Source organism: Pituophis catenifer, unplaced genomic scaffold, assembly GCF_029215685.1.
Source record: "Pituophis catenifer annectens isolate HBS135680 unplaced genomic scaffold, rPitCat1.0.hap2 SCAF_3, whole genome shotgun sequence".
Taxonomy (NCBI): domain Eukaryota; kingdom Metazoa; phylum Chordata; class Lepidosauria; order Squamata; family Colubridae; genus Pituophis; species Pituophis catenifer.
The window spans coordinates 59,806,589-59,950,767 of record NW_027256883.1 but is presented as its reverse complement, the minus strand read 5'-3'; the positions used below and the strand labels follow the sequence as shown (position 1 = coordinate 59,950,767).

The following is a 144,179-nucleotide window of genomic DNA, read 5'->3' as shown; positions in this document are numbered from 1 at the left end:
CTTAGCCATGGATGCTTTCTCTTCGCCAATCTATGCAAAAATATTTTTTTCTGAACTAAAAGGCAGATAGTGATGCAGAAAAGTAAAACTAAAATCCCATTGCTTGCTGACATCAAACCATCAGGTTAATGTTACATGTTATGTGGAAAGGACAAAAACAGAAAATGATGCTTCCCTGCCCCATCATCAGCAACCAATTTCTAAAATCATCCTGTCCCTAAAGAGAATTGTATGAATGAACGTTCATCGAGAATGCAAAACAGCATAGCTGAGAAGAATAAAATTCTAGGCACTACAGTTTTCATTTCGTCTAAATTCTAGAATTCTACCATGCAATTCACGCTTATCCTATAATATTCCTCCTCTTGAAAGAAAACAAGTTGTCAAAAATTTGAAAGTTTCATGTGTGTAATAATAAAATTCATGAGCCTTGGGAGGTTTGTTACCAAACTGTCATTTTTTATTTGGATCCTTTCAGTATTGCTGCTAACTACATGAGCGCAACGTGTGCACACAAAGCAAACTCAAAAAGCAATCTTCAAATAAGCATCAGAAGTGGTGATATGTTGTCCTCACTAGAAGATTTACCATAACTCCAAGCTACTTACTTGCCTGTTCAATTGTAATGCACAACTATTAGTAAATATGTTTACCTCTTAACATGGGACTATTATGCATTTGCACTATGGACCTATACTTCAAGATAGAGGGCAACTCACCCAACCAGAGGAAGACATGTATGTACATTTGCCAAATCCTTCCTTCTTTAGATTGTCAGTCAAGTTTGGAAAGGGGGAATAAAGTAGCATTTTTTCCCCTTGAACTTGTGGCCAGAAAAATAAAGTGAAACTTGCCAAAATCAATACCCTGCATCCATAAACTTTGTCCTCTATAATCCCCACATAAAACCCCCAATTTTGTTTAAAGTTTTATTTGCCTTTCTTAGAAATACCTAACATTTTGTGCACAAATCATTCAAAGCAGTATACGATTAAAAAAAAAATGACAGCATGGTCATAGGATGATCTATAAGGTAAGACCACATGGGTAAACCATGTGAAGACACATCAAAGCCCCAGGTTGCAAAACGCCAGATAATGAGTGCATTATTAGAGGTTTTTGAAACACTTTGCTGCCATTCAGATTAGTAGCTCTAGCCAAGACACTACTGCTTATTTTAAAAAATCTGATGTTACCACTAAAAACATCTCTGTTAGTGGCTTATCATAATACAGGAATTCCATTGACAATCTCAACAAACAGAAAGAGTTATATGCAAAAAGCATCCCTGGAAATTAAATTCTAGGCCAGTGATGACTTTATTCATTCATTCATTTGTTTGTTCATTCATTCAATTTCTATAACTGCCCATCTCAATCCAATTGACTTTGAGCAACAAACAATATTACAACAATTAAAACCACAAAAGCACTGACAAATTGTACATATACGCAAGCAAAAAATATAGTAATTCTCCAAGTAACAGAGCTCCTAACACTTTCAGGACCCCAGCCTCCTGCAGTCTGTGCAGCTGGCACTCGAGTCAGACAATGAGGAGGCTGGAGAAGATGTGGTGCCAGAGGCGGGGATTCAGCCAGGGCCTTCAGAACCTCCAGAAACTCCTTTAGTTGAAAAGGATAAAGAGGAGGAGCCTCTTCTTGATGCATGGACGTGCAGAGCTGCCAAAAGGCAGGAGTAACTCCTCAGGAGGAGGTCTCCTCGAGAGTAAGGCTTGGGGCTAATTGGCTATTCCCTTAGCTTATTTAAGGAGGAACACCGACTGAAGCAAATTGTAGGGAACAACTTTAGTTCATTCTCCTTCGCATGTGGATTCTCTGCAAATTGCTTCTGGGCTTTCTGCCAACCTTAGTAAGATTGTGATTACTTTATCTTTGGTTTCTTGTAGGCTGTTAAGAAAGTTTATTAACAGCCTTTGTTTGGAAGAGACTGAGTTATTTTAGTAAATTTAAGTTTGGTATAGACTGTGTGCATGCTGTGTTCTTTGGGGTCCGTAGCTGGGGCAGAACACAGAGAGTCTCCCCCTTCTGGGTCTTTTTGTGTGGGTTGGAAGGGGGCAGAAATGCTGACTCGGGGTCTGCTTCAGCCTCCTGGTGCGGGGGTTTGGGCAAAGGCTGGAGGGAAGTGCTGCTGGTGGCAAAGAGCCAGAGGGCCTTGTTCCAGTGGGACTGTATCATGGCCTGGAACTTGCTGACCATCTCAGCCCGCTGAGCCTCCAGATGCCAGTACCTGGCCTTGCACTCCTGCAGGTCTTCCCTCTGCTTGGAAAGCCTATACTCCTAGTCCTCAGTGAGGTGCTTCTGCTGAGCCTCCTTCTCGGTCAGATCCAATTTGAACTGAGCCAGCTGTTAACAACTGTTATTATTATATTTACAGAATGTCAAATTCCTAAAAATTTTAAGTTTATAGGTGCAATACATTAAAAATTATACAATAAAGTATTATATAAAGAAGAGATCTACAAAGTAATCAATACAGAGTAAAATAAAACTTAACCAAATCAAACTATAAACAAACCGAGGTGGAATCAAGGCCCAAATGCCCTCTCTGGACAGTTCTCTTTTAAGCTGCTCTCAACTCTTTGAGGTAGGCCAGGTGAGGAAAGAGAAGAACAAGGATTTTCAGAATGTCAGTTTACTGATGTGGGGTCTAATAACAGACTCTCAAAAGCCTGCCAGAATATTCTTCTACCTCCTAGTATTTAAGCAGAGTTATTTTGAATTTCTCACACTTTCTCCTTTCCTAGGATAAGTTGCCATTTAGTTGCTATTAACAGTTCTTGCACTCCTTCACTAAGGTTATCTTTGTATAACTGTCATTCCAAACAATAGGCTGAGCAACTTAAAAGCAGCATTGTTTAGTCTCAGTCCCCCTCACCTCCATGAAGTTTGGCAGTGCTGATAAGTTTCTCCCAAACTGGCCAGGCCAATTCCAATGAGAAGATGACATCCTGAACATAACTAGGTGCCAAACCATGTAGCATTTTGGGGGTTAGTTCCAGCACTTTACGCTTCACCAGGAAGCTTGCTGGCAGCCAGTGCAAGGCCTGGCTAGTACTGGCGTAACATGCTTCTACCAGCAAACCTCAGACAGCATAAGGGCCACTGCATTCTGAGCCAATTGCAGCTTCAAAGGCAGCCGCATATAGAGCACATTGCAGTAGTCTAAGCATGAGTCACTGCAGCAAGATCTTCCTGCCTCAGAAAATATAAATAATATAATATGGAACGTCACTAAATCACATACATTTACAGCACAAGTACTAATATCTCTAAAGTAAAACATCTGAATAGATTCCTTCAACTGGAGTGCGTAACAAAACATGCAGCATGTTGGATGGTTCTATCACTACATCACGCCAATAAATAAAAGTATGTATGGCTATTTTTTAAAGTACCCAGATTGGGATTATGTAGTGTTTTGGATTCAAAGATAAAAAAGTGCTGAAATACACACACAACAACTGTCAGCAAATTCTTAAACCCAGAATATTTTGTTGCAGCCATAGAATCCCAATCTGCTATAAGAAGTTTCCAGTAGGTATTATGTGAGCATCCCTGTGTACTCCAAAGAATTAATTTTTCCAGAAAAATTGAGTACTGCACAAACCTTAAAGCAAATCTTTACCACTATACAAGCAACTTACATGAGGGAGTAGATAAGATGAATTATACATTTTATAATAAATATTCTTCTATGCAAAATTTCGTCCATTTTTATTCAAGATGTAAATCAACATCAAACGCTTAGCTCTTTCCAAGCACTTTTTTTTTAAAGTCCTGACTTATATTGGGAAGTCAAAAATCAGGCTGCATGATATAAATGACAAAGCATTTACACATGTTTCCAGAAAAACCACATGGATATTTCAGGTAGCTATCAGGCTTCAGTTTTTTTCCTTAATATTATAATACCCAGTCACTATTGGTGACATCTCATTATTTGGATGTTGAAAATGATTACCATCAATCTCACAGACCATCATCAATTACTACTGTTATCATATTCTTAATAGGAATTATGAAAAACTCATTGAAGAACATCTGCAGATTCTCCTGCTTCAGAAAGCTTTGGTAACATGAAGGAATCTACTGAAACCACCTTTTACTTTGACCTTTTACTCCAGGTACGGAATTGTTCTGGTTGTTCTGCTTCAGCCTACCCCAATCTGAAACCATTAAAATACAATGCAATGATAGCCAAACCAAAAGGTCTTCTGCAGGGGTGAAATTCAAAATTTTTCCCTACCGGTTCTGTGGGTGTGGCTTGGTGGGTGTGGCATAGGAAAGATATTGCAAAATCTCTATTCCCACCCCACTCTGGCACCAGACAGAGGTGGTATTTGCCGGTTCTCCGAATTACTGAAAATTTCTGCTACCGGTTCTCCAAAACCTGTTAGAATTTACTGGACTTCACCCCTGGTCTTCTGGCAAAGGGATTACAGAAGTTGAAGCCCACTATATAGCATCCAAGTTGGAGGAAGTTGCTAAGCAGAAAACTCATCCCAGGGAATATAGAACATCTTGCTGCTTCAAAAGTCTGGGGATATTCTGAACCAGCATTGCTTTGGGCTGTTTTGAAGAGAGCCATCTAGGAAGCAGTGCCCTTAACACAAACACCAATATGTATGTATGTAGGACACCGATACTGTATCTTTCCTTGATCTTTAATTTATTAAGATTTTGTAAGGTTTCACAGTGCCTACATATCGTTTAGCACTATATTACTGTACCACAATTGGAAGCCATCCAAACTTCTGCAAGGCAAGACCCAGAGCTCATTCAAATGTTGCCACCAATTTTTAGTGTCAAAAGAGCACGCCTGAGCATGTTTTAAAAATATTGAAAAAGGGTCTTTATTACAAGCCAAAACGCTGCACATTTTTCAATTCATTTGAGAAGTACACATCATCTTTCATCTGGCTCCACTTCTCTTTTTTGAATCCACTCATAAAAAAGACTTTGGCAGAAATTTTGAGAGAATGACAGCCATCTAGCAGGAGTGTGTGTGATCATCCTCTAAGCCATGTTGGCAAGTTTCAGGTGTGTGGACTTCAACTCCCAAAATCCTAAAATTGGCAAGGTCTTAAAACATCTTAAAAGTTGCCAAGATGGAGAAACACTGCTCTAAACTCTTCATTTTTAACTCTTCTCTAGATCCGAGTCTCTAAACTTGGCCACTTTTCAGACTTGTGGACTTCAACTCCCAGAATTCATCATGGCTGGCTGAGGAATTCTGGGAGTTGAAGTCCACAAGCCTTAAAACTGTCGAATTTGGACACCCCTGATGTAAGATAACTCGAATTGCCTAGATTTGTGCCTAGTACATATTTCCAGATATAACTTGCTAGACAGCAGCACAGAACTGGTGTTTTCTGAGCTTTTTGCTGCTATTTCATGGTCGACTCGATTTTTGCGGTCCGGATTTTTGCAGTCTACCTGTAATAGACCTAACGGACAAGGCCGCCTGGGCACAACAAACTTTGTCGCGCAAAGCAGCGTCATGTCTCAGTGAACTACAATTTAAAAACTCTCCAAAAGCTTCCCGGGTGCTTCCCTTCCGCACTTCTGAGCAACAGCCGTTGCGCCTAATACCTGCGCAGTACGACTGACAAGAGGCCGTAATGATTCCCTCGCATGCGCACTCGAGAGATGAACTCTTCTTCCCCCCCCTTAAAATATGGGCAAGAAATCTTGCCGCCTTAGCCAATCGCTATGTGCATTTATATTCCCGCCTTCCTTGCCCAACCACTCAGAAATTGGTTCATCAACCTCGGGTGGCGGCAACGGGTACTGATTGGCCAAAAACTTGTATCTTTTTTTTTTAACCTTCCAGCCCATTAACTGAGAGGAGGAAGGGGGGGGGGGAAACGACGGCAGCAGAAAGGCCCAAAAAGCCCAACGGAAACGAAAAAGGTCCGGTGAAAGTCTGAGAAAACCATCAGACCCACAGATTGACTTCTATAATAGTGGCAGGAGGACGCCTTCCTGCAACGCGCGGTAACCGCCAACCGTTGGTCTTTGCTTACCAGAGGGGGGAGCCGTCTTCCTCCGCTTGTGATGATCTTAGTCACAAGTGGCGTGCCGTAGAATCGCCGTCAAACGTCACTGTCGGAACGTCCTACGTAACGTCTCACGACAGGGGTGGGCGGGAAAAGCGGAAACGTCGTGTCAGTTAACCGCGGTAAGAGCCTCGTGAGGAGGTGTGCGACTTTGTGTGTGTGTGTGGGTGGGTGGGTTTTTAACGGAACGTTTTAAAGGATAAATAAAGGCCAATAAAGAATTCCATTCTATTCTAATTCTTATTCTACTCTTACTATTTAATGGTATTTCCAGGCTTCCTCCGGAGCAGGGAATCTGACAGCCGGCTGGCCACTTGTGACTAGTTCTATAAAAAAAAAGGGGGGGGGGAGGGGGAAGGGTGTGTATGTTGGTCTCTAACATTGAGGTGTGTGTTAACACAATGCCAAAGGGGAAAAATATCAACTCTTAAGAGAAGCCATTGTTGCTGCCCATCAATCTGGGAAGGGTTATAAGGCCATTTCCCAAAAATTGAAAATTCATCACTCTACAGTGCGGAAGATTATTCACAAGTGGAAAACCTTCATGGCAGTTGTCAACGTCCCAGCAAATTCACCCTAAGGTCAGACTGTGCCATGCTCAGAGAAATGGCAAAAAAAAAAAAAAAGCTCCAGAGTTGCACTTCAGACTTTAGTTAGTGTGTTATATGTATGAGTCTGTGACAGCACAATTAGAAAAAAGACTGAACCGGCTATGGTTTGTTTTGAAGGGTTGCCAAGAGAAAGCCCTCTTCTTTCTCTCTCAAAAAAAAAAAGAACGTTTATTAGGCTACTTTATGAAAAAATTAGATTCCTCAATCTGGGCATACCCCAGATTTATGTTTATCCTTGTGCAATATGTATCATTAAGATTTAACCATGCATAAAATATACCCAAAGTTAAAGTACAAGACAGTAGTTAACATTTGCAACTGGTTTAAAGTAAGAAAAATGCCTCAATCCTGCGCTAAAAGCTTGATATTGTTTGTTACTTGAACTATACGCCTACTTGAAACCACAACCATTATTATTATATTTACAGAATGCCAAATTCCTAAGAATTTTAAGCAATTTATAGGTGCGATCTATTAAAAATTATACAATAAAGTATTATACAAAGAAGAGGTCTACAAAGTAATTAATACAGAGTAAAATAAACTTAACCAAACCAAACTATAAACAAACCGAGATGGAATCAAGGCCCAAATGCCCTCTCTGCATAGTTCTCTTTTAAGCAGACTTGTGGCCCTCTTCTCTCTCTCTCTCAAAAAAAAAAAAAAAGAACATGGCAGTGGGGCTTAGGCTTGTGAAGTTACATCCGAACAAATCATAAGACTTCTGGGACACAGATGAGACCAAAATGGAGATACATGGCCGTAAACCGCAGTGCCACGTTTGCCAAAAACCAAACCCAGCATATTGGCACAAATATACCCAACTGCCAAGCGCGATGATGGAGCGATGATGATGATTTGGCCTTGTTATGCAGCCACAGGACCTGGACACTTGGCAATCATTGAGTCAACCATGAACAACTCTGCATACCAAAATATTCTAGAATGAAATGTGAGACCATCTGTCGGACAGCTAAAGTTTGGTCGACATTGGGTCATGCAACAGGATATTGATCTCAAGCATATCAGTAAATCTACAACAGAATGGCTGAAAAAGAAAGGAATCAAGGTGTTGCAGTGGCCCAGGTAAAATCCAGACGTCAACCCGATTGAAATGCTGTGGCGGGACAAACGCCCACCAACCTCAATGTTGTAAAACATTGTTATAAAAAAGAGGGGCAAAATTCCTCCACAATGATGTCAGAGACTGATAAAGTACAACGGAAAACAATTACTTCAAATTATTGCTGCTAAAAGTGGTTCTAGAAACTATTGAATCAAGGTGTGCTTAATTTTTCACACACGGCTTCTTCCATTTTGGCTTTCTTTTTTGTAAAATATGTGATGACATGGTTTAATATGTCATCAGTTGTTCATCTAAGGTTGTATTTATCTACTTTTAAGAACTGCTAAGGACCAGATGATTTTTACTATGTCCTGATATGTAAAACCATAGAACTCAAAGAGGCTGTACTTTCCTTTTCACATGACTGTATCTCAATTCAGTCTGTTCATTTAAATTAGCTAATAGCAAAGTTAATAGCAAATATCAGCTTAACTTAGAAGTTAATACCATGTAATAGCATGAGGCATTCTAGCAGGCTAGCACTGTGTATGTTTTTCAAACATTACTATGTGATTAAGTTTGGTATCTCATCAGTGAGAAAAAACTATCTTTCATATACAGATTCTCTGATACAATAGATACAGCAACTGATTGTGCTACACAACTTAGGTGGGAATATAGATAAATAAATGTTCTCATAGGATATTTATTCACATATAATGTAAAGATAACTTGCTATTTAATTCATTTATGAGCTGAAATTATTAGTTTATTCTGTGTTGCATTGAAAGCATGCTTCTTGTATACAGGTAGGCCTTGACTTACAACTATTTATTTAATGACTGTTTGAAATTAAAACAGCACTTTAAAAAGTATCTTACAACTTTTTCACACTTATAACCATTGTAGCATCCCCATGGTCATGTGTTCAAAATTCAGATTCTTGGCAATTGGAATGTATTTATGACTGTTGTAATATCTTGGAGCCATATGATTGCCTTTAGCAACCTGACAAAATCAATGGGGAAGCGAGATTCACTTAATAACTTTGTTACTAACTTAACAACTGCAGTGATACACTTAACAACTGTGGCAAGAAAGGTCTTAAAGAGGGGCAAAAGTCACTTAACTGTCTTGCTTAGCAATGAAAAATTTGGGCTCAATTGTGATCATAAATCGAGAACTACCTGTATATCTATAACCTAATATAACTTTAATATGCTATATGTCCATTTGTTTATAACAGTCTTAGCAACATGAGCTTGGGGTTGATTTTTATTATCCTCATGGGGAGACCAGTATTACATGTTCTTGTTCCATTGCTATCTCATTACCTAGGGGGGGAAACAGCATTTTCTGCTGAAAGTACAGTTCTTGGTCAATAAAAAACATACAAAATATTAATTCTCTACTTCTGGAACCAAGCAACAAAACTGTAATGCAAAAGAAAGAATTTAAAAAGTAACTATAGAAATACTGGTTCTAATAAAAAAAAATATAGGACTAAGAAAAGATTCTATAAAACCTCGTGTAGCCAGTAGAGGGTGCACAACGGACATAGATAACTTTCATTAGTGTTTATTTAAGCACCTGGGATTGCTTTTCTTTTTTCATGTTTGTATATTTAGCCCCTTTGGGCTACATTTTTAAATTAGATTAATTCATTTATCATTTAGGCTTATGAAGGATTATGTCTTCAGCATTCAAATGTTACAATTATCTTTAGCCATTCTACAATATAGTATTAGAATACCAACCCAGTAGTGATAGATTCCACTATAAAGATTGCCATATAAATGGCCTCTTCACTGTTTTATTTAACAGGTGGACATCTGTGAAGATACTGGATATGTTTCTGTGTTATAGCTATGTTGCCCATGAAGTCTCTTTTATATATTCAACTGAATTCATGTTTTGAGTTTCTGAACATTGAAATTGTGTATTCAAGGGGGAAAACCATTCCAGCAAGTCAAGATGGACGGGCTAGAAATGCTGCAGGACCTGCTGCAGGTCCCCATCCCCTTGATATATATATATTTTTTTAATTTGATTTATATGCCGCCCTTCTCCGAAGACTCAGGGCGGCTTACAATGTGCTCAGCAATAGCCTTCATCCTTTTTGTATATTTATACAAAGTCAGCTTATTGCCCCCACAAACTGGGTCCTCATTTCATATTTGAAAATATTCCATTTATTTAACCAATTAATACCCCTGCATTGTGGTATGAACCTAAACTACTGATGTTAAATCCATTAAGCTCTATATATCAAATCAAACAACATAATAGGATGGTCTTGAATAAAACACATTCCCAATAGCAGATACCAAATTATATAACCATACATCTATCACATTTTTTATAAGGAAATTTGAAGGACACCTAAAGATTGTATACTTTGCTGCAAGTTAAGTTCCAGCTTTTTCTTATCATTATGTACAGTATAAGTAAAAATATTCCATTGAATTGTGCGGAAAAATTGCACTGTACATGGAGTACAAAAACTGTTTGAATATATTGTTGAAATAACAATGAAGTTTTGAAAACCTGTTATGGTTATTTAAAAGTAACTTATACGTTATAAAACCTGTTACACAACTTGGCTCTGCCGGTTGGGGTGTGTGCTCAGAGGGAGACACTTGAGGCTGGAAATGGTTGATGCAGTGATAGAGAAGAAGCCACCCCAGTCCTTGGTTTTTTATTTTTAATTCTTGTAATTTCAATTGTTCTTACATTTATGATTGTTTTTATATTTCTACTTTTATTGCATTGTAAATTGCCTAGAGTCAGCTGGGCTAGATGGCAAAATGGGCGGCATATAAATTTAATACATACATGTTAATTTTGGTTTCTGAAAGAGGCATTTTTGCATGTATGAAAACATGTCAACAGGAATATGTGTAGCTTGTATGTAATGTGTAGCTTGTATGTGTAGCTTGTAATGTGTAGCTTGTATGTAATATTCTTTATTAATTCTTCCTGAATTAAAAAAAATCGCCTCAAAACAGTATATTTTTAAAATAATAAACATCCATATTCTTGCTTAGTGAGATTCACAAGAGCTTGTTGATAAAATATGAAATAGCAGGTTCATTTTATTATTATACAGTATATACTGTATACGTACTTCTAAGAAGCTGAAGAAAAAACTATATACTGAAGAATGGGTCCATCCAGGATAAATTGAACCCAATTTGGAGGGTATTTTGGCATTTATATTCTTGGTTTATCTACAAGTATATACAGTATCCTACTTGTAACTTATTTAAGCTAATGTGCATCTCCCTCTATGATTATTATTACATTTCCAGAGAAGTATACCCAAGTGACTTTATTCTAAGAGAGAATAAAGAGAAGTGTGAACTTTTCCTCCCAGACCTCTTTCCAAATAAGAAAAAAAAAAACCTTGTTGTAAAGCAGCTCAGAGGTTCAAACTTGTTTTAACACAGCCTCCGTGCCACCCTCTGAGCTTCAAAGAACAAATAAATATTTGGTAACAATTCCGATGTTTTTGTTACAGAATAAATGCCTTTATTTTTAAAGGGAAAGGAAATTTCAAACAAGGAATAAAATCAATATAGTAAAGAAGAACACAAAACATCAGCCATCTGGTTCAGGGACAGCTTTTCCTGCTGTACATCAGTGTTGCGTTTCTTATGGTTTTAGCTATTGCACAATAAGAAAAGTCCTCTGGAAACAGCCCTCTAGTTCTAAGAATACGAGTAGGAGCATGTTCTATCTGTTTTAAGCATGTCTCATACTGTACGTCTTTGACAATTGCATCTAAGAAGATAAAAGAGCATCTCAGCATAGCTTCAGAACCAAACAGTAAAAGAATCCCCTCTTCTTGCCATTGGAAGCTTAGTCAACGGTTCAGAAAAATGATGTTCTCTGTCCAAGTCATTTATCTTCATGTTTATTTCAGCTTCTCTTGTTTGTTTAGCTGTCCAAACATTGTTAATTATAAACCATTTGATTTACATTCACCAACCTCGTTTCCAAATAGATACTGGGTGATACAGTATTGTTTGCCTCTTATTTTTCTTATTTTGCCCTTCCAGCAAAGGGACCAGATAATCACTTGACATTAATTGAATACAGGAAGTCCTCAACTTCTGACCACAATTGAGCCCAAAATTTCTGTTGTTAAGTGAATTTTGCCTCATTTTAGGACCTTTCTTACCACAATTGTTAAGTGAATCACTGCAGTTGATAAATTAGTAATCCAGTTGTTAAGTGAATCTGACTTCCCTATTGACTTTGCTTGTCAAAAGGTTGCAAAAGGGGATCACGTGACTTTGAGACAGCAGTGGTCAGAACTTTGAACCAGTTGCCAAGCATCTGAATTTTGAATACATGATCATGGGATGCTACAAAGATTGTAACTGTGAAAAATGGTCATAGGTCACTTTTTCCAGTGCCATTGTAACTTTTAATGGTCACTAAATGAACTGTTGTAAGTCGAGGACTAGCTGTATGAGAATCTCCTGTATAACTGTAAAAGAGAAACTTGAAGAATAATTGCTATCAGGGTGAATAACACTGTGCTAGATAGGCAGTTAGTTTAAACTAAAATAGGATGTAGGTTTTTATATACCAGTGGTGAATAACCTACAGCATCATCTTTTTTAAAAAAATCATTTTATTAGTTTATAATATAGCATACAAGGGGAAAAGCAAAGGAGGGAAAAAAAGGCATTTGACTTCCGATTCCCTTTGGTGTGGTAGAATAAGGCACTAACATTAAACCTGAACTTTTTACTTTTACATAATAGTATAAACTACCCATTTCTATAACAACAAGTCTATCTAATCGGTAAAAAACAAAATCAAATTTTCATTTTTTTCCACCTCGAGCACAAAGTCCACAAGCAGTTTCCAAGTAGAAATAAAAGTATGTGTGTGTGTGTGTGTGTGCGTGCGTGCGTGCGTGTGTGTGTGTGTGTATATATATATATATATATATATATATATATATATATATATATATATATATATTTGATAACCTATAGCAGGCCCGTCAAACTGGCAGCCCATGGGCCGCATCCGGCCTGTGGAGGCCACATCCAACACAGCTCCACAAAGGCAAAAAATGTCGAAATACATCACGATCCGGCCATTGACATGATCAAGTTTGACACCCCTGACCTACAGCATCATCTGTATGAAAACTGCAGAAAACCTGCATACAATTTCTCGCCATACTGAAGTAAAAGCTCATAAAAACTACCATAAACACCCTCAAATATGCACAATCCAGATAAGAAAAGATAATCTTATCAAATACTTCAAATAAAATGAAATTCTGAATTCTAGATATGTTCTATAGGTCCATTCATTGCATTACTCCCCAACCAGTGGAGTTTTGAAAAATGATGTGTAGCCTCAGCCTCCAAAGCTACCCAATTGGAGTAGCTTACACATGGTGCTTCTTCCTCCCGCCTTTCCCACTGGTCATCAGATGGTTTGCTCTGTGCTTCATGGCTACAAGCTGAGCAGTTGTTACTTGTTGACTTGAAGTCTCAACTCTGGCTCAGACCTGGCTCTCATCTGTGCCTGCAAGCTAACATTCTTATGGCTCCTATTCTAAATAAACAGATCAGATAGTTAAAACTTGCTGATGGAGACCGTATTTCACTCTGAAAATAACTCCTACTTCCCTCCTACTCCATGTAAAACCAATAACTGACGTCACAAAAACATCAATCCTTGAATAGAGGTGGATTCCTTTTAAATAGCGGTCACAAGTGTTCTGAGAGCAAGACATGTGGAATGTGCAAATTATGACAAGTGGGCAATTAAAAAAACAACCCTGTAATTTTGCCCCAGGAATATATGATATGAGATTGTGTGCTACATAAAGCTATATTTTTCATGAGGAATTTAAATCTAATTGGGCTGTTCACGAGCCTTGCAATTATGAATATTATAGAATAAGAAAAACTTTTGGCTTCCTTTAGTGCTCATCAGAAAAAGCCACAAGCAAATTCTCACATATTGTTTTTAATTGTTTTTAGTTTTAGTAGTCTTGTGTTTAATTAGTGCCAAAGTAGCTGATCCTGTTAAAATGCTGCCAGCAATTACTGTTTTGGCTATGTGGTGCTTCATGAGATTTCTGGAAGCACCAAATCGCTGCCTTACACAGCTTGTCTTTCAAAGTGGAGGATTTGAGGAAGTTTGTTTCACAGTAGAAAAGGGTCCTCACAGAAGACCTGCATGTGATTCTGTCGATATAATGTATGCAGGTAGTACTTGATTTACGACAACTGGAATCAGAATCTCAGTCATTGAATGAAGTAGCCATTAAGTGAGATGCCCAGATGACAGTTTCGTTCAATGGCTGCAATCCCAGCATTCCCAGGTTTTTAAATGGACAGTGTGAAAGAGCTACCTGCCGAGTTTAGCTCCCTTCCATAAGCCTGGATCTTTGGGAGCTGTGCTCCATTTATTTTCAGTGCTCAATTTATGTTCTGTGCTCAACTTATTTTCCAAAGCACCAGAAGACAAGATGAGAAACAGTGCATGGAAATTAATCAAGGAGAGAAGCAACCTGGAATTAAGGAGAAATTTCCTAACAGTGAGAACAATTAACCAGCGGAACAGCTTGCTTTCAGAAGTTGTGGGTGCTTCATCACTGGAAGTTTTAAAGAAGAGACTGGACAGCCACTTGTCTGAAATGGTACAGGGTCTCCTGAGCAGGGGGTTGAACTAGCAGACCTCCAAGGTGCCTTCCAGATCTATTCTGATTGATTTCTGCACCCCACCAAAGGAGCTGATCTTCCCTTGGCAGGCGCTACTCCAGCCAGCCCCCAGAAATGAAATGGAGTCCTCTCAACAGGCAACAGCAGCTTGCAACGTTTTCTGCTGGCTTCCCCGTTGAATTTCTAAAGTAGATGGCAGAGAAGATTGCAAATGGTGATCATGTGACAACTAATCGTAAGGGCAGATCACAATCATACGATTATGGGGCAATGGCTAGAAATGCTTTATGGGCCATAAAGTACTATTTCCAAGGCAGTCATATTTCCAAGCTATCATTGAACAAAAGGGGCATAGGTCAAGGGCTACCTCTATTTTTGATTAGTTTCCTGCATTCCATCTTCAAAATGAAAACTCCAAATACTGTATATTTCGTTTTGTACTAGTCAACAGTTAATATTCTAACTACTAAAACCCCAAAGAACAAATAGTGCCAACGAACTCTTGCAAATACTATAGAACATTTTTTTCCTAATCTGATGTATCTAGATGTGTTTCAGTTCATATATATCTGATGGATATTGTTTGGGGACTATTCAAAAAGAAGGTACCTCACAAAGGAACTGAATAAAATCTGAAGGAAAGAGACAGTATTATACCATAAAACACATGTACAGAATAACTGCTGAAACAAATAATTAAAATTACTTTCATCTTTAATTTTGTAAATACTTTACAAAAATGTGTGTTTTAAAATTAAACATAAATTAGCAATAGACAATTCCTTTTTGACAGTAAATATCAAAATATATTATCTCTTTATTTAGACAAAAGCAAAACTGCTTTTTATTTAGACAAAAGCAAAATATACTAATTCCATCTTTTTATCCCAAGAACTTGGGAACTGCAAGCCACTGGCTATTTTTCAGTCACTTACATACCCATAATTATTGTAAATTAAAACCCCAAAATATAATAAACATCCCAGGCAAATGAGAAATTATTTTAAAACATAACTATCTCAGTGGTGCCTGGATCTCTTTGGTCCAAATGTTGAGATCAGTTTCCAATCTCTATCAGACTATCAGAATTTGCATAGGTCTTCTAAAATAAAAATAAAAATTATATTGTCATTGTTGATTGGTCCTTTTTTTTACAATTATAGCATCTATTAGTTTTTTAGAAGCATGTAAGTTTTGTAAAGATAACTGAAAAGTATATAATATCAGGTTTTTTTAAAGAAAAATAGCATTCCTTTTTTAGCAAGCAACAAAATAAAAATATGACAAAAGAAAACTGCATGCATGTATATTGCAGAAGCACAAAATGATTTTGTATGCTGAAAAAGTTTTAAAATGAAATCCAGAAAAATTTAAAATGAAATCCAGAAAAAGATCAGATCAGCTCTCTTACATAATGGAATTCTCAATTAGTTCAGATGTTTGCATACCATTTTGTAACATTCAACTTGCCTTATTAAAGATATTGCTCAGGTGTGAGGCTTTTTAGTTTATCTTTTTTAAAACAAAATCAATGTTATAGTGACTTTTCAAAGCTACTCCAAAGTTCTTAAAATGGCTTATCATTGTATTCATGACGCAAGCCACTAAGGCACTTCCAGATTGAAAGGATTAGCCAATGACAGTTTGTGATTAGCCTTGCCTGGGAGAGGCCCAGTTAAGGGGTCCTTTCAAGACACCCCACCATACAGCAGCACTTGGGTCTCGAACACGGGCTTGCTGATCATCAACCAGTGGTGGGATTCAAATTTTTTACTACCAGTTCTGTGGGCGTGGCATGGTGGATGTGGCAGGGGAAGGACACTGTAAAATCTCCATTCCCTCCCCACTCCAGGGGAAGGTTACTGCAAAATCCCCATTTCCTCCTGATCAGCTGGGACTCAGGAGGCAGAGAATAGATGGGGGTGGAGCCAGTCAGAGATGGTATTTGCTGGTTCTCTGAACTACTCAAAATTTCTGCTACCAGTTCTCCAGAATACCACCTCTGAATACCACCTCTGTCATCAACCCAGCATCCTAACCATGTGAGCACTGCTCTCATAAAATGGCTTAGTGTCTACCATAAGCAACAAAGCCATTTCACTGGTATTGTTGACATAACGTTTGGTACAGTTTACTCAACACAATATTGTGACAGAATTAAAATCTATAGGTAGCAATACTGATTAGAAAATAATTGAGCTCAAACTAAAAATAAATGCAAAGGATATAATCTAATAGGCTATTGTACTTGAAAATACTTGTACTCTCCACATGGGAGATAAATGTGCTAGCAAAACAGTAGTCTGAATATTGAATAATATTGATAATATTTATATGCACTATGATTTAGCCTTCCCATGGTGCTAAATTCGTAAGTGTTTTTAAAAATACAAATAGAGAATTGAGTATCAGAATACTGGGGCACAACATAGTCACCGAACTAGCTGTTTCATCTGCTAGAATTTTTGTGATCACATTCCCAATATTATTTGCCATTTTTAATTTTTTAACAATTGCTGCTGATTTTTCAACCATCTTGCCACAAATTTGGGTGGATGCTTACGGATCGCACAAGGCACCATATACAGCTTGCAAGGTGCCCATTCCTGGGTTTATATGAACTCATCCACTGGCTCGTTCAACAAATAATATAATGTGTGAATCCAGCCTTTCTCTTACTGAAATACATACATTTAAAGGGCAAAAAGCAAATGAGAAAGAAATATTTAGCTACCTATCTTAAGAATTTTTAAGTCTGAAAATGTATTTCTGGAAGAATTCATACAGCATCACCATATATGCATTTGGAACTGCAGCCATGCATTAGACATAAATGAAAATAATAAGACTGTAGTTTTATGGACCATCATCACTGTTTCCAGTTGGAAGCCTGAAGTTTTGAAATCTCCAGTAAAAAGGAGGCAAACATCTTGGTTCCATTGATATAGTTAAATCTGATCAGGAAAGGAAGGAAAGAAAGAAAAACAATTGTCAAGCAATCTAAAAGTTAAAGGTGCTTTATTACTTTGAAGTTCTAAACAGTTAGGCTGTAGGCTGAGTTTGATGTATGATATTTTGTTTAGCACATAATAGCTTTTGGCTTAATATTATGTCTCAAAGAGATTACAATCATTCATTCAACAAATCATAGTTTAAAAATACTGGGTTAACACAAAATATGAATCAGGTTTATATAACCTAAGACCTCTATAAACTATGAAATGAGACAGGTTCTAATGCATGCAAAAATGGAGAACAGAGAAATGATGATCACCTTCCATAATCATCCCTACCATTGATCAAACTATAAATGAGGAAATGGAGCATATTCCTTTATGCTAACATATGAAATTAATTTAAATGTTGAACCTGCTTATTTTCTCTTTCTGGGAATGTTCCCCATCATCCATTGCACCAATTGGAAGCATCATCACACTCTTCCTTGTTATATTCTGGAACACCCTGGCAATTGGAATTGTTGATCCATCCCGGATCATATCTGGATCCTGATTAAACACTAAAACATAGAAAAGGAGAAAATATATTCCTAATATTTTTTTTTTTTGTGATGGCAAAATGTAAAAAATAAAACAATATATAATTACTGGTAAAGTGTATGTTGCTAAACATCCAAAGATGCTTAAGTATGAGTCATTGGTTAGAATGCAGTACTGCAGGCTAATTCTGCTGACCGTGGGCTGCAGCAGTTTGGCAGTTCGGTTCTCACCGGCTCAAAATTGACTCAGTCTTCCATCCTTCTGAGGTGGATAAAATGAGGACCCAGATTTTGAAGGGCAATATGCTGACTCTGTAAACCGCATAGAGAGGGCCGTAAAGCACTGCAAAGCGGTATATAAGTTTAAGTGCTATTGCTATTCCATAGAAACTAATTGAGCAATTCCAATGTTCCCTGCTGTGCTTAAGTTTGAAAAGACATGGGAAAAAGTTTGAATGGTTACTTTTTATCCCCTGTCCTGCTTGACCTCTATCATGATCTGTTTTTGAAATCCCTTCAAAAGTGCTTATGATGCAACATACAGATGTGGTATTTGAAACATAGAATAAAAATATTGTTGGTAACTGAACCAACAGTTCAGTTTCTGTATCTGACAATCTTCTATTTCCAGTTCTCTAGAACTTTAAATGCACAAGTATAATATAATTGATTAGTCTTTGCTGATTGTCCTTATAAAGACAGTGAAAAGCCACATGCAAAACATAAACTGCCATGCCTAAAACAGTACAAACCTTTCCTGATTGCATTTTTAGCAGCTATATACTGAGGATCATTAATATTAGCAATCCAGGGCACTGCACCCATTAGCATAGACACCGTTAATTTATTTGGACTTCTTCGATTAGAGAATACATCTTCTAAATGTTTTTTCACCTAAAAAAAGAAATAAATTATTTTCAGGGTTGTTGGTTTTTTAAATAGTCTTCTAAAATGTTACTTCTATTGTGTATAGCTCAAAACAGAAAACCTCTAACTGAATGAGTGAGCTGGCTATCAAATTGGTGGGAGGAGAAGTATCAACCAAATCAAGATGATAGTCACAACTCTCCAATCACAGGACATAAAAAGAGATTGAGTTTGATTATCACCACCATCCACTGATGGTCCTGCCACAGTAACCCTCCATGCCTCATCTTCAATTTCCAGCTGAGATGTCTGCTGTTCTTTAATTTTCTTTAAGTTAGAGCCTTTTCTCAATCTTCAGTCTGTGCCAGTGCCAGGATTCTTCACACTCGGAATCTGGGCTGCAAGCAGTTTAGTTCCCTCCACTGACTACAACTGAACAATCTGAATGAGAGAGAGCTGTGATTTGGGCAAGAGATGCGTCCCTTCATGATCAAACAATATTAGGATCTGAATTTTGCACCTACACCAAATCGCTTCACATCATTCTTGTTATCCATAGAGTGGACTCTGAAAAGCTATTAAAAATTGGCAAGCCATTAAAAAAAGCCTTTCTTGAAAGACAACAGTTCCAGCTGGTTGATTGGTTGGTTTCTCCCCTAATTCTGACTCAAGGAAGCATAGTAACCTAGCAATGCTAAGTAGGCAACCAAAAACAACCAGGCATGCAGTTGAATTTCCACCTATTTGATCTAAGAAATCAGTTTTCCATCAGTCTTCTTGGCCCGTTAACACCAAACTGTTCAGAGCTATACTGTACTATAGTACAGTGATGGCTAACCTTTTCTGGACCGAGTGTCCAAAGTGCACACGTGCGTGCTCAAATGCACTTGCGTGCGCCCAAATCCCAAAATGCAATATGCACATGTCCCCCGCACATGCACCCAGTCCCCGTGCATACGTGTCACATGTGCCCCGTGCATGCGTGCGTGCCGCCACATGTGCCCCATCCCGCATGCACGTGAGGCCCCCCCCACATGCCTCACCCCCCACTCATGTGCGGCAGAGACCTGAAGACCAGGTGGCCGGTGGGAGGCATGCGTGCGTGTGCAGCGGAGCTGAATTGGGGTGACAGTTCGCATGCCATCAGAGAGGGCACTGCGTGCCACCTCTGGCCCACATGCCATAGGTTCGCCATCACGGCTATAGTACATGAGATTATAGTTATACTATTTCAACTCATGTTATACTATAACATGAGATGGAATAACCCAATAGGATGACAGAGCCCTGATCTCAAGATCTCTTACACATAATTCAATGTTTTGCGTAGCTGCTCATTTTTCATCTCATTATGAAAAAGAAGCTTGGTACCAAAACTGTGTCAGACTAAGCCATTCAGAATTATGCTGAAGATCAATAACAAATCATCTCAGATACGTTGGAAGTCATAAGACTTCAAGAAAATATTACCTGGTGTTCCACTTTAGACAGATCCATATGAGGGACTTGCCGGATTGAAAACTTTCCTATGACTTTTGATGGTATAACCGTTTTGATACCTGGTTCGTAAAAAGCTCCCTCTATCCCATGAATAGAGAGAGATGGCAGGCGCCACATATGTGAGAGTATTTTCTCCTTAAAAAGAGAATGAACAAAGCGAAATAGAAAACTTTAGCCAGAGTGTATTCAGTAAAGTTACAATAGTGAGCAATGATATCTCTTTTAAGATATTTTTAAATATTACTCCAATTACACTGCTTTTTCAATGACTGCTCACACCTAACTAAAATCAAGTTTAATAGCCAATCATAAATAGTTGACAATATTAAGCATACCTTAATTATCTAACATAGATTAGACTAGGAAAGCAAAATTACTGATGTTAATGCTATGTTTATTATAAAGTTATAGGAATAGAATCCTGCATGTTTGAATGTGCTTCCCTTGTCCCTCCCTTGATCTTTGGAGAACTAGGAATGGTCAGTTCTCAAGGGAGAAATAAACTGAAGATGGCTTCCCTAAAAACAGAACCAACAACAACAGCGGAATGAAGAGCCAGCAAATAGACAAGCTCTTTATGAGCTATGGTGGTGCAGTGGTTAGAATGCAGTACTGCAGGCTGCTTCTGCGGACTGCCGGCTGCCAGCAGTTTGGCAGTTCGATTCTCAACAGCTCAAGGTTGACTCAGCCTTCCATCCTTCCAAGGTCGGTAAAATAAGGACCCAGATTTTGGGGGGCAATATGCTGACTCTGTAAACCACTTAGAGAGGGTTGTAAAACACTGTCTGTATAAGTCTAAGTGCGATTGCTATTGCTATTTATAGTTTCTCTCCAGGCAAGGAAAGGACTTGAGCTCATCCACAAGTGACCCAAGAAGACCGCAAGACAGTGGTGTCCAGCAAGGTTAATGCTCTGGGAGACAACGGAATGGCTATCTTGTTCAAACCAGAGTCAACATCTTTAAAAGGACACTGGGCTGACAGAGAGGCAAGATAGGTGTCTGCAAAGGGGCATAGTGTCATGGAACGTAGCTTTATCAGAACTCATGAATGGATGAACAGTACTTCCACTCAGCATTGGAGCAAGGCCATCCAATGTAAATCTTAGGTTTGAAGGAAAAAATTAGGAGGATGGAAAATAGTAAATAGCATCTATGATAATTAAAATGAAGAACCAGATCTATTGCGATTAAACTGTCTGATATTACCAGTAATAGTAATTCATTGCCACACTTTTATCAAGGTATTAAATACTCAGTTCAAAATAAAAATGAACACAAATTACTCAAACAGCTTAAACGGGGAAAAACAGGGAAACACTAACATTATGTTGATAAAACACATTAATATACAGGGGCACAGCCACAAATTTGAGCTTCATTTTCTGTTAAATTGTTTTTCTTCAGACTTTTCTTAAAGACAACATTACTGGGTCTTTCTAATTTATTTATTCCCTTTTGCCTGCCTGCCTTTCCTTTCCTACCCAGTGCTTCCAAGGGGACAATTCCTAATAAAACTAATAAAAAGATGTGCATCTATTCTCTTTCCCTGCCTTTAGAGGACAGACTCTACAACAGGAAATATGATATACATAGTCTTGCCCTGTGAATGGGGAGTTTGGTAACAATGCCTTATCATTGAAAGGACCATACCTTGGTATCATAAAGGAATTCCTTTACTCCAAGATTTGATTTATGTTCTTCCACATCAAATTCTATCAACTCATACTGCTTTTTCTCCTCATCTGTAAATGGGGCTACATCATCATATATTCCAGGGATCAGAATAAGTCCAGATGAATTCACGAGACTGTCTATAGAATCAAAATTTATTTATTTATTTATTTGTATCCTGTCTTTATTATTTTTACAAATAACCCAAGGTGGTGACATATCCAACACACCTTCCTCCTGCTATTTTCCAAACAACAACAACCAAAACAAATTGTAATAATTATTTTATCATATTAGCATTTAATGTTTAATGAAATCTAACTAAAATATTGCCTGGCTCTAATCTGTTAAAGGAGAGAGGAAACTAAAAATGTAGATACTATTATGCTAATATAGATTGCAGACAGAAAGTAAAGGAGGGCCATTTAAAACAGAAAGTAATGTATTCTGGCAGATTTACTTCTGCCTTACAAATTGATTTAAACAAAACCAATTTATATTTTGTGTAATTTAAATCTATGTATCGATTAATCTTTATACAAATTATACCAGCCAATATAACATCAGGTTGACTCACGTCATGTTCTGATTAGCATTCCACTTCTATGTTTTAGCCTTGCAGTTAAGATCTCCTTAAATATCACAACAACATTTGGCATTTGGCCAACATGTGGGAAGCCTTTTACAAGTTTATTATCCTTTCATATAGCATCAGCTTTCTGTGTGTTTATACTGCCTAAGATATGGTTGAGGGACTTGGTCACAATTCAGCCTCCCAAACTTCTGTAGCAGGGGGCTCCAACATAAAGCTGGCTGGGGAATTCTGGGAGTTGAAGTCCACAAGTCTTACATTTGCCAAGTTTGGAGATCCTTGTTCTGAAGGATTGCAGGAGACTACTCAGTAATGATGTGAAATCATCAGAACACGTTTAAGCATTTTTAAACTCCCTTTTTGGTTTTCATGGTACTAAAGGTGCTATGAAATGGAAGACACCCCCCTCCCATCAGTAAAAACCTAACAATTCCATATAAACAATATATAGTTTTATTTTTTTACCAAGTAGAGCTACCAAATCAGACATGGGCTCATGGATGATGCCACCTGCACTTCCTGAATGAAGATCTTTTTCCCCGCCTTCTACCTAAATTAAATAAAGACAACATCTTAAGCCATCATACAGATAAAACCAACATTTAAATAAATTTTGAATTTATAGTACTCGTGTTTTATGGGTGCTTGCACCAAGATTAATTGTAAAAAAATGATTTGGGTTTTGTCTATCAATTAGCAAAAATTTCTCCAACTTTGAAACCTTCTGTTGTCTTTGCTGTATCAGAATTGTTGTTTATGTCTGTAAATAAAGTATCTACAAATAAAAACATGCATATTTCTATGTTTATTGCACTAATCAATAACCACACTTTTCTGAAGTATATTCCTAGAGATTAAGACACTAATCCAATAAGTGGATTGAATAAGTTTGTCTTCAACGAGAAAAAACCGAGAGTGAAATTGAAAATTATGCAAGATGTTCCAGAAAGGGGAGGTCTTAAACTTCCAAACCTACAATTATATTATGAAGCAGCAGCCTTGACTCAAGCGAGTGATTGGTTTGGAAGGAAAAAGACTGGAATATTGAATATAGAAAGCTTTGATCTTGAATTTGGTTGGCATGCTTACTTATTTTATGAAAACAAAGTGGATAAAGTATTTAAAAGCCATATACTTAGAGACTCCTTGATGAGAGTTTGGAAGAAGCACCGATTCAAATGGGATTACAAAATACCGCTATGGCTGGATCTTGGTCATATTATGTGGAATACAAATATAATGTCACTCGGGGGGTTTTTATATAAAGAAGTTCTTTTTACAGATGCGGGCAGATGGCAACTGAAGACATTAGAGACACTGTTGGATGAAGGGATTAATCTAACTTGGTTACAGTATAATCAACTTCAACTGAGGTGGAAAGAGGACCAAAAAACTGGTATAATGATGCATGAGGAGGAATTGGTTAGACATATAAAAGAGAAAGGTCCAATGCATATTAAAAGGCTTTATAATGTTTTGTTAGAAAGTGATTCAGAAACTGAACTGGTTAAAGATTGCATGATTAAGTGGGCACAAAATTTTGCAGAACCAGTGATGTTGGAAACATGGGAAAAAATTTGGGTTCAGAATGTTAAATTTACACAGTCACAGAATTTGAGGGAAAATGTTTATAAAATGTTTTATAGATGGCATTTAGATCCTAAGAAATTGTCGTGCATGTACCCTAATGTTCAACCAAAGTGTTGGAGATGTGACTGCTTAGATGCTACATATTATCATATTTGGTGGACTTGTAAGAAAGTGAAGGCTTTTTGGATAAAAATTTGGTGGGTTATGCAGAATGTTTTGAAGAAAAAAATTCAGTTTTCTCCACAATTGTTTTTATTGGGTATAGTTAAGGGTTTTACACTGGGTGAAATAAAGTTGATATTGTATATGATAACAGCAGCGAGATTACTGATAGGTCAATATTGGAAAAATGAAGCTGTGCCCACTATCGAGGAACGGACTTTGAAGATGGCCAGTTTTGCAGAGATGGCAAAGATTTCAGCATATCTAAAAGATCACTCACAAGAGACTTATGAATGGGAGTGGAAAAAGTGGATAGATTATGTGCAGAACAAATATCAGACTAGGAAGTATCAGATAGCTTTTAACTGAAAGTGTTATATAAAGATAGAAATATTTGAATTTTGTGAAGATGAAAAATATATTGGGGATGGAGGGGTTCAAGTTTTATAAAAAGGGGATTTTGATTTGGATTATATTCTATGGAAGTCTGGGGGGGAGGGGTGGGTTGGGGGGGTTGGGGAGGGTTAGGGAGGGTTAGGGAGGTTAGGGAGGGTTGGTGGGGGGGAAATGGGGAGAAAATGTAATTGTAAAACTTTTCCAATAAAAAAAAAAGACACTAATAAGGAGATCATCCACCTGGTGGAAGGCGACCATGAGTCAAGGAGTCGATCAATCCAAAAATGTTTGGAAATGGAAATCCTGCTTAAGGATCTTCAGCAAAAGAAATATACATCAGACTAGAATAGATTTCAGTTTTCCACAGAACTAATGGAAAATCATCCTGGATGGAGTGTCTTTATGTCTACTTTATGTGAGGACAGAAAGTGAGAAAATAGCCCTGGTTTATACATTGGATGCTAGCTACAATCCCTGTTAAAAGCTACAATTGTAATGAGCCAAGAATACAGGTAACTGTCAATTCAAGAATTCCATTTGCCCATCATTATTTTGTAGCCAGTGTAGAATGATACATAAGACATTGATTCCGATTGAAGGAAGCTCAATTTGATATTTCTGTCACATATAATAAAGCAGTCTTGAGCTAGTCACTGTTCTTTTTATACTTAATCTATCTTAAAAGAGCCTGAAAATAAAAATGAGATAGCTCAATACGGTCCTGATCTCTTTACATGGAGTGTAGGAAGCAAGCATGATAAATAAGCACATGAGAAACAGTAAAGGAAATATAAATTTACGATTAAGAGCTTAGGGCTGATGATTAATTCTTAAATCTGCAGTCTTATATTTGTTAAGAAGAAGAAGAGAAAAAAATGCAGAGAGTGAAGATGTCCTGTATGGAAGCAGTAAGGAAAAGATCTATTAGTAGATCTCAAGCTTTGCAGTAAATCAGCATCGATTTCTGATTCCCAATTACCTAACAATGACTGCAGTTAAAAAGCAATAGACTTACTGGGTTGCTGAAAGATAAAGAAAACTAGGGGTAAACATTTATATGAAATACTGTTAAACTTGATCCTGGTATAGTTTACAAACAACTCATGTTAGCACATGCTCACAGCTTCCAGGTTTTAGAGTTCCTCCACTCAGTTAAACCATCCTTTTTCATCTAATCTGATTGGTGGATTTTAGGATTGTAGTCGATCTGTTACTTATTAGTTAGCTACTTTTATATTCTTTCTCCATGGAGTTGAAGAATGTCATCCCTCGGCATGAGCTGTGGTGGCTCAGTGGTTAGAATGCAGTATTGCAGGCTGACTCTGCCTACTGCCAGGAGTTCAATCCGGACCGGCTCAATGTTGACTCAGTCTTCCATTATTCATCATTCTGAGATAGGTAAAATGAGGACCCAGATTGTTGGGGGTAATATGCTAACTCTGTAAATCACTTAGAGAAGGCTGTAAAGCACTGTGAAGCAATATAAAAGTCTACGTGCTATTGCTATTGTACCCTCAGTTACAACTCTGAATTTGATTGAGACTTTGTGAGAGCTCAGAATTTCCCAGGTTGCTCCTAAAATTTCCTGAGCTTAATTCAATTTTCTAAACACAGCATAGATATTATCCATTCTTGTTCTATAGTAACCTTCCATAATCTGTTGCTCTCCATACATATCACAAAATTCTCATGAAAAAAGTGAAATTACAGTTGCTGTAATCCAATTTATCTGTTGGGCATCAAATTGGGAAATTTTATCTAGAGATAGTAAAAATTGCATCTTATCAGCTTGAAAGAAACTCCCCCAGAATACAATCAGAATATTTTAGCCACAAATAATTCTGGTTTTACCCTCTTACCTCCACTGAGAAGCAAGCATTTCCTCTAGCTCCATATGTAAGAGCTGGTTTTGTTTTGGAAAGCCAGGTATTATCTGAAATCAAAATATAGTCAACACTGGAAAAAAATCTTTCATTTTCTTTTTCAACCAATTTTTCCAGTCCAGTGGATCCTGCTTCTTCCATGCCTTCAATAAGAAATTTGATGTTTACTGGTAAATCCTGGTAAAAAAAAAAATTCCCTTTTAAACGACCATTTTAAAAAAAGAACTCTCCATTTAATGTCAGACAGAATTATAATGTATAATCTGATGTTCAGTTCATTGCAATGTGGCTTGGATTAGCCTCAACAAAGAGCTTAGTGATTCGCCTCAATAAAGATCTTTGTGGCATTGAGATAAAGCATTTTTTGTTCTCTGGTGTAAAAATAAACATGATTTGTCTCAACAATTCATCACCTTCCATGAATAATGGAAGACTGAGTCAACATTGAGCCGGTCCGATTCTTTCTTGAATGCATACACAGAAACACACACACACATTTTAAGATCAAACCAACATTTGGGGTCAAATTGATTTCATTATTCAAAGTGTAGATACAAATTAGCTCTTGGCTGATTCACATAGCCCTAGAAATTAGGTTCTTAAGGGCTGCAGATTTCTTACCCTTTTTAACTGGAGAGATCAAAGCTTGAATGGAGTATAATTGACTAAAAGGAAGTACTCTGTGGACTAATCTCTGAGAAATCACAGAGGAAAAAAGGCAAATCAGAAGCCTGGAATATTACTGTCATAAGCATGATCACCTGCTGTATCAATTGCATATGTTTCTAGGACTTGTTGACCTATCAACTATTTATGTATGAGACCACTACATCTGCTTTAAATGGAATCTGGTCCTCTTGAGTTTGCCAATATACTGAAAGAATGACTCCCAACTCACACTCTATTTTTTATTAACCATGTAAGAAACCGACCATCTCATTGTGAGTTATTCCTTAGTGCGTCCTTTCCTATTTCATACAACACTGGAGGGCCAGACTACGTTATGATTTTCGCTCTATGTACTGTTCTTCTTTGAAAGGTATCTTTGGACCATCCAGCCTGGGTATGTCCTCCAGAATCTAAAATGTGAATTAGAAAATTCCACTTCTCACCAATGCATAGTTGAACTATGAAATTCACTGCCACCAGATGTGTTGATGGCCACTGGTTTAGAAGTAACCGGCACTTTTTATTACACCCCATGCTAGGTGAGCTGCATTGGCTATACTGCATTGACTTCTGAGTGTAATTTAAGCTGGTCATCATCTAAAAAAGCCTTTCATGGCATAGAGCTGGGTTATTTGAAGGACTGCCTATCTCCAATTGTCTTTGCTCATCCAGTGTACTCAGGCAGACTAGATGTTCTGCAGGTCCTCTCAAGTGCTGTCATCTTATGGGATGAAGGAAGCATGTTTTCTTCTGTTGCAGGCCTTGCTCTCTGGGACAATATTTCCCAGACATACATAGGATTTCCGCTCTCCAAATGTTCCTTGAGACCTGGCTCTGTCCCAGGCTTGAGATTAACATGTTAGTAAACCTCGTATCATATATTTTTAATTATTATAGCTGTTTTTGTCTGGGCTATTATGCTTGTTTTTAAGTTGTATGTTGCAAGCCATGCAGAATCTTTTGGAATGAAGTGGTTTAACAAATCTAAATAATGATAATAGCAACTAGACACAATGATAGAACATGGACTACTAAGGCCTAACTATAAAGTCCATTCAGAATGCAAGGATAAGTCCATGAAATACCAGTTACTTTGGAAGAACCACACAAGAGAACAATTGCATTTGTTTTGCACATGATATTCCATGAGGCCTATGGCTGGCTCCTATGTGATGAAGAATTCTAGACCAGAATATATGAAAGGATCAGTGATACAAGGAAGATGTGTTCAATTGGTTAAACAAATAGTATGATTATTACTGGTATTAATATTAGTATAATTGATATAAATGCGATGAATATTGTTGTAAAAACTTTATTACTTCCTAAAATGATTTGTACCCAGATAACACACTGTTCAATTGAAGTTTGAATTTTTATATACTATAAAATAAAATAAAAACTTATTCCCCCGCCCCAAAAAAATTCCAGACCAAATAAGCCTTTAGCCTCTTAGGTGAGTGTTGGATCGCTCCTCCTTGATATTTCCCTAATTTACACTGCCTTTTCCAATTGCTCTTTTTAATATTGCTGAAAACATTTAAAACTCTTCTTTTCCTACAAGGCCACATTTTTACTTACTATGTTTAGTGCTTTGAATGCATTCACAGCATTTATCCAGGCTAAGACAGGTCCTTTGTTATCAGTTGCTCCACGCCCATACAGATTTCCTTAGGATGAAGGAAACTGATATTAAAATTTGAAAATTCTGATTATGCTAAAAACAGAACAAAATATGCCTGCCCCCCACCTTCTCTCCTTCATGCCCTCCCTCTCTGTCAGTGGATATGGAGTCAACTGAGAAAGCTCTCTGCTAAGGAAGCGGAAGTAATTTGAGAGAGTTAAAGTGCCTGAATAAACTGTGCTTCCATCCAGTAGAGTGACCAGTCTTAAGAGTACTGCCTATTCCAAATGGTTTTGTATTTTTTGAGGAAGTATCAGATATATCTGATATGTATCAGCAGTTTTTGAATAGTCCAGTGGCAACTCTGTTCAAAAATGCTTTTGCCCAATTACAATGTATGCATTAGCTGCATCCTTTTTCAGTATCCCCACCTGTTTTGAGCTGAGAAGATTTGGAGCATTGAGAAGGGACATCTTACAAAATGGTGCTGATAGAGGACTTGCCTTCTCACAAAATTACTAAGTGGAAGATCCAGCCAGTTACAAAGCTTACATCTACCCTAAGGTTTCTTTCATTTAGCCTCTGCTTCCAAATAGAAATGCCAAAATGCAGCTGCCTATCATTTCTAAAGAACTCTTATAAGATCTATTTGAGACCTCAAGCATTCTTGAAATAGAGATGTTAATGGATGGCACCAGTGGTGAAATGTAAAATTTGTTACTATCGGTTCTGTGGGCATGGCTTTGGTGGGGGGGGAGTAATATGATTGAGTGGGCGTGGCCAACTTTTTTTTTTTTTTTACTTTTAAAAGCATTTTTTCTACAACCTCTTCAGCTGAAGAGGTTGTAAAAAAATGCTTTTAAAGCCTCTGACGATCCCAGCTGACTTGTCTGATCAGCAGAGGCTTTTTTCCTTTTAAAAACATTTTTTCTATAACCTCTTCGGCTGAAGAGGTTGTAGAAAAAATACTTTTAAAAGCCTCTGACGATCCCAGCTGAGCCACACGATCATCAGAGGCTTTTTTTTTTAACTTTTAAAAGCATTTTTTCAGCTGAAGAGGTTGTAGAAAAAATGCTTTTAAAAATAAAAAAAAGCTGGGCAATGGGGATTGGGGCAGGGATTTTTGCTACCGGTTCTCCAAACTACCCGCCTCCATCGCTACAGGATCAGGCAATCCAGTCCAAACCGGGAGCATTTCACCCCTGGATGGCACCATACATGGTAGTGTGCTCTTCCGCTGTTTTCTTCTCTCCATCATATGCAATGATACCACATGCAACAAGTGTGCAGGACCTACAGACTCAGGACTGTGTACGCATTCAGTGTCTTTGATCCCAAAGCCGCAACAAAAATTGCCCCTGCTTTTTGGCTTTTAATGTGAAGAAAGCCTTTACTAAATGCAAGAGAGAAATATATTTAAACTATACATTTTTCATGTGGCAGAAGAAGAAAATAATTTTTAAAATAATAGGAATGGATTCAAACTGGCCATTTTAAAGACTCAGACTACATGCATATACTGGATTTCAGTTTATAGAAGGGTAATTGTAATATGTAATATGACAGAACAGGGAAGCAATGTAAAGGCACAATTATATTTCTACATTTAATGCATTAGAGTACAATTCAGGTTACTTTTATGCAGCTCCCGTGCATTTTTAAGCATACCACTCAGACGTGCATATCCTTAGGCCATAATAAACTGCTCATGCTTGATATAATCCATTAAGATATTTTCAGCTAATAAAATATTAGGGCTTCATTGCAGGAAAATATTTGTATTCAGTCTCAGTTAAGATTGCCATAGTTCTTCTAGAATCTTAGAAAATGTTCAACTATGAGAAAAACTGCTTTAATCAGAATCTTTCATTTATGTCCAGTAAAAGCTTAGACAGTTCTAAATGCAGTCACTATAAAACAATATTTCTCGTTACAAAAGGTTCCACTTTTTTATTTTCATCATGGGCATAATGGAAGGTAGGAAAAATAAAAAGAATATTTCATACCTGTATCAAGTTTAGCCTCAGTAATTCTCTTAACAGTTTTCCTCTCAAATCAGTGAGCCATATTGTGATACAAGCCTACGTGACATCAGATCCACATACAAAAGTGCAGCATAAACTGTGCAACCCTCACATCATCCTGATAAAAGCAGCACATCGACAGTTGCTGATGTCCCATCTACAGCAAAAACTTCTCCTTGTTGATAAGAAGACTATCTCCACACCCCATCCCAGCTATAAAGCACAAAGATAATCTCAAATATGCAATGATTATCTCCCCTAAAGTGTAGAAAGCTATTTTCTCCCCCAGCATTAACTGAATATTGCATGTCATATCCAGCCCTTGTCAAAAGTGTAAATTCAATGGCATAGACTCTTCAGCAACTCAAGGATAGTATGTATAGAGAGAATGTGAATTATTTACTCAGTATCCTCTATTGATAACTCTGCCTGCTCTTTGTTTAAGATACTAACCTTGTTTCAGGTGGGAAGGAATTAGTTAAGTGGTGGGCATTGCCTATTCCTAAAATGTATTTTTTATAAAGAGAGCTCCTTTCGATCAAAGTTGCAAGATCTCATTTGATATAGACTGCATTCCTTCATGAGAGAGCTCTTTGAAGACATACATACAACAGACACCCAGATTTGAAGGACTAAGACAGACTTCAGAAGAGCATCTAGGCCAAAAGTAAGCAGTTGGAGACTAGATGAAAAGCTCAACCAGATGTTTGTCAAGCATGCCTTCATGCAAGATAAAGCTTATATCTTTGTCTTTATTTCAGATTCAGGTATGACAGGCAGACATATTCACCTCTAAATAATTTAGTAATCTATTACCAAGATAAGGATAGCCCAAAGATTGTAAGGAACCTCATCAGGGAAACAAAGAGGAGTATCTCCTCCTACCATGGCATCTAGATACAAAGAGAGGATGGAAGTTATTTCTTCAACCATAGAGAGTTGAAATATCTTCTTAAGTGAATCATGGTGGCGCAGTGGTTAGAATGCAGTACTCCAGGCTAATTCTGCTAACTGTTGGCTGCCAGCAGTTCGGCAGTTCGAGTCTCACCAGCTCAAGGTTGACTCAGCCTTCCATCCTTTCGAGATCAGTAAAATGAGGACCCAGATTGTTGGGGGCAATATGCTGACTCCACTTAGAGAAGGCTATAAAGCACTGTGAAGCGGTATATAAGTTTAAGTATGATTGCTATTGCTATTAAATATCTAGACTAACTAAAACTAAAAAAGCCAGTAGGCCTATGGAAATTGACTTCCTGAAACAGATTGCAAATAATGAGCGTCTGCAGGAGACTGTAAATAAAAGATTGCAATTGGTACGGTCCTGTACAGGTAGTCCTCAGGTTATGACCATTTGTTCAGCAACTGTTCAAAGTATGATAGTGGTGAAGAAGAAGGACTTACAATGGGTCCACAAAATTCCATCCACAGCATCCCTATAGCCACATGACTGCAATCTGGGTAATTTCCAATGTACTCTGCTAGCTTCCCACAAGTAAAGTCAATGGGAAAGCCAGCAGGAAATTTGAAGTCATAATCACATAAGGTCCTCACTTAACAACCTGTACAGTCCTCATTTAATTACAACAACCAGGACTACTGGAATTTCCATTGCTAAGAGACATGACTGCATTACTTAGCAACCAAGTTCCCAATTGCAATTGCCATCATAATCCAAGGACTACCTGTGTACATAAAGACAGTGAAACAAAATGGACACTGCTGTAGCAATTGAGATTTTGTGTGAAAATGGGAGTATATTAAGCAAAGGAGATTACATTTAAGTCAAGAGGGTGGGCAATTGCCTAAAAGCTCTGCAAACGTAGATTCAGGCTTATAACCAATAGCAAGACCAACCTGATAGGCTATAATGATGCATATTGAACAGAAAAAGATGAAGATTTTTAAGTCTACAAGCAGACAGCTCTTCCTATATAAGGGTGGAATGATCAGTTGGGCAAGCAAACAAGAATATTTTCTCCTATTTTCCACCAAGGTAAATAGATATCTGCAGCACAAGCATGCCAGGAGGTTATGTGACTACATAAACTGTTAATGGGCTTAAGGATAGGTGAGCCAAACCCTACAGAGTTCCTTGAGAAAAATCAAGGAAGTATTCAATTCTTTTATAAAGAAAAAATTACAATGTATATAGACTCAGAGATGTCCCACAGGACTCATTCCATGGGACTGAAATACTGCCCACAAAAAAAGTTATGGACAGATATACTTTCTAAGTTCTCATTCTGTAGTCGCCACAAAAGCCTTTGAAAGGGGATGGGAGTTGTGGATTGGTGCATAAGCAATACCTGTGAATCCAAAGGTACTGATTTTTCAGTATTTCATGACCTCTTAACTAGAAAGTGGCAGTGGAGTACAGGTACGGAGCTAAAGATTTACTCAGTGTACCCTCCTTGCCTAGCCATTCTAACTATCCTTGTCTAATGATTGCTAATCTGAAGTCTCTTCTTTCTGCCTTTCTTCCCAGGCACCCAGTCATGGAACACATGCTCTTGGATTTTCCTCTGGGTTGGATATAGTAGCTAGATGCTAAGTCTTGCCTCATCATCATCATTCTAGCCATTGTCTATCCACTGCAGGATGAAGGTCTCTTCCACATGTTTCCAATCAATACGGTCCAGCCCAGCGATTCTTAACACCCTCTGCCTTCAGGCAGATCTTCCCACTGCTGTGGGTAGTTGCCCTAGAGACTCCAGGGAACGAGGGCCATTTTTGAAGTTGTATTGACATGTTGAAGGAATAGACCATAATCTGCCATGCTGGTCCAATGCGGGTTGGCAGATGTGATTGGTGTTAGTCTGGGGTATCCATCATTGCCTGTTCACCTTGAGTGACCCTTTTGGACATATACATATCCAACGACATAGCCCACAATTTCATTTACTCACCCAAGCACCTTCACTTCATCATGGCCCCAATCATAGAAGGGGCTCCAATCACAGAAGGGGAAGTCTTGCCTATTCCCCATTAAGTATTTCCTATGACTAAATCTCATTTATGTTATAGTTATAATACCTGGTTCACTAATCATTGTTCAGGTCAGATTCTACTCTTAGGAAGGCTCACATCTATACAGAGAATAGAAGTGGTACAGTCTTCCAACAATCCTAATATATTTGGAAGTATAGGTTAAGTCCTCTTACAAGAATTCATCAGATTCCTCTTTTAAACAGAATATTCTTCTTTCTCCATTTAACAAATTTAAAAGGATATGAAAATAATGGCTACGAACAGTTAGGGTACATCTTTAACTATAGACACTCCAGTGACTTGGTTCTTTATTCAATGTCTTTCTATGGCTGTATTTGTATCTCTATGTTGATAAATGATCAATATTTTTGTAGGTAATTATTTTCAGACAATACGTGTGACATTGTACAGCTTTCATATGTTAGTTGCCAATATGTCCTGCTGACCTGCTCATTGAGCATTCCAAAGGTTTACAATATTTGAAGCATATATCCTGACATTTTTGGAAGTAAGTTGTGAAAGGAATTGTTATTTTATAAAGTTAAAGCTAATTTTAAAATCTCTGTTTCTATTTAACTATGGGATGACAACTGTTCTCTTGCCCCATTATGTTGAGGCTGAGATTGTGTAAGAAATATAATTTGAAAATGACAATATTGATTTTACAGTTAAAAAGTCTAAATTCTGTTCTGGTAATTTAAATAAGATTAATATTGATATGACCATATTTTTCTCTATATATTTAGTACCCAGGAGTGAAATTCATAATTTTTCCCTACCAGTTTTGTGGGCTTGATGGGCATGGCTTGGTGGTCATGTGACTGGGTGGGCGTGGCTTGGTCATGTGACTGGGTGGGCGTGGCCAACTCAATGCCACTCCCACCCAGTCACATGACCCCCTCCAGCCACACCTGCCCAGGTTTTGTGGCTCCCGGTGTTTTCTGTAGGAAAAGGGTCATGTGACTGGGTGGGCATGGGCAACTTGATTGGTCTCACTCTTAGGAAATTTCTCCTGTCCAACTCACAATAAAATAGCACAATAAAATAGCACTGTTCCAATATTTAGAATAGAATAGAATAACAGAGTTGGAAAGGACCTTGGAGGTCTTCTAGTCCAACCCCCTGCTTAGGCAGGAAACCCTACACCACTTCAGACAAATGATTATCCAATCTCTTCTTAAAAACTTCCAGTGTTGGAGCATTTACAACTTCTGGAGGCAAGTTGTTCCACTGATTAATTGTTTTGTCAGGAAATTTGAGGGGCTCCTACAAAAATGAGGGAGTGAATCTGTTTTCCAAAGCACCAAAAGGCATAAAAAACAATGGATGAAAACTAACCAAAGAGAGAAACAACCTAGGACTAAGAAGAAATTTCCTAAGGGTGAGACCAATCAACCAATGGAATAGCTTGCCTTCAGAAGTTGTGGGTGCTCCTTCACTAGAGGCTTTCAAAAAGAGTGAGGGGAGTACACCCCAAAAGGACAGTGCCAGGAACCTCTAAAACAATGCAGAAAACTTAAAACAGCTTAAAAAAAGTCAACCCGAAAGCAAACACAGCAGCTGAGAGGGAAACTAAGAGCAGCTGCTCAGGCTAGTTGAAAACCTGGGCGTGCTGTCAAAAGCTATTAACCCTTCCAACTCTATTATTCTATGTTCTCTATGTTCTAAATTGGATGCTTCACAGCAGAAGCAATACAGCTGGCTGGACCACACATGCATTAAATTCACGGCTTGTATGATCAAGCTGCATCGACCCTTCCTGTATCTTTTCCCCCAGGAAGAAACGAGAAGTAGCCAACACTGCAGCAACTATAAAAGATTTTGGGAAACTCCAGGGGGTATCAGCTGATCACAGAAGTGTTACTTAATACTCTTTATAATGAAAATGTTTGTAATCTTGTCCTTCCTGAAGGGAAGAGGTTAATCCCAACCCTAGATGGGTGATTGATGGGTTTCCCTGCCCTAATCCTGTCAGTTTCTGTTGTTTATTGACTTGATTCAGCGTGTATCAGCTGCACTCCAGCTGCAACTGTTAAGTGGAGCTATTAACTGAAGAGAGAGAGAGAGGTGGGGAAGAGGGAGAGGGAGAGAGAGAGAGAGAGAGAGAGAGAGAGAGAGAGAGACCTCTCTTGCACTTTATTTTTAACCTGTTCTCCGAACTGTCTAAGCAATTTACTAATGGTTTGGGCGAATTGGTGAGAACCGGCTGAATTTCATCTGTGTTAGTACCTATCTTTGCCATTTTTATCATACAAAACTATTTTAAAAAATGTGAACTTTTTTAATAGGCCCTTTATTTTTTTACTGTACCAACTGGATAATACACACATACCATCAATTTCTGTTAAACCGAAAGGATGGGTTTTCCATCCATCTTGACTTTTAGCTGGCATCACATCCACATGTCCATAAAAACATACAGTTGGTTTCTGTGTATCATCTCCCAAATTTGCCAGAACGACTGGAGGTAATGGAATATTCTGAGCATCAGACAGCTGTAGGAATATATTGAAACACAGTTAATGATAATTCAGTGAGTTTCTTAAGAAAGTAATGAGTAACAATTCCCTTTCTGGTGATATATACTTGAAAGAATTTTTGTTAGGTGTTGGTTTAGTTCCAGCTCAAGATTTTTTACATACAGATTTTTATATTTACCAAGGATCAATTTTCTATCTATCTATCTATCTATCTATCTATCTATCTATCTATCTATCATCTATCTATCTGTCTATCTGTCTATCTATCTATCTATCTATCTATCTATCTATCTATCTATCTTCTAGCTAACTAGCTAGCTAGCTATCATCTATCTATCTCATCTGTCTATCTATGTATCATCTATCTACCGTGTTTCCCCGTAAATAAGACCCTGTCTTATATTTTTTGGAACCCTGAAATAAGTGCTTGGCCTTATTGCCATGCCCTCAAAAGCCCGATTGGGCTTATTATCAGGGGATGTCTTATTTTGCTGCTATCTTGCGATGTCTAGACTCTAGATTTTTTGTAACTCAGATCTGATAAGTCTACATTGATTCCATTGCACGAGCAAACATTCCTTCTATTTGTGCACAATAGTCTTTTGATGGACGAAGGATCAGTACCTGTTGAATGCCCATTTCACTGAGTGTCACAGTAGCTCCTAAGTCTTCAAGACTGTCTGCAGCTATTTTGATCATTTCTATGACTTTTGCTCTTAGACGTGGCTGTTGGGAATCACTCTCTACAGCCACCCACTCCTTAAGTTTCTGAAAGGAAAGCCAGAGATAAAACTCATATTATAATAGCAGTGTCATACTGTTATCTATATGTTCATTGTTGCGACTCAGATCAAGGGAGGAAAATATCTGAACTATGTTTAAAATGTGGATTATGGTTCCATTTTATCTAGATATCGATTCTTGCAGAACCTGCTTTTTCCTATAACCATGTCACATTTGCCTAGCTATATACGTACCTTCTGCAATAATCCTAGTTCTCCTAGTGAATCAAACATATTATCCAATTCTTGTCTAAAATGAGGATTTCTGCATACAGTATATACACTATAATTTGTGCATTATATATGAAATATCTATGAGATGTGGTAAGCCTAATATAATTTTGTCAAAAGCTTTGTATATTTTCTTACACACAGCTTAATTAGAACATATTGTGCACTTTAGCACATCATCATGTTTTGTGCTTTTAAATATCTAAAATGTAACTAACATACATAAGTCTTGTTTTGTTGCCTTATCTCATCCTGTCTATAGGTGGGTTAAGTCTCCCTATTGAGAAGGAGAAGAGTGGAAAGACAGTATCTTGCCTACAGTTCATAGCAAAGGAGTGCCTTCCTGATTCATAGTTCTCATTATACTGTTGTAGCCATTCTGCTGCACCAGCTCTTAGAAATACATTAAGTTTCCCCAGGAAAGCTCATTAAAAATGACAGCACTTGGCAAGGCTTTACACAGGCAATCCATCTTTGTAAATTCTATTTCCTTCTAATTACTTCTAAGGGACTTGTCACCATGCAATCTGCCTTTTAAAAAAGAAGAAGAATCAGAGAGGAATAACAGCAACAATAAGAATGTCCACCCACACAATCTTCTTGTCCTGAAATTTTGTTTGGAGTGGATAATTGCATTCACTCTGCATTGTGAGATAACTTTTCTCTTGGTTTTGCAGAAATGCCCATCAGCACAATGAATAATACAAGTGCCATTATCTTACTTTGGAGGGCCAAAATCAACGGAGCAAGTTAGTTCTGATTCTTTATTCACAACTCTGAAATGCTTTGTTGTCTACTGAGAGCTTGGGAAGAACCAAATATTAGCAACAAAAGATGAGCTAAGGATTCTGAGCAAAACCTGGTTCCTCTTCCAATTTTATCTGCTCGTGTTCTGATATGTTGGACTGGTGCTTCTACTATTGGGGAGGCATTCAGTTCTGAGTCATAACTTAGAAATTGATTGACTGGGAATCAATAAACTGAGCTCCCATCCAGACAAGAGGGATTAGTTTCTCTGAGTAATCATGATAGTCTTTTACTGAATAGTGGGCAGAACTTAGTGTTTGTTTCCTCTTTGAGAGCAGACATCATGATATCCTTGGAGCAAGAGCAGTTAAAAGTTTTCAGCCCAGGTCTATTTGTTTTGCATCTAGGAAGTGCTGGGGAAGTTTCCTTTAATGTTTCAATGTGGGAGGATAGTTTTGCTTTTAAGAGGTTTAACTGTAACCTTTGCAAAGCTTAAAATGCTCATTTTACCTCTTAACAATCTCCAATCACCTCTGCTTTTCAGATTCTTTTACTCTAGTGGGTTGTCGGGACAATAAATGGCTTACTGGCTGCAAATTGCCCATCCGTGATCAAAATAATTGAATTGACAATTGCGATATGCCACTCAACCCAACTTGGTCAATAAAGGCACAAATTGCCTCAGTGCCTACAGCATGTTTTCTAATCTACTTCTAAACTGTTTGCTTGAACAGCTATTTATGCCCATTTGGAATTGTTCCTCATACCTTACCTATTGAAGGTTGTTTTTGGAAGACCTTAAATGTCAAGTCTTCAAAACAGGCAGTTTTGGCACTGTTATTGATTGTCATCACTTTCCCACCAGTGATACAGCTTAAAATGCAGATTTTAAAATATCTTCTTCCATATTTATCTACCTAAGGCCTACATTGTGAAAAGAGGCAAGGGAAGTATCCACAAGAGGCAATTTTTCAATGTGGCATTCAACATTGCAATGCCCTTTGTAGAGAAACTTTTGTAGACCCTATTGATCAATGTTCTTAAGGTCAGGCAATGATCTTTTGATTCTCCAGGGTATTGTAATGGTTTTACATTGCCACCCTGTTTAATACTTCTCCTGGATTTACTTTGATTTTGTTTGTTGCTTTTATCTCTGCTTCTAGTTTTCTCTGAGTTTTATTATGTATTGTTCTTACAATTGCTTAAAGTTTTGAGCACTTATGGGAGTGTCCTTTTCCTACTTCTACCTGCACTGGGCTTGAACAAGGATGGGGAGACTCCCATACGTCCATTCTCACCTGGGTGACTTTGGTCTACTCATTGTCTCTCACCCCACTCACCCTCATGACACCGTTATAGTGAAGATGCAACTGGAAGAGATTAGCATGTTTATCATCAGTGGAAAAAACTTAGGATGTAAATCTAATAAATGTATATGTATACCACCCTTTTGCTTGTTATAAAACAAGCAAAAAGTAGAATGAACTAGCAATCAACGAAACACCTTTGCATAAAGTAGGAAACCATTGAAGCAGAAATTCCTTTATTGATCCGGATAGTGAAGATACTGCATCAGGAATCTGATCTCCCAATCAGTATTAATACTCTTTGCACTGTAGTTCAAACTGGCAATCTGTGGCCATTGACATGCCAATAATCTTAATCTAATTAACCTTTAACTTAACTCCAAGTTAAGACGGACAGACTTGGGTTGCATTTAGTTAGCAAAACTCACAATCACTGCATTTCTACCTGAATAAATTCATCCTGATGTTCATCAATGTAGTTGAAAAGCTGCTCCTCCAAGGATAAGGAATTGGAAAATAGGGAACTGCCCACTCCAAAAGGCAGCATGATAAGGGAGATATAGAATATCTGCAGGTTACAAAGACAGGGTTCAGTGTCTTAAAAAAAAAAAATCTTCGGAATTATACAAGATGAAATGATTGCTTAGTGCTTTATAGCCCATCATTTATAAGTAATAAATAGACCGACAAAGTGAAAAATAAATGTTTGCATAAAATGAGATTAAAAAAAGTAAATCAAACCATCAAATAGATTTAACGGTACTTAAACATAATGACACCTTGCAACAATAACAACAATGTACCAGATCTGGAATTTCCCGCTTGATAGTGATGGAGAACCTTTTGGGCTCAGTATGTCAACAATTCAGAAAATGCCTAATTTGACTTTGCTGTTGTGTCACACGCACACATCTGAACAAAAGGGAAATAATGCTCTATCACCTCCCCCCCAATCCAGGCCACTCTAAACAGTGGCATTTGGTGGCAAGCACTGAGACTCGGTCAGATGTAGAGGCCCAGGCCTTGACTTCAACCCTAATGTCACTGCTGCCACTCAAAGAGGCCACCTCATGCTGTCACTGTAAGTGCAGGAGCCTTGGAGAACACTGTAATTGCCACATGGCCCAACATTCCCATGTTGGCTCCTGCAGACTGGTATCAATGGGAGGGGCTTGTTAAAAGCTCGGCTCTCCAACTATTAATTAAAAATCCCTGGAGTGGGTGAGATTGAAGCCTTTGGTTTTCTGATCAATCTGTATGCTAGAATTTGCTACTGGATCCTGTCATGCTAGTGAGACCAGGGCGGATTATTTCAACATTTATTGAGGCATAGATCTAAATAAACAAAAATTGGAAAAAGGTGTTCACGTCATAACAGATCCCAACCTAACTACAAGTCCTTGTATACTCTTCAGTTACAGTTTTGATCACTGTAGGTATACAGGTTTGTCTGTAAAAAAGCCAACAACCCTGCTTATGACAGAATAAAACTAACCAGTATCTGGTTAGCATCAGTTTCAGAATTATCTAGCATCCTTTAGATGCAGAGAGAAGAATGAGAATGGAAATACAGGAGGAATTAACAAAGAAATTTACCACATATTGCTGGCAGCACATTTGGTTACAGTCCAAGCGCCAGGTTAGCTGAGGATAATTGTACAAGATTTCCATCTTACTGGAGGGAGCATACAACCAGACAGGCAAAAAAGATCAGAGGCCTGAATTGCGATAAAAATTTCTTTATCCAGCAGAAGAAGATGAAATACTTACTTTCTTATACATATTGTATGTGTGTGTGTCTCTTATAATATTACAAAACTATACAAGTCATCTTTTGATCCATAAGTCATGAATGCACACTACCCAGAGACACTCTTACAACAGTTAGTTAAAGTTCATTAACTGTTTCCTACCATAAATGTTATCCACCCGATCTGTGAGTTGACAAAAAACAACACTGGCATGACATGCCCATTGCTGATCGCTATCCCAGCTCTATCACTTTTTATTGCAATTACTGCCAGTCCTGACTTCCGTCCAGGGTAATGGTGACATAGCCTAATAAATTTTACACTTTGGGTCTGCCCTTGGAAGGTGAGAGAAAATGGGGGAAATTACTGTTTTAATCCTGCCACATTTAAAACTGATTAAATCCTGTTCTACTCGCAGGCTGCAGTCAAGATGAAGGCAACATCATGGGAACAGAGGATGCTATTGGGGAATATTTAGAAGGTAGTGAAGAACATGTCAGGACATCAGCAACAATTTAACCTATTTGGCAAAAAAACTAGCAAATGAAAAATGTGGATCCTAAAATAATAGCTGAGGCTTAGGTTTGTGGTCTTTGTAGGTGGTAGACACGTTATCAATCAAATAACATTGAACAGTTTCTGCCTTTTGCTATGAAAAACAGCAAGAAAAGGATAGGGGTTTACAAATGGAAAGTAGCATACAGAGACCTCATCCTATCTAATGTGACAGGGAGCACTTTTCGCCATGGTAAATTTGTACACTGCAGCCAAAAACAGTGCTTGAATGCAGGATTCGGGCTGCCAAAATCTCTAAGTAAGGAGAGATTGCAAGTTTACTCATATATACACTGCAAGCTTTTTTTGTCAGCAGACAACAGGAACTGCATTTTGAGATTGGCTAGTTGTGGGATTTCATTGTGCTAATGTCTTCTATATGGACTTTATGTTCAACCAAGGCTCATTTCATAATCACTCTGGATCTTTTTTCCCCTTTGGCTGATTGTTTTTTTAAGACTGAGTACCTTCAGACTGGCAAATCTTATTGAAATCGCTAAGCAAGTCCCCTTCAATCCTTTAAAAAATGTCTAACTACAAGTTTAAAGATTTGTAATATTTTTTTTTTACAGCAAAAGGATGGATATTGTTGCCTTTTGAAAGTTTTAAATGGATTAAGGACTCAAATGGATTTGATTTAAGACTTTGAAGATAATTCAAAGGATCCTTTCTCCAGAGAAAATCTTCTCATTTTTACTTTGAAAGTGATAAGATGACTTTGAAGGCTGAACACTAGAAGACACCAGATGGCTACATTAAAATAAATGTTTGATGAAAGTCTTTGAGCTATTTAACTTTATAGTAGAATCAGAAGGTGTTACTGAAGAGGCACAAGTCACAATCCACTAATTTCTAGGCTTTTTTCAGGCAGCCAGCAAGCACCCAGCCAGCAAGCACCAATCTATCTTAGTCTTCTTAGTCTCCCAATGGGCAGCAGGGTACCACACTGGAATTACAAAAGGGGTCTGAAAAAAAAATGACAAGAATTCTGAGACAAAGAACAAGAAAGCAGGTGCTAGAATTTTCTTTGAAGAATTTAAAGATCATTGGGAGAAAGAATACAAAATTGGTTTATTTGATCAAATAATATGATTGTTATTTCTGGTGATGTCTAGAGCTTTTATGATTTGGGTGGATGATGATGGTTATTTCTGGTAATGTTTGTTTTCTGACCGATTATTTGAAAAGAGGAAACAGGATCTGTTTCAACAGAAGGGAAGGATTAAATTGGTTGTAATAAATACAATTTGTAATGTTTATGCTATTTTTAATCATCTTAATGGACTTTTGCTGTTTAATATGGAGCTATGGGATTTTAGAGACAGGCTTTAGAGACAGAGAATGGGAGGAAATATGGAATGAAGCGGTGCTTGATTGGATTTTTAAGAGATAGTGATAAGTCGTTAATGTTGATTATACTTGCTGGGGATGAAGGAGGAAGGTTTGTTTTCCTAATTTTTTCTTTTTCTGCATTTTTAAATTTTTTTAATGCATTTTTTATTATCCAGTTGTATTTGATTTATCTATATCACTGGTGACAAACTCGCAGGGTCATGTTATGTATCACATTTTTTCCCTTCACAGAACTGGGATGGACACGGCCTGCACATGACGTGTCAGCCCACAGGCTGCCATTTTGACACCCCTGATCCATATGTTTTATTTGAAATGATAAATCTATTGCTATTGCTATTTATATGTTTTCATACAGATGTATACAATATAATTATTTAAAACTGACTCATCTGGCAATTTATTGGTTGCTAATAATGTTAATAGTAAATTACAATACAATGTTTGTGGGGGACTAAGCAAGTTGGCCCTCAGTTGCTTTCCCTAAATGTGTTTCAGCCCAGTTCACAGGTTCCATTTTTTAAAAAAAATTATGGCTTAACAAATTACCTTATCTTTTATTTATTTATTTGATTTATCAGACTTCTTGACCATACATCTCTCTTGTAGAGATGCTCCATAGGGGTGTACAATTTAATTAATATAATAAAACATTAAAAACTAAATAATTTAGGATTAACTTTTTTTTTTTAAAAAAAAAAGAAATGTCAAACATTATAAAATTACAAAAAAAAAGAAAAGAAAAGAAAAGAAAGTTCCAAGATGGGAAGATTTGGAGTTGTTAATACAGCCAAGGGGCATTTTATGGGGCCAACCAGCTCCATGTCTGCGTGGGCCCCTGTGTCTTTGCAAGGCAACAAAGCCAGGTTTTGACCCCTCTGTGGAAAGCCATGTTAATCTGGTCATTGAAGCCTTACAGGAACACATGGCTGCTCCAGAAACCTCACCCTAACCCTGTCTGAAATTGACCCCAAAAGAAACCTCACAGGCCACAGAAATGCTTCCACACAGCCACCCTCAAACCCAGACTTCCCTGGTAGGAACCAGAGCCCACTCCCATCAGCTCAGCCAGGGTGCTGCCAACTAAAGATGATGGAAACTGTCAGGCTGGGCAAGAGAGGCTCATTCTGGCCCATCTCGACTGGCTCTCTCTCCTCTTGAGGTGGCATTGCCAGGGCGAAATGGAAGGGTGGAGAAAAAAAGGGCGAGGTGGGCCAATGGAGGACTTCGGGAGAGCAAGCGACGCGGCTGAGGTGGGCGACCTTCGAGCCCCCTCCTGGTCTCTCCTTCGTGCTGGCATTTCTCAACGGGACGTCCAAGGAAGAGGGCGAAGGAAGCCCCTCGGAGAGATACTCGGAGGGGGGAGCCCAATACTTACAAGGCGCCGGCTAAGGGGGTCTCTACTCAAGAGGGCAATCTCCTCGGCGGCCACTCCGCCCTCCCTCGCCGCTCAAACCTTTAAGGGCAGCCGGCTAGCCGGGAAGCTGTCAAGCCACTTCTTCGGCTCCGCGCTGACTCGCTCGCCCGCGATTGGCTCCTGTCTCCGGTTGAGCAACTTCAAGTGGCCGGGCGGAGGCTGCCTTTTTTATGAGCTTTCCGCGGCGGGAGGGAGGAGTAGCCGGTGCAAGGCGCGGACAGGGAGGAGCGAGGCGGCCCACCAGCGCTTCCCCGAGGCCGATTTCCCAACCCCCGGTCCTCCGTCCCGTCTGCATTATCCTGCTAGGGGCCTTTGGGACACGCTGGCTGGCAGTCGGGAGAGATTTTGCCCCGGCCAGCACCTCTGCAAAAACCCGACTGTACCGTTCACTAAGCGAGGAGAAATCCCTGAGAATAAAAAAAAATAAAAAAGGCAGCGTTTTCTGATTGGCTTTGCCGTTAGATCTGGATTCTAGCGTGATGCCTGGAATGCATTACCTGACTCTGTGGTTTCATCCCCAAACCCCCCAAATTTTAACCTTAGACTGGCTACTGTTGACCTCCCCCCATTCCTAAGAGGTCTGTAAGGGGCGTGCATAAGAGCACCAGCGTGCCTACTGTCCCTGTCCTAATGTTCCCTTTAATGGTATTCATTTTATGTATTCAATTCATGCTTATACTTACTATCTAATACGTACTCGACAAAATAAATAAATCAATAAATTTGTATAATTTTGGTATAGGAAACTTCCATGGCAGACTACTTTTGCACCGTTGCCCAGGCATGCAAGTGTGGTTACCCAGAATTTAGTTGGATGCAAGAGACTCTTTGCCACCAGTTACTGTACAAAAAATCAGATATAGCTTTTAGCATGGTGGTTGCTTTACCCAATGATTTGATAAACTGTAAAACAGCAACCCTGCAAGACAGGTCCATGGAGAGAAGTAGGATTGCCCTTGCATCTTCAGGTTTATTTACCTTCTAGGGATCAGAACTGATTCGACTATTTGATGTGGAAAGAGATATTTCTCCATTGCTGTCTGGATAAAGTACCTATTTTCCCCCCTTTATCGTAATAAACTTCAGTAAAAGGCTATAAAGCTAATCAGGAAAGTGAGTATTTTGCTGAGTGTGGTAATGACCTGGTCTCCTAGGGATCAATAATTCTCTTTGCCCTCAGTTGATATCAGCTGTCCTGTAGCTCTTGGCATTGTGGCTCTGTTCCCAACTCTATTGTAGCCATTTTATTCATTTCATGCTTTACATCCTGGGTTTTGATCTCTGAGTTTAGGGTGTATTTAATACCAGCATTTAAATAGCATTCAGCTTCCACTTGATCCCACCAGAACAGGAGCTTCATTTTTGTTTTAAGAATTAAATTAAAAAAGTATTCTAAAAGAAAACTTTTCCCATGAGTACTGGATAATTAGTGATTTTTGTGCACAAGGCTCCTCAAATCTGTGGCATTTTAGATTTCATAGTAACATTAACTGCAGTCACATCTTGACAAGCGTGCCTGAGCAAAATCTCCCAAGCATTGCAAGTTAGCATTTAGGCCATACCGTACGGCTACATATAATGCATACATATGTACATATTATACTAAGGAAACAATTGATTTCATAATGCCTGATTGAACACCCCTGAAAAAAACCAGCCATGCAGATAAGTAAAATGATTGTTTCCCTCTCCTCATCTTACATATCTCTGAATTGACAAAAGGCAAATCAGGAATAAGCTAAGAAATCTATTAACGAACTATACCCCATTTACTTATCAAATTGCCAAAGTTGCCATGAGGAAGAAAATGATGGTTTCCTGCTCTAAAACAAACCATGATCTTTTCTCTGTCCTAGCACATGTCATGCTAAGTAAGAAGCCCAAAGTGCATTGGCTTAGCATATGGGAAGCAATGAATTAAATTATGTAATGTTCTGACTTGTGGGTCAGATTTATCCGATTAGCAGGCTGCAGAGCATAGGGCCTTTGTAATTCCCTAATAATGTCTCAAAATGAGACTAGAAAATGAGATTTCCCAGTTAGATGAAGAGAGGAAAGAAATGCTGGAGAACAGGTACCCTTTCTTGATGAAAACATGGAAAGTTAAATTTGGTTTATTCCATTATTTTAACATTATAATCTCTACCAAACGATTCCAGTAGCTTGTCAATTTGTCTTATCTTATAAAGTTGTAAAGATGGATTTCCTTCTCTCTTCAAATACAGATAAAGAGGAAGATATGTTAAAGCAGTACTATCTCTAATTAGATCTGTACAAAGGCAAATTGACCCATTGTGATTTAATAATAAACTACAGTGATAGGAATCATCTATATGCTGAGCCGAAAAAACAAACTGCCAAATCACATTGGATATATACATCAAGCTATCATAATATATGCCCTATTACAATTTAGCACAATGTATAAATTGTGTCTGCACCTTGGGCAACGGTCAAACAACAGCACATAGAAATAAAATTGGTACAAATTTCCAAAATGATAGCTCTTCTGAACTAAGTACACACTTATAGGACAGATGTATTAGGCTACATTAGTCAAAAACCAGAAATGAGCTTTGGTTCATAGCAACTTTTAATAAAGCCTGTTAATTTAAGAAGGTGCTACCAAATGCCTTCTGATCAAAGCAGCTAGTCTATCTGAAAATCATTTGAAAGTGCACATCTCTACATTTTGCAGTATTGCAATCAATAGACAAACTTAAAATTTGAAGAAGGCTTACCATGACAAAAATTCTGACAGCAAATAAGGTTTCTTCTTGTCCCATCCAACACAGAAAGCACTGCTCATTCAAGATCCTTTCTGTAGCTTGCAGCTCTTTTTATAAAAGTACCCCCCCTCCACATTGTATCTTTGTGATTTTAATATGATGGACAGCAGGATTAAGGGCAAAGGTTCATTATTCCAAGTAATGTGATTCAAGCCTCCAAATAAATAATGACCCCTTGATTGTCCATCTGGCCACCGTTCTGAAATTCCCTTATGGCTTGTTTTATGTAGCTACAGTTGTATATGGATGGAAACCAGGGAAAACAGCAACCTAGTATTCAAAAATATATTCTTTGGCCTGCTCATAACTATTATGGAAACTTATGAAACAACTGAGATAGACACTGATCCTTCATCTGCCCTTGAAGACCGATATGGGAAGATTCCTTACCCCAAGATCCAATGCCCTGGAGACTCTGGACACAGAGATACAAGTCATACTAGCCTCATCTCACCTTTACTCACCATTATTACTGAACATAAATACTCAGGATGTGCAGAACAATTCAAAACCTCCCTGCTACTTTTAGATACCAACCTTGCTATAACATACTGTAGATTGAATGAGCACCTAGTTCAGTGATGGTGAACCTATGACACATGTCAAAGGTGACATGCCATGACATTTTGGGCGACACACCAGCATTCATCAACACCAACAATTATTCTTAAAAGCATGTCACAAAATTCTAGTGTGATTTTGGAGGCTGCAGAAGCTGCACGAGAAAGATGTGTGCTCTTGCACAACTATGAGTTGTGTGAGAGGGCCATGTTCTTTTATAGTTTCTGGAGCCTCCAAAAATGAGTTTCTTTTACTCTTATTTTTTGTAATTATTTGACATTTCTTTGTGTCAGGGGTGTCATACAGGCAACACACGGGCCAGATGCATCACACGCAGGCCACGTCCACTCCCAGCTCCGCGTGTCGCAGGGAGTTTGACACCCGTACTTTATGTAATACATAGCACCACACAATTGGAATTGGATTTTTATATATATATATATAGAATTGTCTTCTGTTTATTCCAGGAGAGGTGGTGACACATCAGCAGTCAAGCATTTTCCATCCTGAGCCCAAAATGTTCACCATCATTGGCCTATTCAATATATTAATTCTCTGAAACTTGATAGATCTTCCACATATTAACCTTTTATGCTCCTTTACACAGATCTAATGCTCCTACATCTTATTTTATATTGTTTGTTTATTAATTTATTTATTTGTCAACAAGTACAAGGAAACAAGTATCAGTATAGACATATACATGGACACATGAAAAAAGTGGCATAAATGGATATAAATAAGCAAAACATAGCCATAAACACATGAGTACATATAAATGGGGACAGTAGGACAGGGACGGTAGACACACTGGTGCGCTTATGCACGCCCCCTTAGGGACCTCTTAAGAAATGTGTACGGTCCGTGATAGACAGTTTAAGGTAAAAGGTATGGGGGTTAGAGAAACTAACAACAGGATCAGGTAGAGTGTTCCAGACATTTACTACTCTATTGCTGAAGTCATATTTTTGCAATCAAGATTAGAGCGGATTACATTTAGTTTGTATCTATTGATAGCCCCTGTGTTATTGTGGTTGAAGTTAAAATAGTCATTAACAGGTAGGACGTTATGGTAGATAATCTTGTGTACTAAGCTTAGGTCCGAACGTAGACTGTGTAGTTCAAGTTTGTCCAGGCCTGAAATGTTAAGCCTGGTGGTATAAGGAATTTTATTGTGAGCAGAGTTGAGTACTCTTCTTGTAAAATATCTCTGGACCCTCTCTAATGTATTGTCTGAAATACAGCGTGGGTTCCAGGCAGGTGAGCAGTATTCAAGGATAGGTCTGGCAAAGGTTTTGTATGCCCTAGTTAGAAGTATAACTCTCTGCGTTACCAGAGAGAAAACTTTGTAAAATAAGGTTGACAACTCTTAATGCCTTTTTAGTAATGTTGTTATAGTGAGCTCTGGGGCATAGATCTTTTGAAATGAGTACTCCTAGGTCCTTGACAGAGTGTGGCTCATCTTTTAGATAGTTTCCGCCCAGCTTGTATTTGATATTCTGATTTTTATTGCCAATGTGCAGGACTGAGCATTTGTTAGCAGAGATTTGGAGTTGCCAATTGTTTGACCATTCAGATACATAATCTAGGTCATTTTATACCGTAGGAGAATTGCCTATTATATAATAGTTTTATATTTTTAGTTTTACTTTTTTTATTCATGTATCTTTTATATCTTTTAGTGTTTCAAAATTTGTTAGATGTTTATTTTTATTCTTAATGTATCCTTTGTGCTTTTTTAAAATTACTGTACCTCAATTTCTTTATGGTGGTCTATGACCATAATAATTTGATTTTACACTGAAGAAAGAATAAGACTTAAAATCCCCGTGGGAAAAAGTTATATCATACATTGTTACTACTTTAGATGTTTAAAGTAGAACAATTAAAGCTGGCTTTATAAATTGCATCAAGTTAAAATAGGTTTTCCTTGGTTTCTGTTCAATATGTTGGATAAACAAAGTCACTATAGTTTTGAAACTGTGTTTTATGGCTCTGTGCTAACCAGAATTCTATGGCTTGTTCAATAACCCATGGCTTAGCACATGTGAATGCTGCCTCTATAAGGTGGTTTAAATGATCTTCCATCATGGAATTTAATTAAGACAACTTCAAATTATGACTTATGAGACAATTGCAATTGACTGCAATTAATTGTAGGCGGAGCCAAAAAGAAACACTATCACCTTTCAACCGTATCAAAAAAGAGAGGGCAGCCTAGTAATTCTGAGGCATGCTGTAGCCCAGTGAAGATGTGTGGACTTCAATTCCCAGTATCCACCAGTTAGTCTTGCTGGCTGGAGGATTCTGGGGGTTTGTCCACACATCTTGAATTTACCAAGGTTGAGAAGACTGTTCTAGTCTGTAGCTGCCGCAATAAACAATAAACAAACTACATGATGTTTTGGAGTCTTGATTTCTTCTGGAATTTGCGACTCTTTCCTCCTGCTTTCTTAAAGCTGCAAGTCATCGATAGTTTCAAACTTTCCATGTCTAGCAATAAATGATACCGGAATTGATAGATCAAAGTTGAATTTATTTAGCAGCTTTTCCACATGGAGTACAAAGAATGCTGTAGAAAAATACCAATGTGTTATTATCATGAGATGTCTACACAGATTGGAAAAATCTGCAAATAAGCAACTATAAGTCCCACAGGGAGAAAGGAGGCCCTCTTTTGCTCTTTCACCACCCATGGCTATATTTTCATTCCTCTTGGATCCTTCCAGAAGGTCTTGTTGTGTTTGCAAGTTCAAGTATAAGCTGTTATTTTCTTCCACTAAGATCAAAGACCTGGGCTCAGATTCTGTTTTGGGGACAAGTCAATGTGAGGCATTATGGGATCATTTGCTGCTGCTTTCTTATCTTAGATTACACAAACATTAGAAGTTTTCCACAGATTCCATTCATCCTTCTTTGTTTGGAAGGGAAGGGAAGGGAAGGGAAGGGAAGGGAAGGCAAGTAAATTGGAGTGTTGCTGTGTTGGAATAATGCCTTGAATAGAGCACATGATTTTTTTGGAAAAGGAAGAAAATCAGCAGCAACTATCGTGTTTAAATGTTATAAAGTGCTCTATACTGAGTTTCAAAATATTCTACCAGGTATATTGGCATCAGTTAGACTAGGAGAAAAGGGAACAAAATAGTGCAACTTTTCAAGATTGTGGTAATGTACTTTGATGATCTTTCAGATCCCAAAGCACAATTTGCAAAAAGAAAAAAAAAGCTTCAGATTCAGTTCTTCAACTTGGCAACTTCATAAAGGTAAGCACCCAGAAGCTTCACTCCCTGAATATAGTTGTACCTGGAAAGAAAACACCTAATATTAAATGTAGGCCAAAAAAACCCCCCAAAAAACCCCAAACCCAAGCAATCCCAGCAAAATCTAGAATACAAGTGGAAAATCTCCAGCCTATGAGCTAAATCTGGCTCATAGCATTAGAGCTCCAACTTTGCGTAATGATAAACAGTACATATGCTTCACCTGTTAAGTTTCTCATTCTGAGAATGGGCTCCGTCATCAGCAGACCCAACAGGAAGAAGCATCACATTCTTGCCTGTTGCTTCTTGAAAAGTCAGTGTGACAGGAATGCTCCCTCCTTCTCGAGTCAGGTCTGGCTCTACACCAAAGACTAGGTAAAATAAAGGAGAAGATTAACAGCAACCCACATTTCACTCCCACAACCCAAAATTAGTATTATTTCTTTATTGTCAGAACACAACATATGTACAATGAGATTGATTGAGCTCTCTCAGTGCACCCCACCCAACACAATACAACTCACAGTGAAGACAGAAAATCCCTAACCCAATAAATCATATTAACAAAACACCCAGTCCTATTGCACCAGTGTGAACACGTTACACATTGCGCCGGCCCTGAAGTCCATCATACTACCTAGTTATGATGTTATTTCTCATTCAGGAGTCTTATAGCCCACAGATAAAAACTGTTCTTCAGCCTGTTTGTGCGACTGGCACAAATTAAGTTCGGTTGTGCTCTTAGAACTATCAGAATTTGTACATCCTGATATTTAGGCTGTGAAAAATATTTTCTCTCATGTACCTGCTAACTCTTTATAATCATCCAGCAGGTTGGCATTGCATTAACACAATACCCATTTGTTATCTTTTTCAAGGACCATTTTCCAGGTTGATTTTCATGAAAACTAATTTTTGCCACTGTATGCAGTCATTCTAAAGCAGGGGTGTCCAACTGTCAGCCTGCAGCCCAGATTTGTCACGCCCACCCCGGCTCCACAAAGGCAAAAAACATCACAGTACGCCACGTGACGCGATCGAGTTTGACACCTGTGCTCTAAAGTATCTACATTTTTTTATCTTGATACAGGTCACACACAAAAGAAATCTTAGATCATATTTTAATTAAGATATTGAAAGAAACAATGAAAGATGTACTAACCTGTTTTCATGGCTCTTCTGCCAGCCATATAGTGGGGATGATTGAAATCTGACACCCAAGGCTTTCCACCATGGCCCAGCTTTACACTGAATTTGTTGGGGCTGTGCAATTCAGCAAACTTTTTGGATAAGTAATCTTCAACCTTTAGTAATGATTAAAAGCTGGTTATTTACAACAGCCGAACAAAATTATTGGTCAGTTATGCAGAAACTCTGTTTAAGACACATCAATTCCCTACAATTGAATAAATAAGCTATTTCATGTACAATCATGTATTTCAACCCTATTTTGCATATGGGCAGAGTTTGAATTACACTCATACCAATATTTTACTTGTCTTACATTATAGCATATATCAGGGAACATTCTAAATGGCACTGAAACTTAATGAGGATTCACAGCAGTTTGTAGACCAAAGCAATAATTGTAAGGGGGGGTGGGGGGGGAGAGATTTAAAAATCAAAAACTGTTTATGGGGGCAGGAAATGTCCAAGTTTAGATTTTCTTATCACAAGCTGAGATGGGACCTTTTTCAATTCTGCCTACTTCTCTCACATGTAGGCTTTGGATTAGTCTTGAGATAACTTTACAAACCATGGATGCTACATAGCATTCATCAAAAAAGTATTTGCAAAGCCGCAACTGAAATTGGAAAAAGCCCAAAACATAGCCTGCCTCCCTAATGAAGGGATTTCTAGCACAACCCTAATCCTGACTTCTGTTGATGTAGTTAACAGAACTACATTGTTCTGAATTGTGATTTGAGCTTCCTTATCAACTTTCCTTTGACACATACCAGCTTAGTCACAACTTCAGGAGTCATGTCTGGCACTAGTCGGATTGAAAATTTGCCAATCACTTTTCGTGGTATCACAGTTTTACAACCAGATCCAGAGAAAGCCCCTTCTATGCCATGAAGGGATAAGGATGGGTACCGCCATCTGTGCATCAAAATCATTTCCTATAAAAAACATTAAAGAGAAGAGATGAAGTCAGGCATGAATATAGCAGAATGATTCAAGGCAAAACTATAAATCATAAACATGCGGCTATCTTGGATAGAACTGGAATATTTGTATTCCCCCAATGGCCTAATATTAATCTAGTAAAAGATCATGTTTACCTTCTGTTCTTTAGATCAATGTGCTAATATTTAACAATGTGTTTTTATGGTCCAGATTTAGTAATAAGTTTAAGGGTTGGACTGATTTTATATTAATACATGATTATGTACATGAATTGTATTTTTTCCTTCCTATCATTCTGTCTATTTTAATCACTAGGTATATAGAGTTTCTTACTGAATTTATCATAGATGATGTGCTGTTTACTATATTTCACTAATTAAAATGCACATGCCACCTCTGGCAGTGGGTCTTTCAAGAAACTACATCTTTCCCTGATTCTTCAGGATAGCTGTGTAATTCTAAGAAACAACATGGTGGAATTAAGATGTCAATAGAATGCTATTGTAACTTCTCGGTACTTCTTTAATTCAAACACGTATTTTCTTGATACTGGGCAACTATTGGTACTCCTCAACTTACAACATTCATTTAAAGACTGCAGCTCTAAAAAATGTGACTTACAACCAGCGCTCACACTTATGACTGTCACAGTATCCCCCACAGTCACACGATCAACATTCAGGTAATTGGCAACCAGCATGTATTTATGAGGGTTGCAGCACCTTAGGGTAATGATTGATTTTCCAACGAGGAAAATCAACAGGGGAAGCTGGATTTGCTTAATGACTGCATAAGTCACTTAAAAACCATGGCAAAAAGGTTGTAAAACAGGCACTGACTCACTTAACAACCGCCTTGCTTTGCAATGTAAATTCTGACCTCAGCTGTAGTTGTGAGTCGAGGGCTACCTGTGGTCCAAAAAATCCAGGAAAATATGGATTCCTCCTCTTTAAGTATGCAGAGGGTGCAATGTGAATGCCCGCACTTGTGCCAAAACCTCTTTTTTGGCTTCAGATCAGAAAGACAAAACGTCCTTACTAGAAATTATTTAGAAAGGCCCTCCAAATGCACATCACTCCCCAATCAAAAGAGGAGTCAAACGTTAAAAGATGGATTGCAATAGTCTGTGTATGCAAGCGAAGAAATCTCAGATTAATAATACAATGTTATGGATGTGTCTGCAGAAGCATACCTCAGAGCTGAAAGTGACCTTAGCCCACCAAGTGACAAGCATGCAGATTAATCATCAAAATGGGTGTTTGTGAGGTGAGGTAGGTGGAGAGCATAGTCGTACCAGTTCCACTGTCCACAGAACAGAATAGCTTCCTCCAACCAGATCCCTTTTGGATGCACAACCTAAATTTGCCAGAATTGGCTGATAATATAGGGAAGATGCATTCCAACACAATTGAAGACTACCAGGTTGGATAAGCCTGGTTTAGACATCGTTACCTTTTAAAAACACTAACCAGAGTACTCTTAATTATGAAGTGTTAGACTACGTAAAAGTGACACATCATAATATTTGCTTTTCTTGCTTACAAAACTGATAAGAAGATCCACCTCACCTTTGTGTCATGGAGCAGTTTTGTGGCTCCAACATCTTTTGCGTATTCTTTTAAGTCAAAGTCAATTTTGTCATAAAGTTGCTGCTCCTCATTTGTGAGAGATGCCACGGTCTCATAAATGCCAGGAATGAGGATTTTTCCTTTCTTATCCACTAAGGAGCCTGTAAAGAAAGAGCCACATGCTACTAAAGGCAGCCCAAGAAGCTTGTTCCTAGTCATAAGTTGCTCATATCCAAAGCTTCTAGTTTCCCTACTGCATTCCTGCCTATCATACTGAAATGGCAGCTGCAGGGAAAATGGCAAATAAGGAGAGCTGCACCACAGGCAGACTAGCATCTACACAAAAGCTGCTGACAAAAACCAACATAGCCAACATTCTCTTTTTAGATAGGATTTAGAATTTATTTTTTTTAGACCTTAGACACAAACACACTAAAATACATGCAGAGCTACAGGGCAGTGCTGTACTTCAGCTAATTGCCCTGCCTGCCGAGCGATCCGTCTTATAGCCAATTCAAGCAAGGAAAGGATTTAAGGTCAGGCTCAGCCTGGACCCAGGGAAGACTGTTCTCTGAGCACCCTTCTTCTATAAGCCAAAGTACATGCTGTTTAGGTCCCAGGATGCATCCTTAGCTCTAAGCCTCATCCTAGCAGATCCTCTGAAAGTTATTACAAAGTCATTATCTTAATTAAACGGAAAGGGGAACTATAATTCTCCTTCTTCTTCCCCACTTTTAGAACATAGTCAATTGTGTCCAGAGGTGGAAACCACCAGACCTTTGCTGTAACTGCTGTCTCACAAATTTCTCTCTGCCCAATCAATTCTTTCAAGGTTTAACTTGCTGTCACCCAGCCAGATATTTCCAGTTATTAATTTCTAGGAGGCCTGGGTTTATTGCTGTGGGTGAAGATCAAAGGTTCTTTTCTGGACAGATAGCAGGAATTTCCTTGGTCCGTCTGGTTTAAAAATCTTTAAAACATACAAAAACACACACATACACACACACACACAGATACATCCCTCCTCAAACCCGATTCCTTTCTGCCTTCATTATTTGAAGGCAAGAAATATCTGACAAAACATCAATCAATTCTAAGTGTCAGAACTTCTTCCAGGCCAATTTAGGGCCATTCCAGAAGATGGAAAGGATGACCACTGGGGTAACAACCAAAGCTAAAATGTCTCTAAGCAATCAAATAATCCAGTCCTCGTGTGTCATGTACTAATAGCATATTCTCAGAAGAGCAGTGTGGTAAAGTGGGAGCAGGAGGTTGTTTGCATGGCTTTTAGCGTACACGTTGATGATGAGCTGACATGCCTTTGATTGGGGAAGGAAAGTGCTTGCGGAGTCAAGCCAAAGGAATCACGCTGCATGCCATGAAACAGAATCTGACAGTTCGATGCAAACCGCTGCAGTTCTGATCTGCTCTCACCAGAGCCAGTATCAGTCTCTTGCTCATCAAACAATAAAGAAACAAGCAGCAGAGATGGGAAGACGCTAGCAAATGGGGGGATATGAGACACAAATTTGGAAGACACCTTGGTTGGGAAAAGCTGCTAGAATTCAAATTTTACCCTCAACCACCACATAAACTGAAACGACATTCAATAGTCTGTTAATAAATCTGTGTTTCCTAGATCCAACAATGCTACAGTTATCTTTGTCCTTGGAGATCTTTACCCTCTCGTTAAGATTCTGGTTAGTCCATCAATTGTTAACCTGGCATTATCAAAAGCTTTTAGGGAGGGTCAGGTCTATTTCTTTTTTTCTCCCTTAAAGCATGACCACATTACTAACTCCTGCAATAGTTAATATGAAGGAGGCTATAAACTAAGGGAGGTGTATTCCCACGTATCAGAAGGTAGACCAACTGGAAGATGACTGGTTTTCAAAGGTTCTGGTTCTTTTTATATACAATGCTCCCTTAAAATAGCCCTTACCCATTAAAGCAATAAGATCTGTCATTGCTTCGTGGACCGAACCACCATATACACCAGAATGAAGGTCTTTGTCACTGCATTCCACCTTATAAGAAAAAAGCAAAAGCAAAGCCCATTAACAGTCTTACTGAAGGCACTACTTAGACTACATTTTTAAGGTTAAGTCAAGCTGCTATAGCAAGGATTTTTTTTCTGCAGGTTTTAGGGAGAGACTTGCAAACTGAATTATGGAATTGCTGCTTCAGAAAACTCAATTTTCAGAATCTTCTTTAGGCTGAGAACATTTTTTTTTTTTAAAAAAAGTCAAATATATCTTTCTGCAAAGCTGCTAGGGGTGAAGTAAAGAATCAAAACATCTAAAAGCATTTCTACTATGTGTGTGTGTGTGGGAGAAAGAGAGCAAGAGAATAATTCTTTGGCCATATAATTAATAAATAACAAGAATGTCATGAAAACAAACCCCAAGGTGGTAGTTTGAAGTGGGGTCTTCGGTACGACAAACACCTGGAAACTGAATTTAACAGTACCTAAAACAGGAGAGGACAACCTACATCCCTAGAATCAAAGAAGCCTTGGTCAACTTTCATATGACCTGCAACTTAATTTCAGGGCCCTCCATAGCCATTTTCCTCTTGCAAAAGCTATTTGGTCTTTCAAAACAGCCCGATGGGTAAGGAGTAGAAGAAGAAGGGAGAGGACCTATTCATTTTTTACTCTGATCCTGCCCATCAGGGTGGACATCTGCGACTTTTGAAGATAAATGGCCCATAACACACCAAAAATGCTTCCCACCTCTGATATAAGAACTTTCCAGGAACTTTGCATAATGTTTTAAGTTCTGAAGACCTATGGGAAGCAATATAGACATACACCGATGATACAGTATAAATAACATTGTGAAACCATGAGGAGATACGAGATTTCGTTCAGTTGTCTTCTGCATCCTCCTTTTCAAAGAGACAATCTCTGTGCCAAAATAGTTGTTGAAACTTTGAACACTCAATGGTTGAGTGAGGCTACAGTGCACACTAATGGGATATCTTTCAGTAAAGGACAACCTAATTATGGCTATCGTCTTAATCAACTGTTTTATTGTTAGTCCTTTACCTCAATAAAGTAATAGCAGATGCCCCTCAGGCCATAGGTGATGCAGGGTTTCTTCTTGCCCAGCCAGTAGTTATCAGAGATACACACATAGTCCACGTCTTTGAAGAAAGTATCTTTTTGTGCAACAATCAAGTCATCAAGGCCTTCAGAACCAGATTCCTCCATACCTTCTAAGCAAAACTTGACATTGACTGGGATTTCCTAGAAGACAAAACCATAACATTGAAAAAGAAGTGGGGAGTGTTACGATGTTCAAAGTTAAAGCCAATCAAACACTTCTAAAAATCTTGGGAAGACTCCATGTGAGAGCCCAGGTTGGAGAACTCTGCTGCAGCGCCAAGTAAAACTTTCCAGTCATGCTACTGGCACTTTGTGTGAAATATTTTCTAAACAGGGCAGGGGGAGAATTGCAGTGCAAAATAAGATCCAGAAAAAGTTAAAGGGAAGATTATTATTGCTTTTTTTTTTTCTATACTGTGATCTGGAACTAAATCAGCCTGTGCATATTTCTGTCAGAAGCAAGTTTCCCTCAATACTAATTGTTTTCCCTGAATGCAGTAATGTATGTCTCTAATCCAGTTTAACAGTGATCTGAGCAATGATGGAGGAAGGAACAATTTCATCCAGCAACATTTTTCCAAATCTCCAACATGTAGTGCCTGCCTGCTTTCTTTCTGTAGGACTATGGAGAAAAAAAAAAGTCTGGTGGTTGGAAATGTTTCTGCAGAGGCCAAACCAGTTGTTCATCTGATCCCATGGGAACTGCAACTGGAAAGCAAAATAATCAGCATGACTTGGGACAAGACAATAGTTTCCTGGACTCATTAACTGCAGCCCTTCAATTGCACTGTAGGTTGATGAGAGAGAGCAGATTCAGCCAGAGCAGGTTCAAGCAAGGCTCTTATGGGTGCTCCCTATAACTTGTCATATCTTAACTAAAGTCCCAAAGCTGTTTTTTCAAAAGGCAACTGGACTTTCTGGTTTTTCTTTGAAGATGTTTCACTTCTCATCCAAGAAGCTTTTTCAGCTCTAAACAAGCTCAGAAAAACCAGAAAGTCCAGTTGCCTCTTGAAAAAGCACCTTTGGGACAACCATGATCTGGATGACTGAGAATCTCCATAGACATTTTAACTAAAGGTAACTTACTTGTACTAACTTGTCATATCTTAACTAAAAACCTTGATTTTCCTTCTTCTTCAGTTGACTCCTTTTTCATCTTTTGCCCTGTAATCCAAAAGATGGAACCCCTTTGGAAAGGTGCCTTTCATTCGTTTGGGGTTTGAAAAATGCTAGGAATCACTGAAAACTGTTCTTTTCCTTCACTAGGAATGGAGCAAAAAAAAAAAAGATCCAACTTGGGCATTTGTCATGCTCCAGGCTTCCGAAGGGAAGAGAGAATTTCAGTAAATAAATAAATTCACCACAATGCAGAAAGCTTGCCACTGGGAAGTTGTCCAGCCACCAGACCTCCCTATAGTCTGGTTACAAAACCATTTCAGATATTTTATATTGTTATCTTTCTTGATGGCTGCTGTGATTTAGTACAAATGCGGAGTTTGTGCTTTTACCATTGTTCACAGGATTCCCAGATTTTACCTGTTTGGTTTTCTGGTAAGCCTCCAGAGCATTTAGCCAAGCTAGCACTGGACCTTTGTCATCTGTCGATCCTCGGCCATACAGCTTCCCTAAAGAGGCAACACATTAAAGCAAGCTGCAATTAAACAGAGTTATCTCTACTGCCATGGGAAGCTACAGCCTGCAGGGCTCAGGTCATTCTGGCACTGTCTGCACATCTCACAGCTCTGTCTTAGCTTTAGATACTAAACCATCTTGTCCTCTGGTATCAAATGGCTATAGGTGCATATTAATGTGCTCAGTGAGATCTTGGTTGCAAACAGAACACCTTGGCCACAATACCCTAACTTTTAAGCCAAGGACATGGTCTTTTGGAGGCTGAGATTGCCCTTAACATTTAAGGAAGGGAAGGGAAGGGAAGGGAAGGGAAGGGAAGGGAAGGGAAGGGAAGGGAAGGGAAGGGAAGGGAAGGGTGCAACAGAAGGAACTAATGCAAGGATTTCATCATACACAGAAAGAAAACAGGATTTTCATTTTTCACTGATCCTAATTATTAAGGGGGTAAATTGGAAAAGAGATTGCTAAAAACCTACACATTCCTGCATCTCCCTTTAAAGCAAGATGCCTCTGCTATGTACCCATTCAGCATCTTGAAGATCAAAAAACCTATTGGTGCAGAAACTTTATTTAGCTTAAAGTCCACTTCAATGCCTCTCCATGGCTATTTGCAACAAAAAATCAATTATTGAAAAGGATTCTTAACCCTGAGCTAAGTCCTTTGAACAGTTGAAAAGACAGGCAATATATTATAGCAGAGGAAAGATTACTGAGCATCTTAGTAACCATGAATCTAAACTGAATTTCAAGGAGAGGACTTTTTGGACAAAGGGTTCCACAATCCACTTTTGTAAGTTTTTAAAGCCTTATTTGAATTTAATGACAAGCGAATGTGTAACATTTCACTGCTCAAAAAAAAAAAAAAAAAGCGTATTAGTTGACAAAGTTTCTATTTAGCATAATGCTTGCTTGCAAAGATAAACATATGCTAAGTCATCAGCATTTGACCTGAAATCATAAACTTATCTATTACTAGAACAAATAGAGCTGAATTAAATTGCTCTATTTGTTAACTGATAAGCTTGGATAACAAGGAAGAAAGCCAAGGTACATACAATATTTGTCCACTGCTAAAAGTGCCAAGCTTTTAGCAAGGAAAAACAGTTGAGGGCATGGGCAATGGTGGGATTCAAAATGTTTTACTACCAGTTATGTGAGTGTGGACTGGTGGGCATGGAATGGCTTGGTGGATGTGGCTTGGTGGGCGTGGCAGGGGAAGGATACTGTGAAATCTCCACTCCCGTCCCACTCCAGGGGAAGGTTACTGCAAAATCCCCATTTCCTCCCGATCAGCTGGGACTTGGGAGGCAGAGAATAGATGGGGGGCGGGGGGGGGGCAGTCAGAGGTGGTATTTACCGGTTCTCCAAAGTACTCAAAATTTCCGCTACCAGTTCTCCAGAACTGGTCAGAACCTGCTGAATACCACCTCTGGGCATGGGGTAGAAAACATAAGTATTACTCTACAACATGATCAAGATGCCAGCTACCTTAATATGACCTTCCTCAGAATCCTCTATTCCATCCCTGATTTTTCTTTTTTGACCCAATATGTTAAATCACCACTATGTTAGAGAGTTTGGGCCCCTACAAGCCACTTCAGTTTATTTTATTTTAAAAAATATTTTCTCTTTAGCATAAGAGCAGGGACACCCAATCTCCGTCAGGCTTTCAAGATTCTGGTTTTCCTCTCTGCAACAATAAAGTAGAACGTCAGTAGCCCTTGCGGAGTCCGTCTGCTGACTTGGCCTTCCTCAAAGGGCTGACAAGCTGGCAGATCATTTCAGCCACAGCAATAGAACTTACTCTCCTAGCAAAAGTACATGGATCGAATTACCAAAACAGGACAGCTGGGAATGGAAACTGGATAGCACAAAAGAAAAACATGTTTCTTTCAAAATCTTGAATATGCCTAACTTTTCCATTACCAACTGCAATGTTGTTGTTTTTTTAATTAATCCTACTGGACGCAATAATTTTTTCATCCACATCTCAAGAGAAAAGAGAAAGAAAATAAAACATCGTTGGTAGCTTTCACTTCCTGTCAACTTCAACTTCCGTTATTCTTAATCAGCAAGTTTCCACCAGAGAGGGTTGAATTGGCTGCTAAGTTATGACATATGGCAGACTTTCCCAATTGTAGCAGATTATCAGCAGGAAACCTAATATGGGGGCTAGATACCAGTATGACCTCCCTTGTCCACCCTAGCAATTTTGTTTCACAACTATTCATACCCATAACTACAGCTGTTTTATGAATGAGTAAGCTTCCATTCGCCACTATGCAGCCACAGAGTCCCTTACATGCTTTCCAAGTTTCAGATATGAATATAAAGATTGGAAATCCTTGAGCATCATATAAAAAACCCCTATAACTCCAATGAAAAGATGCAGCTGATAGGACAGACTATAATTACTTTTGCATTTTCTACAGTGTGAATTTTCCTTTTTCATCCCTAGCTGACCTTGTGTAGAAGAATTAACCCAGTTATATAGAACTGCTGTAAAATCCTTTTGGTTGCTCATACTCAACATTTATTACAAGCCTATATAAGCCAGGTTACAAAGCAAATTTATCTAAGCTTGTTTGGAAGGAAGTCACAGTATGCTAAAGAGATACTTAACTTCTAAGATTAGGGCTTGGTAATTAACCTTTAAAATTAGGGCTTGGAATGGCCTTCCAGATGTCCCAGTGCAATGACTCCAGCCAGCACAGGTAATGATAAAAGAGTTTGGACGCTGTGCTTCAGCAGCATTTGCATAATCTTAAGTATATCACCTATACTTTATAAAAGATAAGCAGTTACTGTGCATATTGTGTCCAATTTTCAGAGACAGGAATCATTGCTTTAAAGATTGGTGGCTATAGAAATAATTTAAATAAAGAAATAAATTATTTGAATGAACACAATTAAGACAGTTTTGTCTCTGGGATATGTCTGTATCTTCACAACTAATTTGGGCATGGTTGCAGGTTATGTGCAAAGAGTAAACAGAGAACCCAATTCAAAAAATCAACTTGAAAGCAACAGCATGAGAGCAGCTTCAAAATTTACTCTCAAGATTTGACATATAGAAGCACATCACGTATAGACAAGTCTTACCGTCTCTTTCTATCAAGACAAAGGGTTCGCTGTCCCAGCCATCCTCTAAAGCTGCAGGTTGCACATCCAAATGGCCATAGACACAAACAGTTTTTTTGCAAGGATCTGAGCCAAGTTTGCCCAGAATTATTGGAGGTAGAGGAATCTTACTACCATCAGGCAACTGTAATTTAGAAACACTAGGTGTCAGTGTAGAACTATTTTGTACTGTATATTTACTGTAAAAGGATAAAATGCAAAAGTTTTAGCATGGGGATGTAACTTATAGCATACATGCATCTTCCCAAATTTTTTTACATGACCCCAGGATGCTGTCTTTTCACGTTTGCAAGAGGGGCAAAAGGAGGAGTTTCAATCTTGGCACACATTCTTTAAAATGTCCACAAACTCCAATGTTATTTTTCTCACCTGAAGGGTGGGTTAAGGAGAAAACTGGGTTTTTTTAAAAAAAGCTGAATAATGTTTGAGACACAGATTTCATTCCTTCAAACCCACACAAAATATAAAAAGCCTGGTCTTCTCACTCCAATTATGTCGAGAGGTCATTGACCATACTTTTTTTTTTTAGTATAGCTTCCCTTTGGTTAAGAAATAAAGAAGTGCACAACATGCTAACAGTATCATTGTCTTGGATCCACGAGTACTGGCTTAACCTGGTTATTAATGAATTCAGATATTATTTCTGAAGGTAGAGTTACTAGGAAATACATAGAAGTCTCATTTCTATGAAAACTACATCTTGAAGAGACAAAAAGATTAGAAAGAGAAAAATTAATATTTTGTCTCTTAAATACAATGATTCATTTTACTAATAGTATGCCAGAGAAAGAGAGAAAGGGAGGGAGAGGACAGTGTAACTATCAATTCCTTCATCTCTCTCTCTCTCTCCATTTGTTTGTGTGGTGTGGAAGACACCAGGTCGGGGAAGGTTTAATGGACTTACAAGCCTTAAGTCCATTAAACCTTCCCCGACCTGGTGTCTTCCACATATGTAGACTTTGCTTCCCAGAATTCCCAACTATCTGAATGACATTCAGGGTAGGGAAGTCTAATCTAGAGACTCTGGTCAGGAGCAAGGGTCAGGCAATTGCGCCATAAAAGCCTTGAGAGAGAGAGCACGATACTGCTCCACCACCAATATGCTGACTCAAACACTGGCAGAAACAAGGACTGGGTTTGTCCTCAGAGGGGAAATATAGAATTCACCCAGGAGAACAGGTTGAACCTGGGACTGTGAAGATCAGATACTTCATTTCAAAGAGAAACTGCCTACAACTGCATACCTGCTTGTCTGCCTACCCAGAGAAACTGCTTAATTACCTCAGGCTCAAGTGAGGACAGGATGGCAGCACAAAGATTGACAGGGCAGATCATAGCCTGTCATTCACAAGACCAGGAAGGGCAGTATTTTTGCCCCCTCGAGCAGCAAATATATTCTGGGTCCCAAGCTAGAGGGGGCCTTTCTTTAGCATGTACATAAAGAGACCTTCCCCTTTTGCACTGCAAACTTCAGCATGCAGACTTCTCTCCACACTTTCACCAATACAAATACAAATTCTCCTTCCACTGCCAAATACAAAGACCACCTCCTATCCCTGCTGAGCACCTCTCATCTAGAGACATGAAGAGCAGAAAAAAATTCGTTGCCATCTGAATGTAGTCATATTCACTATTTAAAAATTGCACAACTCTAGGCAATGTCAGTAGATTTCTAAAACAAATAAGTAAACAATGTTAAGTTAAGTAGTTTTGGTCCTGTGTAGTTCTTGGATGGGAGATCATCAGGAAACCTTAGGGATATAGATTAGACTGGAAGAACAAAAAGGCAAAAGAACATTTTCATACTGAGCTATATTATGTACCACAAGCTGAGCTCAATTGGATGGAACCTTTTATGTTTTACTTATGATCAGTAGATCTTTCTGTTTCCATAGTTCCTTGATAAGGACCCCTCTTCTTACCGTCTGCTTCCCGACATCTATCAGTTCAGTTGTGCCCCCAAGCCGTTCAATGTCTTTTGCAGCAACTTCCATCATCCGTCTGATTTCTTCTCGCTTTTCTGGCCATGCTGACACACTCTGTATTGCGACCCACTGAGCTAGACGCTATTTACAAGCAGTTTAGAAAACAACAAACATGATGGGGAAGAAGAATGAAAGGGGAAAACATGGAATGAGATCATTTTCTTTAGTGGAGACAGATCCATAAAGAAAAACTTCAAATATTCTGGAATTAATATAGAAGCCAGAATTCTCTTTAATTGTACCAAAGCTTAATGTTCACAAACCACAATCAGCAAGGATTCCTGTTGTTGTTAGTTGTGAAGTCTTGTTCAATTCATCGCAACCCCATGGACAACTTTCCTCCAGGCCTTCCTGTCCTCTACCATCCCCTGGATACCATTTAAGCTCACGCCAATTGCTTCAGTGATTCCATCCAGCCACCTCATTCTCTGCCGTCCCCTTTTTCTTTTGCCCTCAATCATTCCCACCATTAGGCTCTTCTCCAGTGAGTCCTTCCTTCTCATTAAGTGGCCAAAGTATTTCAATTTCATCTTCAGGATCTGGCCTTCTAAAGAGCAGTCAGGGTTGATCTCCTCTAGGACTGACTGGTTTGATTACCTTGCAGTCCAAGGGATTCGCAGGAGTCTTCTCCAGCACCATAGTTCAAAGGATTCCTACTGACTCTTAAATATAATACAGGTAAGCATGTTGAGGGCCCTGTCAGTCAGAGAATTCTGGTTGTGGCTTCTGCCCTCTGGAACTTCTTATCCCCTAATGTGAGATCAGACCTGAAGACCTGGCTCTGTCAGATGGCTTAGGGGTCCAGTGCGAGGAGCATCACACTGGAGATGGTTGATAATTTAAGAGGCAATCCCACCTCCTTCCCCCATGCATCCTGCTCACTCACTCTCCATCTTTTAACTATAATTTTTATTTTTTATATGGTTTATTTATCTTATTGTTTTAATGCTTTTAACACTGTAAGCCACCAGAAAAGCCACAGCTTTGAAATGAGATGGGTGGCAAATAATTGTAATAAATGAATAAAAATAAATAGTGCAGCAGAATTGTAGTGGTTTCTACACTCACCTAATCTTGAGCCCAAGAATGGCATATTTCAATATAGCCCTTTAGCTAAACTAGCAAACAATTTTGGATCTTGGGGACCAAGTAAGAGAAGAGCTGTTTCTACCCAATGCAATAAAAGTTGTTTCAAAAAAATAGGTGCAGCTCTTAGTTACGAGTCTAAAGAATTGCAACCGGACCAAAATGAGATTCTGTTCTTTTATCAAGGTGAAGTTACAACTCCATAATGAACCTTCCAAATAAATTCCCTTTACAGTCATAACTACAAAATCCTATTCCTCCTACTTTTTAGCCCTCCATCTATTTCAGCAATCTTTTAAAGGTAGGTTCACACCAAGGCCTTGCTCACCATTAAGATTTGCAGAAGAGATTCTTCTAAAGATGCTCTGACCGCTAGATGGTCATTTACCTAGCACCCAAGAAAGACCCACCTGTGCTGCTCTTGCCTAATTACGAAATGCATTCCCTGAGGGTTTAGATCCCCACTTCTCTGACTTATGTAAAACCTATCACATCCATTATTCGTTTTCTCAATTTTTTGCTTCATACCGTGAAGTACTGATGCTGCCATGAAACCAAGCTACTGTAAAGGGGAATCCAGAAATATTTGTAATCAATAAAAGACAACTTTTGCAACTCAGTATTAAAATGAGGGTTCTTTGGTGCTCTCTGAGCTTGTTTTCTTGCAAATGTTTTATTACCCAAACTGGGTAACATCAATCTGATGTTATACCTAGGTTGGGTCATGAAACGTCTGCAGCAAAACAACCAAGCTCAGAGAGCACCAAGGACCCCTCAGGTTTTTTATTTATTTATTTTTGTATTTTGTCAAGCATGTATTTGATAACAGATACAAGTGTAAACATAATGATGAATACATGAAATGGATACGAATAAAAGGGAACATTTGGACAGGGATGGTAGGCAGGCAGGCTGGTGTGCTTATGCACGCCCCTTAAAGACCTCTTAGGAATGGGGTAAGGTCTACAGTAGACAGTCTAAGGTTAAAGTTTTGGGAGTTTGGGCAAGAAACCACAGAGTCAGGTAGTGCATTCCAGGTGTTGACAACTCTGTTACTGAAGTCGTATTTTCTGCAGTCTAGTTTGGATCAGTTTACCATGAGTTTGTATGTATTGTGTGTTCTTGTATTGTTTTGGTTGAAGCTGAAGTATTCATTGGCTGGTAGGATATTGTAGCAGATGATTTTATGTACTACGCTTAGGTTTGTAATCCTGCAGAGTGCTTCTGGTCCTTTAATTTGTTTTTGGCCTCATTAACTTTGAGAATGGACTATTCCATCTCCATCAACCTTGAGATTCGCATTATTACACTGTAATGCTGCAATGAGAGAATTGAATGACCCTCCAAAGGAAAGGTCGGAGTATAAACTTATTCCTAGCCTACAAAAATCTTGGAACAAGCAGAGTCAACTCTTCTTCTATGTTATCAACTAAGATTAGCTGGGAATTGCTTTGCCGTGATTGTTCCACCCCCACTATTCAAGGAAAGAACAATGCAGTTGTGTAAACTCTTTAAAATCTTGTAGTTTCAAAGGAAGAGTTTATGGATTTTATGTTCGGGAAAGAGCTACCTACCTCCACATAAAGGTCTTGATGTTTGTCCACATATTCAAAAAGAGATTCCAGAGCAGATGTCATTTTCTGATCAAAATAATGTGACTGAGAAATCTAGAGGGTGGGTTTTAAAAAAATGAGAAAAAGAGAGAGAGAAAAAAAGAAATTTTAAACTCTTGCAACAGGTTGCCTCACTTGGGATTCTTCCTTTTTAATTGTTCTATATTCTGGCTAAGTTCTAACTTGCAGCTCAGCAGATTTTAGCAAAATCATGAGGACTCACTAAAGGGGAATCCTTCTGTGAATAATGCCACTAGTCTCATGACAGGAAAAAGCAATACAAAGAAAGTCATTAGCTGTTGATTTTAAAAGCTTACAGAGTTGAATGGTAACAGGAGGAGATAGGAAACAGAATCTACAAGAAGGCCATCCTGTTTATTGTCTTCACAGATCCTACTCAAAGCCCAGTTCTATTTCTCTCTGGCAGCTGAAGAGTTCATACATAACCTAATCAGGGTATGAACTCTGGGATGACCTGGACTTCTTTTTCACAGATGCCCTGCATATGTAAATTATTATTCTTTTCTTCCAGGCAGTTCCTCTTTCTCATTTTCTCATTGAAACAATCTTGTGAGGCTATGAAATAGTAAGAGGCCTAGTTTCTGAATAAAAAAATGCCAATGTATTTCGATTTCTTCTAATAAAAACCAAGTTTGTACAAAGAATTTTAAGTAAATTTTATGTGTTGCCTGATTCCTACTGATAGAAAACTCTGGGTGGTTACTAATACTATTGGTTCTTAATATTAGTAAGCATTAGTATTGATAAGCATTATTAATAATTGTTTATTAAATGTATAAAAATGCATTCACAGCCATCTGGCACCAATGTAATTATAATAAGACATATAAATGAGCATTTATCATAAAGTTGTAAAACATATACTGAACAAATTTTTGCAAAAATATCTAAGCACTTTTGCTTAAAGAACTCCTTCAGCACAAATCTAATATATGTATATGAAAAGTTCTATAATAAAATTATGTGTATTTGTGGGAGCATTTGGCATTAAGCTGGGGGGGGGGGAACTATAGGGGAAGAAAATGAAAGTAAATAGAGGAAACAAAACATTTGCAAGAATATTCCTATTTCCAAGGAGTTCAGAGAAAATATCAGGAGGGCGAGCAGAGTCAGAGAATGGGCCTGAAATGGCTAAATCCTGAATTCTTGTGGTATCTTTTCTGTCATAACTTTGAACAGTAACTGAACAAGTGGCCACTAAGTAAGGACTCTCTATTTTAGTGCACCTACACAAACATGTAATTTTTCCTCATCAGCCTGAAATAATCCAAAGCAAGGTGAAGGACTCGTCACTGAAAATCAGACTATAATCAGCCATGCCGGTCTAATGTGAACTGGTAGAAATATCCAACTGAGTCTATGACTCAGAGAAAGTAATTGGCTGAAAGTCACTCAGCCCAGTTTCTATGTGTATTGGAGGCTTCCAGTCCAGCACCTTAACCACTATACCACACTGGCTCTCAGACAGATGTTAGTTAGCTGCAGTTTCATTGCTTTTAAGGACCCCCGGCCTAGACTGTCAATGCATTCTCCTTCAAAGCAGTTCCTGCACATAGTTGACCAATGTAATGAATAAACAAATGGACTGATCACCCTTCAGGGAAGAAAAGCCCTGACAGGCGCCTTGTCTAAGACAGCACAGAGTTCCCCCTTCGCGGTTTTGGGCTAGACTCGCAGAGGTCTTCAAACTTGGCAGCTTTAAGACTTGTGGACTTCAACTCCCAGAATTCTCCAGCCAGCATAGCATAGCATAGCTGGCTGGAGAATTCTGGGAGTTGAAGTCCACAAGTCTTAAAGCTGCCAAGTTTGAAGATCTCTGGCTAGAGACTATCCGATTTCTAAACCAGGATTACATGGCTTTAGAGATTTTAAAGCCAGCGGCGGCGGCGGCGAGCAGTTGCGGCTGATAGCAGAGTAAAATAAAAGTGGTCCTTTAAAATGAAGGACTAAAGGCCGGTTCGGTCTGTCCCTCCTGACTTGCAACTCTCAGGAAAAGGCTGAAACGGCCCAGGCGAGGGAAGCAGCGGCTGCAGCTAAAGGGCCAAGCTCCACCAAAGCCGCTTCGTCTTACTCACCCTGCGGTTCAGGGCTGGTTTCCAGCCCCGGCGGCAGAAGCCACGACTAAGGAAAGCCCTACAGGCTCTAGAGAAGGTGAGCCCTACAGCCATGGCCGATCCTGGCCGGCGGCTGCAAGAAGGCCCGGGCGTGGGAAGGAAGGAAGGAAGGGAGGAAGGGGGGGGGGGGGGTAACGCGCCGGGTAGGGAAGAGAAGCAAATCCCCTGCGGCTCCTCCTTGCTGCCTCCCCTGATGGGAAACTGGGAAGCAGCCGGGATGCCCGGCAAACTTTGCCAACTCGGCAATGAAGGGGCCAAGCAAGGTGGGCACGGGACGCCGACATCTACAAGCCGGCGCCCATCCACCCCCCCCCTTTTTTTTTTTTTTTGCCTTCGCCCGTGGCCATTGGCGCTCGGTGGGTCTGCTACTTACCGTGCTTTGTGCCACGCAAGGCGGATCAAACCCCACGCGAAAGCGGGTAATTTCTCAGTGGGAAGCTCAGAAAGGGCGTTAAGGAGAACCCAGCATGGAGCTTAAAGCCTCTTGCTAAGGCCGCCCCTTTGGAATTGCGCGAAGGCCAATCAACGGCCTTCCGAACGATTCGGCTTGGCCCTATTGGTCGCCCCGCGCGAAGGAACCCAGGAAATGAAGGGAGTCGTGGATGAAAGGAGGGAGAGCGAAGACCGAAACTGAGATTCAGGCAGCCGAAGAGGGTTCTAATGATACCTTTGCATCTTTCAAAGCGAGGCTCTCTTTTGAAGGAGATGGGGGGGGGGGTCACCCTAGGCTAGCTAGGATCTTCTTCTTGTACTGCTTGCGGTTGAATAAATAATAGTCCAGAAAAATGTAGAAACTGCCAAAAGCGTTTCTATCCTATAATTGGTTTAAGCTTACTTTATAAGCTTTTAATTATTGTTACAAAGGAGGAGAAAGATGCTAAACTCTATCCGAGAAAAAAAAAAAAAACCAGGTTCATGCTAAAAAGAGAAACATCAGCTTTATAAATGTATGTTGCTTCATGTCCTCTGCTATATTAAACAGCTATTTATAAAAGTATACTTATTGCACTTATATATACTTATACTAATTGTTTGGAAAATCAGAGAAAACACGAGTGAAAAATGAAGACTCAGAATACAGGCTGGGGTTTGCTTGATTTTGACCTCCTGGACCTTTTGAAAATTGAAGGGTTTGCAAACTTCTCTATGCCTTGTTCCTTCACTGTTTTTCAACATATAATGCCATATCTTAACCGTTGTATGTGTTATTTAAAGCATGGGGTTTTAGGGAGGGTCACAACTCCCTAGAGCAGGGGTGTCAAACTCGATTTCTTTGACGGCCGCATCAGGGTTGTGTTTGACCTGGGGTGGATGGGCGTGGCCAGCTCGACGTTGGGGCGCCTGTTGCGGCCTGAGCGCTCTGCCAGCGAAAACAGGCACCCGAGCTCCGTATATAGCTACCACGGCCTCCTGCAACCCTCTGCCAGTGAAAACCCTGTTCCCAGAGTGCCCCACAGGCCAGATCTGAGTATCTCGCAGGCCCGGATCTGGGCCCCGGGCGTTGTGACACCCCTGCCCTAGAGAGTTGCCAGATGCTTCAGAAAAGGATCATAAAAAATATGTAAGCCCCAGAGTTAAGTTTTGACAGTGCTCTTCCTTTCACAAAGTGAAGTATCTCAGGCAAAGCAGGAAGCAAATCCAGAGTCAGTTTTGAGAATGCTTCCATTTTAATGATTGTCCATCCATAACAGGAGCACCATCAGAACGCCTCCAGCTTGCAATATAAGGTTTGGTTTTGGTCTGGTAAAGCAGGGGAAGCGGAACCTGAAGATAATGCTCAGCACACATCAAACCTGATAAAATGTCCAAACAGGCTCCAACTTTATCTGAGCAAAACAGAGAGCAAAGCCCCAAGTGAGTTTTGGGAGAGATGACTAAGCCTGCTGGATCTATCCATCTCTCAAAACTATCTGCCAATCACATCAATTTTATTTCTTATTCTGCTTTTGGTCATTAATTTACTTATTTAACTTTACTTATTCAAATTATTTTAACAGATTGCAATCTCCCCATTGTAGGAAGAAATATCCTTCTGGGTTCAGTTCCAAGTGGGAAAATAGACACTGGAAACATGGAGACTGCTTGGAAAGATGGTTTAATGGTGGACAGGATCACATGGCTTGAGTTCCTGAACAGAAAAGGGGCGAGATACAGCAAGTCCCCGGGTTTTATGCTCTCTCTGGCTTTGAACTTCCTGGGGCCCAGAAAGAGTATCCTGATGGTTGTCAGACTTCCAGGGGGTGGTGGTCTTAGCTAGCCTTGCTGGCTGATGTAATCTTCCCAGGTGCTATGTGGTGAGTTTCTGTCTAGATGGGTCCTATTGTGTTGCAGATGATGGTCCTTTGACAAAGGATTGAGTTTCTGCCTCTGGCCCATTAACAAAGGTGTGTGGGGGGGGAGGGGGAGACAGGAAGCTGCTTTGTCTTTAAAACATGTTTCTCCATTTCTCATCCAGGGAAACAATATTCTGCCTTTTTAATATTTCCCAAAATATTTCATTCTTCTAAGAAAGGGGTGGGTGCTAACTTCCTACACTATGTTGGAAATAAAAATAATAGTAGAAATAGCCTGGAACAACTATTTAGCTGCTTATATCATCATGGGAATGGAATACATTAGTACAACAATGCAACAGCAGTCTGGAAGGTAAGAGAAAACCATTGCACTATATTTTCCCAGGTTGAGAAAAAAATTAAACCTCAGTGGCTGAAATAGCACTAATGGTTACCAACCTTTGGTAGGAGGCTGCACTAAAAGAACAAGATTTAATACTACAGTAACTGAATTATTGTGTAGTCAGCTCAATAGCTCTTGTCAGCTCAATAGCTCTTCAATTTCCAGCAATCTCGATCATCTACCCATTACATAATGGATACACCTCTGCTCAGAATCCTAATAATAAAAAATAATGACTGTAACAGTGTAGCATTATTACATTTAATAACATAGATTAATGGGCTACACTGTGTTGATGGTCATTTGCTTAGGTGGCTTCAGAAGACAATTGGGCAACTCATAAAAGATACCTATTAAGGATGACATCCAATCCACCCTTTACCATAGCAAGATTTTAGAACACTAACACTTTACAGAAAAATAGCAACAAAAGAGTATCTAGGGGATATTCTTTTTTTAAAAAAAGGCATTGAGAAAAGACTAGACATAGTAGATTTTTGACCTGATTTACCAGGATCCCATGTTAATTTTTTTTCTGCTCATTAGTACTGCTTATAATAGGGATGTGCTCACATATTGCGATGACTGAATTTGCGCAACATGCTAAGTCAAAATGAAACAGAAACATGATTTAGGAGAAGTTTCAAGGCTAAGGAAAATCTAATCTGATAGTTTCCTTTCCATTTTCCCCCCACCTAAAACAATCAGACAATCAGTAATCTATAGTCATGGGAAACAATCAGATCTTGTATCTTAAAAGAAGTATTTGAAACAAAGAAAAGGCTTGTCCGTCGTGCTGTGCCATAATTTTCCTAATATTGTTGACTGGTTGAATTTGTTTATCCACTAAGCCAGAAACTGTGGTTTTCAAATTGCATTAGTGAGGTTTCCATGACCATCTTAAGATTTTGACATGTGTAAAATGATGTCTGTCTCGGTAGTTATATATTATAATAGGTCATGATTAAAAATCAAAACCAAAACTTCATTGTGTAATAACTAGAAGAGGCCAGAAGGTGGCCTCTTGTATCTGAATGAAAACTAACTAAAATGTTTGAAAATTTACTCTTTGAACTGAACTGTTTGTATTTATTCCAACAAAAGCCCCTCATTAAAAATCTATCTCATTAAAACCCATCAGCATCATTCACACAGGATGGTCCTTATGATCCCATCCTTTGAGGCCATAGGAACAGGCCATACCTGTTTTGCCTCTGGAGCAAACAAAAGGAGAAGCGGGTTGATGGAATTGTGAAAGCAGTATAGAAATACATTTCAGCAGTACAGGAAATAATGTAGAACAGGGGTCCCCAACCCCAGGCTGTGGCCCACTACCGGGCTCTGGCCCCCAACTCCAGCCCATAGAAATGGTAGGTGAGCACCTGCGTTCAGCTGCACTTGTATTAGTAGCGGGCAAGCACTCAAAGCTGCATTTGCGAGTGCAAAAAGGGCACATGCCTGCTGCTTGTGCAAGTGGAGCTGCACACAGGTATGTTTGCTCACTGCTCACACAGAACCATTCCCTCTCTCTCCCTCCTCCCACCATTCTGCAAAGCCAGAAAGATTGAGGAATGCTGATGTAAAATGACTAAATTTTGGCATCCTCTTATGCATATTTTTCTGTCTTTCTTTTTTTCTCAAGCCTTCACACTTCCCAGGGGAAAAAAAGCCAGGTTGAAACCTTTAATTTTCTTTCTTTCTTTTTTTAAGATTCGCTCCATCTCTGTCTAGGTTGGGCCGCAAATACTAACTAAACTGTGATTCATCCCATTGAATATAATGATACTTAATTCTGAGTAATTGCATACAGTTAGTCTTATGATTCATTTAGCGCTGTTTTAACTTACAACGGTGCTGAAAAAAAGCAACTGACAACTAGTCCTTTTACTTACAACCATCACAGGTCCATGATCACAGTTGATGCATTTGCCAACTGTCATGTATGTTCAATGGTTGCAGTATCCTGAGCTCATGTGATTGCCATTTGTGACCTTCCCAACTATTTTCTGACCCACAAAGTTAATGGGGAAAGCCAGATTTGCTTAATGACCATAGGAAAAAGGTCATACAATCAGGCACAGCTCTGATTCAACAACCACAATGCTTAATGATAGAAATTCTGGTCCCAATTTTGGTCATAAGTCGAGGTAAGACAAGACTTGCAGTAAATTAAGCTTAGAGCCTGGTTTCACATCCTCTGCTAAGCCATGGTTGTTTTATGCTTTGCTGAATAAATCACAGAATCTTTGATGCCATGCCATGATCCATTTACAAACCATAATAGATGGGTTCACACGACATGCTAAACCAAAAACACAAGCAGACCATGATAGAGCGAGTACAAGATATGAACAAAATCAGTCTGCTCTCACCTCTAATAAAGCCATGTAGGTTTGCTCTGTTGGTGATGACTGATTTTCAAATGCATGAATTTCCTTAAATCCATGGAATTTGAAGATAGGGAGAGTGTAGAGGAAATGATAAAATAGGGGTCAGTAGCAGGAATTGTTTTAGCCACAGATTGTTGATTAAAACACAGCAGCTGGTCTTCGCACTGTGCTAAAGCAACATCAAAAGGTTAGAAGCTGCTGCCCTCCTTGCTGAGTATGAACATCATAGGTGTCCATTCCTTAACCAAAATGATAAAACATAAACCATGATTTCATAACAAAAATTTGACTCTTTATATTGGTGTCAGAATTTTGCTTCAAAATATAAAAAGAGCATCATTTGTGTTTCATCGTTTGTTTTTCCTGCCTATGATGATAAACAGTGGGATGTAGTTAGCCCAGAAATCCCCTCTCCAAGGTCTTTCAGTTTTATTGATTATATTACTGCAAGGATCAGGATAAAAGAGGATACCAGAACTAATATAATTCAGTCCTAACTCTGTAGAGTAGCCTGTAAACTCCTTAGGTTAGGCTGCAGTAACACGAAAGCATAGCAGCCCAAACATGCTGTAGGAGCATTTAAGCCAACCTAAAGAGGAAACCTTTGAACTGAAGCAGAGAAAAATGTGTATGAGGATGGCTTTCAAAGTGAGTGGAGGATTGACGGAGGGTGATGCTGTCTATTTCTGCTTTCTAGAAATGATTGTCAGCCGCTTCTGAGAATCAGGTTAGCAATAGGTCCAGATCAGTGGTGGGTTGCTACCAGTTCGCCCCAATTCGGGCGAACTGGTAGTAGCGGCGGTGGGAGGCTCCACCCACCCGCCCGGACATCATCAAATATACTCTGCGCATGCGAACCGGTAGCAAAGGTAAGTGAAACCTACCACTGGTCCAGATATGTTACCCATAATAAAGAAAATGCTGCAGGGAGTTATAGAGAAATCTTCCAAGCTGATATTCAGAGTGCCAACCTGAGTTTTAAAAGTGGATTATTTTGTGGAAACTAAATACTTGAAAGGTCACTGCAGTGAAGATGTCCTTTAATACTATCACCACTCGGCCTTCAGTAATCTGTTTCCATTCAGCTCATTTGCTAAACTAAACATTTTGCTTTTCCAAACCTTCTAATGATCACATTTATCCCCTACTTCAAAGTTACCCAAGTGTGTGTATTATATTGACTTTAAGGTTACCTTGCACACATTGATTTGAATGTTCAGTAAAGTACACATTTGAAAATTCTCCAACTTCTGAACTCAAGAATTAAGAAGATGCCTAGGTTTATTACAATTTCAATTATTTTTTAGAAAACTCTACAGAAACATGCAACGTTTAGGAATGCTACTACTCCTGTAAGTATGAATGGCTATAAATGCTTGATTTGCGATTATGAGACAGAATTCCTAGAAAATGGCTCTTGCTTCTTATTCAGGAAGAAGGCAGATTAGCATAATAAAGATAGAGCTTGTAATACGCAGGTGATATGTTCAAGCAGTTGCCAAGCCTTATGATGTTTCAATTTGGCTGTGAGAAATCAGAAATATTTAGATGGTAAAATGCATCAAAAACTGCCTCCCGGTGCATTTGTAAAAGTTGTATGTATTTCCTCTAGGTGTGTGAAAAAAAGTTAATTTATTCCAAATACAAGTTAAGGGAAAGACCAAATTTTCAAAGACCCTAATACAGGGGTCTTCAAACTTGGCAACTTTAAGACTTGTGGACTTCAACTCCCAGAATTCCTCAGCCAGCTTTGCTTTGCTGGCTGAGGAATTCTGGGAGTTGAAGTTCACAAGTCTTAAAGTTGCCAAGTTTGGAGACCCCTGCCCTAATACATAGCACTTTGAACAATTAGATCAACTGACTGCATGTATGCTCATTCCAAATGCTACCTGCCTTGTTGCATGAGCGAATCATCATATTTCAGGAAAAGGCCAGTTTTTAGAGAGTGTTCCCCCAAAAGGCCATTCATTTGTAAACTTCTGACAATCTCAATTTCATTAAGTTGTTGATTGTTGACCGTTCATCACAACACAGTCAGAAAACAGATGGAGGATAGATATTTTTAATTTGCATGACAAATTTCTGTTTTACCGTCATGCCAGCTGTCATTTCGGCCATGCGGATGTGCCAAGCAGCAAAATTCAAGAGCAAGCTAATAGAAAAGAATACTTCTTTGATGAGAAAGACAAAGACAGATTTGAAGAATGGAATCCAAAAACTACATGTCTCCTAGATTCATGTTGAACTAGACCATAAAGTGGTTTGGTGTTGGCTTAGTTTGCTATATAAACCCAGTAACCGTGGCATATTCAAGAAATCATGAATTCAGTATGCATTGTTTAATGAATTCAGCTGCTATGTGGGGGTAAGGAAAAATTATATAGGGTGTGTAAAAGTAGGTATTGCTTCAAGCAACGAATTACCACCAGGAGGCAGTATATATACACTGTGTAAAAATAGAGAAGGGATGGCAGTCATGTAAATCCTCACACTTGAGGGGACTCGGCATCTTTTATTTATTTATTTATTTATTTATTTATTTATTTATTTATTTATTTATTTATTTATTTATTTATTTAATTTGTATACCGCCCTTCTCCCAGAGGGGACTCAGGGTGGTGAACAGCCAAAATTAAAAAACATACAAATACAAAAGTTAAGATAATTAAAAAGAATTAAATCATTAGCTTCCCAATTTAAAACCCCCAAATCCATAAAATTTAAAATCCCAATTAAAAACCATTCAGGCTAGGCCGACTTGGTGGAATAAAAACGTCTTCAGGGCTTTACGGAAGGTCCAGAGGTCTGGGATCAATCGTATTCCAGGAGGCAGCTCGTTCCACAGGGCGGGTGCCCCCACAGAGAAGGCTCTCCCCCTGGGGGCCGCCAGCCGACGGGAGATCTGTATATCTCCCTTTCTCTTGCCTGTAAGAGAAGGTAGACTGCATATATCATTCTATAGATTATACCATTTGATAGATTCAGATACAGTAGTGAAAAATGATTTAAGTAGTATCTGTAGCATTTTGGCTGAATGAATATTGTGAACATATTACAAGAGTTCATTTGTATGGAGAACGTGAAGGGATAATGAATATGGACAATGTTCAGTAGATTTCTCAAGAATGCCTATGATTCTAAAACCAATTTGATCACTGTAGATTAGCTGTGGGCAATAGAGTTGGACAAGAGCCAGTTTTGATGTAGTGATTGAGGCATCAGACTAGGAATTGAAAGACCTTGGGCTGTAGTCCTGCCTTAGGCAAAAAGGAATGGGGTGACCTTGGGCCGGTCATTTTCTTTCAGCCCTAGGAAGGAAGCAATGGCAAATCACTTCTGAAAACCTTGTCAAGAAAACTTCAGGGATTTGTAGAGGCAGACTCCGAAAATTGGACACAACTGATGGAAGGAAAAACAATAGTAGAGTTAGGCAAAATTTCAAATCATTCTTTTCGAAGATGAATCAGTCGCATCTTTATGACTGATTGCAGATTAATCGACTAGCCAATCCAATTGAGAAGTTGGTTTGAATCAGATACCTCTGAATTGATTTGAATGCGTCTGCACATGCAAAGAAACAAGCTTTCCTGAATCGATTTGGAAATCTGAATTGAACCAACGCAATTCAACAATTCAGTTTTAAGTCCAAGCTGAACTGATTTTCTGAATCACATCAACAATGGGATTTTGTATAGTACAACTAGCCAGTGGCTCTCTGGCTAAGGTCTTGTGATCCTCAGCCCAAATTTCAGAAGTTTCTGCAGGCTCTTAGTTCAAAGTCCTGTCGAGAGTGATTTGTCTGTCCTGACAATCCACTAAGCAGGCAGGAAGCAGGAGAGAGTGGCGGGAGAGGGAAGGGTGGAAATCAGAAAGTGAAAAGAAAAAAAAAAGAGGGAAGAAAATCCTGATCAGCACATGACACATGTATGCCCATTCTGATATAGCTAAAGTTTGGTAAAAGAACTCCCCCCCCCTCAGGTATATGTTCTTGAGTTGATTTTACAACATTTGCATTTTTATTTCATCCACACACACACACCCCAACTTTAGTGTTATTCTGTTAAGGAGTATGATGCTGAGTAAGCATGCTGACTGCAAATGAAAACAAGGAATGAAAGGGGGTGAAGAGGTTAGTAAAAGACCCTACCCATGGGGAAGGGAATAGAGAAGAGTCATTTATAGTACTGTTTCAGCCTTTAGGGCATATGGAGGGTGAATAGTGGAGCTTTTGTGTTCTCTTCCTCCTGCCAAAGGAAAGATTTTAAGTCTTTTGCCTCATCCATAACATTTTTTTTACTCTTTAGGTTTCATCCCCCTGCCTCTCCCCCCCCCCCCACCAATAATTCTTAAACACAAGGGACTGTTGTGGAATACTTAAGTGCACAAAATAGATTTTAGCAAGTTCCATTCCTGTAACAAGGGAATTCTAATACAAACAGACCCGTCTGCATTCAGAAAAGCCTCTAAAAGCCTTTAAAAATGTGTTTTGTTTTAGTTTATGCTTAGTTTATGCTATATAAATAAAGTGCTTGGATCTGCTTGATCTGTTTGGGGGCTCCAAGTTTGTGATGGGAAGGTTTTTTTTTCAGCTATGTGATTTTAGCTTCTATTGTTCATCTTTAAAATGCTCTATTCCCCCCCTTCTTCTTTTTCTCTCTGTTTCTCTTTTTCTCCTGATGCCCACTACCCCAAGTGAAAGGTCTGCCAGATCTGATCTGCAAAAATTCAGCAACAAAAAGTGAGTGTTTTTCTGTTTTATTGCCATCTCTAGTCGTGATTGGATTTTAATAGTCCTGGCCTTGGTCAGCCGTCTTCCTGGAGGAAACTCCATCCAAATGATGGTTCAGCATTTGAATGATGAGACGGATCAATAATTTTCCTTCAAGGCAGTAAGCTGAAATAGCTTCCCAAGAGTGATTTTAGTATTTGGAGTTTCTTCACACTCTCTTATTTACTGCCCCATTAATTTCAATTGACAAAAAAGTAAGGGAGGGAAAAAAAATGCACTGAGATCGGATGTAACCTAAGGACAAGGCCCCGTCCTCACGATCCGATCTGTTCATCTCTGCTAAAGCACATTCATCTTACCTGCCATTATCGAGTTCTGTTTGATTTAGCCTCTGGTCCTTTTCCTGTTTACCTTCTCCAAAGCTTAGAAAGGCCTGAAAAAAAAATCTATTTTAACTCACTCCTGGCAATAAGCAGAAACGGCCTCTTACGGGTGACAATTTCCCCAATAGCTTGAATAAGTTAGTCCAGAGTGAGAAGAAAAATGTACTATTAAAAGGAGAGGGCAGTGAGCTTTTAACTTTACACCCCACTTTGTGAGTCTCATCAGTAGGACTACAGGTAGTCCTCAACATATAACCCTTTTTTTAGTGACCGTTCGAAGTTACAACAGCACTGAAAAAAGTAACTTATGGGCACTTTTTCACACTTCTGACTCTTGCAACATCCCCAGGGTCACATGACAGATACTTGGCAATTGGCATGTATTTAGGATGGTTGCAGTATCCCGGGTCATGTCATGTGGCGAGCTTCTGACAAGCAAAGTCAGTGGGGAATCCAGATTAACCAATTAACAGCTGTATATACTAACTTAACAACTGCACTGGTTCATATAACAAAGGTGGCAAGAAAGATAATAAAATGGAGCAAAATTTACTTGACTGTATTGCTTAGCAATGGACATTTTAGATTCAGTCATGGTCATAAGTTGAGGATCGTCTGGACTGTATTTGGGCTGTGGGAATCCCGATGAACCCCAGATAACAGAAAAGTAAAATTAGTGAGCCCATAAAGAGAGTAGGTTAAAAAGAAATAGGAAGACTCACAGAGGCATAGTGTGAAAATGAAGAACTGTGACTCCAGATATTAGGGTGGGCAATCTATGGCCCCAATGTGGCCCCCAGTTGATCTTATACAAGTAGTTGTTATACTATATATAGCGTATGTGTGTATGTGCATATGTGGACCTTCGAGTTAGTCTTGCCTCCTGGGAACTGCCTGGACTAGTCCCTGCAATTTTCTTGGCAAGATTGCAGAAATACTTTACTTTTGCCAACCTTATTCATAGAGCCGAGTGAGTGACTGGCCCAAAGTCATCCTGCTAGCTTTGTTCCTAAGGGGAGACTACTCACGGTCTCCGAGTTTCTACCTGGTGTTTTAACCACTACACGATGCTAGCATTCTACATGTAGTAGTAACAGCTATTGTCTGAAGAAGAACCAACTTAACTCATTTGTTGTGTGTCTTATTTGCTAGTCGCATTGTTCTAGGGGTATTCAAATAAATTCTAGCAATTTTGTGCCTGTTTTGTGAAGATCATTTCAATTTTTATGTTATGTTTTTATCAAATGGGACATTTCTTAAGGGCTGGGTGGCGCGTCTTTGAAAGTAACCTAAAAGCAGATATAAACAAGAATAATAAATCATGCAACTTATTACAGTTATTTATTTGAATTTCCCATATCATATCGCTCAAATAAAAAAAGCTGTGGTGGCTAAAGATAATATCTCCCTCCCCTTCAAAAGATACAGACAAGTGATGCCCTGCAAATTAAGGATGCTTTGACATAAGTTTTTATTATTATTATAAAGGCAGTCTAAGCCTTTCATACTTCTGAGGTGGGTAAAATAAGGACCCAGATTGTTGGGGGCAATATGTTGACTATGTAAACGGCTTAGAGAGAGCTGTAAAGCACTATGGGTCGGTATATAAGTCTAAGTGCTATTGCTCTTAAGGTTTTTATTATGAAGCCAGTTTTAGGAATATATGGCTTTTTTCAGAGCTACGGAACAACAGCTCCAGGCCACATAAACGGAAGAAGCAACGTCTAAAGCAGGGCTATCCAACCCTGGCAACTTTAAGACTTACAGATTTCAACTCCCAGAATTCCCCAGCCAGCATGAGGAAATGGCTGGCTGGGGAATTCTGGGAGTTGAAGTCCATAAGTCTTAAAGTTGCCAAGTTTGGACATCCCTGATCTAAAGTATAGGTTAGTGCTTGAATAATCAGATCAATAGTTGACATGTCATTTAAGGCAAGCCAATTACTGAAAGCAAATTAGAGATCCTAAAATATATTTATAATATAAAATATATTATATTTAAACTTTGGGGCCAAATTTATATATATCTTTTTAAATTGCTTTTAATGTTTGTATTTATGTTTTTTTACTTTGGCTGTACACCGCCCTGAGTCCTTCGGGAGAAGGGCGGTCTATAAATTTAATAATAAATAAATAAAATATATTCCGGGTTATATGATTTCCCCCCCCCCACCCTCATTTCCCCAAAACTCCGGTTTGTTAAGCTATTGGTTTTACTGGTCAAGCTACCATGGGCGGAGTGGAGCGAATGCTTTACATCGATATAGGATCCAGCGAGAAGAACGTCAAGCTCGCCATACAAAAGGCAGAGAAGCGATCCTGCTTCTTTTAGGTACATCGAGGCACACTGGCCGCTAATTTAAAGGGAAGCCGTCCGCCCTACCGGAGGCGCAGGTCGGAAGCGTCTCTTTAAAGGTGTCGCTCAGCCGGTTTGAATTTCCAGAGGCAGACCTGCCGTCCTTTCTCTCCCCCCCCCCCCCCGTCTCCCCGGCACGTGAAAACTTTGTCGGGCGAGAGGAGCCGCCGAAGAAAAACTGTCCGAGAGCCGCAGCAGACAAAAGAAGAAGGGAGGCGGCGGCACGACGTGGCTGGAGCTGGAGGAGAAGGCTGCGCTTTCCCCGAGCCCCCCCAAGTCCCCACCGCGGCGGCTCGCCGGCACGGCGCGTCTTGGGCGACTGGAGCCGCAGGGAGTGGAACCCTCGGGGTTTGGCGGTCGGTCGGTCGGTCGACCGCTCGGCCGGGAAATGTGCGAGCGTCTCCCGTCCGCGGCTCCGGCTCTCGCACCTTTGGACGTCGGTTTGCAGGGAGCCGAGCTGCAAGACTTCTTCGCCTTTTGCTCCGCGTGATCCAAGCGAGGTGGGCTGATGGATGCCGGCTGCTGAGGTGAAAGCTGGAAGCTCAGCGACCAGGCGACCGTCGGTGCGAAGGATGCCCGGGTTGAAGCGGCTGCTGAGAGCCAGGCTGGGCTGCCGCCGTTGCTCCGCCGCGCAGTGCCTCTTCTGGGCAGCGTGCTGGGCGGTAGGGGGCGGCCTCTTCGCCTTCTTCTTCCTGGCGCACGGGGGCGTCTTCTCGGGCCGATGCACGGACGAGCAGAGTCGCCGGATCCTGGCCAAGCTGGTAGGTGGCAGCAGCGGGAGTGGCGGGTGCAGGATTTGGGATCTGGCCTCAGGATCAGCCCCCCCCCCCTCAAATAGGGCCGGTGACCTTTAAGGGCTGCCCTGGCAAAGGGCGCCTCCCAAATCCAATTACCTCCAGGGCTTTCAAGATCATCCCAGCGACTTGCATTTGCAATGGGTTCTTTGCTGTCCTTTCCTCCAGAGTTCGGTGAGGAAATTACTCACCGGGTGGGAGAATCGTTTTCTGTGACCTCATCTGGAAGACCTTTGCATCTTCCAGATGAGGAGCCCTTGGTGCTCTCTGAGCTTTCTTTCTTGCGGACCTTTCGATTCCCTAACTAGGGAACATCATCAGTGCTAGTCTTCCAGATATGTTGTGTCACAGTTTCTAGAATTGCAATCCAGAAAGATACATCTGGACTTAGCCGAGAAAGGTGGTCTTAAAGCAGGGGTGAAATCCAGCAGGTTCTGGAGAACCCGTAGCAGAAATTTTGAGCAGTTCGGAGAACCGGTAGCGGAAATTTTGAATAGTTTGGAGAACCGGCTAATACCACCTCTAGCTGGCCCCAGAGTGGGGTGGGAATGGAGAATTTGCAATATCCTTCCCCCAGGAGTGGGGAGGGAATGGAGATTTTGCAGTATCCTTCCCCTGCCACGCCCACCAAGCCACACCATGCCCACCAAGCCACGCCCACAGAACCGATAGTAAAAAAAATTGGATTTCACCACTGTCTTAAAGCAACAAAATAGAAGTGTGGCATTACCACACTTTTGGATCACCCTCTCCTTATGGATGTGTCTAAAGTGAAGAGGCACAGCCAAGAGTGCCTTTTGTAAATTTCTATACAAGCAGCATCACTTATACAGTAGAAATGCATTCTTAGTGTAATGGCTTGGGATGCTTTCCTCTCTGGGTTAGTCCAGATATAGTCCATTTCAGTCCTCAGAATTTCCAGCCAACACTTCTGAAGAGTAACGAACTGGAAAAGGCTGGAATATAACTGGGAAAGTCTGGACTGAAGTTTCCATTCAACCATGCAGTTCATTCACTAATAAAAGAGAATATTTGTAGCTCAGAGTTGACATGAGAGGTCCTTGGTGTTGTAGGAAGAAATATCCTTCTGGGTTCAGCTCCAAGTGGGGAAAAAGACGCTGGAAACATGGAGACTGCTTGGAAAGATGGTTTAATGGTGGACAGGATCACATGGCTTGAGTTCCTGAACAGAAAAAGGGCGAGATACAGCGAGTCCCTGGGTTTTATGCTCTCTCTGGCTTTGAACTTCCGGGGGCCCAGAAAGAGTATCCTGATTGGTTGTCAGACTCCCACGGGGTGGGGGTCTCAGCTAGCCTTGCTGGCTGATGTAATCTTCCCAGGTGCCATGTGGTGAGTTTCTGTCCTAGATGGGTCCCATTGTGTTAGTGTCTGTTGCTATTGTGTTGCAGATGGGTCCTATTGTCAAAGATTGAGTTTCTGCCTCTGGCCCATTAACAAAGGGGGTGGGGGAGGCAGGAAGGTGGGAGTTGCTTTGTCTTTAAAACATGTTTATCCATTTCTCAACCAGGGAAACATAATATTCTGCCTTTTTAATATTTCCTAAAATATTTCATTCTTCCAGGAAAGGGGTGGGTGCTAACTTCTTACAGTGTTCTCTGAGGTTGCTCGCTTTCTTGCAGATGCTTCATTACCCAAACTAGGTAGCATCATCAATGCCCACAAGGAGTGTAGTTTGCTGTGAGTTTATATTCTGGTGGCCACCAACAATGACAGGGCAAGCCACCAGAATATAAGCTGACAGCAAACTACACTCCTTACTAGCACTGATGATGTTACCTGGTTTGGATAATGAAATGTCTGCAAGAAATCAAGCAAGCTCAGAAGCACCAAGGACCCCTTCAGTTCATTCACTCCGTAGCCATCCTTAATTCTGAACCCACTTTCCTGGGTTGACGTGAAATTGAAATAGGGAAATGGCTTGACAGTCATATGTCCTTCCATGAGAATAAGACATGACAAAAATAATAGTATGTTAAATAAATGGCACATGTTGCACAAATTGAGTGCTGCATAGTCTAAATTATGGGTGTTCAATCTTGACAACTTTAAGACTTGTGGACTTCAGCTCCCAGAATTCCCCATCTTGGCTGGGCATTTTGGGAGTTGAAGTTTACATATCTGGCTGGGGAATTCTGGGAGCTGAAGTCCACAAGTCTTAAAGTTGCCAAGGTTGGACATCCCTGTCTAACTGACTGTTCTAGGATAAGGATATTTAGGATATCTGAGTAGGATAAGGTATGCAGCATGGCAAGAATGGGGTGGGGCTCGTGTAGAAAACTCCACTTCTCCATGGAAAACTCTGACCCAGCGATATTAACTCTTAAGAGATAGGGTGTTAATGCTACAGTTAAGAAAAGTTCTGGGCAGAAATGTATATTCATCAGAATTGCAAGAGAAATGAAGATGACAGAATTATCAGAGATGGCAAAATTAACTTGTTTGTTTAGAGAAGGATTGAAGCCATTTGCGTAAAAATGAAAAAGTTAACTTGTGTTCTATGGTTCATATGATTAGACAGGGAAGATTATAGAAAGAAAAGCAATATGAATTAACTTTAGCGAGAGAGCTTAACATATATTTGTACTTACAACTGATGTGTAGAATATTGGAAGCCTTCTTTATATATTTTTTCTACGGTATCTTTTCTTGCACTTTCTGCTTTCTCTTTGCTTTCTTTTTCTTTTTTCTTCCTTATTTTATATTAGTTTGCCTTAGTTTTTAACTTCTTGTTCAAAAGTTTTAATAAAAATTATGTTAAAAGCAACTACATTATTAGTCACCAGAAACCCATTATGGACTTTTTGCTTAAGCCTTGCTTATGGAAACAAGGAAATTATGATGTAACCTTAGAGGGCAAAATATAATTATAACTGCCGCTAAGAAGATTGGAAGCCACTTCTTTCTTTCTCTATTTCTTTTGCTTTATTTCCTTTTCACGTTCTTTTCCTTATTCTTCTCTTCAATTCAAAATTTATTTTGTTTTTGTTCTGTTGGAGAATAGACATTTATGTAAGTCATATTGAGAACTGTGTTAGAGGGGAGCTTATACATTTGATAATGAGATAAAATATTGATAATAAGTCAGCAAGATAGGTAGTCCTCGCTTAACAACTGGTCGTGTAGTGACCGTTCAGTTATCATGGTCCTCCAAAAAGGTACTTATGATGATCTGGTTACAAAGTTATTGTGATGGCTACACATCTTCATGGTCATATGATTGCATTGTGGGTGCTTGGTAACTGGCTTGCATTTACGGCTGTGTGAAGCATCCCATGGTGACATGACCACAATTTTCAGCATTTTTTGCTAGTTTCCAGCATTTATTTCTAGTTTCTGGCAAAACCGTCCATTGCATATAATGCAGGGGTGAAATCCAGCAGATTCTGGAGAACCGGTAGCGGAAACTTTGAGTAGTTCAGAGAACCGGCAAATACCACCTCTGGCTGGTCCCAGAATGCCGTGGGAATGGAGATTTTGCAATATCCTTTCCCCAGGAGTGGGGTGGAAATGGAGATTTTGCAGTATCCTTCCCCTGCAACGCCCACCAAGCCGCACTCAGCAAACCACACCAAGCCCACCAAGCCATGCCCACAGAACCAGTAGTAAAAAATTTGAATTTCACCACTGGTATAATGGATTTGTTTAACAATCATTGTGTTCGCTTAATAACTGCAACATTCTTTAATGACCATGGCATTTGCTTAATAACCGTCACGATAAAGGTTGTAAAATCAGGTGCAGTCATGTGATGACTTGCTTAACAACTGCCACAACCTATGACCCTAATTACATAATCGAGCGCTACCTTTAATCATTTAATAATTTTAAAATCCAGACCTTGTGCAGTGGCTCTCTTACTACTTTGAACCCATCTCTGTGAGCAGTAAAAGAGCTGAAACCTTTTTCACTGCTTCCTTTTTCTTAAAAAGCAAGAGAGACATGTGCTGCCAGAAAGAAGGCATGTGCTACTTAATAAAAAAAAAGTACAACAGGTTCCAATAAATGGCTGTCTACTATCTACTTTCTCTGCTTTATGGTATGCAGGTCCTTCCCCTCCACTCCCGTCTGCCAAATGTAACTGATTACTTTTTCACAATGCTAAATGGTGACCCAAATACGATCAGGAATGAATCTTTTGAGCAGAGGCTGTCTAAGAACTCCCGAATGCTTGATGCTCTGAATAGGAGGCTTGTGAATATATTGCCATGAAAGGAGACGAGGACTGTAGTCCATGCTGATGAAGTTTTGCCTGGATTTTGAAAGGAAAAGGGGAGAGGAAGGAAAGGAGTCAGGCTGCTGATTAAGGGAAACAGTCTCTTGCCTGAAAAGCCTTTGCCACTACGATGGCATTTTTAGCCTTCTAGGCAACCATTAAGTGTCAATTAAACAAGACAGAGTACTCAGCTGATGGATCTCACTGATAAAACTTACTCAAAACAGACAAGAATTTACATTTCCTAATGGGATGTAAAATCAACTTTGGATGTAGATAAAAGGATGGCTTTCAGTGCATTTATTTTCCTTTTTTTTTTTTTTTTTTGAACTGTAATCTATTTCATGAGATGTATCTGATTTGTTGCAATAGAGTAATTCGACAACTGTGGGGATAGATTTTAGGAACATTTCTTTGTTGTGATAAAAGAAGATTGTTCTGTATTATCTATAATACATCATGATATAATATATGGCAACATAGTGATAAAGTCAAAAAGTTATTCCATTATTTCTGTTTCTTTCCACAGTGAATTATTTTCTTCCTAAACAGGATGTTTAGGAAGTTAAAGTGAATGTTAAATTGAATTTGCTCAATCGGTTATAACTATAATTTATTAAACTCATGTGCCACCTGACTCTCAATGACTCTGGATAGCTCACAACAATCAAAGAAATTACAATAAAATCAATGAAAGATGAGAAGCGCCTTGATAGTACAGTGGTCTACGCACCCTGTTATTAACACAGCTGCCTGCAATTTACTGCTGGTTCGAATCTCTCCAAGGCTCAAGGTTGACTCAGCCTTCCATCCTTTCTAAGGTAGGTGAAATGAGGACCCAGTTTGTGGGGGCAATAAGCTGACTTTGTATAAATATACAAAAGTATGAAGGCTATTGCTTAACGCATTGTAAGCCGCCCTGAGTCTCCGGAGAAGGGCGGCATATAAATCAAAAATTTTAAAAAAAAGCAAAAAAGCATGACAGTCCAGATGGAATGGAGGGAGGGGCTCACTCTCCCTTGCCAGAGGCTTGGGTGAAAAGCCAGGTCTTCACAGATCTTTTAAGCAACAGTGGAGTTGTGGGGGAGAGGTCATCTAGATCTGGGGGAAACCTCAATCCAGGGGTACTCATTGCTAAGGAGAAGGTGCACTTTTGGGATCCTGAGAGATTACATTGTTTAATCAAAGGAACCCAGAGTGTGCCAAGGACCAAATTGGCAAGGCAGATGTTATGGGAGACGGGTGGTCCCTCAAGTAACCAGGCTATATGCCATGTACCTTTGCCACTGTAAACATTTTAATAAGCAAATGTTATCAGCTATGTTTCACAATTGTTCCATTACACATTCCCTGAAAATAAAATTATATTAAGGTCATGTGTTGTTGTTCATCTGAGGTTGCGGTGAGTAAAATGAGGAGCCAGATTGTTGGGGGGCAATATGCTGACTCTGTAAACTGCTTAGAGAGGGCTGTAAAGCATAGTGAAGCAGTATATAAGTCTAAGTGCTATTGCTATTTTAAGAACTGCAAGGGGGTTAAGGTGTAAAGTCAGATGAAGCTCTGTTTCTTGTTTTCTTCCTCAAACAGAAAAGTAACTTTAAGAGATATAATTCTATTATGGTAACTACCAATTGATGACTATAAATGTCCCTTGTGTGATACATAACAAACTGCAGCAAATAATATGCTGTGGCAGCAGCTTTGCCGATTTGGTGGAAATGGAACAATATTGATGATGTTACCTAGTTGGGTAATGAAACATTTGCTAGAAAACAATCTAAAGCACCAAAGACCCCCAGTTCAACTCTGAATTATAAATATTCTCTTCTATTGGCAACAATATTGCATATTTTTCTTCTGACAGGCAGCTGGGAAATTTTGATCGTTCTGAGATACTGTATGGAATATTTGCCATTTCCCACAGAGCTGCATTATTATCCCCAAAGGATTTGAAGCCATTGGGCCTGATTTGAGAATTGCATTTTGCATTCATCCTTGAGCCTGCCTCTGCACTGATTTCAGAAGGAGAAAAGTTATTTACTGCTTATCCACAAGCCAGATAAGCTTATCCATAAGCCAAGTACTCTGCTTGGGTTAAGCCAGTGGTTTTATTGCCCTTGAAGAAACCAAATTGTTTTATAAGCGAACATTATAATTTTAGCAATTTCTGATTAATCCCTGAAAAGGTTTGCTGATTTTAACTGCTTGTAATTTTAAAGTAGTCATTTAAAGTTATTGCATTTGTTTGTTATTTATCTTTAATATCTGAAAAAAAACTATTATGTTGTATTAATAGATGTGTTTGGATTAAGAATCGGGGAATTCACCTTCCCCAAAGTTGAAAAAGTTGTTTTAGAACCTTCTATTGATTAACTTTTGACTTACTTCAAGTAAGCACTGGGGAAGCTACTAGCAGAGCTCCTACTCATATAATACTACTTGCATGAATCTTCATGCAAAATCAAGGTTATTATATAGATATAATTTTAGAATGCTTGCATGCAAAAAAAAAACTTGATACAGATGTAAATATGAAACTTTTAAATTTTAGATGTTATAAAAAGTTTTCTTTTTAAGTGTTTTAATATGTACATTATGTTCCTTTATTGTATTATGCTTTATTAAGCCATTTTTTTTAAAAAAAAAACTATGTGTATTACATTATTCATATCCTTTGGATCTGGTTACAGGGTTTCCAGACCTTTCAACTTCTTTGACTCTAGAGAGTTGTGAGGTAGGTGGATTTGTTCTTGGAGTAATCTGGGGTCATGTCTTCCAATTTGCAAACTTCGGAAAATATACTTAAGTAGGATTTTCCAGCTAAGATGGAGGTACAAAATTTTCCCCTTGGCTAGGGTGAAAGAATTGAGGAAAGAGTACAATAGACTGATTGATAATTGCATCTGGAAATGGGCTGGAGAAGTTTGAAAATTCTCGCAAGGGTTGTATTTTACGCAGTCAGCATTTCTGAAGGCGCCTGATGCTCCTTCAGAATTGTTGACTAAAAGGCCAGAGAAAAACAGGGAGGAAGTTGGTATAAGGTCTCTATCTGACTATTTTGTTTTTGGCATCTTCTAATCCACATCGAGTGTCTCCTTTAGAGATGTGCCCAGAATAAACGTTTGCAGCTGCACTTTCTCGATTGTGGTTGTGGTTATTGAATGGATGTGGTTATACAGGCTGCCTATGCCTATCTTAGAAATGGAAGGATGGAAACAATTATGAGTGGAAGAAGGGACTGGCAGGGGAAATCCTCTTTGTTTCTTCCACGCATTTGAAATGACTACATAACTACAGACTTTCAATCTCCTTTTAAGCTTTGCAGTCATGAATTATGGAATATATAAACTGCACAAATATATTCGGCTTCCATTCCCTTTGTTCAGGGATGTGAAGTTAGTTTAATAACGCAGTAAAGAAAGAGGCCGGTGCTGTGATCTAATCTTTTTGTTTTAATCATTGGTTTCTGCATTTATTGGGCTTTGTAACATATAAATAGACCGAATGCCGTGTTTTATATGGAACAAACACAAATTGTAGTTCACATTTACTTTTTATCATGTGAAATTTGTATTGAATGTAATGAAATAATTAGAGTTGTGTTCCCTGTTTTTTATGACTTCAACTTCATTCCACAGGGTATCATCGCATGATATTAGGTGACCACTGTTCTGGATAGAAGAATGGATTGGATGCAACATACCTCTTTGGAGTTAATGGAGATTCAATATCTAGAAGGCTACATCTTGCCCATATTTTCATTCATGTCTTACTAATATTTATATATTAATCACTGGTTTTCAACATCATGTACAGAAAAGCCGTACATTTTAACAATTTTAAATATTATAAAAATATGTTTCTGAAGAGGTAGTTTTTAATTTGTTCTCTCTATGGGATTTGAACTCTTAATTACATGGTGATTAGCTAAGAGGCCAGCTCTAAGCTACAGAGGTCTAGAGCTGGGCTTTCATCATGAGACAGAAAAGTGACAAAAGTTATGATTTACTGTAAAACAAACACGGTTATAATTTACCATTTACCATTTACCATAAATTTACCATTTACCATTATATACTGTGGGCAAAGCTTGTTATCACAGCACTAGCCTTAAATGAGGCAACCATAGCTTTCTATGCTTATTTCTTTTATAGTAGTTTTCTTGCTTATTGCTCTTGCTTATTGCTCAGCCAGTTTTTCAGGAAAGGCAAATAAAAAGGGTTTTTAAAAAGTCCCATTCGGCCCATCACTTTGTTTGCATTTTTGCTTCCTATAGGATGAAAAATATATTTTCAAGATAAGAATCAATGATTTTCAAAGTGCTTGGAAAATTTTACTTTCCTGCCATTAGCCTTTTGTTGTTTCTTTGTTTCCATTTTCCTGCAGTGTTTTGACTACGGGACGGGCATGTTGACTGGGGATCTTTGTGAAGACTTATGCGTGGCCCAGACTTTGACCTATAAACGCTGCCTTTATTATGACCAGGGAAAAAAGGTAATCCAAGCTGACTGGAGAGGCCGTCCTGTGATCCTAAAATCAAAAAATGAAATATTTTCTAGCTACCATGGTCTTGGATTTTTGGAAGAAATGGAATCACAGGGAATTCCGGAAACAGAGCTGCTTCTGATGGTTGCTTTGGAAGTCAAGAACACATTGGGTTTGGAACTTCCTAACAAAACTGTGGGACCCTTGTGGAAAAGAAGTGGCCCACATTGGAAAGCACAGCTGGCTAGTTTGTGGTCTTTACTCCAGCAGGAAGAGTACATTTATTTTAGTGTTTTGCAAGACATCAGTAAACATGTTCTAAGGGTTATCGGTTCTTGTGGCCACTTTTATGCGGTGGAATATCTGACAGCCGGACACGCGTGGCATAGTACGCTTTTCTCCGTGGAAGATGCCATTGGTGCTTCCCTCTCTGGGATTAAACACAAGGCCAAAGCCATAATCCAAATTGCAATCAGCTTTTTGGATATGGTGAATCATTTTGACAATGACTTTTCTTATCCTCTTCATCTCTGTGATATTAAGCCGGAAAATTTTGCCATCCGGAATGATCTGACGGTAAGTTAGGACCCAGCTTTTCATAACTAAATGTAGAATTTGTTGTTGTAACGAAAGTTGTGAGCACCAGCATGTTGACTTTGTGGATCTTTGTGAAGACTTATGCGTGGCACAGACTTTGACCTATATTGTGATCAGGGTAATAAGGTTAGATAACAGGGAAATGTCTTGCTCTTTGTTGAGAGCAAGGCAACAGTTTTCTAGATATTGCCAGCATTATATATTGAACCAGACTATGAAATTTTGCTATTTAAAGCTCTGCCCTTTACACTTGTGCTGTTCTAATATTCTACATTTAAGACTCTCATTTCCTATGTGCTGTTCTGCAGTGTCAGCAAGAATTTTCTTGAATATATAAGCTATTTGCAAAAAATACTAATGGCAGGTTGAATAAGTAGAAGCTGTGCAAAAATGTTGATCTGCTTCTGTTTCAGATTGCAATAGACCAGACTTGCCTTCTACGTGAATATCTGACCACACTTATTCTTCTCTTGTGCTTTCTTCCCCCTCCCCTCCAACACACCAAACACACTCACTTTCAGCATTACATAGTCATCAAAGTTTCTGACTTTGGGTTCTCACCGTACCCAAAGTCAGTAAGTAGAAGCGTATATACTGTAGTATCTACGTTTCTACTCACCATAAGTAGAAACGTATATCTACTTCTGCCATAAGTAGAAATGTATATATGTTTCTACTTATATTTTAAAAATGCATAAGTATTTTGAACAGAAGCTATCACCTTGTGCAAAGGTGATACTGGTTTGGTTTTATAAGAAATGTTATTTGGAGTTCCAACATCAGAAGCATGTAATTATGAAAGTGAAAAAAAGAGTGAAGGTTCTCACTTGTAGATTCCATCTCCTTGGAGATAGAAATCCCAGTCTCCAACATTTTTCAAAGCTATTATAAATGTATAGCCTGGGAGGCAATTGGGGAATGTGTGTTAAAGTCACATGCCTACAGGTGACAGTGGCTGAAGCCTGCATAGTAGGGATGGATAGTGTTCGTGTTAATTCCACAAATGGATGAAATCAAAATCAAGAGTGATGAAGGCACTAGCTCTTCTTTCTCCACATTTATCGGTTCTGTAAGCACACATTTTTTTACATGCACTGATCCATTTGCACAAATATTAGCCACCTCTCCATTAATTGTGGAAAACAGCAAAGTAGTTTCAATTGCTTCCTTTTCTTGTACTGTTTCCCATTCTACCTTTTTCACACCTACACAATCAGGCAAATACACCTACAGTCACGTACCCATTAGTTTATCTCCATTCTGACACTTTCTATCAATCAATACATAATCCTTGATACATTTTCCTTTGCCTCATTCCTATACTTTCTTCCATTTTATACATTCATACAGGATTCATACATTAATGTTTAATCCACATCTCCTTCTCTTTTGGTCAGCATACCGGGAAAGGGGTAAATGAAATACCCCTTTCAGGAAGCAGGGGAAGGGGTAAATGAAATATTTTATTTATTTATTTATTTATTTATTTATTTATTTATTTATTTATTTATTTATTTATTTATTTATTTATTTATTTATTTATAAATAATAAATAAATAAATAAATAAATAATAAATAAATAAAATAAAATAAAATAAAATAAAATAAAATAAAATAAAATAAAATAAAATAAAATAAAATAAAATAAAATAAAATACCCTTTTAGGAAGCAGGGAAATTCAGCAGAGCTTGGTATTTGTTGAGGGCCACCCTGGAGCCAAAACCAGGAGGCTGCCCTCCTGTGTCAGAGATGAGTGGGAGAGATTTATTTTCTATTGCATTTCCTGAAAGTCTTGAAATACACTGGGCAGTTTGCAAGAAAGCATATTATTGATTTAACCCATCGTGAGCTTTTGGGGAAGATGGAATAGATATTCAACTGAGTTCTGATCTCAGCATTAGTTTTATAAGGACTGAAAGGTCTATAAAAGTGCTTTCAACTCATGTTTTCAACTTTAATTAACTTTTTAATTAACTTTATTTTTGTGACGTGAAAGCTAGCATAGCTGCTAACAGAATCGGTATTTATTTAAGTAGCAATAGCAATAACATTTAGATTTATAAACAGCTTCACAGTGCTTTACAGCCCTCTCTAAGTGGTTTACAGACTCAGCATATTGTCCCCAACAATCTGGGTCCTCATTTTACCCACTTCGGAAGGATGGAAGGTTGAGTCAAACTTGAGCTGGTGAGAGTCGATTTGCTAAACTGCAACTAGCAGCCAGCTGAAGTAGCTTGCAGTACTGCACTCTAACCACTGCGCTACCATGGCTCAAGTACTTATACAGGTAGTCCTTGACCTATGACTGGTCATTCAATGCCTGTTGAAGTTATCCTTCAAAAGCTACAGATGATATTTTTGAAGTTATGGCCATACAGCAGCCCCTCCCACAGTCACATGATTGCATTTTGGGTATTTGGCAACCAGTTCACTTTTATGGCTATTTTCACCACCCCGCAGTCATGTGACTGCTCTTTATGATGCTATTTTGCCAATTTCTGGCATTTACTTCCGGTAAGGGATCCTTGGTGCTGTCTGAGCTTGATGTGACTAGGACTGATGATGTTAATTTGGGTAATGAAACATCTGCAAGAAAACACCTGCAAGAAAAGCTCAGAGAGCATCAAGGACCTCTCATTTCAATCCTGAGCTATATTGTCCTTTATTAATTTACTTCCGGTTTCTGTCAAAAATGCCAATTGGGGAAAATTAATCCCCTTAATGACCATTGGAAAAAATGTTGAAAAATGATGCTTGATACCTATCTGCAGCAACTTAATGCTGAACTCAATTACAATTGTAAGTCAAGGATACCTGCATAGAATTCCACACTGGAAAGTCTGATGCTAAGGTGACTTAAAGGTATAGGAATAATTCAATTTTCTATTTCTTAGGCCATAAGACAGTCTGAATTATTAAGTGGTGAACAGATTAATTTTCCTGGATTAATTATACTTATATATTTACTCAAATTCAGCACAATCATTGCAGAATGTCCTTTTATACATGCAGGACTCTTTCCAACTGACTGGAAGACATTAGCTCCTGCCACTATCGGCACTGCTAGCCATTGCTCAACGTCATAGATACACAGTGCTGACTCAGCTGCAATAACGTTGGTATTCATCTCACTTGTTAATCATGCATATCTATCCAAGCAACACACGTGCAGCTGCAATGCAACATGGGATAGTGCCTTTCTTCAAGAGAAGATTGAAGTTCATTGCAAAAATTAGAAGAATCAAGGGCAAGTGCACAAAATGACTGCAGAAAGTGGAAGAAGAGAAAGAAAACACAGTAAAACTTCAGTTTAACCAGAGTTCCACTTTGCAGACTTCAGATGCAAAGGACAAAATTTCTATTTCACCTCCTGAAAATAATTGACAAGCTTTTGCATCTAAAGAGGTCTAGAAGAAACACTTGAATTTGTGCTAACTGGCATTATTTGTTTATTGAGATCTTCATGTAAATTGATGCAAATGAGGTGATCTGTGTCAGTTGCATAATGACATAATGCAAATAATGTAGGCCACATTTGTGTAGACCACAAATAACATACTTTGGGATGTAATGGAACATTTAGAAGTGAAAAGATACCTCTCATTCAAATTATTCCATTAAATAGAAAATTTATGTATAATTATTCCTACTAGTATTAAAAGTATTTCTAATTCTGCTTAGTAACTGGAATTCTCCAGGCACGGACAAGTTACGGTGCTAGTTAAAACATTAAATGATTCTGTGCATATAATCCAAGCAAAATAATACTGTAGTGTAATCACAAAATACATTTAATGAATAGTGCAGGAGACCAAAAATGCTGTTCTCTTAAAATTAAACCAAATGGAAAGTTATAGAAATGTCAGAGAGAACAGGAATGTCTTTGACTCACTGGGAGGTGGGTGACATTCATATCAATTTAATTTATTGTTGTTGCTGTTGTTATTAATTGCTTGGTGTCAAAAAGATACTGGGGCAGAGGATGAAATAACAGATTTTTTTTTTTAAAAAAAAACAATCCCTGTGCTGGCATTTGGAATAGGGAAGAGAAAATAAGTCATTTTCAGATTTTTTTTTAAAAAAAGTAGGAAAATGCATGGGGTTTGACTGGGGAAGAGGAATCTGAGAAACAAATGACAATCTGCCTGGCATTTTGAATAGTCAGCCTAGAATATGTTTCAAATTCCTATTCATGTTTTTGTTGAAGGCTTCCTGTAATTTTGTTCCAAACGCTGCCCTTAGAGGACTCTCTGACCAATCTGCCAGTTTTGCTAATACAAATTAATGAAGTGGCCAGCAATGATACCAAGAGAGAAAGGTTATTTTACTAATGCTGCATATAATTGCTTTTTGAATACGAAAGAAAACTCTATGAAGCTTCTGAGTTATAGCTTAGCCTTCTCATAATATTTGGGCCACAATCTAAATGTGGCCTGCTTACTTGCTTGCATTCCAATGAATATAATGAAACAAAAGGCAATGAACCGGAAATGTTTTCCATTAGAAGTTCTTAATGAAAGAGAAACTCAAAAGAAGTTGCAAACATAAGAAGAGATATCAAGAATTACCGATGTTCTTGATAGTGCCTGCATTAACCTGTGGAAAGCCCAGGGCTGTTTTCAAAGAATAGAATAGAATTCTTTTATTGGCCAAGTGTGATTGGACACACAAGTAATTTGTCTTCGGTGTATATGCTCTCAGTATACATAAGGAGAATAAAATACATTCAAAGAATGGAAGGGAGTGGGAATGTGTTGGAGTTCAGGAAAATTAGAATAAAGTTTCAAATTCAGAAATCTCACCCTGTCACTTGGGCTAATGGGATTTTAGATATGTTTTCTTCATCTGCTGTCTTTCTTTTTCATTTTTGACATGGATCATTGAAAGACAAAAATTCACAGAGTATGTCATTTAAAAATAAATACGAATCAGCTTTGGAATTATTTTTAATCACACAGAGGGCTGGAAATGATTGAAATGCAATAAATAAATCTGGAAACCAGCAATATTTGGAACAGCCTCAGTCAGCTCCATTGCTATTTTTAAAACTCTCCTCGGTCTTGTTCATACAACATGCTTAACTGGATCAGTGGAGAAAGTTGCTGGAGAACTTCCAGAAGAGGTGAAATGATCTCACCAACTAATTTCTAGGGCAGTAGTTTGCAAACTTTGTATTTGTATGACTCTCTGAAATGATAAATGTGTTTGTGTGACCTCTTTGCCATGGCTAAACCTCATTATTTCGTTGGTGTTAGCAATAGCAATAGACTTATATACTGCTTTACAGTGCTTTACAGCCCTCTCTAAGCGGTTTACAGAGTCAGCATATTGCCCCCAACAATCTGGGTCCTCATTTTACCAATCTTGGAAGGATGGAAGGCTGAGTCAACCTTGAGCCTGGTGAGACCCGAACTGCCAAACTGCTGACAGCCGGTGATCAACAGAAGTAGCTTGCAGTATTGCACTCTAACCACTGTGCCACTGCGGCTCTTAGGGATGAGCGAGTCTTTTTTGGGAGGGAAAAAAAAGACTAACAAAAGACTGACATGGCTGTCCTGGGTCATGTGCTGCCAATGAATTATACCAAGAAAAGGGACATCTTGAAAGCAGGACTTTTAGGTACAAGCTTATCCTGGAAATCTGTTGGCTTTAGCTGTGGCAGAGCTGAGCCTTATGCTACAAGACCTTTTCAACTGACATTGGTTTATAAATTACTCTTCCGTCACTCACTGTAAATGCTGACATAAATAATTAGGGATAGATTTTCGGATGAGCCCTATTAAGTTTTTTTCATGAAACAAGCCATTAGAAGCTGTGATTACGTTTTATAGTTTAGTCTGTTATAGCTCACAAGCAAATTATGTTTAATCAAACCATGACTTAAGAAGAACACGTAAACCCAGCATAAGAGTAACACTTTGGATCAAGAATAAGAAATTCAAATTATCTTGAGAATTCTCTAATCTAGAACCTAACATGAAACATATGGTTCAGCACTGGCTAGATTCAAATTGAGTAATTATATAAACAAGGTTGTGTCCTATAGATTAAGATTGGGTCCAAAACCCAGTGCATCTCAAGTAAGTCCTATTGGATTCAGATGTGCAGCCATATGGGCATTGAGCTTCCAATTCTGAGCCTTAGCCCAACGCACTTTCAACTACAGGTAGTCCTTGACTCACAACACTTCATTTAATGATTGTTCAAAGTTACAGTGGCTCTGAAAAAAGTGACTTATGACAGTTTTTCACACTTACAACCATTGCAGGTCACGTGATCAAAATTCAGATGCTTGGCAAAAGACTCATCCTGTATTTATGACAGCTGCTGTGTCCTGGGATTTCATGATCTCCTTTTGCGACCTTCTAGCAAGCAAAGTCAATGGGGAAGCCAGATTCACTTAACAACTGTGTTACTAACTTAACAACTGCAATGATTCATTTAACAGCTGTGGCAAGAAAAGTCCTAAAATGAGATTCACTTAACAAGAGAAGCCCTAAAACGAGGCAAAACTCACATGACAAATGTTTCATTTAGCAACAGAAATGTTGGGCTCAATTGTGGTCATAAGTCGAGGGCTCCCTGGAATCAAAATATTTTGTCTCTTTCAGTACTGAAGCTGATTGAATGGAGTAAACCTCTAGAGTTCATCAGCAACTTTTGACTCATTCTGACCATTGCATTTACTGTGTATCAGGGGTGAAATCCAGCAGGTTCTAACAGGTTCTGGAGAACCGGTAGTGGAAATTTTGAGTAGTTCAGAGAACCACCTTGGCTGACCCCAGAGTGAGGTGGGAATGGAGATTTTGTAATATCCTTCCCCTGCCACGCCCACCAAGCCACACCTACAGAATTACTACGGAAAAATTTTGGATTTCACCCCTGCTGTGTATCCATTAAACAAAGGAATACATTTTTTTTTTTTTTAAAAATGTGAGCTGCAATAGGATGCTCAGTACCTCTGGGGTTTCATCCAGTTCTGGAAAATAGTGGTACCATATAAAAAAAACCCAGGAATCTCTGTATGAAAAGGATGTGTTTTATCACTGAGAAGGGATATGCTGGTCCTTTTTGCAAAAGTACCTAAAGGTACTTTTATTTCATTGATGAAATAAAAGAAGGATATGTCTTTCGGTGGCATTTGCAGCAAGTTCTGACAAAATGACAACAAATGTACTTGATGGTCATTATACATATTCAGGTGGTGAATTCCCGCACATTTGTCAGTTGTTTGTCCTCAGCTGCAGAGGCCCAGGGTATCCTTAAAGAATTGTAATAATTGCAAAGCTCACATTTTCTCCACCATTTCCAAGGAAAACTTATGTTTTCTTTTATAGAATAGTAGTCAGTTTGAGTTTCAGAGGTAGTGATCAACACAGGTCCCCTGTATAATTTCTCATTTTCTCTTGAATTTATCCTGCATTGCTTTCTCTCAGAACTCAGAATGTCCTAAATTGCATGGGGTTTTGGCTCAGAGTAAATCAACCTAAATGCATTGCTCTGATTGCAGGTGGTTGCCATCGATGTAGATATGGCCTTTTTTGAACCTAAAATGAGAGACATCCTCGAACAAAACTGCTCAGGAGATGAAGACTGTGTTTTTTTCGATTGCTTTTCCAAATGCGATCTGAAGAATGGAAAATGTGGAGCAGAAAGAGCCAATACTAACCTTCAAGTGAGAGGCTAAGTAGAAATATTTTTATTTAAGTGGCTGTGTGCCTCTGCTTTAAAATCCTAATTACTGCACTGATTAAAATGAATGTATCCATGATTGGCATTTGGGCATGTTCACATACATCAGCATAATCACTAGGTGCATGAAGTCCCAAGTAGTGACTTCAAGATACAGCTATAAATGTGCCCAGAAACACCAGCCACAGACAGATCATGCAGGGTCATATCATGTCATACTTTTTAGGGTTAAGACAATTAACAGGTTCTGTTACTATTCTAGTCTCTGCAATAGCATCTGTACTGTCAACATCTGGTGTAGCATCCTCCACCACAGTGCCAGTGGTAGCTAATGATGCCGAACACAGAGCATGGCATTTCATAATGCAATAACATTGTATAACTTGGCAAGTTGTTCTAAAGCAGTGTTTCTCAACCTTTATAACTTTTAAGATATGTGGACTTCAACTCCCAGAATTCCATGCTGGCTAGGAGTTGAAACCCGCACATCTTAAAGCTGCTAAGGTTGAAAAACACTGTCCCAGATGTTACAATATGGAAGGAGAAGAATTTGCCAGAGGAGTGATCTTAGTAGCCTTTCCCATAATGAGTAAAACATATAGCTCCACTCTCAATAAGGAGTCCAATTATCTGGTAAAAATGGGCCCTTACTGCTTGTTAATACTAGTATGACTATGCACAATATTTGCATAGGTAAACAACAGCAATTTATGTCTATAATGTTCAGTTACAAAAGAGCTAGAGCAGGGGTCTCCAATCTTGGTAACTTTAAGACTTGTGGACTTCAAACTTGCAGAGCCAACATAGCTGGCTGAGGAATTCTTGAGAGTTGAAGTCCACAAGTCTTAAGTTGCCAAGGTTGGAGACCCTGAACTAGAGGACTTTATTATCACATAACATATTCTTACTTCCAGAACTTATATTGTATAACTGGTTGCTATGTTTTTCTTCTGTGAATGGATTAACTTCATATGGAGGTTTTGCTCTGAATGGTTGATGGTCAAAAATGGTTCTCTGTCTCACATTTTACCATCAGTGTAAAGGTCAAATATATTAATCTGATCGTGTTCCTATTCATTTTATTGGAAACCACTTCTATGCTTTCCTCAGAGTAATTCTTGAAGTTGGATTAAGTATTTACCTAAGAGAGGAGTAGGCAGAATAAAATTTTATTGAGTTTTCATTCCTATAGTTGGGTGGAGAACCATTTTTACTGCTTTGTGCGTCACCAAGGGTTAGAATTACAATATGGGCAGCTATGTAAATCTTTTAAAATAAATGATAAATAAAACAGTGGGGAAATTTGTCAGCAGCCAGAAGAGAGGAAAAACCTAAAGCATAACCTGCCTCCAGTGCAGAGCGATGCAATTTATTTAGATGCCAGAAGTCAGTCTTTTGGGCCAGATGGGATGTGTATGTGTTTGCATTGATTTATTTAGTGAAAAATGGGCTGGGGAACTCTTCTGCCTGGGGATAAAATGTTGTCTTTGGGTCTCATCAGGGGGCATCGTAACATCAACATTGAAGTCTGTGGACTCAACAGATTTTCAACTTTTTGGTCTAGGAGACGGGGAGTTAAAAAGTGTCCTTAAGCCTCCACAGCTTCAAGGTGCCCATGAAACCTCCAGGTCCCCTGTGTAAAGCAAAAAAAAAAACAAAAACCCCTGAGACTGATCACATTGGCCACCAATGGGGCTGGAAGCCACAACTAAAATCCTTGGGTAGAGGGCTGATTGCTGGTTGTTTCCTTTGCCACACAGTGTATGGATTTTTCTCTGCCCAAGCAGAGTGAGTCACTTGTATAAAAATTGCTCTGAGCCAAGATCTCATTACAGAATGGCCCTGTCATGGTCTGTGTAGTGTTTATGTGTCAGATTTTTATTTTATAGCCCTTATTGTGAGGGCTTTTTGAGCCATATAGAGCCAATGGGAATTTAGCAGCATAGAAGCCTTAACAAATAATTTTAAAAATACATCCATAAATTGCAAAGCGCAACAGGACTGAACAACTCATGTGATTCTTCAGTACAAGACTCTGTTTTTCTTTTTTTTTCCAATAGGTCATCTGTGATAAAATATTTCGCCCCTGGTTCACTCTAAACCTTGGAGGATCAGCCGTTTCCTTTCCCATGCAGCTGCAGTTACAGGAGGCTGTGCATGATTGTGCACAACCAAGGATCAATGATATTTCCAAGATCCAGAGCAATTCTGCAAATTCTTTTTCTCAGCTGTACCACTTGCTCCAAGTCAGCCAAAAAGAACTTCAGAAATCTAGTCTAGCAGATTCATCAGTTATGGCTATCCAGAATACATAGCTTTTTCTTATTGCTGTTGCTGAATTAAAAAGTGGACCAAATTTCTATTTGGACAGCTCCCCTGAAATAACAGAAGTCTGTTGCACATAGATTTGTTTATATTAATTTACACTAATTTTAATTTACACGAATTTTATCTTAATTTTATGATACAACACTTTATGCCATTTGCATAATGATATCATTATCTAAGTGATGCCAATCACTGTGAAGATGTACTTTTGTATTTATCAGGCATTGGGAGTAACAAATATATCCTCCTTTCATCAAATGGTACATTCAGTTGAGGTTTAGCAGTATTAATTCTTTCTGAAATGTGGAAAGCAGTAATATCAGCCAAACTAATACAAGACTCAATCATTTACATTTCAAAGTATTTAAGGGAGGAGAAAAATAGAACATCTTAGTAATTTAATTTTACTTCTAAAATGAATAGTTGAGGATGTGACTTGAGTGTTTCATAAACATGCTCAATGAAGATCTTTGCAAAGGTAGCGTTTCATATTTTAACGAACGGCAGTTTTTAAATAAATTTATCAGTTACAGCCTCCTTGTTGCTCATATTTAGGTCAAATTATTTTAGCTTAACAAAGTTTAGTGATGGAACTGGAATAGAGAATAAATGCAATGTCATATTGTTGTTATATCTGGACCCGCAAGTTATGTTCTCTGTTTGAGTGATGCTGTAACACTGATGGAATTAACTAGCAACTTTATGAAGGACAAATACATATATTTGACACTGTTTACTAGATTGTAATCCAAGGATAGCTTTAAATCAGGACCGGCTTGTTTTATGGCTGCAGTCTCTTATGGTAAACAGGTCTGAGATGGCATGACATTGGTTGGGACCAAAACTCAGTGCTAATACCCAAAGATAAAACACTGTTTTTTTTCTCTCTCTAACATCCCTGCCAGTTTCTTATTTTCTTCAACATCCTCATTCTTTCCCAGGCTGGGAAAGCTATAAAAACTATAAGTGAAATAACTTTTAGCAGAAATCTGACAAATCTTTTCCAAGTGGTTTTTAAACTTAACTGCTGTGATGAAGTTGGATTCTCCTTATTCATGATTCTCCCACCTGTATTTTTCCTCTTATTTGAACCAATTCCTTTGAACTGCATATTCCACAAAAGTGTGAGAGGAGTAGGGGTGAAATGCTACCAGTTCGCACCGGTTCAGGCAAACTGCTAGCGGCAGCGGCGAGTGATTTGGAGAAGCGGTAGCGGCGGCAGCCCACCCGCCCGGACGCTGTTACTTCCTGATTTGAGGACTACCTGTGTTCATAAAACATGCTTCACCTAGTTCAGGAGTGTCAAACTCACGTCATCAGATCAGTGTCACATGACATATTGGGACTTTTTTCCCCCTTCACTAAACCAGGCTTAGGTGTGGCCAGCGCATGGCGCATCTGGCCTGTGGGCCGTGAGTTTGACAACCCTGACCTAGTTACTAGGTTAGCCTGTTTGGTGGGGTTTGTATCATGCCTTGACATGCAAACAAAACCAAGTACTTCCAAATAAATAAGGACAGGTTTTCAGCCTGAGTAAAAAATATTTGTCAAGTGGAGCTTCCTTTTTTTCCTTCCATAACATCATCATAAATGAAATGAAACAGACGTTTTTTCCTAGTTCCAAAGCTTTAAACCAAACTTTTAAATGAGCAAATTATAGTTCTGTGCCATTACTTAGAAGGCTGCAGTCCTAGCTGATTTATCTGTAAGTCAAAATGAGATTGATTTATGAGGAAATAGGCAATAAAAATACTGGAACATGTTTTCCTTGCTTTATCGTAAGTAAAAGCTTCGGATATCTTTCTTGGATAACTGTCTATGGCAAAGTGAATGAATAATGTGCATTTCAAACAAAAGGAATGGAAGTCATTAATAACATTCTGAAATATACTTAATGTTGTTTACAGATGATCAAATGAAACTTTGAAAAAAAGTGTGGCTAGTGAGAGAGCCAGTTTGACACAAAGGTTAAAGATACTGAATTAAAAACTGAGGAATCATGAATTCTAGTCCTGCTATAGATGCAAAGCCAACTGGATGATCCTGGGCAATCATTCTCTCTCAGTTCTAGGAAGGTGACAATGGCAAACCACTTCTGAAATTATTGGCAAGGAAACTTGCAGGGTTTTGTCCAGGCAGTTGCCAAGAGTCACAGTTGACTTGACAACAACAGTAAAGTTATTTGGAAACAAATAAAAATTGCCTATTATGTTTAGTCTGCTTTTGGATTTCATGTTATCATAGCTCAGAAATAAAAGTGTTACACCTTACATTTTTGAATAGCAAACTTAAGTTTAAAAGATTGTATGCAGTCTGATTTGAGAAAACAAAAAGCCAGAATTTTCTGTTATTAACCTATTGCCTAATGGGAAATTAACAAGCAACTGCAGGCACCTCTGTGGCACATTTGGCTGAGGAAAGGACACTTATCACACTTTTCACACAGTTGGAATTATTTCTTGAAATGGGATTAGTTTCCCTGGCACACATTTTTGAGCAAAGAAAGCCCTAATACCTGCCAGAACCAGGCCAGAGCCAGATTCACGTCTCCTGTTTTTTTCTGCTAGAGAAAAAATGAGCCAAAATATCCCAAATAATATAGCGATTAGGTTCTAACTTCCTTAAATGATGTCCTAACTTCCTCTCATCTTCCCTAATCTCTGAAGGTGAGGATAATTAAGTAATTCAAGAGGCCAAACTGCTAGAGGTCTCTTGCACTTGGAGCACACTGTAACTACAGTTACTAGAATTCAGTGTTCGCTTCTAGGAAAAGAAACTCCAAATCCTGGCTTTTGCATCATCATCTCACCTACTTGTGACCCTTGGCCTTTTCAGAAGCCTTACATGTGGCTTCTGAAAAGTTGCCTTCATTCATTCATTCATTCATTCATTCATTCATTCATTCATTCATTTATTCATTCGTATTCTAGAGTCACCCAGCTCGGTCAATGACTTTGGGTGGCTTACCATTCAAAAAATATACTACAATGAAAATACTAAAAATATTTTGAAACAGTAGATACATCCAAAATACATAGCAGCCTAGACACATGGCCAGTTTGCAAGGCAACCAGGAAACAGGATCCTTAATACATTCAGCACCCTAGGCTCAGGAATGTAGCCAGGTTTTTAAGATCTTACGAAAGGCTAACAGATTTGGGGCCATTCCAATCTTTGAAGAGACAATGTTCCATAGATCAGGGGCTACTGCAGAAAAGGCCTGTCTTCTAGTCCCTGCCAGCCAACACTCTTTGTCTGACAGGATCTGCAACATGTCCGTGCTGTTAGAACTGGTTGGAAAAGTAGAGATGCTTGGAAAAAGTTGATCCCAAGGTATCCTAGTCCCAAGCCATGTAGGCCTTTAAAGGGAACCACCAACACTTTGAATTGCACCCAGAAACACATTGGTAACCAATGAAGGTCACACAGAAGTGGTGTTACATCTGCTGTATATCCGGCATAAAGTTTTGTGCAGACCCAGGCAACTGTAATTTATTCAATAACCTGGGTTTAGCTCTATGGCATAGAGCCAATATCAAAGTAAGCCAACAATTCTTTATCTCCCTAATAAGTAATCCCTTAGAAAGTTTCAGGCTTGAGCCAGCAATGGCCAATTTTTTTCGCAGATCATAGAAGCTGTGTAGATATGAATTAGGGGAGATCCCCAGCTAGGAATGGGGGGGACGGGGAAACGGGATTGTTAGAGAAGAATGTCCATACTTTATTTTTCATTTGGCATCCAAGGCTATCCCTTTCCTTGTTTTCTGTTCCTGCTTTCTTGTCAGCCCCAGAGCCAATTTTTTTCCCTTCTCTGCTTGAGTTTTCCTATGCATGCATTTACCTCTGTTAATACAACAGCTGTGGTTTTTCAGATGAAGCATGAAGAAATCAATTGCATTTCTGAAAAGAAAAAATCCCAGGCTATTTCCCTACTACAGTAGGTCCCATTCAGATGTATACAGAGTTACTGATGAACCAATTGTGCAAATACAGTTGTCTCTTTAGGAACAAATAATCAGATTTGAGCATCAAGCTGTAAACAAAGGTAAGTCCTTCCATTTCTTACAGAGAATAATTTCACGTGGTGGGACTGGCTGTCCTTTTACTGTATATCCTGACTGCCAGTTTTCTAGTTCCCAGGATAAAATAGAAGTCACTCCCCCCACCTTTTTTTTCCCAAAACACATTTCAAGATTGTTTTTAAAAGTCCTCTAGGGCTTTAAAATACAATGCTAAATAATTGTTTGATCATCTATAACAGCCAACATCTGGGGTTTGTTTTGTTTTGATGTTAAAAAGATCTTTGAATCCATGCTGGATTTGGAGCTGGGTGTGGGTATCCTTTCTGAGTTCTTCCCATATTGTCCACCATCCTTTAAAGAGGTAAGTCTGTATACATCCTTAATCTGGTATGATGTTTTTATATTCCACTTTTTGTTCACTCATTGAATGTTATGGATGTTACTATTATATTGGAATAAAAACTAGTTGGGCAATTAATATTTTTGCCTCAAACTACTCTATGAACTTTTAACTGAAACATTTCAAACAGAAATTTCCCAGCCAACAGCACTCTTGTTTTAACCTCCCCACACGTATCTCATTTGGATCACATAAGTGGATTACACAACCTGAACTTGTTGCAAAATCCCACCCACATTATTTTAATAATTACAGGGTTGCTGAAGTTCCATACTTGACATTTAAGTTCTGAGTGATTGGCAGGAGAAAACAATGCTCGTCTAAAAGTAATGTGATTTTTGATAGCAGGGATCATTGTTGTAGATGAAGAAAACAGCCTTTTTTATTTTTAAAGAAAAGATGTTTCAAATCAGAGGATGTATATCATTATTGTCCTCTAAAATGAGCTTATGTGACATCTTTCTGAATAATAGCCCACTCTTAATATGAAAGCTGTCAAAAGATTGGCTGAAAGACTTCTGTTCAATTCCCCTGGGATTAATCATTTCTTATGCTCCCTTGCTGTCACACAGCTGTATAAAATATGACATTCATTCTCCCTAAATTTAATTTCCTCTCAAGTGGCTTTTGATTTGTTTCCCTTTGAAAGGAAAAATATGGTAAATTCACAGCTTCCTTTGTTATGGGATTGTTCATATTTGAGGGTTGAGGATAGGCTTGCTTCCAACTCATTGACACTGTAGACACCAAGGATACAAAGGCATGTAAAGACCATCCATACCTTGTATATTGCTCTGTCACCACTGCTTTAAGGTGTTTAAATTTAAACTAAATTTAAGGGAATTTCCTTAAGGGACAAGATGAAGTGCCACCACCAAAGCAACAGTCAGATAAAAGGGGTTGAGTCTAGGGGAAAAATGTAATGTGAGCAAATATTTCACACAAGCTCTTTCCTAGATATCATGAGGATAAAGCGGGGCGAACACATTCAGACTTGCCAGATTCTATTACTACAGCTTTACAATAAAAGTAGTATTGAACTATTGGCATTGGTTTCCTAGCCTGATTGGCTTTGAAGGACTGACATGCATGGAAGTTTCTGACTAGCTAAGATTGGCTCTGAACTATAATTAAGCATTCTGTTTTCAACGGTCTCATCTCAGTGGAGTTTGCCAAGGACAAGGAGGATAAGTCTATTCTGTAGTCAGAATGCTTCACCTATTCTTGGCAAGAATCAGAGCTCAGGATTAAGAATTATAATATAAATATAAACTAATAAGATTATTTTAGTGATGAGATTATGGAGCATTTGTTTTCTAAGGTTTTTGAATTGAAATGAGAAAGATCATCCTACACTACATATGTCTCCCACCAAGCCCAGAACAAAACAAAACATAACCCAAATATCACTATATTTTTTTCATACATTGCCTTTTATTCTTCAATATAGGTTAATGGGTGGTGCTTTCATCAGGACCAATGAAAACAGCATTTCTTCAGAACTCCTTATTGTGCATAATGTTACAGAAATAAGAATGTTTAATCCTAGTTTAGGTCAAATATATAAACTGTAACATTTCAGAGTCAAAATTAGTCCCAAGAGGAAAATTATGCACTGGAAAAGGAAGACTAAGTGTTAGGCGCCAATTGTAAGAGTTAAATGTTTATTTCTCTAGTCCTGAAACATTTTAAAAAAAATGATTGCAAGGATATTCAGTCTGGAGCTTTCCCAGGCTTGTAAAAAATGTGGAAGTCTATTTTTATATAGGTGGACATGTATGGCTAGTATCAGCATCTGCCAACATTTAGACTGTTACTATTGCCTAAGCTCCTCAGTACAACATCCTGGTGATGACAGTTATGCCTCTTGTGCTTGCCTACAGCTTTGGCACCTAGATCTATAGATGTGGACTTTAAATTTTGCACAATAACCCAGGTGATGTAGAAAGGTCTTAAATGGCATTCTTTCAAACACCATGGGCCATGGTGGCGGGAGGTATTTGGGGAAAAAAAAGAACTACTTTGCCCCCACCTATAGTACTGTATATAGTTCTGCAGTTTGTTCCTTCCAAATACTTTTATTCTCACTCAAGTTTAAGTTTCAGAATTATTTTTAATTGGTGGGAAAATGCAACTGGGAAGAAGAAAAAATCCAGCAGGAATCGGACGTTGTCTTACCTGAACGTCCCTTTTAGGAGTGCTGCGACCACTGTCCATGGCTGGGATGTTCACTTCAGATCTTGACAATAACTGAGTGAGAGCTGTTAAACTCTCCCTGCTAGGACACGCCTCCAGTCCCATGATCCTCCAGTCTATCACGAAGACACAGCAAGACTCCAGGAGAAAGGTCCAACAGTCAATCCAAACACGGGAACTGGAAACATGGCAGACAGTCTGAAAGAAACTGCAACAGCGGAATAACACACAAACAAGGGAGGGAATGGACAGTGGTCGCAGCACTCCTAAAAGGGACGTTCAGGTAAGACAACGTCCGTTTTCCAGAGTGCTGCTCCCACTGTCCATGGCTGGGACATACCCAAGCTCAAGTACCAGGGTGGGAGACTGGATGCCCCGAACCCGTGTCCAAGGCTACCCTCTGTAGTACTCGGCGCCCGAAGGCAGCGTCCGAAGAAGCATATGAGTCAATCCGATAGTGACGAATAAACTGTGACACAGAGGACCACGTCGCAGCCCGGCAAATCTCTTCCACCGAGGCTTGTGTCGCCCACGCAGCGGAGGTAGCCGCGCTGCGGGTGGAGTGTGGTAGGATCCTACCTGGAACAGGCCGTCCCGACAACTCATACGCCAATGAGATACACGCCTTGAGCCACCTGCCGACTGTAGCCGCAGAGATCTTTTGTCCAATCGAGGCAGGATGGAAGGAGACCAGCAGGGCCTCCGTTTTACGAAATGACGAGGTCCGACGCAGATAGATACGCAGAGCCCGCTTAACGTCGAGTTTATGCCAGCGTCGTTCCGCAGGGTTCTTCGGAGCAGGACAGAAGTCAGGCAAGGATAATTCCTGTGCCCGGTGAAAGGGAGTATTTACTTTCGGAAGGAACGTAGGGTCAAGCCTGAGAACCACCACACTGTCGCGGAAAAGACAGAGGTCCTCCCGAATAGAGAGCGCTGAGATCTCCGACACCCGACGGGCGGAAGTGATAGCCAACAGGAATGTTATCTTAAATGACAGATGTTTTAGCGTAGCTGTCCTAATAGGTTCAAATGGAGGAACTGTCAGGGCCTGAAGCACCAGAGTGAGATCCCAGGAAGGGTATCTGTGGACCTGTGGCGGGCAGAGATTGGTCGCGCCGTGAAGGAAACCCCTGATGAGCGGGTGTCGTGAAAGAGAGTCGTAGGGAGGACACTTTAAAACGGTAGACAAGGCCGCAGTTTGTCGCCTCAGAGTCGCCGGGGCCAGACCTTTTTGAAGGCCGGAATGCAGGAATTCTAAGACCTCCTCCACCGTCGCTGAGGTGGGATCCACATGCCTCGAAGCCCCCCAAGCGCAGAAGGATCTCCAGGAAGCCTCGTAGATACGGCAAGTGGACGGTCGTCTAGCAGCCTGAATAATCTTGACAACTCCGTCTGACAGATGTGACTTTTTTAGGAGCACGCGCTCAAACGCCAAACGGCCAAGTGGAGCCATTGGGGCTCCGGATGACAGACGGCCCCTTGGAGCAGGACTACTTGGGCGGGCGGAATCACCCAGGGCGGGGACACGGAGAGAGAGAGAAGGTCTGCGTACCAGGCCCTGCGTGGCCAATTGGGAGCCACCAGGATCAGGTCCGCCTGTTCCTTCAGCAATTTCCTCACGACTCGTGACAGTAGAGGGATGGGGGGAAATGCGTATAGGAGGCCTACCGGCCACTTGCACCTCAGGGCGTCGCGGTCCTCCGCCGACGGGTCTGGGTAGCGGGATATGAAGCGTGGCAGTTGAGCGTTCATTCGTGAGGCAAACAAGTCGATCCTCGGAGTGCCGAACCTCTGGCAGATTTCTTGAAACAGGCGGGGTTGGAGTTGCCACTCCGCTGGGTCTATCCGTTCCCTGCTTAGCCAGTCGGCTCGGACATTGTCCACACCCGATATGTGCTCCGCCTTTATCGACCGTAGATGACGTTCCGCCCAGTGGAACAGATGTTCCGCCTCGAACATTAGTGACTTTGACCTTGTGCCTCCCTCCTTGTTTATATGCGCCTTTGTCGCGGTGTTGTCGGTAAGGATCAAAATGTGTCGACCCTCCACCGACTTCTGGAAGTGACAAAGCGCCAACCTCACTGCCCTTAGCTCGAGCAGATTTATGCTGCAGCGGCTCTCCGTCGCGGACCACTGACCCTGAGCCACAAGGTTGCCCAGATGTGCTCCCCAACCTCGTAGGCTGGCGTCCGACGTTAAGGTCAGCCTGTCCGGCTCTGTGAAGTCGCAGCCCTGTAGAATGGCAGGTGAGATCCACCAGGACATCGACAGGCGTGTCTGGGGAGGCAAGGACACCCGGAGACTCGAGTTGGCAGAGCCCGATCGTTGGAAGGGCAGGAGAAACCACTGTAACGCCCGGGAGTGTCTGCGTGCCCACGGAACGACGTTGTAGCAGGACACCATTTTCCCCAGCAGTTGTGATAGGAGCGAGAGCGGTACCTTCTCCAGTGGTAGAATTTGTCGGATCAGGTCGGAGATGCTTTGAACCCTGTCTGGCGAAAGAAAAACCTGTCCTTTGACCGAATCGATCAGGGCTCCGAGGTGAAGCAGACTGGTAACTGGCACAAGGTGGCTCTTTTCCAGATTTATCGAGAACCCGTGGCGTTGGAACGTGTCTAGGACGAGGGCCCGGTCGCGCGATGCTTGATCTGGAGATGAAGATAGTATCAAGACATCGTCGAGATAGCACATCACTCGCACCGATTGAATTCGGAGTGAGGCAGCCACCACAGCTACGAGTTTGGTGAAGGTGCGAGGGGCGGAGGAGAGGCCGAACGGCATCGCCCGGTACTGGAAGTGCCTCCCGCCGTACTCGAACCTCAGGAAGCGTCTCTGGAGAGGGTGAACTGGAACATGCAGGTAGGCTTCTTTCAGGTCCACCGATTGGAGCAAGTCTCCAGATCGAACCCCCGCTAGTATCGACCGAAGTGAATGCATCTTGAACCTGCGGTACTCCACCGACAGGTTCAGGAGCTTTAAGTTCAGGATACCGCGCCAGCCCCCTGAGTTCTTTGGGACAAGAAAGAAAGTCGAATAGAAACCCGATCCTCGTTCCGAAAGGGGGACCGGTTCTATTGCATCGATGCTCAACAGATGGGCTATCTCCTGCAGCATCAGTTGGTGCCGCTCCACAGACTTTGGAACTGGGCAGGGGACGAAGCGACTCGGCGGAGCTCCGATAAAGTCGATAGAGAGACCAGAAGAGATGGTACGGAGTACCCAAGAGTCCTTGGTCGAAAGGGCCCACTGGTGATGGAACAATTGAAGTCTCCCTCCTATGGGCCCTGTGAGGGGCGAGTCATTTGCCCCTGCGAGACTGCCTAAAGTTGGATCCACGAAAGGGGCGTTTCGATTGTGGCTGGAACTTGCTCCGGTCACGAAAGGAGTCCCTCCCCTGTGCCCTGTCAGGGCCGGTGAAAGAGGGCCTGCGTGAGAATGAGCCCCCCGAACCTTGAAAGGGGCGAAAGGATGGGCGCTGGCTGTAGGGAGTGTACCTCCTCTCCGTGCGTCGGTATGCCGTCGGGAGGATCTTACGCTTGTCACGATCCTCTACCAGAAGCGGGTCCAGAGCAGGTCCAAACAAATTTGGTGCCTTATATGAAGCCGATGCCAGCCTCCATTTGGCCTTGAGGTCCGCCCTCCAATGTCGGAGCCAGAATAAACGTCTGGAGGAGATAGATGAAGCCAAGGCCCGGGACGCGAACTTCACCGAGTTAAGCGAGGCATCCGCTGAATACTCGGTTGCAGCCACGATCTTATTAATGTCCTGGTGTATCCTTGTCTCTTCCGGAGGCAGCCTCTGTTGGAGTTGTTTCAGCCAAATTAGTGTGGCCCTATTGAAGAAGGAAGTAGCGGTCGCCGTCCTGATTGCCCAGGCGACCGCTTGGTGGGACCTCCGGAAGGCTAGCTCAGCTCTGCGGTCCTCTGACTTAAGACCGTCTAGAGAGTCAGTAGATACTAATGAGTTAGAGGCCAAAGACGCCACAGGTGGATCTACAGTGGGAAGGGCCAGGAGATCCTCTAATTCGGGTGCAGTACAGTACAGCTTCCGGTCAAGGGTACTGGGCGATGTCAGCGACCCGGGTTGCCCCCAAGGTGATTGGAGAACGTCTAGGAACAGGCGCGGGCACGGGATCACCTCCTTGTCTGGTTTGGCGGACATAAATAACGCATCGTGGGGGCCCGCAGACGCGTTAGCGCCAGACGGTTCCACGCCAGGTGTGTTCAAATTGGTGGTAAGGCGAGCCTTGTGCAGTAGCGATTTAAACATTGACGGACGGAACAACCCCGTGAAAGCTGGGGAATCCGGTGGTAAGTCCTCATCGTCCGAAAATTCGATATCCTCTGGGCATTCTTCACCATGGTCAGATTCAGCCCGAGAGGAGGAGGCAGATTGTTTCCTATCAGCTCGGGTCGAGGCAACCTGATGACCCAGTTGAACGGGGCGAGCCGAGGAAGGGGCTGGTGGAGGCAGGGACGCTTGTTGCATTCCGGCAGCCAAAAACGAAGAGAATGCAGAGGCGAAAAATGCTTGCATGTCCATAGGTGACGGAGCGAGCGCCCCATCGGGACCCCGAAGACCAGCTGCAGTAGGGGTAAACGTGGCCTCAGGTGGGTGACAGACCGGTCTCTGGGAGGAAGAGATTCCCGCCCTAGAGACATCTGGCAGTGATTGAGAGACACCCTTGACAAGGTGTAACTGGTGGGCGTGAGGCGCAGCCGGAATGACATTCCTCTCTGGAGATGAGGCCGGGGAACCCGAAGACAAATAGTCCCGAACGACTGGTTCGTGAAGAGATGCACTTGTGCCAAGGCCCACTTCTGCCACAGCCGCCAACCTTGCTTTGTCCCATTGCTTCTCAAGCGCATTATGACGGCGTTGAGCGTCCCTGTCCAAACCTTTGGAAGCTTTCGACTTCCTAGAAGTGTGGCTGGAAGACATGGAGCGTTTCTTGGATGTCTTTTTGGCCCGCTTGGCTGGACTGTGTGGCGGACTGTGGTCAGGCTCAGAATCCGAGGATAATGCATGATCAGCCATGTTGACAATTTGCTCAGGCCGACCAAGGAGGCACGGGACTGGCAGGTAGGTATGATAGGCTTGGGACAAGGATGTAGCCCACGGGTGCCAACTGTCCTTATTCGTTGATTCCAGAAATATATGTTATTACTATTAATGTATTTAATTTTTTATTATTTTTTTTTTTTTTTTTTTTTTTAAAGTCAACAAGAGTAGGTAAGTAACAAATCGATTCCAAAACAGTCCTTCTTTTTTTTTTTTTTTTTTTTTTTTTTTTAAAGATATAACTATATACAGAAGAGATGAAAAGTCCAGGTGAAGGCTAAGAACTATAAGCCAAGATCAAACTGCAGTCCAAACCTCCAAGGGGCCAAACTCCGCCCCCTCAACTGTCGAAGAATGGCGGCTCCGAGATCAGGGAAAATGGCGGGCGCTCCACAGGACCTTCAAAATGGCGCCCGCTGCTGCCTTAAGCCCAAGCCTGGTGATCCGGTGCCCAGAAGCCCACCGGAACGTGGCAGACCTGGCCGGAGGAAAAGCACAGCCGAGCGGAGGGCGCACCTTAAGATGACGCTCCTCCGAAAGTGCAAACGAGCGGCGATTGAGAGGCGGCAAGCCTGCGCGCCAAAGTCTTGCCTCACGCCGCCGTCAGAAATCAGACAAACGGGGAGCGCACTCACAGTGTGACGCTGCCCCGAAGCCGCCGCTGGCGCCCTGAAAATAGCGGGGAGAGCGACAAGCCTGCACGCTCAGCCCCTCGCTCGCGGCCACAGAAGTTTGCCGGATCCGCCCCGAAGAGTCGGAATCCGGCGGCTGCAACGCTCCAAGCGTGGGCGGCCCGACAGACTCACCACACGCAACCGCAGCCCGAAAGGAGATAGCTGGGATCACTCGAAGTCACGAACAAAGGAAATAATCAAAATAAAGAAATAAAAACCTAACGAGAAGGGTCAGGGAGAGAACTAAAATTTTTAAGATTAAGGCCTAAATAGCCCTAAAATTGCACAGCTCTGAAATTCACGTCAGTCCTTGCCAGTAACTGAGTGATAGACTGGAGGATCATGGGACTGGAGGCGTGTCCTAGCAGGGAGAGTTTAACAGCTCTCACTCAGTTATTGTCAAGATCTGAAGTGAACATCCCAGCCATGGACAGTGGGAGCAGCACTCTGGAAAATGATTTGCACTTTTCTGCATGCTTTTGCTGTATTTTCTTACAGTATTTAAAGCTAAGCCCACTAACCTAGATAACCTGCAAGTAACACATTTTAAATACATGGATCTGCCTGCTTTATATTTAATTGGTCCCTGTAATACATCTTGTTCATTCTCTTACTGGTATCAGTTAAACCACTCCTGCCGAGCTCAGTGGAAGCCCCAGGAAAACCCCACAACTTCTGCCAAAACAGAAAACAGATTCCAACTGATTCTGCAGCCAGAAGTCCATTTAAAGTCCAGCCAGAAAAGAAGTACTCACATGCAATTAACACTGATGTATTTTGATATTTGGTGAACATATTTGCAAGGGTACAAAAATAGCCTTATTATGAAATATAAAATTAAACTTCTAAAATCATTATGTGCTTTTAACAAGCAAATCTGGTTCTCAGATTTATAGCCTGATCCAAGATAAGTCACTGTAATTAGGAAAAGGGAAAAAGAGAAAAAGAGAAAAAGGAAGACAGTTCTGTCCACAGAAGATATAATGAAAACATGGCACACACTGAAAGTTGCAATAGGGGATGGGAATTAGATGCTGAGGAAAATAAGAGAGATGAAAGTGGAAGGATAAGAGTGAATATAGACGGCAAAAGCTGATTTGCGAAATTCCAATTATTTCAAAGCAACTTTCTCAAAGATTGCATGTGCCTAATTCAGTATTTCTCAAACTTGGCAGCTTTAAGATGTGTGGAGTTGAACTTCCAGAATCCCCCAGTTGGCATGCTTGCTAATATATGCAATTAGAATGGAGAACTTGCCTGAAGAGCTGCATCACGACATACCTGGCAGAGATATTGTACCTCAGTGGAAAGGCTCTTACTTTGTATTTGAAATATAATTTCATTTTTCATAAAGTAAGATTATGAAATATAGAGAAGCTAGATCTCCTGTACAATATACATTCTAATGCAAGATCCTAACTGGAATCCCTAAAAGATCAAGATCCAGATAGATATAAGTCCTAGTATTTCTTTTCCTGCATGAGGGAACTACGTTATGTTGGTGGATCACAAGGCAGGTTGGGCTGACACAGCAAAAATAGTAGTACCAGCCATGATTGCTTATACCTATGTCATATATTTCCAGAACCTGCCTAAATTCCTACCTTTTGATGGTGCTCAGCTTGCCCACTTTGAAGTTCCCAAAGAAGAGTAGAGAAAATGGTGTTCTTGAAAAGGCAGAATCAAGTATCAATGTACAAATTTGATTGATGACCTCAAGTCAAGAACCTTGGTTCCTCAAAACACAGTGCATTACATACAGAATATCTAGATGTGTTGGTGTCATCTTCCAAGAGGGATCTTTTTGGCATGAAAAGTGTTATGTGGATTTCCCTTCCCACATGCTGCAAGATGAACAACAATAGTCTTAACAACCCACCCCTTTTCTCTCAGTGAAATCAGCTCGTATAATTCTTCCAGCTTGGGTAATTCATCATATCACCTCCTCAGAAGAAGTCTTCTAAAAATTGATGGATCAAATATTGTATTATTCAATATTTGCATTCTAAGTGTGACAGTATTTTTTGTTACATACTGTGTTTTCTTCATATCTTCCTCCTATGAACTGAAATAATTCCTAGCTTCTGGGACAAATCCTTAGCTTAAAGAAAAATGCATCTCTTTGACAAGTCTAAAAGCAGCAGTTACTTAAGAGAACTGATTTAGCATAAATGTATGCGTCCATGGAAAGGATCTGCACAATTTGTTGTGAACTAAATTATGTTTATCCATAGTTCTCTGGTTGTTTAAAAATGGTTCTACGCAAGTCCATTGTGTTTAGGTTTAGGTCTAGAAAAGGTTTAAAATCTTGCCTAGGAGATATAGGTAGAATGTCCTGTTCAATGTATTTTAGCCAACATATCTGGGTCATTCCATGTCAAGTGGTCTGATTTCAGAAAAGTGCCCAGCTCGACCCTCATGGATTTCGATGAAATTTGGTGTGAACATGCACACATGTCCCCAATGAACATTGGTAAAGTGTTACATTTGCTGATGCAATACTTGTGGATATTTAGTCATTTGTGTGACCCCATACCGCAGCCTTCCACAGTATGATTCTAAGATTTCAGCAACTTTGAGACATAATATCTCTGGCAATATTTTGTTGAGAAAAAAGAAACTTGGCCATCTTGTACAACTTGTTGTGCTCTATTAAACAAAATAATAAAAACATTCCCATGAGCGATCGCCATCTAGATAATTTCAAGCAAAGTTAGCCAAAAATGACCAAGGTGCGAAAAAAGTGTAAAGTTTGGCTTTTTATATCACTGGAAGGAAAGGTATGAGAAACATGAAACTTTGTGCGTAATAACTTAGCAACATAAGGTTTTTAATATAAAATTTCATTCTCCTACTGCTTTCCAATAGTTCACAAATTGTGTGTAAAGGTGACGGTTTTTGTAAAAATACCAAAAATAGAGTATTTTCAGCCCAATTTTACAAAAAAAGACATTCTGGAAACTTTGTTAAATCATTCTTATTAGAAAGATCATGTTTCAAACCCTCTAAAAAAGTAGGGCTGGTGTTTCATCTCTGATGTATAAAGTCCTAAAAATAGGGACAAAGTTGAAAGTGTTGCTGTGGCAGCTTCACATGCATTCTATTATTTTGTCTTGTTTATTTTATATAGACATCATTACTACTATTATATTGCATTGGTTCATGGTGACATTGTCACTACCAGTTCAGGCACTTAACCCAGCAACCTCATTGCCATAGGGGGCATGCCTGATAGCTATGCAATACCAGCCAGATCCTGGTTCAGGATCCCAAGCCTGTAGTTTGGTTTCTTCCTTGAGGTTCCAAAGCCTTGTGTGGGTATCTGTCCAGTTCCCAAGCCGGCAATTGGGCAGCTTATCCTAGGTTCCCAAGCCTAAAGTGGGTATCTTATATGTTTCCAAGCCGAAGTCTATACTGTTCCTATGAACTGCCAAATTCCAACGATTGGCTATTTACTATTAAATTTAAGTTCTTTAGCGTCGCTTCTGGAAATTGATACTGTTGACCTGACAATGTAATAAAGGCACTGGAACCCCACAAATAAGATGTGGTTCTGGAACCCGACAAACATCTTGTCTTTCAGGCCAATAAAATGGATGAGCAGGGCCTCGCGGATGCATAAATGTTAACCAACGCATCATTTTGTTTGATTGAAATTTCCACGATTTTGCCTACCCACCATTTTTTGTCATAAATGCATGCAACATAACAACTGAGAAATATGTTGGTCAATTTTAAATTCGGATTGACGGTATTGGACATTTTGACACAAAGTTAATTGTGTCATTTGAAACTTTGCTGACAGAAATCGAATTTGAATCAACTGCCACAAACTGGTGATGATCTCTTGAGCCAGCTATTGTGCTGCTGACTTTCCATCTTTCTTCTTGCAGTATCCTGCTTTCTTCTATTTCTTCCTTTGGAACGTATATATATTTAAGTCCGGGAACGTTTCTCTCGCAAAAGTTGAACAGATCTGTCAGCGTCAGTATTTGGTCGGTTGATGGTCGCTGGAGGCTGGCTTGAGCAGCCAAACATTTAGTCGTGCCACCAACTTCATCGCATGGTGATTTGGTGAAACAAAATCAAATGGTGAAACATACACGGACTTAAATATATATACGTTCCGAAGGAAAAAATTGAAGAAAGCAGCATGCTGCAAGAAGAAAGATGGAAAATTAGCAGTATAATAGCTGGCTCAAGATATCATCACCAGTTTGTGGGAGCGCCCACGAGCAAACCGGTAGTGGCAGGAATTGAAACCCATACTGGCCTCGGTGTACAGTCATGCTGGCCAAACCATGGAAAATGTCATCTGAAAATGCAGGCTCTCTTGGCTAAGAAAGAGAGATGAGCACCAACCCCTAGAATCGGACACACTTGGACAGGGGAAACCTTTAGCTTTATCTTTAATTAGAAAGCATTTAACCTTGAAAGAAGAACTCAGTGAAAATTACATAAACACTGAGTATTTCCCCAGTATCAGCAGTTAATGCCTGCTGAGATTTCCGTGGCACACCTAAAATAAAACTGTTGTTAGCCAATTTATCTGTCAAAAGAGGCATCTGTGGTGCTCAGTGAGATAATACTGCTACTACTTTTAACAATTAATGGCAGAGCTGAAATTTCAGTGAGGAAATTCCTATTTTATAGCTCAAATTCCAACAGGATAATCCTCAAAAGTAAATGCCACTGAGTATAATGGTGTGAACCCACTAGATAAGTGGACCAGGTTCACAGCCTTAAACCTTAAGCTACACTTCAACTTTTGTACCTATATCAGCACACTGGATTGTTTCCATGCATGGATATGTTTTCTTAAATCAGAATGATTAATTTCCATTAATCTTACTGAAGTTAATTGGTCTTTGACTTGCACATACAAATCAGCTTAGCATTGAAGTGAAACTCCATGTGTAATCCAGAAGTCTTATAATCAATTGAAGAAATGCCATTCAGTTGAACTGTATGTGGATGTCCTTAAACATAAATTAACGGGTTTCAAAAGTTTTCTACCCCTCCCCTACCCCTCCCCTATCCCTGCCTCCAGCTTCTCTAAAAAGTGTTTGAAAGAAATAACCAGATCACTTTGTACTTGAAAAAGATTCCAAAGGGCTTTTTTCTTTCTCTCCTCAGAATGAGGACATTAAACAATGTTTCTTTGAAAATTATATATATATTTTAAAATAGCACTTTGTAGTGTAGAAAGCCCTTCTGTAACACTTATGGCATGTATTCTCTAAGTAGCTCTGTTACTTGCGGCAAATGAAGGAGCCCAAGGCCACCTAGGTTTACTTCACGACTTAGCAAGGATTTGGATGTAATGGAATTTATTTTTGTAGGAAACCACAAGAATTTCAAGATCATGTCTCTCTCTCTCTCTCTCTCTCTCTCTCTCTCTCTCTCTCTCTCTCTCTCTCTCTCTCTGTGTGTGTGTGTGTGTGTGTGTGTATGCATCTATGTGTTATAAGATGAACATTATACATTTAATCTCAGGCTTCAAAAGGATCTCAAACCGAGCCCATTGGTTACACAATTCATTTTGTTGTGAAGATGTAAACTACGCACAGTGTTAGGGAAAAAAAGCAGCAATCATTTGAATATATCTTCATGAATCAATTAACACAATAATACTAGGCATGGAAAAACATTTGGACAACCAATTGCACATTTGTCAATTCTATAAATACAGAATCCATTTCTATGTCCCGCCATGAACTGCAGAAAAAAAAACCAAACAATTGAGCTAGGGGTGTTCAGTTTTTAGCCTCAGGCCACAGCAGCTTCTTCAAAGACTTGGATAGCCCCATATCTTTTTCAAAAGTGGCTTCTGGATTACAGTTTTTAATATGACAGGAAGATAAAGAAACATAATGTGAATGATATTATTTGCATTTAATGTAGTATGGCTCAGTGGTGAAATCCAAATATTTTTACTACCGGTTCTGTGGGCGTGGCTTGGTGGGCATGGTGTGGCTTGGTGAGCGTACCTTGATGGGCATGGCAGGGAAAGAATACTGCAAAATCTCCACTCCCACCATATCCCCACCATATTCCAAGGGAAGGATATTGCAAAATCCCCATTCTCTCCCCTCTCCTGGGGGAACGATATTGCAAAATCTCCATTCCCACCCCACTCTGGGGCCAGCCAGAGGTGGTATTTGCCGGTTCTCCGAACTACTCAAAATTTCTGCTACCGGTTCTCTGGACTGCTCAAAATTTCCACTACTGGTTCTTCAGAACCTGTCAGAACCTGCTGGATTTCACCCCTGGTATGGCTGTGTTACTATTATCCTTCTTATCTTTTATACTATCTTCTCCTATTGGTATTTTATGATTATATTACTTTCTTGTTTGTATGTACACTGAGATCTTATGCACCGGAGATAAATTCCTTGTGTGTACAATCACACTTGGCCAATAAAGTATTTTATTCTATTTAAATTATTTAAATATTTTAAATTATCATCATTTCCATATTCAAATTCCATTCATTTTTGGAATGCATCCTTCAGCATGTCATTCAAAGCACTTGGCCTAAAAAAAGATTATATGCCCTCCCTCAAGTTAAATGAAAATGGCATCCTTCCAATTTCATTCTATTCTGCACACTTTGACCTTTTCAGCCCTGCCACAATCTTGTGATTTATGAAGTTAAAAATCATAAACTTATAAATGTAGAAGTAATATTTTAGGGTAGGCTATCTCATCCAACACCCAATGTAGGGGATTCAGAGTGAGAACATCTTCAGAAGATGACTGTTCAGATTCTGGCTGATTCCCAGAACTGGTACCAGTAGTGAACTACTCTTACCATTAGAGTCATTTTTCCCAATGTTCTACCAAAATTAACTCTTATTGATGGAGAAGAAATCCATGTATGCAGACTTGTGCAGACACACATATTGCTGCATTTGTTTCAGTCCCTCTACCTACCCACCTCTGTATTTCCAGTGCTCCTCATTACCATATTTCTGCTAATTCCTTTAGATGCATTCCAAATTACAAGGCCAAAGCTATATTATATTTTCCAAAGTACTTGTTGTGGTTGTTTTTTTTATACCAACAATAACAAGAGGGAAAGAAGAAAGCATCATGTGGCCTAAAACACAGCAGGAGCCAATTGTTTCTCTGACTTTCTCTAACTCATGCATTTAAACAAACAAAAGATTCATAAATCATCGCCAAGTGTGGTTGCCAAGACACCGCATACCCTCTGTTTGGCCTACTTGCCATGCTGAAAAGCAATGCCATCACAATCTCTGCACAGACTGATGAAACCTTGCTATGGAGAAGCCTCTAGCCAGACAAGCTCTGCTTGTGCTGATCCTCAAAATCTAATATTAAACAGACATTGATTTTATTGTGGCATTTCTCTCCATAAAGTTCTTGCTGAACCGTTACTGTTTATTAAGGAAAAAAATAATAAAAAGGATTTTGCTATTAAATGCTAACAAAGGCTGCTACTTATTTTATATCAGCAGTTTTCAATGGCAATGTGATTACTGTGCAATAAAGGCCAAAGACAACTTTTAAACACCAATATGAAAGGAATGCAGAACTTTTTGAAGCAATAAATCTCTGAAAACCTCCTCTAGTTTCTTTCCATTGTTTTCTTTGGCTCCTTTCCATGTCTTTGAATCATTTGCTCTGACAGCTCCCACGTTGGCCATTTTTAAAGATTTTTTCTCTTTCTCTAATAAGTCTCAAATCTTTCACATGGCGTCTTTCAGGTACCATACACCTTAGCAGAATCAATATAGAGCTTCTTGTTGTAAATAAAAAGAGAGGCAAATGTAGTTTGTGTTACTATAAGTTGCCTGCTGCCCAATAAGATATACTTCCATCAGTATCTCCAAATAAGTTCCAAACTATCTGGAGGATACTAAATTAGAAAAAGGATCAATTGAACATTAACAGATTAAGAAATCAGAGCATCTAGATGGCATGCATTTGACCTTCAAGAAATGTGAAATTATGCTAACAAAAGATATGGTAGTATATCTAAGCCATGCTATGTATCTGAGGCCTGATGAATGTAACATTGTTTTCTAAACAAAAAATCAGAGAAAACCAGCAAATTAGGAGCTTGTTGGCTTGATGTCTCTTGCAAGTAGAAAAAAAAAAGCTCATTAAAATCAATTTGCTGAGTGAGCAACTGTAAGGCACAATTTGAGTAATAAGTTCAACCAAATCCATTGCTTCTTAACTTCAGCAACTTTAAGCTGTGTGGACTTCAACTCACAGAGTTCTCCAGCATGGAATTAATCCACACAGCTTAGAGTTGCTGAAGCTGAGAACACTGACATTGTCAATGGCCTCCTTATTAATGGGTCTGCCAGTACACAAGCAAAACAAATGAGGCAAAAGTCACTCTTTTTGAGAACCCAGAGTCCCTGCCTATTCTCTTAGGGAAAGTGCATGGTTTCCCATAAGCCCATGTACCAAGTGAGTACTGATAAGGCTTGATTGCATCAATGGCCTTTCCTGATTGGCCAGACAACAGGAGGCATAGCTTGAGTACAATAAGTATTTGGGAAATGTGTTCTATGCTACTAGATCAGGGGTCAGCAACCTGCGGCTCTGGAGCCACATGTGGCTCTTTCACCCCTCTGCTGCAGCTCCCTGTCACTCAAAATATGCGTCACAACCGCCAATGTGCGACACCCGCTAGCACATAATTTATTGAGCTTTTCAACCCCCGATAGGCCAACCATGGATAAATCCAAGAAAAGAAAAGTTTCAGAAGAAAACAGAACATTTAATTCATCTACATATGCTAGTTTTGTGGCCGCTCAAGAAATAGTCAGGCACGGGAAGAGTTTTGTGGTTCCCGGTGTTTTCTTTTCTGTGGGAAATGGGTCCAAATGGCTCTTTGAGCATTTAAGTTTGCAGACCCCTGTACTAGACCTTAGTGGATTATTTTAGTCACACTATTGAAGGAGCATGGTGATCAAATTAATATTGGCTATTTGCTTTTGTTATGAATTCCTTATGCTACTATATATTTGTTAGTGATCAAACCAATATTTACTGTTTGATATGAAATACTGCTAGAAATCATTTGTTAGGAATTGAGCTTTGTTATTGGCTTTTGCTTATGTTATTGTATACTGTCAGAAGTTAGTTGTTAGGAATTAATTGTAGCTTAGTAAATTGTAGCCTTGATAATGGTTGACATTAGTGCAAAGCTTGTTATCTTGCTTCTGTGTCTTGCTTCTGTGTCTTTGCTTCAAAGCTAGGCACCTCCTTGAAAATATAAAAGAAATCGTTACCCAGGAATATCAGGCCCCATAGATAAAGGAACCAGAGTAGGGAGCTCACGGCCTCACAGATAGTACCACAACAGGGAGTTACCTGAAACCATTCTGCTGAATAAACAATTTGGCTAGGGAGGAAACACCCCCCTCCCAAGGATGCTCCATAGATAAGTGGGGCAGAGACAGGGGCCTGAACAAAGAAACCTTTGAAGATGAAGACCCACATTGGTAACAAACCTTTGTCTTTGATTGGGTAAACTTTGTCTCTAACTGAGTAAAAATGTGTATAATACTCTAGGCCACTTTCACAGAGGTGTGGCTATTTCTTACATGCTTTTGCCTGTGTGTTTTGGAAATATTTTCACGCAGATTCTTTTTGCTTTGGCCAAAATAAAAGGCTGATACTTTTGCAAGCCTTGTATCGAGTCTCACTCTCTTTGGTGGCTCGGTGGCTCGTGAAACACTTGGGACCTTACACTATCATTCTTTTTTCTTGGAGCGTTGATTGGGCTAGTTTGGAAGGCAAAAATCTGGACAATCACTAGATGGCAGTCGGTAGTGCAGAAATTTCTAGCTCTTGGTCACCATCTAGTGAATGTTTGGAGATCTGAATATTGCCCCAGATTTGACTAAGTTAAACTATTTGCACAAGATAAGTGATTGTTGAGGGTACTTTAGTTCAAAATGAACTTGGGCTGTTCTGAGTTCTGAGCACATTTTAAAATCTTCTTGCCAAGTAGCCTGACCTGGTTATCCTACTACAAATTGACTCACCATGAATCAGGGGTGAAATGCTCCCGGTTCGGACCGGATCGCCCGATCTGGTAGTGATGAAGGCGGGTGGTTCAGAGAACCGGTAGGAAAAATCCCTGCCCCCCCTCCCACATGCCCAGCTGAGCTGCGCAATCGTCAGAGGCTTTTTAAAAAAAGAAATTAAAAGCATTTTTTCTACAACCGCTTCGGCCGAAAAAATGCTTTTAAAAGTAAAAAAAAAAAGCCTTTGATGATCATGCGGCTCAGCTGGGATCGTCAGAGGCTTTTAAAAGCATTTTTTCTATAACCTCTGATCGGCAGAGGCTTTTTTTCTTTTAAAAGCCTCTGACGATCCCAGCTGAGTTGCTTAATCGGCAGAGGCTTTTAAAAGAAAAAAGCCTCTGCCGATCAGGCAACTCAGCTGGAATTGTCAGAGCCTTTTGAAAGCATTTTTAACAACCTTGTCACCGAAGAGGTTGTAGAAAAAATGGTTTTAAAAGTAAAAAAAAGAAAGATTGACCATGTTCACCCAGTCATATTACCCCCCCCACCAAGCCACGCCCACAAAACCAGTAGTAACAAATTTTAGATTTCACCACTGCCATGAATTGATTATTATTGCCAGATATGCTGTCTTTTTGCAAAAATCATACATACAGTAATGTTTGAACTTCCAGTGTACTACAGTTTACTTATGTTTCATTGATTTCAGGGGGTTTAAACTAAGTATGATTAAATCTGAATCCACTCCAATTTCTTCATTGGCTGTCAGCCTTAATGACTAACCCTACTATGATGGATTTGGCCCTGTTTCAATATTTTTTTCTTTCAAAAATTTATTACTTTTTCTTGCTGCCTTCTCAAAATGCTATATTGAAAAATATTCTAATAATAAATCAATTTCAATTGAATCATGATTTAATTTTGCTGCATCATGCTTGTGATATTGCCTTTAAAGACTGTAAAGATGTTCATAGGAAAAACTTATATATTACCTAATGAATTTTTTAAAATAGTCAATGTATCCTTTGATATTTTGGATCATGTGACCAGGAACACCACCTTGTCTCTGAGATTGTGATCATTGGGTAAAATAAATTGCTAATATATTCTGCTTCATTAAAAGGATGAGCCAAAACTGCCTTAAGTTCTTTGAAATAAGCATTTTTCTCTGACTCATGACTATTGGAGGAACATTATAGGAGAAAGCATTCCAGTAATGTTGACCCCCAGGGATAGAGAGTTAACATCTGCAAGATAACAAGCATGGTATTACAATTGAGGTCTTCTTCCTTGCACGAACATATAAAAAGAGTGGGGCTTCAATCATAATGCCATTGACATTGACCTTCCCTTCTGGATGCCCACAGGGTTTTCTAATGGATACTTCTAACCCGTAGAATTCATTGCAAGGGAAGCCACATTAGGTCATCTCTACTTAACAATATATTTTTTTTTTATTTAAGCAAGCTTCTGGCATTTTAATTGGTTTGTTTTCTGAAATCACTCTCAGTCTCATGAGTGTCATTTTTGTTTACATTAATGTTATTAATTCTTGCATTTGAACTGATTAAATCTTATTCTTCAATTACAATTCTGTATGTTATTTTTTTAGCTCACTTGAATTAGTTTGGGATGGAATGGAAGGAATTAAAAATTACATGTTCATACTGTGTCACTTATAGGAATCTCATTATTAGAATGATGTGGTTCCCATTTTCAAAAAAGGGAAAGAAAAAACAACAACAACCAGACCCAGGAAACTGCAGACCAATCAGCCTAACATAATACCTGGGAAGATACTGGAAAAAATAATTAAAAAATAGATCTGTGAACATCTAGAAACAAATAAAGTTATAACTAGTAGCCTGTTTGTTAAAACAGATCATGCCAAACCAAACTTATTTCATTCTTTGACAAAGGGACTAAATTACTAGACCAGCGGAATGCTGTAGTTATAGTATATTTAGGCTTCAGCAAGGCATTTGACAAAGTAGACTACAACCTACTTCTTGATAAGCTAAAAAATTGTGGGATAGACAGCATTACCACAGGATGGATTTGTAACTGGCTGACCAACCATACTCAACAAGTAGTCCTTAATGGTACTACAACTACATGGAGGGAAATAAGCAGTGGGATACCACAAGGATCTGTCTTAGGCGCAGTACTCTTCAATATCTTCATAAATGACTTAGATGAGGGTATAGAAGGGGAACTCATCAAATTTGCAGATGATACTAAGTTGGCAGGAATAGTCAACACCCCAGAAGATAAGCTCAGGATCTTGACAGACTTGAACAATAGGCTCTATCCAACAAAATGAAATTTAATGTGGAGAAAAGCAAGGTTATACACCTGAGCAGGAAAAAACCATAGGTGCAAGTACAGATTAGGTGAACCCTGGCTCAAAAACTAACTGTCAGAGGGATCTTGGAGTCTTAGTGGATGATCTCTTAAACATGAATTAGCTGTGTGCGGCAGCTGCCAAAAAACCTAATACAATCCTTGGTTGTATAAACACAGGCATAGAATCAAAATCACGTGAAGTATTATTATCGCTTTATCAAGCCTTAGTAAGACCACACCTGGAATACTGCATCCAGTTTTGGTCACCACATTACAAAAAAGATGTTGAAACTTTAGAAAAAGTGCAAAGAAGAACAGCTAAGACGATTAAAAGCCTGGAGACTAAAACATATGAAGAATGGTTGCAGGATTTGGGTTTGGCTAGTCTAGAGAAAAGAAAGACTAGGGGGGACATGATAGCAATATTCCAGTATTTGAGAGGCTGCCACAAAGCGGAGATGGTCAATTTATTTTTAAAAGCACCAGAGAGCAGGACAAGAAACAATGGATGGAAACTAATCAAAGAGAGAAACAACCTGGAATTGAGGAGAAACTTTCTAACAGTGAGGACAATTAACCAGTGGAACAGTTTGCCTTCAGAAGTTGTGGGTGCTTCATCACTGGAGGTTTTTAAGAAGAGGCTGGACAATCACTTGTCTGAAATGGTATAGGATTTCCTGCTTGAGTAGGGGGCTATAATCTTTACTGTGCGTTAACTCTGCATATAAATATAATTTACCTTGTACATGTGTGCATATTCATATGTACACAGGTACAACAGATACACACACACCCCTTATCCCAATGGGAAGACATAAGAGATTGCTGTTTGGAGTGAAATACTTGCCAAAACATCTTAGTCTGGTCAGGACTATCTTAAGCAGACTCATTTTACAGGATAGAATTAGCTTAAACAGGAAATTTGGATATGCCTTGTATCATACTTGCATTAGTTTAAAGGTTATTGGTTCAGACAAATGGAATTAAATTGCATGCTGATAAATATTAATGCTTGCTAATGCTAGAAGTATTTATATTCATTACCAACTGACCTTTTCACAATAATTTTGCGTTTTTGTTCTCTTTTTTCTTCTTGACTATGTATCTTGCTTTCCTCCCTCATAATCACTTTTGGATATTGCAAAAGAGGCTTCAGCAGCCGAGTGAACTCATTACTAACAAACCTGGATTCATATTTCATTTTAAGCTCCTCTGGCACTCATCACTGTTGAAGCAGTACTCAAAAACTGACATGCTTACTCTTCATATGTCCTTTTTCAACCAATCATTCTGTTAAAAAGAAAAATTAGGTTGCTAGGCCTGTACTTCTGGTTTAAGCAATTACAGATAGCATCAGGATGAAAATATATCCCCATTTCAACAAAGTCCCAATCCTACGTGAGCTTGCCTGCAAATGTGTTCTGAGCAGTGACAGTCAAAATCATTGAGGGAACTGTTGGCAGGACACAGTCCAAGGCTCTAGGAATCATAGTTAGGGTATTAGCTAGATTCAGTGTGAGAATTTGGGAGGCAAAAGTGCATATTTTGAGATGAACATTCCAGAGTATGTCCTGAACTAACAATGGCTCTTAAGTATAGCTTATGCCAGAAATTCTTCAGTCTTGCAAGACAGAAATTAGCTCATCAAAGTTGTCCAAAAGAAGAATGACCAGGAACATAAGCACCATCTGTATTGTGAGGTTACATTAAACAGAATCTTGCGAGACAGAAATCATTTTTATTCTCCTCTCTTTTCAGTCTCTGGAAAACTAGGAAAGGTACCTTTTCCTCCACTTGTGGATTGAGCCACCTCTTAGCAAATTGTTGCCTAGGTTGCAGATATTCCTCCTGTCTCCCAAATTCATTCTCATATACTATTACAGTTTAAAGATCTGGAGAGAGGTCATCCTGGAGAAGGTCCATCTGTGTGGTCTCCAAGAACCATCACCAACTTAATGACATATAATCAATCACTTGTTGGCGTTCTGGTTTTCGGTAAGGACTGGGGTAGATGGGAAGTGAAGGACAGAGGGAAGAAAATGCATTTCTTGCTTTTCTCCTATCCTTAATATAGCCGTAACAAATGAGGGACCAAAAAAAAAAAAAGGATGGAAAATAAATACGGTAGATGTTTTGGTACAGCCCAGCATAAGGCAGGCATTTCTTCTAAATCAACAGTGGCAAATTATATTAGGTTCATCAGATTTAGACTGCAATGCTCCAGATGACTAGGAGATGGTAATAAAGAGATATTAAAAACTCTTTGCTGCTACTTACTGGTCTTCTGAAGTTTTGCAAACCATGTGGCATGTGGCAACTTTGAAGTGTATATAAAGAGGGAAAATATTCTAGACATGGGCATGAACAATTTATATGATGTTTAAATGTTAGGCTTCTGAGAATTTGTTTTTATTTATTTGTATCCTGACTTTATTATTTCTACAAATAACTCAAAGCAGAAAATATATCCGATATACCTTCCTTCTCCTATTTTCCCCACAATTATAACCTGTGAGGTAGGGTGGGGGGAGAGAGAGAGGGAGGGAGGGGGGGAGACTGACCCAAGGTCATCCACCCAACTTTCATGAGTAAGGTGGGACTAGAACTCACAGTCCCACTTTCTAGCCTGGTGCCTTAACTACTAGACCACCATGATTATCCTGGATAATATTAATACAAAATGCAAAAAGTATACTGATGCTAATTTCTCTCTTTCACAGAAAGCCATATGCATTAATTACTTCTGATAGTAAAATTCTTCTGAGAATAACTCACAGAGGATACAAAAAGAGGTAAAACAGATGGTGATTCATGGAACAAAGGGGAAAGTATTGGTCAAGAAAATTGCAGTAAGAAGGCGTATCTGTTCCATAGCACAGCTCACAAGCTATTTAACAGATATTTGATTTTTTTCAGTGTACTAAATGACTTTCCGAATTAAACTTCCAGAATCTTCAATAAAAGGACCAAATAAAAGTAATTTCTTCACTGGAAGTTGAAATGTTATGTTTATTGAAACTACACCAAGAACAGCTGGTACCATGTCCCCTCAGATTCATTAAAGACCCTGAACAGTTAGCAGAAAAAATTATTTTAGAGAATTAATATACTTATGGAGAAGTTTGGTTAAGTCTATTGGCTCCTATTGTTGCTTGAATTAATTGAAGGGGGCATGTAATTTCATTTGGAATATGCACGTTTACTCATCCCTGAATGTCTTTTTTAAAAAAATATGTATGGGAACCAAATAACAATACATTCTGATAATTATTTAAATTGATATAAATCCTGAAAAGCACACATTATTTATTTTGTTTACCTTCTGGAATATTACTCTGCTTTCCAAGGCAGAATCCTCCCAAGTCAGCTCACAGAATAAAAGCAATGCCATTTGTAAAGACTAGGAGTTGAATTGTTGTTTTGTATTTAATAGTTAAACAGTTTTTGACACGTTGCAGATCCTAAAACCAAAACATCTGTAGAATCAATTTACAGTTAAATGTGGGAAAATGTACATTTTCTTCAGAGAAAACAAAAATCCACAGCTAGGAGACAATCTGATGAACCAGATTTCTGGGATGATTGCATGATTACAAACAGATGTAAATTAGAGCTCTAAAGGCAGCCATATCTGGTCTCCTGGAGGGGAAGAAGCTATGAATTTGGTAGGATGGTAGAGAATGTTGTATCACACCAGTTGAGTCATAAGGGGGTGTAGTCTACCATGCAGTGCCAATTGCACGATTGTCTCCAAGACCTAGGGAATGATGGTTTTGCTCTGCAACCAGTGTCTAATGAAAAATACAAGATATTATACCAATATTGGTATAATGTTCCAAACAAATGATTTCCACATTCATTAGCAACAAATTGAAATGCTTGAACTACGGTTTGTTCAAAAGCAGGACTTATAGAGAAGAGTGCAATAATTCAGACTGGATACTAATGGAAGATAAATAATAGTGATAGATTTGCTTTTCACAAGTAAAGTCTTACATGCTGAACTAACTGATGTTTTTCAAAAATTCTGAATCTGGAAAAACTCCCGGTCGACATGATGTACACTGGTATCTATCAAATATTGTCTGATACACAGAGCATCTGACTTTTCTGCTTTCAGGGAGCTTAAACCATTTAATTAAGAAAATAAACAATATTAATAATTAAAATTGTTATAAATATTTTATTCTTTCTTTATGCAATAAGAAATAATGATTGATGAGCTCTGTCTTTGTCTTCAGTGTAAGAGGGAAATGGCTGTGCACATTATATTGAAAAGGAAGCTTTACTATTGTGCTGAGAATTCACTATAATATGTTGTATTAAGCATTCATAATAGTTTCAAATGACATAAACTTTGGCTCTGCTTTCCCTTGAGCAACATTAGGAACTATGCAATAGGGAAACAGTTCTGTATTTTAGAATGTCATCTATTTTAAGAGGCTTCAGAATAAATATGTGATATTAAAAAGTACATTTTGAAAGTACATTTGGTTATATCAAAGTTCGGTTTCCCACTCTTTTAAAATTGTTTGACTTAGCAATTAATAGTAGATATTTAAATTTATTTCTAGCAGAAATATCAATTAGTGGGTGCTAGCTAAGCCTTGAGAAGGGAGCATCTAAAGCAGGGATTCCCAAAAGTCGTGGTATCTTGATCTAATAAAATTATACATGAAGTTGCATGATACACCACCACCACTATCACACCACTCCATTATAGAAATACTAGATGCCATATTGGAAGTCACCAGCTGGCACAGTCCTAGTAAATTTATGAGAATCCCTTTCTCAAAGGAAGAATTTATAGGGCAGACATATTCACAGAGAAAAATTCAGGGCAACTCCAATTTTCTATTTTGTACAAATTTAAATTTGCATATAAGTTGATCTTCCCAGTAATGGTGTACATGTGACATATGGTACTTGTAGGATCCTTGCTTTTACAAAAGGCATGACCAAAATAGCAATCCCAATCTCCCCATCTCTGTGGGATTCAAGAAGCTCAAAATTGCAAAAGAGAAAGTTTTGCTATCAAGACAGATGGAAGAAAATCAGCTTGACTATCCATTAGGGACAGTAACGTGACAGAGGGACCAAGGCAGGAGTGGATAAAAATGTTTATGCAGGCATAAAAACATACAATACCTTCATAATGGAAGGCATGATAATGGTGATAACAAAAATAAATATTAATTAAATTATATGTACATAATAAATAATGATGAAAAAATATGGATCATTGAGATAAAACCATGCAGATTAATTTACTAATTGGTGCATATTCCTCAAAACTAATGGAGGGGAGACATTTTGTGTCATCACTTCCACCACCCCACGCTCCCTTAACCAAGTTCCCTTGTTATATTTGTATTCTGTGCATTTTTATCCTCCTTTCTGGAAATTAGTGGCAGAGAGATGACTCTGTCAAAGAAAAACCAAGCAAGCATAATCCCAGTGCCTCTTGCTCTAAGATTCGAGTTTTATCACAGAGTCATCAGGATGCTGCCAGCATTTGTTCCTCTGAGCAACCTGGGTGTTATGTATTGATACATTTCAGCGGGAGTTTCAAACCTGCCTTAGTTGCTGATTGGCTGACAGCCTCTCCAGGATTGTATATAAGGAGGGCTGCAGCCTCAGAGTTTTTGCTGAAGTCTCACTGTATATTAAAGAGCTGTTGTCACTTGCTTGCTTGTGCCTCTCGTTATTCCCGAACCACTTCATTGGCGACGAAGATGGGATTGAGGCCACAAGAAGTGAACCAGTGAGACCACGAGCTTCAGCGAGGCGACGATACCGAACATGTCTGCCTACGTTCCGCCCAAGCCTTTTGATCCGGCCCGCGAAAAATGGGTCTCGTACCTAACGAGGTTTGAGTGCTCGCTTGAAGCCAGCGACATGCAGGGACTCTCCGCTAATCGAAAGAGAGCCCTCTTCCTAAGCCACTGCGGACCAGACGTGTTCAAGATGGCGGAGTCACTTTGTGAGCCAACACCGGTCCAGACTGTTTCCTGGGACACCCTGATGGCAACTTTTCGGGCTCACTACGCTCCCGTGCCCTCCAAGTTCGTGCAACGATACCAACTACGACAACGTGTGCAACGAGAGGGAGAGCCGGTCAGTGCTTACATGGCGAGCCTGCGTAAAGCCGCAACACATTGCGACTATAGAGACTTGGACGATGCGCTGCTTGAGCAGCTAATCTGTGGCATTCGAGATATAAGACTGCAAAGGCGACTACTCGCTAAGCCTGATCTAACGCTTGCTGGAGCCCTAGACGAGGCCAGGGCTCACGAAGCCTCCACAAAAGCCGCAGAAACGCTGCAGCGCCTGCTGACCAGCAAGGACAATCCCAAGTCTGCACCAGTGCACAGGGAAGACGCCGGATCCAGCTTGGAGTCCGAGTCTGATGAGGACGTTTTCTGCACCGAGCACCAAAGAAAAAACGCAGGCAGCCCCCGGCGTAATTGCCCCAGCTGTGGCGGAAATCACGATAGACTGTCCTGCAAGTACAGAGAGGCTATTTGCAGACACTGCGAGAAAAAAGGGCACTTGGCGTGAGTCTGCAGAGCCATACTGCCCAGAAAACACCAACCACGTGAGCGCCGCAGCCAACCAGAATCAACGCGCCAGAAGCACCCAATGAGAAAAGGCGGCGCTAGAAAACGGCGCGAATTTGAACCGCGAGATGGCCGCAGCATACACATTGACCAGGCCAGCACGGCAATCGAAGACAAGGTCAGCACGGTGGTCGAGATCAACAGCAAACCATGCACGATGGAGATCGACACCGGATCAGCTCTCTCCATAATGTCATGGGCAACCCTGAAGACCATCCTGCCGTCATTCCGGAAGGACCAGTTATCCAAACAGAGACTGCGCATCCTAGACTACCAGGGGAACCGGGTCCCCCTCAAAGGAGTAGGCACGTTCCGAATCACCTAGGGAGACTTCGAAAAAAAAGACCTGCCGCTAACAATCGTCACAAAGCAGCTGCCCAGCCTTCTGGGCATGGGATGGTTCCGAGCCCTTGGCATGGGTTTCACCGGCGTCCACCGAATGTCCGAGCCGTCACTGAAGGACAGCCTCCTGACCGAGTTCCAGGATGTCTTCGGGGACATGTTGGGCAAGTATGTGGGGACCCCTATCTCCCTAAACTTAGACCCCAACGTAGCCCAAATAAGACTTAAAGCCAGACGGGTGCCCTTCGCATTGAAACCAAAGATCGATGCAGAACTGGACAAATTAATTAAACAAGGGGTGTTGATCCCCGTTGACCATGCGAAATGGGAGACCCCCATAGTGACCCCAGTTAAATCTGACGGCTCAATCAGAATTTGTGCCGACTACAAGTGCACGATCAACAAGGCTTTGCAGCCGAGCGCCTATCCGGTGCCGATCGTGCATCATCTACTACACTCCCTGGGGCCAGGAAAATTTTTTGCCAAATTAGACCTAGCACAGGCCTATCAACAATTACCCGTTGACGACGCCACGGCAGAGGCGCAAACAATTGTGACTCACAAGGGTGCATTCAAATGCACCAGGCTCCAGTTTGGGATGAGCGTCGCACCTGGCCTATTTCAAAGCACCATTGAGCGCCTTTTGCAAGGACTCCCGGGGGTGGTGCCCTATTTTGACGACGTTTTAATCAGCGCCCAGGATAAACGTCAACTAGGGGACAGAGTGAGGAACGTCCTAACCAGATTTAGGGAAGCGGGACTTAAACTTAAAAAGAACAAGTGTATGATCGCTGTCCCCTCTGTCGATTTTTTGGGGTACAGGGTGGATGGCACAGGCATCCACCCCACCGAAAGCAAGGTTAGAGCTATCAAGAGCGCACCTGCCCCCAAATCCAAATCGGAGCTCCAAGCCTTCCTTGGACTGCTCAACTTTTACTCAATGTTCCTAAAAAACAAGGCTACCGTCGCAGATCCCCTGCACAAACTGTTAGGGAAGAATGTTCCGTGGGTTTGGGGCAAAGCAGAGGCAGCCGCATTTGAGGCTGTAAAGAAACTTTTATCTGAGGACAGCTTCCTCATTCAATACAACTCAGTGCTACCGCTTGTATTGGTTTGTGACGCCTCCCCCTTCGGAGTTGGTGCCGTCCTAGGCCATAGACTGCCAAACGGCCTAGAGGCGCCTATTGCGTTTTACTCTCGCACTCTGTCCAGCGCAGAGCGCAACTATAGTCAATTGGACAGAGAGGCTCTGGCTGCAATTGCAGGGGTTAAAAAATTCCATGAATATCTCTATGGCCGTCAATTCGAACTTGTGACAGACCACCGGCCCTTGCTGGGACTTTTGGCCGGTGACAAGCCCACCCCCGCTGCCCTGTCCCCACGTTTGACCAGGTGGGCCATCTTCCTGTCGGCCTATTCGTACCAGCTCGTCCATCGACCCGGATGGACTTTGGGCCACGCGGACGCCCTCAGCCGCTGCCCCCTTCCCGAACTGCTTGTCAACCCCACACCGGAAACCCCCGTCCTGTTGATCGACGCTATGACTTTGGGACCTATCTCCTCTTGCGAGGTGGCTAAAGCCTCTGCTAGGGACCCTGTAATTCGCACTGTGATGGGGTGGGTCCTTAAGGGGTGGCCTGTCAAGGTGGACAGTGGGGAATACCAGGGTTATGTTAACAAACGTAACGAATTGTTTATGCAAGGGGGTTGCTTGTTGTGGGGTGATAGGGTGGTGGTACCAACAAAACTGCGAACAAGGGTCTTGGAGTTACTACACGAAGGGCACCCAGGAATAGTCCGAATGAAAAGCTTAGCCCGCAGTTACGTTTGGTGGTCCAACATGGACCAAGTCATCTCCGAGTGGGTGGGGAAGTGCAGGCCCTGCCAGGAATCTCGCCCCGATCCCCTGATAGCACCTATCCGAGAGTGGGAGAAACCAAAGGGGCCATGGGGGAGGATCCACATTGATTTTGCCGGGCCCTTCCATGGGCATTTTTAATCGTAGTCGATGCCTTTTCAAAATGGCTCGAAATCATACTCATGTCTTCAACCACAGCCGAAGCAGTCATTAAGACTCTTCGGAAACTATTCGCCACCCACGGCCTACCGGATACCCTTGTATCTGATAACAGGCCTCAATTTACAGCGACTCTGTTTGAGAGCTACCTGGCCGGACTGGGCATTCGCCATGCCCTGTCGGCCCCGTTCCATCCGGCTTCTAATGGCCTTTCTGAACGTTTCGTAAGAACGGCCAAAGAAGCATTGTCCAGGCTAGACGACGGGGACTGGCAGGCCAGGATTGATCAATTTTTAGCAGTCCAGCATGCCACACCATGCACGGCCACAGGGAGAAGCCCAGCCGAACTCCTCATGGGCAGGAAGCTTCGGTGCGTGTTAGACAGGCTTCACCCTAACTATTCACATGAGAATTTCAAGGGGGAGACCACCGGACTAAGGCAGTTCCAGGTTGGGTCCCCAGTGTTCGCTCGCAATTATGCTAGCGGACCTCTATGGGTTGCAGGAACCATAGTGGGCATAACGGGCCCAAAATCTTACACGGTAGACATAGGGGTAGACAGAATCTGGAAACGCCACATAGACCAACTAAGGAAGAGAATAGTCAGCGAGGCAAACATCAACTTGGAAATCTCCAAACCTAACTAACAACTTTCCCAAAACAGCTAACTCAAGCCCGGGTTCGAGGGAATACTTAGCTGACAAGCCCTGGTTCCAGCGCTGCCCCAGCGAGTCGCCACTCCCAGCCGGGGATAACCACACCCCGGATAAAATCCAGGAGGTTCCATTGGCGGAGCCAGGAGAGACAGAGAGTCCCTCCGACCAGCTCGACGCCCCACCAAACACTGAACTGCGCAGGTCGACCAGAACGAGAACTCGCCCAGGTCACCTGCGAGATTTTGTGTGTACTTATGTAAATTTTTGAATGCTAGTGCCTTCTGGGAAGGGAGGGGTGTTATGTATTGATACATTTCAGTGGGAGTTTCAAACCTGCCTTAGTTGCTGATTGGCTGACAGCCTCTCCAGGAGTGTATATAAGGAGGGCTGCAGCCTCAGAGTTTTTGCTGAAGTCTCACTGTATATTAAAGAGCTGTTGTCACTTGCTTGCTTGTGTCTCTCGTTATTCCCGAACCACTTCACTGGGTTTATAAGATGTGACTATGTATAGTTTTGTCCTTGGACTCGGTATGTTTTAGCCTCTCCACCAATTTTTTTCCTGAGAAACATTGCTGATCTCTGCAGGTGCAGGTAGAGAGATGGAGAAGAATAAAGTATATTTGAATCCCTGGCAGTTGTGTCAGCTTAAAATTTGTTTACAACCCCTGCATATTTAATACACCATAGGAGACACAGTCATTTTGTGAAAATGTAGAGCTGTTCTTGACAATGAATATATTTTTGAATAAACCTCCCCCCCACCCCCAATTCTGGGTTACTTTCTAAATGGTATTTTAACTGCTTTTTCTCCTGTTGTGGTTCCTATCTCTACCGTACAATTTCATATGAATTAAATGACTAAAAACCTGCCCTTTGCTCTGGAAGTTGTTTAAAGAGTATAATATGTAAGGAATATTGTATGTACTGTATATTTTAGATACTACAAAGTCAATATAAAAAAAGAAAAAAAGTACATAAAGCCTAACTTCAGGATTTTTTCCCCCAACTATTTTACCAGGAGTGCATTTTTTTTCTGCTGCATTATCACATTGCTCTGTGCATTTCTGCTCTCTCCATTTTGGACTGTCACTGGTGTCTTTATCCTGTAGTTTTCAGAGTTATCCTGCTGCCAGAAGCAGACTGACAGACAGAATTCTGAACGTCATCACACACATTTCTTTCCAACTTTCCATTAGGTTGGAAAGAATAATAAGCTTAGGAAAGCATCTTGAGCATTGCTTTGGGCATTTTTTTTTTAATAAAATTTCTGCTTTAGAGCAGCCCACTCTAGGGGGCTTAGAAAATTATTATTTCTTAAATGATATTGACCTGTCCCATGGGAATCTAACCTATTTTCAAACTGATTTCTTTTGGCTACTTTCTCCTCCCCCTCCCCATTTGATTGCATTTAATTTCAGTTTTGGAGGGTTATCCCACTGACAGATAGAGGCCTGAACCTTACAGATATTTTTTGCAATCTCCAATGGAAAGAGGTGTTGCACTACAAGTTCTGCCCTTATTGTTCATGCATCTTCATAATGAAGGGTAGATGTATTTGATGAAACACTATTTTCAGCATTCTTCCCTCATCTTGCACTCTCCCAATGCTGCAGCATATTGTTGTACAGTACGTGAAGTGCTTTTCCAAACTTCTTATATAGTTTATCTATTTAACACATTAAAGAATAAATGAACTGTTCCTTTTTCTGCTCTGAATGAAATACGATGTATCTTGGGGTTAGGTGTATGACATTGTACCTTGCGAATTGAACAGCAATATCCACTGAAATAATGGAAGTTCTTACAATATTTGATGTTTCGGTTCAACTGCAAAAATCCAGGGATCTTTTCAAGAGTTATCTTTTTAGAATAAAACAATGGGTGGTCTAATAGAGCTAATGACAAAGCATTGCTGAAAACTGAACCGTTCTTTGCTACTTAAAATAAGCCTGCCTACCTAATAAGCAGTACTCTTTAAATATCATTCTTCTTCCAGGAAAGGTAAAGTAATGATGACTGAACTATTCTTTAAAACAGCATGTAGGCCCTAATAGGGGAACCCTAGCAGAAAATATAAAGTGCAGTACCTTTTTCCAGGTCGTCAGATACTGGGTTTTCTGAGAGCCTTTTTATTAGGCTGGGGAAAAATGGCCAATGGATGAAAGCTGTCTCTCTCTCACACCCCATACCCACACTTTTTCTTATTACCAAGGCAGAAAGAGTGGGGCGATTTCTGTTTTATTTAATAATTGAATTGAATAAAGTACCCAAATCTACCACATACTCGCCTTTTTAAAGATATTTGATATAGCATTGAAGGTCCATTTTTCTAGGATTAATGGATCAAATGCATTCCACCTGACATTGTTTGGAGATGTGCCCACATGTTTTCAATTATTGTAGTGCACTGACTTCCTCCCTCCACATTCTGAAATTTATTGGTCATCGTATTCTTAAATATCTCAGCAGCAGATATTGACATTAGTCCAATAAACTGTACATTTAATCAGATAAGTTTTTATCAATAGGGCAAAGCATGGTATCTAGATACAGTAGAGCAGTGGTCCCCAACCTTTTTATCGCCGCGGCCCGCTGAGCGCGCGCAGGGGTGGGGGCACGGCCCAGGAGCTTTTGCGCACGGCCCATTGCGCACGGCCCAGGAGCCTTTGCGCTGCAGCGTTCATGTCCCCCGGCCGCTGCGCGGCCCGGTGCCAGGTACTCCACGGCCCGGCACCGGTCCGCGGACCGGGGGTTGGGGACCACTGCAGTAGAGTATAGCAAAACATAGCACAGTAAAGGTAACACATGCCCTCCAGCATAATCCTACTCAAAATAAAGGGCAACTAAATTGAAAATGAATTCTCATGAATAAATGTACAGATTTTAAGCTTAAAAACTAATTACCAAATTCAACTTGGAACATGATTAAATTAAGATTCCACTGCAGAGTCTATATAAGTAAGAAAAAAAAGTCATTTCTCCAGAAGCCTATTTTTTATACAACATTTCTTATTATTATTATTTTAGCATTTTGGAACATACTGCATTAGAAACATGAACTTCCTAGATCTGTTTCAAAATAGGGGGGAATAGTTGTGAATTTCAACTGTAATATTAAGAAGAAAATCTCTGGATTTTTTAAAAAATCCAGGCTCTTAACATTTCTTCTGAGTTTAGGAAAGGGTATTTTATTGCTGATTTGGAATAGTGGAGAACTGAATCCACAGAGAGGGGATTTTGAGACATGACCTTCAATAGCAGTAATCTATCATAAACCAAGTTGGGACCATTTCTCTGCATGTGATGCAGACCAGAAGAAGAAGGTTCAATATCACTCCTGTTTTATAGCAAATCAATTTTTCTTTGTTTGTTGTCAGCTTTTCAATTCCATGTGCATGTTTTTAAAATGTTACAAATACAATGCAGGAGATTTGTTGGGCAGTGATATTAAACTATTATGATTTCTGTTCATCTGCCTAAAACATGCAGAGGGCCTTCTCTGTGGCTGCCCCAGCTCTCTGGAACCAGTTACCTCCTGAGGTCTGGACCATCCCCACCCTATTGGCCTTCCGAAAAGCGGTGAAGGCCTGGCTTTTCCGGCAGGCCTGGGGCTGTTGATCTCACTTTGCGATCTGACGAGATCCGGCCATGAATGGTGTGAATGGGTTTTAATGTCTTTAATGTTTTTAATTTTTAAGTGTTTTTATAGTGATTTTTTGAGTGTATTGTGAGCTGCCCTGTGTCTTCGGAGAGGGGCGGCATATAAATTAAATAAATAAATAAATAAATAAATAAATAAATAAATAAATAAATAAATAAAATCAGGATGACCTCTGGAATCACTGTATGCTTTTAAATTTCTACCACAAGAGATCAGCATTATAACAGGCAAAGTGTCCTTATGCTTCATTTCTGTTTTTGTATTTGTATTCATAACTTTTAAGAGATTCTGTGGAAAACACCTCTATCAGAAAATTTAGAGGAACATTCAAAAGCAGCTTGATGAGCCCAACCATATGGGTGATTCATATAGCCAAAATACTTTTTGGACCATCTCTTAAGAGTTGTATCTTTTCTGAACTATTCTTTTCCAGAGAAAGATTCAGAGTTACCTGAACGGGATGTATGGAAGGCTAAGATTACCTTTTGTTAAGGCTCATTCAACTATTATTATTAAGGAAACTATTTACTTTAACAATAACCATCTTCAGGTCAGCATTTAATATATAACTGGCTTAAAATCATGTCACTGAAATGATCTGCTATATCTGATTGGAAGGTCTCTATTAATTAAACTAAATGATTTTAATAATAATAATAATAAAATGCAGCAAAATCGCACAAACTGATTACAAAGCTAGACATGATGGAGTTGCTAAATTAATCCACTGGTCATTATGTAAAAAATACGATTTACCTGTATCCAAAAAGTCATGGGAACATAAAGTGGAAAAAGTTATAGAAAATGAGAAGGTGAAGATCTTGTGGAACTTTCGAATACAGACGGATCGTCACTTGGAACACAATACGCCAGATATCACAGATGTTGAAAACCGAAACGTACAATTTATTGACATCGCGGTACCAGGATGAAGAGTCGAAGAAAAAGAACTGGAAAAAATCATGAAATATCGCGACCTGGCCATAGAAACTACACGGCTACGGATGAAACATGTCACAGTGATACCTATTGTCATCGGGGCACTTGGTACCATGTCCAAGTGCCCCAAGAATTTCACAAAATACTTCAAGAAATTGCAGCTTCCTGCAATAACACCAGCGGAACTGCAAAAAACTGCCCTACTCGGAACATCATATATATTAAGAAGGTACTTGGGTGATACTTAGGACGCTGGCAGCAACCCGTATCAACCATTAGCACCAGTCAATGGTATTTGTGACATATTTTTAAATGTCCAGTTGACTGAGTTTCATTTTTAATGAATAAAAGAAATAATAATAATAATAATAATAATAATAATAATAATAATAATAATAATAATAATAATAATAATAATTTAATATCCATCATCTACTTCAGGATGGCTGTCCTTGAACTAAACAATGTTAAAATTCTGAGATTCTTTTATGGATCTTTTTAATCACATTGAAGATATTAATTTAATAATGGCAGCATTTATTTGCTACATTTCTATAATGTCGTATTTCCATAGGACTTTTGACAAAATGTTTCTATTATCACTGACTCGGTCTTTTTTTTGTCTTTTGCTTTCTTATGGTTTCACTACAATTCATTCATATCTTAATATACTATTTAATATTTTGCAAATTGTGCAATCCACAAATTAAATCTTAGGACAATATATACAGTATACAATTTTGAGATCTGCTATAAACATGTAGGTAATACAGTAAGTATACACACATGCATCCCCAGAGAGACAGGAGGTGGGGAGGAATCAGGAAAAGAGTGAGCTAAAAGACAGGATATAAATGAGAATAAAGAAATAAATTAGCTAGCTAGCTAATTGACATGCTGAGCGGGAATTCTGGAAGTTGCAGACCTAATGCTTCTACAAAATGCTAGGATGGAGAAAACAGGCATAGGTCAATATCCCCGATACAGTACAATGAAGTTACCTCAAATTTTAATATAAGGTACAGTACAATTATAAGTGCAGATATTACTTTGTTTTAAAATCTATCTTTACGGGAAACTAACATGTTTGGGAAGAGCTATAACTCAGCTTTTTTGTCCAAACACCATGTTCTGTATAACTGTAAAAGTCAAAAATCTGTAAACTTATCTTGGGATATACCGGTAAATCCTTTTCAACTCAGTGATGCTTATTCAAAGTACACATGTATAAGATCATATTTGCATGCAGAATATTCTGACAAATTATTCCCACTTTACCTATTATAAAGCCTTTAAATTAAAACACATGCATATTAGAATTCAAATATGATTTACAATAAAGCATGATTACAATTTTTTGATTCATACACCAAAGAATCAAGATGCATATTCTTTAAGCCAATCAACACAAGCTAGACTGTATATCAATACAATTACGGTATTTAGTATAATTTTAAAGTACTTTAGTTTCTGCTGCATTATAAATGCCTTTCTTGCAGAAACTGTTCAAAATTTTGTTTCAGGTTCAACACATCTTGTCTATTTCGGTATCAAGGAATATAAGTACATGCCAAAATAGGGTGCATTTGAATCTAGGCCATTGTTGCTATTTTAAAGCTGTATTTTATCTTAATCTATTTCATAAAAAATGGATCTTAATATGCAAAACTGTACTTGCTTTGTATTGTGAAATATTACTTATAACAATGGACACTACAGATAGTTCTCAGTTAATGAAGGCAATTGGGACTGGAGTTTCTGTTACTAAGTGACACAATCATAAAGTTGTTTAGCCACAGCAATTCCAGCAGTTCCAGGTTGTTGTTATTTATTTTATTTTATTTTATTTATTTATTAGTTTGTCAAACATGTACAAGATAGCAGGTATGAATATGAACATGGACATGAATGAGGGAAATGAATATAAATAAATGTGGACAGTAGGACAGGGATGGTAGGCACGCTGGTGCACTTATGCATGCTGTTGTGGTTGTTAAGAAATCCCACACCTCATAAAGTGAGGACATTACATGGTAACCATTCAGCACCATCGTAAATTTGAATAAACTTACTAAAAAACTTGTAATTAAATTAGGACCACCTCTATATAGTTATCATTTTTATAACTGTTACATATGTATAACTTGTTTGAATAACTTCTTGATATATTATAGATGCACATTGCACGTTTATGATCATAAATACCAATCAAAATTAGGAATTTTATATTGATACAGAAAGGAAGGAAAGTATGCAAGAATGTTCTTTTATTACTTTTCAGAGGAACAAATCAACTACAATAATTATGTAACAACTTTTGAAGAGAAGTGTGTATTTTGATTTATAATCACATAAATATATTCTTTTGTCTGTAGAAGAGAAGTATGGCATCTTTACAGGACAGAGGAAATATAAGAGAAGAAATTGATAAAAACAGTCTGAATGATAACTTTTAAAGAAAGTATCAAGAATTAAATTCATGTTTTTAACAAAAGTTTATGTTTTAAACAACAGCAAGAACAAAATCACTATTTCAAAATACTTTTGTTGAGTGAACAAATATTGGAGTTTTTTAAAATCCCATTAGGAAATAGTAAATAAACCACAATTCATGACATGTAAGGACGATTGAATATATGCTTTAGAGTGAAAGTGGAAAATTCTTTTTGCACCTGCAGTCCTTCACATTTTCCTGTCATTACTGCCTTAGATAGGGGTTGGCAGATCACCAATGTGTTTACAATTTTATTATAATTATAATTCCTGGTTTAAATTTAATGATAAGCCAGGATTTGAATAAAGTAAACCAGAATCCTATTTCGTTCTTCCTCTTAATGCAGAGAATTAGAATTGTATATCTGCACCAAGCACTTCATGGTTTTCTTTCTGCTGGGATGTAGAACTAAACTACAGTTAGCATTGCATATGAACAATAGCAGTCCGTTTGGTCAAACTAATTATACATTCAGAACATAAAAGTTATACTGGAGGTTACTGTCTTACTGTTTCCAT

General features: G+C 39.6%; 3 protein-coding genes across 4 annotated transcripts; 1 reads left to right on the top strand and 2 right to left on the bottom strand.

Annotated features, from left to right (window-relative positions):
• Positions 1-17,326: 17,326 nt before the first annotated feature.
• Positions 17,327-41,138, bottom strand: LOC139315922 (beta-Ala-His dipeptidase-like). The gene is made up of 12 exons (XM_070942427.1): positions 41,064-41,138; positions 39,913-40,035; positions 37,025-37,168; positions 36,253-36,415; positions 28,866-28,954; positions 26,592-26,792; positions 23,050-23,134; positions 21,972-22,132; positions 20,291-20,455; positions 18,706-18,847; positions 17,827-17,974; positions 17,327-17,411 (listed from the first exon to the last, which is right to left on the bottom strand). Exons 1-12 carry the CDS (start codon positions 41,136-41,138, stop codon positions 17,327-17,329), a joined length of 1,581 nt encoding a protein of 526 aa, XP_070798528.1.
• A 9,697-nt stretch (positions 41,139-50,835) lies between these two features.
• CNDP2 (carnosine dipeptidase 2) lies at positions 50,836-70,011 on the bottom strand. 2 transcript variants are annotated; one of them, XM_070940649.1, is made up of 12 exons: positions 69,926-70,011; positions 67,379-67,471; positions 64,656-64,799; positions 62,695-62,857; positions 59,497-59,585; positions 57,901-58,101; positions 56,794-56,878; positions 54,852-55,012; positions 53,112-53,276; positions 52,316-52,457; positions 51,377-51,524; positions 50,836-51,196 (listed from the first exon to the last, which is right to left on the bottom strand). In XM_070940649.1, exons 2-12 carry the CDS (start codon positions 67,439-67,441, stop codon positions 51,127-51,129), a joined length of 1,431 nt encoding a protein of 476 aa, XP_070796750.1. In that variant the 5' UTR covers positions 67,442-67,471; positions 69,926-70,011; the 3' UTR covers positions 50,836-51,126. The 2 variants fall into 2 exon arrangements, with proteins under 2 accessions (XP_070796750.1, XP_070796749.1); XM_070940648.1 differs by lacking the exon at positions 69,926-70,011 and adding an exon at positions 69,514-69,611.
• Positions 70,012-82,612: 12,601 nt separating this feature from the next.
• Positions 82,613-102,203, top strand: DIPK1C (divergent protein kinase domain 1C). Its single transcript, XM_070942426.1, has 4 exons — positions 82,613-82,846; positions 91,500-92,174; positions 99,707-99,871; positions 101,949-102,203. Exons 1-4 carry the CDS (start codon positions 82,658-82,660, stop codon positions 102,201-102,203), a joined length of 1,284 nt encoding a protein of 427 aa, XP_070798527.1. The 5' UTR covers positions 82,613-82,657.
• Positions 102,204-144,179: the final 41,976 nt, after the last annotated feature.

Bases quoted from the DNA above. Each gene is read 5' to 3' on its own strand.
- LOC139315922 (XM_070942427.1), bottom strand. From the start codon at position 41,138: ATGGAAATCTTGTACAATTATCCTCAGCTAACCTGGCGCTTGGACTGT. The intron at 22,133-23,049 runs GTAAAAAAATAA...TTGATTCTATAG, and splicing joins TGATTTGGTAGCTCTACTTG to ACAGTCTCGTGAATTCATCT. The intron at 18,848-20,290 runs GTAATATTTTCT...TTCTTTTTTTAG, and splicing joins TGTCTAAAGTGGAACACCAG to GTGAAAAAACATTTAGAAGA.
- CNDP2 (XM_070940648.1), bottom strand. From the start codon at position 69,606: ATGGCTGTAGGGCTCACCTTCTCTAGAGCCTGTAGGGCTTTCCTTAGT. The intron at 58,102-59,496 runs GTAAAATCTGGG...TTTGTCTTCTAG, and splicing joins CTTACCAGAAAACCAAACAG to GAAATCCCAGTCAATGTCAA. The intron at 51,525-52,315 runs GTTAGTACATCT...TATTTTACCTAG, and splicing joins CAGAAGAGCCATGAAAACAG to TCTTTGGTGTAGAGCCAGAC.
- DIPK1C (XM_070942426.1), top strand. From the start codon at position 82,658: ATGCCCGGGTTGAAGCGGCTGCTGAGAGCCAGGCTGGGCTGCCGCCGT. The intron at 82,847-91,499 runs GTAGGTGGCAGC...ATTTTCCTGCAG, and splicing joins GCCGGATCCTGGCCAAGCTG to TGTTTTGACTACGGGACGGG. The intron at 99,872-101,948 runs GTGAGAGGCTAA...TTTTTCCAATAG, and splicing joins GAGCCAATACTAACCTTCAA to GTCATCTGTGATAAAATATT.